The 144,179-nt window shown below is 42.9% G+C and overlaps 1 protein-coding gene, 1 non-coding gene and 1 pseudogene across 3 annotated transcripts; 2 read left to right on the top strand and 1 right to left on the bottom strand.

Annotated features, from left to right (window-relative positions):
• Nucleotides 1–38,042: 38,042 nt before the first annotated feature.
• LOC126203679 (translation initiation factor IF-2-like) lies at nt 38,043–121,032 on the bottom strand. Of its 2 annotated transcripts, XR_007540347.1 has the most exons (6): nt 120,994–121,032; nt 95,734–95,900; nt 71,630–71,855; nt 50,303–50,781; nt 39,013–39,647; nt 38,043–38,933 (listed from the first exon to the last, which is right to left on the bottom strand). XR_007540347.1 is itself a non-coding variant. In XM_049938044.1 (5 exons), the coding sequence occupies exons 1-5, from the start codon at nt 121,009–121,011 to the stop codon at nt 39,203–39,205; spliced, it is 1,335 nt and encodes a 444-aa protein (XP_049794001.1). In that variant the 5' UTR covers nt 121,012–121,032; the 3' UTR covers nt 38,043–39,202. The 2 variants fall into 2 exon arrangements, 1 of the variants encoding a protein (XP_049794001.1); XM_049938044.1 differs by having other exon boundaries at nt 38,043–39,647.
• On the top strand, nt 65,152–65,269 carry LOC126204631 (5S ribosomal RNA; annotated as a pseudogene).
• Trnas-uga (transfer RNA serine (anticodon UGA)) lies at nt 98,935–99,009 on the top strand. Its single transcript has one exon. It is a non-coding gene; the product is annotated as a tRNA-Ser (tRNA).
• Nucleotides 121,033–144,179: the final 23,147 nt, after the last annotated feature.

Raw genomic sequence — 144,179 nt, 5'->3', positions numbered from 1 at the left:
ATGCGTACCATCACGTTTCCGACTTTGATAAAGGTCGGAATGTAGCCTATCGCGATTGCAGTTTATCATATCGCGACATTGCTGCTCGCGTTGGTCGAGATCCAATGACTGTTAGTAGAATATGGAATCGGTGGGTTGAGGAGGGTAATACGGAACGCCGTGCTGGATCCCAACGGCCTCGTATCACTAGCAGTCGAGATGACAGGCATCTTATCTGCACGGCTGTAACGGATCGTGCAGTTACGCTCGATCCTTCAGTCAACAGATGGGGACGTTTACAAGACAACAACCATCTACACGAACAGTTCGACGACGTTTGCAGCAGCATGGACTATCAGCTCGGAGAGCACGGCTGCGGTTACCCTTGACGCTGCATGACAGACAGGAGCACCTGCGATGGTATACTCAACGACCAACCTGGGTGTACGAATGGCGAAACGTCATTTTTTCGCATGAATCCAGGTTCTGTTTACAGCATCATGATGGTCGCATCCGTGTTTGGCGACATCGCGGTGAACGCACATTGGAAGCGTGTATTCGTCATCGCCATACTGGCGTATCACCCGGCGAGATGGTATTGGGTACCATTGGTTACACGCTCGGTCACCTCTTGTTCCCACCGACGGCACTTTGAACAGTGAACGTTACATTTCAGATGTGTTACAACCTGTGGCTCTAGCCTTCATTCCATCCCTGGAAAACCCTATATTTCAGCTGGATAATGCTCGAACGCATGTTGCAGGTCCTGTACGAGCCTTTCTGGATACAGAAAATGTTCGACTGCTGCCCTGGCCAGCACATTCTCCAGATCTCTCACCAATTGAAAACGTCTGGTCAATGGTGGCCGGACAACTGGCTCATCACAATACGCCAGTCACTACTCTTGATGAACTGTGGTATCACGATGAAGCTGCATAGGCAGCTGTACCTGTACACGCCACCAAATCTCTGACTCAATGCCCGGGCGTATCAAGGCCGTTATTACGGCCAGAGGTGGTTGTTTTGGGTACTGATTTCTCAGGATCTATGCACCCAAATTGCATGAAAATGTAATCACATGTCAGTTCTAGTGTAATATATTTGTCCAATGAATACCCGTTTATCATCTGCATTTCATCTTGGTGTAGGAATTGTAATGGCCAGTAGTGTATAAGGGGCAAACGGGACTGAATATTGTGGATTGTATCATTGAAATTGGCTGTATTTAAATAAAAATAATGCTATTGTTGCTGCACAGTTGTTAGATGTCCGTCTCCTTAAGTGAAGGGTCATCGTGTCCGGAATGCAGTGGGCCCGGGTTCGATACCCGGCCGGTCGGGGTTTTCTCTGCTGGGAGACTGGGTGCTGTCTTCATCATCACTGCATCACAATCGACACTCAATTCGCCCAGTGTGGTGTCAGTTGAAAATACTTGCAGCTCGGTGGCCGAATTTCCCCAGGCGCGGTCTCCTGGGTGTCAGTTCCGTACGATCGTTTCTTTTTCAGCTCTTATACACTCCTGGAAATTGAAATAAGAACACCGTGAATTCATTGTCCCAGGAAGGGGAAACTTTATTGACACATTCCTGGGGTCAGATACATCACATGATCACACTGACAGAACCACAGGCACATAGACACAGGCAACAGAGCATGCACAATGTCGGCACTAGTACAGTGTACATCCAACTTTCGCAGCAATGCAGGCTGCTATTCTCCCATGGAGACGATCGTAGAGATGCTGGATGTAGTCCTGTGGAACGGCTTGCCATGCCATTTCCACCTGGCGCCTCAGTTGGACCAGCGTTCGTGCCGGACGTGCAGACCGCGTGAGACGACGCTTCATCCAGTCCCAAACATGCTCAATGGGGGACAGATCCGGAGATCTTGCTGGCCAGGGTAGTTGACTTACACCTTCTAGAGCACGTTGGGTGGCACGGGATACATGCGGACGTGCATTGTCGTGTTGGAACAGCAAGTTCCCTTGCCGGTCTGGGAATGGTAGAACGATGGGTTCGATGACGGTTTGGATGTACCGTGCACTATTCAGTGTCCCCTCGACGATCACCAGTGGTGTACGGCCAGTGTAAGAGATCGCTCCCCACACCATGATGCCGGGTGTTGGCCCTGTGTGCCTCGGTCGTATGCAGTCCTGATTGTGGCGCTCACCTGCACGGCGCCAAACACGCATACGACCATCATTGGCACCAAGGCAGAAGCGACTCTCATCGCTGAAGACGACACGTCTCCATGCGTCCCTCCATTCACGCCTGTCGCGACACCACTGGAGGCGGGCTGCACGATGTTGGGGCGTGAGCGGAAGACGGCCTAACGGTGTGCGGGACCGTAGCCCAGCTTCATGGAGACGGTTGCGAATGGTCCTCGCCGATACCCCAGGAGCAACAGTGTCCCTAATTTGCTGGGAAGTGGCGGTGCGGTCCCCTACGGCACTGCGTAGGATCCTACGGTCTTGGCGTGCATCCGTGCGTCGCTGCGGTCCGGTCCCAGGTCGACAGGCACGTGCACCTTCCGCCGACCACTGGCGACAACATCGATGTACTGTGGAGACCTCACGCCCCACGTGTTGAGCAATTCGGCGGTACGTCCACCCGGCCTCCCGCATGCCCACTATACGCCCTCGCTCAAAGTCCGTCAACTGCACATACGGTTCACGTCCACGCTGTCGCGGCATGCTACCAGTGTTAAAGACTGCGATGGAGCTCCGTATGCCACGGCAAACTGGCTGACACTGACGGCGGCGGTGCACAAATGCTGCGCAGCTAGCGCCATTCGACGGCCAACACCGCGGTTCCTGGTGTGTCCGCTGTGCCGTGCGTGTGATCATTGCTTGTACAGCCCTCTCGCAGTGTCCGGAGCAAGTATGGTGGGTCTGACACACCGGTGTCAATGTGTTCTTTTTTCCATTTCCAGGAGTGTATATCAGCAAAAGAAAAGGAGGTCTATTTGGGCGAAAGAACTCCGTCTCCAACAGACGACTGAACCCACCCCGTGGGAAATCCCAGCCAACAACGCCATACGACACTAAAAAATGGTTCAAATGTGTCTGTGCACTGTGGGACATAACATCTGAGGTCATCAGTCCCCTAGAACTTAGAACTACTTAAACCTAACTAACCTAAGGACCTCACACACATCCATGCCCGAGGCAGGATTCGTACATGCGACCGTAGCGGTCGCGCGGTTCCAGACTGTAGCGCCTAGAACCGCACGGCCACTGCGGCCGGCTACGACAGTCGCATTTTACGTCCACATCGGCACGACTCTAGGCTCTATCCGCAGACAGAGCAGGGACGCGGGTACCCAGCAGCAGCAGCAGCGGACGGGACGGGACGGGACGCTTTCGTTTTCTGCTGGCAGGCTGACAGAAGCACCCGCCTCCTTTCTACAGCAGCGGCCACGCGCGCGTCGCGGAAGTCGAGAAGCTACGCCTGCCCGCCTGCCCGCCTACCCGCTTGCGGCCATGGCGTTCACGTCGCCGCGCCGCGGGTTACCCGCCGTTGCCTCACTTGTTACCGCCGCTACGCCACGGGCGCGGATGCGCGTGCTGCGTCCGTCATCAGGCGCGCACCGTGTCGAAATTACTGTCCGTCTCCCGCATTCAGATACCTCGCGCTTTCCTGGTTCCGCGGATTACGCCGAGTGCGTACGAGACCACTGCGGAAACCTGGCGAGAGCGGTAAATGACTCACACACGATTTGCATGGAAGTGAAGCGCGCAAACGAATGTGAGAACGCACGTTGTCGATTTTTAAGGTTTGTGGAATAGGTGAAAGTGTGCTCACTGGTAGAAGAGTGGCACTCGTTCGTAATACAGGTGCATTAACAGACCGTTTACTGACTCTGTCAGAATTAACTGAGCGAAATGACGCATGACTATATGGAACAAGAGCTGCACTCAACTTCCATTTACTTAGAAACAGTATTTTCTGCCAGGGAATAAAACTGTGTAATAAATTACTGAAGGAGGTTAAAGAACTTGGAAAGTGAAAAACATTCATCTCAAGATGACTGAATGGTTGTCAGCCCATATATCGGGGCAAGGAGCCAACATAATCCGGCTGCAATGTCGAAACTTTATGCAATACTTATTAATCCAAGAAATTTTCAATAACCACATCAAATATGCACTTAAAACGCATTTTAATGTGTATGTAAACCCAAATATTCTATATTTTGACGGATTACTTGATAATACACAATAAGGGACTGGTAAAAAAATGTAATACAAATGCCGTCCGCGGTGGTCTCGCGGTTCTAGGCGCTCACTACGGAGTCGCGCGACTGCTACGGTCGCAGGTTCGAATCCTGCCTCGGGCATGGATGTGTGTGATGTCCTTAGGTTGGTTAGGTTTAAGTAGTTCTAAGTTCTAGGGGACTGATGACCACAGATGTTAAGTCCCATAGTGCTCAGAGCCATTTGACCAATTTTTTTTGTAATACAAATAAGAATGATGATAAAACATCTAAAGTTGCACATAATACTTTCACACTATATTTTTTCCTTCTTTTTTTCCTTTTCTGAAAAAAAAACTTACTCACAAAGCTATGCATTGTATAATACTAACACCTTATCCTCTTTCTGAGCTCAACATCTCACTCGTTACAGAGCTGTACTCACTCAGTTTTCGAGGCTGAGAAATGGGAAGCTGCGGTGTACAAAATGGCCCTGTCATCAGCTTATGGTCAGTGTAGTACGTACAGTGATTGGGAGTGAGAAATGAATGACCAGTGTGGCAGTAGACTTTTACCATTATTAAATAACTTATTTTTTAAACAGTGCAGTAAGATACTCCGAATTAGGATATCACTGTTAGGGATGGTGGAAGCTCCAAACTTCACCCTGTCATTCTGATTAAGGTTTTCCGTGGTTTCCCTAAATTACTTCAGGCAAATGCCGGGATGGTTCCTACCATAAGGCCACAGCCGACTAGCTGTGTCGTCCTTGTTGTTCTAAGCCTGTAAGTCTTTATAAATATCTGAATATGCGAATTACTTTATTTTTGTTGTTGTAAAGTTGCAATCCAAGACATGTCCAATATCGTTGCAAAAGAGGTCTACGGATGAATAAAAGAACTACTACTACTACTACTACTACTACTACTACTACTATTTGACTCGCAGTCGAGGGTACAGCAGTTCACGTTACCGCCTGGTATTCTGTAGCTACTTTTTCTGTGCTTTCGTCAACGTAAACTGGTGCAAGATGTTTCAAAGTCTCAGGAGAATTGGTATAAACTCTAGCGAAACCGGGCGTAAACTCACAACATGAACTCAAGAGGAAACAATGAGAATGGAGAAACAAGAACGAAGTGGGATTAAAAAGGGTGTACGACAGGGATGCCTTCTGTCGTCCATACTGTTCAAGATATACATCGAAGATGCAATGGCGGAAATAAAACAGTAGTGCTTAAATTAAGCATGAAAGGATATCAGTGATACGATTCGTTGATGACGTTGCTATGCTTAGTGAAAACGGAGAATTATTTGTAGCATAGAACCAGTTGGATGGAATGAACAGTCTAATGAGGGAAGAATGCGGACTGAGAGTAAGCTGAAGAAAGAGGAAAGTAATGACGACTAGCAGAAACCAGATCATTGATAAAATTATCATCGAACTTGGTGATCACGAAATCAAGGAATTCAACTAACTTGGAAGCAAAATACTAGTACTATGTGTCCGGAGGACATAAAAAAACAGATTTGTTTTTGTGATCGTGTTTCCAATTTACTGTTACGTTAGTGAAAATTTGTGAGCAGTGGTCAGGAAAGCCAAGAGAGTCACGGAAAGGAAGCGACTCAGCTCATCACAACGAGACTGCTACGCCTGAAGGACGAAGATAACCACACCATTTACGAAAACACTATGTAAACTCATTATGATCTTATTGCGAAATTGTTTTTGTAACGTTATTTAGACTGAAGACGAGGTATCCCCTCGAAACATGTCGCACAATAAATAAACAATACAACAGTTAACAAAGTTTGTGACTGGTAGCGGTAATGTCCTGGCCAAAGGAAGTGTACTAGTATCAAAGATAAGGTATAATTGGATATAGAAATTTCTGAGAATGTACGATTCGAGCACAGCACTATGGAAAAACCGGAAAAATGAGACTCAAAGCCCTTGAGTCGTTCTGCTACAGAAGGATGTAGAAAATTAGGGGATCCGATAAAGTAAGGGAAGAGAAGGCTGTCCACACAGTAAGCGAAGAAAGTTATATACTGTAGTAAACACTAAGAAGAGACAGGATGATAGAACATCTGTCAAAATACGAGTATAAGGGAATATCTTCAATGATAATAGAAAACTGGCGGGCAAAAACAATGGCTGGACAGAGGCTGGAATATTTCTAAAAGGTAATTGAGGACACAGGTTGGAAGAGCTATTCTTAGATTAGTAGACTGTCACAGGAGAGGAAGTCGTGCCAGGCCACATCAAACCAGTCAGAACACTGAAAACAGGAGTAGGTATCATAACACCTCCTTTGAAAAGAACATGGCCGTTCTTCTCCGCCATCTAGCTCTAATCCTACCATTTTGTAGTATCTTATCTTCGTGATGCTTACGCGAAACGTTTGTTGGCACCAGTAGACTCGTTCTATAGTTAGCTTTAAATGCCGGTTCTCTCACTTTTCTCAATAGTGTTCCTCGAAAAGAACGTCGCTTTTGCTTCAGAGAGTCCCATTTCAGTTCTCGAAGCTTCTCCATAACACTTGCATGTTGTTCGAATCTATCGGTAACAAATTAAATTGACGCTGTACGGATCCCAAACACTCCAGCAGTATTCAAGAACAGGTCGCACTATCGCCCGATATGCGGTCTCCTTTACAGATGAACCCCATTATCCAAAAACTCTTCCAGGAAACCGAAGTAAACAATTAGCCTCCCCTGCCACAATCTTCACATCGTCGTTCCATTTCAAGTCGCTTTGCAACGTTACGGTCAGATATTTAAACGACGTGACTGTGTCAAACAGGACACTAGTAATAGGAGATCGGAACATTACACGTTTTTTTTTCCTACTCATCCGTATTGACTTCCCCTTTCTAAATTTAAAGCTAGCTGCCATTCATCACATCAACTACCAATTTTGTCTGAGCCATCTTGTATTCTGCTAAAGTCACTTTTCTTCGACGCCTTCCTGTGCACTACAGTTTCATCAACAAACAATCGCAGATTGCTGCCCACCCTGTCTGCAGATCCTTTATGACTTTATACACATAGAAAATAACAACGGTGCTGTGACACTTCCCTGGGGCACAACTGATGATATTCCTATCTTCGATCAACATTCGTCGGCGAGGACAACAAACTGGGCTCTCTTACTTAAGAAGTTGGCAAGCCACTCACATACCTGGGAACCTGTTCCGTTTGCTCTTACCTTCGTTAACAGTCTGCAGTGGGGATCTGCCTGTTGCCGTTCATCCGTAGATCACGGTATATCACGTGAGAAACAGGCAAGTTGAGTTTCGCATTAGTCATGCTTTGTAGAACCGTGCTGATTCCTGGAAATAAACTCCTCGGTCTCAACAAAGTGTTTTATACTCGAACTGAGAATATCTTCAAGGAATATGCAGCAAACCGATGTTAGGGATATTGATCTCTAATTTTGCGGGTCCTTTCTTTTACACTTTTTGTATTCCAAAGTCACCTGCGTATAACGTACCTTGAGTAAGGAAAAGGAATCGTTTGCAGCAAGACAAGTATGTACACGGAGAGTGAGGTAGCAGGAATGTATTAAGCATTTGGAGACAGACTTGATATTTACACGTCAGGTGCAAATGGTGACATCATTAGTAACTTTCGAGCATGAGCTCATGATGTCAAGAAGATCGTGGAGGCAGGAAATTTAAAAATACAACATGAGGATCTAACCCAATAGTACTAACAGAAAATTCACTAAATAAATAAATAATTTTTAAAAAACTAAAAAATTAAAACATAATCGAAAGAAAGTCCAAACTGGCGGAACTAGCTCACTTGTGTTAGCGAACATTCCGATTCCCTGCTTACAAGTGTCTGAGTGATTTAAGATCTGCGTTATGTTCAAAAACATGTTAAGATATTGACAATAATGCCGTACTTCCATTTCAAAAATAGGTAACTTTCACATGAAATTTACATAAATTAGCCTCATATCCTAAAGTGTTCGTTTATTTATAAAAAAGTACGTACAGATATTGACAATACTGGTGTAACTTAGAACTAATGATTTAATTAATACGTTGAGCAGCACATGTCAATGTCTGTAGTTCGATCTCTGTACCACACTTGGTGTAAGGCACAACTGACACTCAAATTAAGTAACTCCACATGTGAATAGTTCTACGGAACACATGATGCTTGTCAAGTGTCATATTGCTATTTTCAACTCTGTTTCCAAAATTAACATAAGGAATACAAAAACGCATTATTTGTGTCAAGTGTCGCAATGTCATTTCCACACACACAAACATAACCGAAACATGATTGTAGACTCTCAAATTAAGTGATAACAAGACACGTACTTCCTATAGCAAGTGTAACTACGCCATTTTAAAGTATGAAATGTACATCAAAATATTTACTTCTGTGACTACTATTTTTGTCAAACAATTATAGAAGTGTTTCAGTAATGCATCACCTCTCCAAGCTTCATTTCACTGACTAGCTAATATTGTTTTTCATTATATTTGCTCTTGGCGTATTGTTGGGCTACTTTTGGGGAAGGCTATAACATTTACCAATCGGAACTAGGGACCCAAGGATCTCTAAAATGTTTACATACTATTTTGCAATGATCAAATATAGTCTAAATGCTCCAAAATACAAAGTGTAAAACTTAGTCGAAGACAAACGAATTGACAAAGTACCATTTTAGCAAGGGAATTCTGATGAGATTTGTGTTGTATTTTAACCCTTAAACTGTATAATTTACTAACATGCAAGAACAGCTTCATAATCCATGGACTACGAATGTAAACATGCCCAAAGACAACACTGAGACATGGTTCCACGCACACAGATCGCTTTCGATATTTCTTTGCCCCACAGATCTCTGATCATGAAAAAAAAAATTATTCAAATAAATGATAGTCGATCTTTCCACAAAAATAAAATTATTTCTCAACACATGTAAAATTTCGAGCACAAAACACAGATGACACTACTGTTGTAATTTAACTGTTCCTTAACATTAAAAAAACACAGTTTTTGCATGTTGGTACTACTGATAAAATTTACAGATTATGATGCACTAGCGACAGTCAAAGTTTGATTATTTTACTATGCTTTGCAAGGCACACTGGACCCTCAAACTAATTGTTTCTACTTCTAAATTGTCTATATTACTTGTCAATGTGCTAACGGTTCACTTATAGGCAATAAGGAAATAAACTGTAGGTTAGTTGATAACTGTAGTTTGATTTTTGTACAATACATTAAATTTATCAAAGTATACAAATATTTGTTCTATAACATTACAAAACACACATGGACACCACTGCTAATTTAAGCTTAAGTTGTACTTGTTGAGAAGAATAGTTTGATATTTGTACCGAAATAAACAATGTTATTCCGACATTAAATTTTGCAGACACTCGTGTTAGTTAATCTAAAACCAAAATTATGTCACGCAAACATAATGCTGACCCCTGTACAAGGGTATTATCTTAAGCTTGCGTTACTGAGTGGCACTCAGTGAAACATATGTCTCGAACTGCCATTGGGAAGTCTAATCACTATATTTTTAAGAACTAGTTTAATATGGAGAATCTGTTTTTGACACCTCGACATAAACCTTGTAGGTGATTTCTGTCTGTAACTGTAATGGTGGAACTGTTTTTCATGAATCCTATATCTGTAATGAAAGTGTGAGATTCAACAGAAATCTGTCATGGAAAATTCAAATCTAGAAACAAAATTCCGTGTCAGAGCTACTTTTGGACAAGTTTAAAGGAGTGGAGACGTTCAAATGAAATGTAATGAGCCTGTGGCATCGTTGGGCGGGAGGCCCCTATTCGGGGGAAGTTCGGCCGCCACATCGGGCGATTTGCGCGCTGGAGATGAGGATGAACTGATGATGAGGACAACACGACACCAAGTCCCCAAGCGAAGAAAATCTCCAACCCTGCCGGGAATCGAACCCGGGCCCGTTTGTATGGGAGGCTAGCACGTTACCATCCAGCTAAGCAGGCGGACAGTGGAGACGTTCTATAGGTTTCTCAAAAAAGGTTCGCAATCTGGTTTTGCTTTACAGTTGAAATGAAAGGATTCGCTCTCCCTCTTGCGTACCCATCTTGACGGGAGAGAGCTCCGATGTCTTAAGGAAGTATAGTATATTTATTGGAACAGAATGGAAACAAACGGAAAATGTGCGGCGGCTTCAAGTAACTGCTATGGTACTGGGAATACAGCAAGGTTGGTCCATTACGGAATGCTACTTACACCTTTCACATCATGCTTGACCTAATGAAACCGTAAAGAATCCATCTAGTACAGTGAGTTTTCATATCGTAAGGATATATTTCCCTGTCATTCAGCTGAAAGTGAAAGGTAAGACGTATTTGAAAACTCACGAATCAAAGTGCTTGAGATAGATGAACTTTTGGAAGCACCCTTAAGTTCAAAGGAAACAGAGCATTATTTCAAGACAGTAACAGAAAACGTCGCTGGAAGACGGTATGCTACATACTACCAAACGATGGTCCATGAAGTGGTCGAATCACATCGAGATCGAGGTTCAAAAATACCCGTAGAAGCAATATAGGATGAACTATCATCTGGGTTAGTTTTCAAAGACGAACGTGGTGAAATATTTCCTAAAGGCTTTTCTATCTCCTATATCGAGGAATGGTTTTTGAAGTTTATTTCGAGACAAGGAAGAAACAAAATACTGTAAACAAAAACGTGTGAGGTCTTACTTTGTGCAAACCCTTTGTCAATGTTCATTTAGAATAAATTCTACAATGCGGATGCTATACGAGTACTGTATCGTATGCTATTCCCTTGATGCACAACATTGCAAAAAATTTGTCTTGAACTATGCCTGAAACAGGTAAAAGAAACCAAACCTGTAATTACTCTGAAACTATCCCTGATTTTTAAAAAGATCTAATTAGAGATCAGTGCTCAAAAAGCAGCGATAGTCTTGCTGTAACACTCCTATAAAAGATGTTTATTTATCTTTTTTGAATCTATGTAATTACAAACAGTCGAGTCGAGTTACAACACTGTATTTAGTACTTTCAGTTGTACTAAAACTGACAATAAACGCAATGTGTGGACATTCTAGTACAGAAACACAAGTGAAAATTAGGAAAAAATAAAATTTTGAAGATTCGCAGACGATATATTCTTTTGCAAAAAATAAAGAGATGTGAACTATTTAGTGGACAAGCATGCTACCTTGCAGGGAATATGGCTGATGACGAACGAAGTGAATGGCATTAGTATTTAAGAGAAGTATGAGGCGAAATCAGGAAAAGATGCAGAAAAAGCCCAGGAATTCTATATTCTAGAGTGCAAGATTAAAGACGTTGGCGGATTCAAGGACAAACATTGAAGACGGCATGTTACAAACAAATAATCATTATTTAACTAACTGCATCTCTTGAAACTAAAAATTGGCGTAGTTCGATGACAAAATCTTCGAAATAACTTCTATACAGCACAACATTGTAACGAAGTGCTGATAACACGAAAAAAAAAGGTAAACAAATCTGGAAGCATCTGAAGTACTGTATTAAACCGCAGAAGGATTCTAAAAATTAAGTGGATTTACAAAGTAGGAAACTGAGAGGTTCTGGAAAGAATAGTAAATACAGTTATTTCCTTAGTTCCATCTGTTTTATGTCAGATATGCTTCCAAAGATGCTAATATTTACTTGATTCTAAAATTAACCTTCAAATTTTTCGGTTTTTGTTTTATTCTTCTCATGGTTGCACACTGAAAATCACTGCGTTATGCGTCAGAAAGACCCTTTCGAAAGTTGTAAAATGTTTTAGTATATAGAATTCAATCGTAAAATAATACTACATATATTTGGTAAGGAGAAAAGAATTTGAATTTTCCATCTGCGAAGTACGCAGCGTCTGTAGGTTTTTGTTCAAACGAGGTCGCAACTGTGTCCTAAATGTTTAAATTTGTATGGCTTGTCCAATCAAGTAAACAGCTTTCTCTGTTAAAGGAGAGACTTGCGTCACAGGTAGAACAGGGAACAACATAATATACAGGATTCTAAAAACCCCACCGACAAACTTCTACAGCTCGTTACGGGATATTTTTGATATAAGGGCCTGTGATCTCCGGCATCTCGTTACAGGATAAAGAGGTTTGTTACCCCAGTTACCTTCATTTATGCGAAAATACCTTCACAACATTCAAAAGTGTTTATTACGACAACACAAACGACAGAATAATACAACAACCTTGAAACAGACACAGAAGTAACGCAATGGGGCTGCCGTCGATGGGAAAACAATCTCAGCATAAAGGTGTTGTGCCATTATTCCACTGAATTCAGTGAACCCATGCACGACGTGTATTTCGGCAAACTCTCCATAAGTAAACCTATTCGTACCACTGTTGATCACTGTTAACGAATAACTAACACGGCCACAAGAAGAAAGAAATGAGACAGAACAGAGCAGTACTGAACGCAATCTTGATATCGAAGAGTGAATGTGGGCTTTACTGTTGTCAGCAACTAACGGCATAAGTAAATGGAACAAGTTTGTTTCCAAACAAGACACGCGGTTCATACAGTCGACATTTATAGTTTTATGCAGTTGTTTTCAAAGCAATACGGGTATAAAAGGTAAATGGCAAGAAATCAAACGAAATGTAATTACTGATTAACGAGTCTCCGGAGATCATGTGTCCCTATACCAAAATAGAAAATATCCCTAAACAGCACCCGAAAGTTCTTTTTCACTCTGTATGTTCTAATTACACGTTGTCGTGCTGGAAGTGATATCTGGAAGCTGCAGAGATCTGTAGAGATTGAATAAGAGTCCCTCACCGTTCTTTCCACCAACCTGTCGCCTTCTTAAGTCGTGCCCCCAGCGCAGAAGACAGTTCGTCGGTCGTGGGATCTTCTTTGAAGGAGGCTCCTATGCTGTCATCTCGAACTTGAACCCGTGTTCGTGCTTTTTCTGTGGGATGCCACTTCCCCAGGTTAGCCTCTGTATCTACAGAGGGTAACATCTGTAGTACTGACAATGATGGTAGGCGACACCTCTCATTAATGTGTCCTGTTTGTTTACATTTTAAAATATCACTTTTGACACTATTTGTACAACACTCGACATATGTTTCTTAACAGTATGGTAACTTTTCTGACGACTTCCGATACAGATGTCTGTCCGAAACAGAGATACACGTCCGGCCATGAAGAACAGAGTGACTAGCGCATCCGAAGTACTTCGTTTCCCAGGCGCGCTAAAGCGACCGGAAGATGTCCGAAGCGCTTCGGTTGCAATATCATTACTTTTATGTTTATCACAACTAGTGAACTTTTAATAAACAAAAACGGTGGGCTCCTAGGGTAACCATGAGAGGTTGTCGTACTGAAAAATGGGTTAAGTACAATGAAAAGTATATAAATAATTGATAAGTTAGGCGTTTTAGTGCCTAACACCCGAATGTGCCGACCAATCAGAAGCAAGTTCAGTACAACTGGCGGGTTCTCTCACGGAAATGGTACACACTGTACTATCTGCTGCTTATACCTCACTCCACTTTTGTACCATACTCTACTGCACGTGTATCAAGCTGTATGAAGGGGCGATTCTAGCAAGATAAAATACTGGCGGCCACAGCCAGCCATATCACAATGTCCTGCGGCCACTAAACTGGCAGGTGACGTAAGACATTTTTACACTCGATGATGGAGCATACGCCTTTGATATTCTCGTCTTGTTTCTGTTTTTCTATGCTGTTTCATCGCCTAATTAACTATAATAACTACTGTTTTGATCCTCTGTAATCCAAGCTTAGCATAATTCTCTCTCTCTCTCTCTTCCTGGTTTTTTTTTTTTTTTTTTTTTTTTTAAACCATGCCTTCGCTAATCGGGCGTTGGATGGGAACGGATATAGCGAGTGCACATCGCCGCAAAGAATGTGTCTCAGTATATGTGACAAATTCAGTGATTTATTTTTGAATTATCAATAATGTAAGAGCAGTTTATCCAAATCGTAAATTGCACATTCTAGTCCAAACGGTGCACTCCCGACGTTTTTTCAAAGTTTTTCATGAGATGCATTCTTCTGGAATTTACCATTAAGAAATATATTTGATAACTTAGTTCAGTAAAATGGTTCTACAAACTACTGTCGCCGTAGGAAAGAATAGTATCGAAATTTGGAATAGCCTGATTCCTACCTGAATCTACGAGGGCCGTTCAGAAAGTAACCTCCGGTTGATTTAAAAAAATACACCAAGTTAAATAAAAATATTTTAATATATACATCTTACAACTACATCTTTGCACTATTTTTCTACATAGTCTCCATAGCGATTGAGGCACTTATCGTATCTCTTCACAAGCTTTGAAATTCCTTCTGCATAAAAATCACCCGCTTGTGCCTGGAGCCAGCCTGTGACCGCATCTTTGAGCTCTTCGTCGTCATCAAACCGCTGTGACCCGAGCCATTTCTTCAAATGCATGAAGAGGTGATAATCACTTGGCGCCAGGTCTGGGCTGTAAGGTGGATGGTTGATAACGTCCCACTTGAAGGACTCAAGAAGGGCCGTTGTTCTGCGAGCAGAGTGAGGACGGGCGTTATCGTGCAAAAAACGATACCGGAAGTCAGCATACCACGGCGTTTGTTCTGTATAGCCCGTCGTAACTTTTTTATTGTTTCACAGTACACGTCTTGATTAATGGTCGTACCACGTTCCATGAACTCAACCAACAACACCCCTTTGGCATCCCAAAACACCGTTGCCATCAGTTTTCTGGCAGAAAAATCTTGCGAGGCTTTTCTTGGTTTGGTAGGCGAATTTGAATGTGCCCACATCTTTGATTGTTCTTTTGTCTCAGGGTTCACGTACTTAATCCAGGTTTCGTCACCGGTCACGATTCTGTTTAACAATGGTTCTCCTTCGTCCTCATAACGTGACAGAAAGTCTAATGCAGAGGCCATTCTTTGAGTTTTGTGGTGGTCGGTAAGAATTTTGGGCACCCATCGTGCACAGAACTTACGGTAACCCAATCTTGCTGTCACTATCTCGTACAGGAGAGTCTTAGAAATCTGTGGAAAACCAGTAGACAACTCCGACATTGAGAAACGTCGATTTTCACGAACTTTTGCATCAACTGTCTGAACGAGTTCGTCAGTCACCAATGATGGTCTACCACTCCTCTCTTCATCATGAACGTTTTCTCGTCCACTTTTAAATAAACGTACCCATTCACGGACAACTCCTTCACTCATAACTCTTGGTCCGTACACGGCACAAAGCTCACGATGAATAGCTGCTGCAGAATATCCTTTGGCTGTAAAAAACCTTATGACAGCACGCACTTCACATTTGGCGGGGTTTTCTATTGCAGCACACATTTCAAACTGCCACAAAAACTAAACTAGCGCAGGTACGACGTTCACTCGACCACGGCTTGATGCCGACTGACCTGTTGAGTGCGTGAACGCACAGATGGCGTCGCTACTCCCCCCACAACCCGCACTGTGACCAATCGGAGGTTACTTTCTGAACCGCCCTCGTAGAAAGTAACTCGCTAAACGCGTCTCTTCCTGTATTTTCACTCGCCGTTCTCCTGGATGGCGACGGGCGGCTGCTCTGTGCCATTCAGCTTAATAAATTCCACTTAGCTTAGTGCTACCTCAGAACACTTCCACGCACTATCGCGGCTACGTAACTATCGGCACAGGTTAGCGCGCAGCTTAGAACGCAACCTGCACGACACCGTGTTGCCGTCAGCAACATGAAAGTGCTTCCAAATGGTTCAGATGGCTGTGAGCACTATGGGACTTAACATCTGAGGTCATCAGTAACTTAGAACTACTTAAACCTAACTAACCTAAGGACATCACACACATCCATGCCCGAGGCAGGATTCGAACCTGCGACCGTAGCAGCAGCGCGGTTCTGGACTGCAGTGCCTAGAACCTCTCGGCCGCAAGGACCGGCCGACAGTGCTTTGCTTCCAAATCGTATGTGTTTGCGCGTAGAGTTTGACTATGTGTGGTACGCCTCGCACACCGCTCAAGTCCCACCGGAAATGCATTGTTTGACAGTGAAGTGTTCACTGATCAGCATTGTCAGGGTGCAGATATTCCAATTGATTTCCCGATTAGTTAGAGGCTTGAAACTTACGATGTAGCTCGAAACTGGATGACAATGAAACACTAACTCTGTTTCTTGTCTGGTGTGTGGTGGAGGGTACTTTGTGGACCACTGCCATTTCCCCCTTGTTGAATCGCAAATGGTTTGAGGAAAGTCTGATTGCTGGCAACCTTCCGTTTGAGCTAGAATCTCTCCAGTTTGCTAGTCAACAACCATTTTGCATCTGTGGTGTGATACATCAACTAGTATATATTTTGGTGTGTAGAATCCGAATACACCTTTCTTTTTCGTATTCAGTATTTCGCTTTTTGCAACTCCTATTTTTTGATGCTTAATTGTTTGTTTTGGATTTGCAGAGAAGAGCTAGAAGATCTACAAATCGTCAGTAAATGGTTGGTGTTGTAATCCAGTGGTACGAAAGAGATCTTCAGTGAGTGTTTCCTGTGAAAGATAGTGCAAACCTTTGTGTTTAAAACCTACTCTAAGAAAAATGGCAACCAGTAAATTTCGTTGCTGTCTAAACCACCTCGACAACTTTTGTTACGGGTGTGGGAAATTCACTCCAGAAGCCCAAAGAAAACCAATCACTCATTTGGGTAAGAAGGCAGGTAAATTGTATTTTCATTGTCCTGATGGTGATCAAGATAAAAATTTTGCACCTCATATTGCCTGCATTGCATGTACTAAAACCTTAACCGTGTGGTTGACAACAAAACGCCGAGCCATGCCGTTCGCTGTTCCGATGGTGTGGTGTGAGCCTAATGACCATTATTCAGACTGTTACTTATGTCTTACAAATATTTCGGGACATTCAAGCAAAACTAGTATCCAAGTGTATCTTCAGTACATTTGCCTGTGCCCCACGACGAGAGGTTGCCTGTTCTTATCTGTAACGTGAAAGCCACGGAATCAGACACCATGTCAAGTGATTCAGAAAGCATTGAACATATAGAAGAGTACTTCCCTCAATATCATGACACTTCGCCTCAGCTCTTTAGTCAAAAGGAATTGAACGATCTCGTTCTCGATCTAAAACTTTCGAAACAGCCAGCTGAACTCTTGGGGTCGAGACTGCAACAACGGAACCTTCTAGCTCCAGGGACAAAAATTCCCTGTTTCAGATCAAGAGGTGCTTCCTTCGCTCAGTATTTCGATATGCAGAATTCAATGTGTGTATGTAGAGATGCCAATGGTCTGATGATGCAGCTAGATGTACAACATAATCCACAGGAGTGGCGACTACTTATTGACCCCACTAAAACCAGCTTGTAAGCAGTACTACTGGATAACGGCAATGCATTTCCATCGGTACCTTTGGCCTACACAGTAGACATGAAAGAAACTTATGAAGCTATGGCTTTGCTGCTGGATGCAATCAAATATAAGGATCATGAATGGCAGCTTTGCTGTGATTCTAAAGTTGTTGCACTCCTTACAGGTTTACGGGCTGTATTCGCGAAATTCTACTGCTTTTTGTGCCTTTTGTTCAGCCGTGACACCAAGAACCACTACACAGTCAAAGAATCGCCCATAAGGAAGTCATATGTTGCTGGAAACGTAAATGTCTACAATACCCCACTGATTGACTCCAATAGAATCATTTTGCCTCCCCTTCATATCAAGTTGGGCCTTATCAAGAAGTTTCTGGATAAAGAAGGTGAGGCGTTCAATCACTTAAAAAAAAGTTTCCCAAATTAAATGAGGCAAAGCTGAAAGAGGGCCACAAATAAGAAAATTTCTGAAAGATCCAACCTTTGATACCAAACTCACAGATATCCAATTGGCTGCTTGGTCTTCTTTTAAAGTAAATGTGAAGGGCTTTTTGGGTAACAGAAAAGACCTTGATTTCTTTACGGAAAATTTGGGAGCGATGAGGATGGTGAACGCTTTCACCAAGACATTCTTACCATGGAACACCGTTACCAAGGCCATTGGAAGCCTCCAATGATGGGTGACTATTGCTGGGGTCTTGTTAGGGAGAGTGATGAAACAGCAAACAAAAGAAGAGCTCCGTCGTCGCATTTTTCAAAAAACCAAAGTCGATTACAGGTGAAAATATCTTCTGAACAAATTTGGACCTTTAATTGGCATCATGCCCATACATACATTCAAAATAGTATTGATTTCAAACGTTCTGAATGTGTATTTTTGTTTGACTTAACTGTGTCAATTTTTGCTATTACCATTTTTTATTCAGATGTATATCTAAGAAGTGTGGCGTCATAGAGAAAAACTGGTTTTACCAGTGTTTTCAGTACCCCAAAATTAAGTAAATCCACCCACTTGCAAACCAGATGCAGAAAAAAAGTTTAAATTTGTTAACTAGTGTTTTTACTTTATCGGTCCTCTCGCTAGATATACGCAGGAGGAAGCAATACATTCGAAGGAAAACTGATATAAACCTGAAATTTAAAACATTTTCCGTTTGTAGTCTCATCAGAATAATTGAAATCGATTGAAAAAAATTCAGACACACTTAGCTAAAAAGTAGAAAATAATTATTTAAATGAAAATAAATTTTTTGTGTACCCAGTTCTTAAACCAGACTGAAAGTGTAAAAAATATATCCTAGCTCCATACAGATTCAAAAAATGTGTGTGAATTCTTATGGGACTTAACTGCTAAGGTCATCGGTCCCTAGGCTTAAACACTACTTAATCTAAATTATCCTAAGGACAAACACACACCCATGCCCGAGGGAGGACTCGAACCTCCGCCGAGACCAGCCTCACAGTCCATGACTGTAGCGCCTGAGACCGCTTGGCTAATCCCTCTCGGCCCATACATTTTCTTCACCCTATAAAGTCCCGAAAATCCGTTATTCTGAATTCTTAATAGCTATGAAAATACTTGCAAGATTTACAACCTAAAGATGTGGTGACCACACAATCGGTATTGAGGTGAAAAGTTCATGCATCAATCGTGTATTGCATGCGCCAAACGTTTTTAGTTTTAAATCTCTCACGTATTCTCACAAGTATTAAAAATTCACAATAATAAATTTTCACGACTATCTGTAATGGGTTAGGAATCTGTATAGTGCTAGGAGAAATTTTTATTTTTATTTTTTAGTCTCATTACATGATAATTATATCATATAAAATATTAATTTTTATTTATATAATAATTTTGTGATAGAGCTAAACAAAAGGCGCTAACGAGGACTTTCTTACAACACTGACAATTTTTGGTAGATAACACACGTTATTAGACAGAAACTGCATTTAAATGTCGGTTGACGGCACGACATACTTGGAAAATTTCACGAGGCTTAGGAAATAAGTTACATTGTACTTTGGCAATGAAGAGGCATATCAAGAATTACTGCACGCTGGCACCAAGCTCGCTGAATAAAGAGTTCGCTATGTCTGAAAGAAGATCTAACAACAGAGGTGTAAGCAATGATTATGCACCGACTTTATATTGCTGTCAATAGTAATGTACTGTACGTAAGTATTACGTACGTCATTGTCTTACTAAATATAAAGGGCAATTAAGGAATCTCCGTTGGCAAGCCGTACAGTCCGGAATCGGTATCCCAGTCAGCCAAAATCGCCAGGAACATTGAGGCAATCATTAGTCCGCAACTGTCTGCTGCGCATGCTCGTCCGACAGGAATGGTCGACTCTTCCAGGCCTTTTTTAACGGACCGAAGGGGTGATTATCGTGATTATCGCACGGCGAGAGATCAGGACTATAGGGCGGATGCTGGAGTGTATCCCAGTTGAGATGGCTTAACTTCTACGTTACAACATCTGCGATATGGGGACGTGCGCTGTCATGAACCATTCAATGGTTTCCGACAGACATGCTGCCCCATACATTTTCTTCACTCTCCTATGGATGTTGTAAAGACATTGCTTTCCCCGAAAGTCCATAATTTTTTTTTCTTTTGTGCATTACCTTGTCATAGTACGTATGTGTCATTTATTTCAACTATTCTTTATTTGTTAATACGTCACATTTTTCTTCATTCATTTTGCTACTGTTTTGTGTTTTATATTGTACGAATAAGAATATTCGGGTTTTATATGCTTTGTAAATCTTTGGTTAGGCTAAGAGAAGTACTGTGTCAGAGAGAGAGCGAACGACTATCGATAGAGAGTTGTTGTGGTAACGTGGCCTGTTCGCGGGTGGAGAAACGTGGCAAAGTTCGGCGTGAAAGACGGTGATACGCGGAGGAACTATTAATTGCAGTGCGTCCGCTGTGTTAATAGGAGATTGTGCCTTATTAAGTGAACAGGAAAACCTGAAAAGTATATCTTGCGTTTGCGGTGACAATTTTACGTACTGTGTGAACTCGTGACAATTAGCCGTTAACTAGACACCATTGTCGTGTGGAGACACTAACTGTTAGAATTGCGTGAAAGCGGAACAAACCAAAATGTGAAATAAAAGAACAGTGCTGTGATTTCATCAACAAACATTTATTATATCATCCAAACTGTCTTAAAGACGACGACGTAAATTGAACTGATGTTTAATGGACTGTTATAGTGATAAACATATGTGACTGTCTTCCTGTGGCAACGCCGCGAAAGAACTGTGCGGAGTATTGACATTAACCGGCTGTATATCGTAAATACTAAAGATATTGCATAATTCCGACCTATCCGCACCGCGTGATTAATAAACTTTTAATAATAAAACGTCGCGCGTGTAACGACAACGCACACACTGGAACTATTATTATCGCGCCCGTGCTGCCAGATGATTCGACTACAACGGAGACGTGGACCACCGTCGTAACTGAAATATTAATGAAACAGGAAGATCCATCATTGTCTTCACGCCACGAACCAGGATTCACTTCACACATCGTCCGCGCGGACCACCGATGACGTCATCGCACTGCCTGCAGCAACAGGTAAGTCATTAAAAGAAAATTATTACGCTCTCTCTCATTTCAAAATTAAAGACAATTGCAATTAAATTATCTACTTTGAAAATACTGTCACAATATCAAGGTTCAATTCTGTTTAGTTCCAATAAATATTCTTTCCATTACTTCGTCTTGTTGACAGTGTTGAAAACCCGCCAAATCAAAGTTCAATTAATAATTTTTTCAAAATTCTTTTCAGATATTTTGCTGCTCATCATAGTTTTATTTTAATGTTTGTGTGTAACTTAGTTGGAGGGAGTACATATTTAATTTTTTGTGTAGTAAAATTAACTACCATAAAATTACGTATATTAGCAGCTGATGCTGTCCGCCATTACTGCTTGAAAACTCACCAATAGTAATTTTGCACCTATTTTGTCATTGGCTGTCAGCTTCAAAACAAAATTACGTATTTCCTGGGCATCTAGCAGATGCGCGATGTCTATGTAGGCCCCTACAATAATTTTTTTTTACTTTTGCCGGTTTACTGGAATTATATTGGCTTTAATTGCTCATGTGGCCCCCGTTAAAGTGATTTATCGCATCTATATAATAATTGTACTGAATTACCTAATTTATTTTTTATTATGTAAACATTGGCATACCATATTTAGATTAAAATTGACGTCTTATTGGCCCATCATAAGATTCTGCACGTTCTGACAAAGACTGTGCCAATTTTTTTTTCGTCCATGACTAAAAGGGGTAGTCAGATTCCTTGTATAGGTCATGTTTTATTATTTAAAAGGGGTTATTTTCAGAAGTAGAGAAGCAGTTTCTTTACAATGTCTACCGGCATTTTTCCTTCGGCAGCCAAGAGAAGAATAACACCTCTTTGGTCCCGTTTGGTCGCATTTGGTAATAACGTCGCCGTAGTTCAGGTTTCTGCATTTACCGCACGCTCGTCGAAAAGAGACGAATGCCACACTGACCCCTTGTCAACATGTCGGTGCTTATACACTCGCATCGGAGTCGTGCCACGCTGCATATACATTGCAGCAGCGCCCTCAAACTGAAATTTCTTAGTCACTCCTTATACTATCTAAAGACAGTAAAACAACATAGTTGCCTCCTTTCTGTTATCAGATACTACAGTATTCTGCGTCTTGTAAGGTTAAAAAAAATGATCCAAACGTTGCACAGAGTGATAACTGTTTCGGCATACCTACTGCTTACTGCTTGCATCACTCCTGAGTGTCAACGCTGTACTGGCATCGTATCGCTCACTGCGTGAGATTCACCTGTGGCGTCACCCGCATCAGCCGCACGCGCCGAATGCGTTGGCGCCTCGACAATGCTGGCAACGTTTCCCGGTGGTCGGGCAGTGCCGTGTGGCGCCAGTGCACGCACTCGCATTGTAGACGCTGCAGGTAATACGACAGCGGGACTCTTGCTGCTTTTGCCACGAGTTTTAGCTCCAGTGAACGCGTACGCTGACCACTTGTTACCAAGCGGGGTACAAACATAACTGCTGTATTCCTTTTGCCATAATGCTATTATTAAAATATTTATGGGTTGCCGAAACCAGTCAGTAGTCTTTTTTTTTCTCTTGCATAAAGACACACATAATTAAGATACTGTATAATTATTAATGGTTCAAGAATCATAAAAGAAGGTTCTATACATGGAAGAAGCCTGGAGATACTCACAGGTTTCAGATAGATTATATAATGGCCAGACAGAGATTTAGGAACCGGGGTTTAAATGGTAAGACACTTCAAGGGGCTGATGTGGACTCTGACCACAAACTATTGGTTATGAACTGTAGATTAAAACTAAAGAAACTGCAAAAAGGTGGGAATTTAAGGAGATGGGACCCGGATAAACTGACAGAACCAGAGGTTGTAAAGAGTTTCAGGGAGAGCATAAGGGAACGATTAACAGTAATTGGGGAAAAAATACAGTAGAAGAAGAATTGGGAGCTTTGAGAGGTGAAAGAGTGAAGGCAGCAGACGATCGAATAGGTAAAAAGACGAGAGCTAGTATAAATCTTGGGTAACAGAAGAAATATTGAATTTAATTGATGAAAGGAGAAAATATAAAAATGCAGTAAATGCAGGCAAAAAGGAATACAAATGTCTCAAAAATGAGATCGACAAAAAGTGCAAAATGGCTAAGCAGGGGTGGCTAGACGACAAATGTAAGGATGTAGAGGCATATTTCACTAGGGGTAGGATAGCTACTGCCTACAGTAAAATTAAAGAGACCTTTGGAGAAAAGAGTACCACTTGCATGAATATCAAGAGCACAGAGGGAAACCCAGTTCTAAGCAAAGACAGGAAAGCAGAAAGGTTGAAGGAGTATATAGAGGGTCTATACAAGGGCGATGTATTTATGGACAATGTTATAGAAATCAAGGAGGATGTAGATGAAGACGAAATGGGAGATATAATACTGCGTGAAGAGTTTGACAGAACACTGAAAGACCTGAGTCGAAATAAGGCCCCGGGAGTAGACACCATTCCATTGGAACTACTGACGGCCTTGGGAGAGCCAGTCCTGACAAAACTCTACCATCAGTAAGATGTATGAGACAGGCGAAATACCCACAGACTTCAAGAAGAATATAATAATTCCAATCCTAAAGAAAGCAGGTGTTGACAGATGTGAAAATTACCGAACTATCAGTTTAATAAGCCACTGCTGCAAAATGCTAACAGGAGTTCTTGACAGACGAATGGAAAAACTGGTAAAAGCCGACCTCGGGGAAGATCAGTTTGGATTCCGTAGAAATGTTGGAACACGTGAGGCAATACTGACCCTACGACTTATCTTAGAAAATAGATTAAGGAAAGGCAAACCTACGTTTCTAGCATTTGTAGACTTAGAGAGAAAGCTTGTGTCAATGTTGACTGGAATACTCTGTTTCAAATTCTGAATGTGGCAGTGGTAAAATACAGGGAGCGAAATGCTATTTATAGTTTGTACAGAAACTAGATGACAGTTATAAGAGTCGAAGGGCATGAAAGGGAAGCAGTGGTTGGGAAGGGAGTGAGACAGGATTGTAGCCTATCCCCGATGTTATTCAATCTGCATATTGAGTAAGCATTAAAGAAAACAAAAGAAAAAATCGGAGTAGGAATTAAAATCCATTGAGAAGAAATAAAAACTTTGAGGTTTGCCGATGACATCGTAATTCTGCCAGAGACAGCAAAGGACCTCGAAGAACAGTTGAAGAGAATGGACAGTGTCTTGAAAGGAGGATATAAGATGAACATCAACAAAAGCAAAACGAGGATAATGGAATGTAGTCGAATTAAGTCGGGTGATGCTGAGGGAATTACATTACGAAATGAGACGCTTAAAGTAGTAGAGTATTGACATTTGGGAGCAAAATAACTGACGGTGGTCGAAGTAGAGAGGATATCAAATGTAGACTGGCAATAGCAAGGAAAGCGTTTCTGAAAAAGAGAACTTTGTTAACATCGAGTATACATTTAAGTGTCAGGAAGTCGTTTCTGAAAGTATTTTTACGGAGTGTAGTCATGTATGGAAGTGAAACGTGTACGATAAATGGTTTGGACAAAAAGAGTATAGAAGCTTTCGAAAAGTGGTGCTACAGAAGAATGCTAGAGGTTAGATGGGTAGATCACGTAACTAACAAAGAGGTATTGAATAGAATTGGGGAGAAGACAAATTCGTGGCACAACTTGACTAGAAGAAGGGATCGGTTTGGAGGACATTTTCGGAGGCATCAAGGGATCGCAAATTTAGTATTGGAAGGCAGCGTGTAGGGTAAAAATCATAGAGGGAAACCAAGAGCTGATTGCACTAAACAGATTCAGAAGGATGTAGGCTGCAATAGGTACTGGGAGATGAAGAAGCTTGCACAGGATAGTGTAGCATGGAGAGCTGCATCAAACTAGTCTCAGGACTGAAGACCACAACAACAACATAATTATTAATACCAGAAATCAGGGCGTGGTGTGTGCTTCCTACACTGTCATTAAAAAATCAAGGATCACGCACATAATGCCAGATTTCAGTACTTCCGACAACAGATTTAAGGCTACATAGAATAACGTGAAAGGAGAGACAGTACAACCAGCCACAGAACAAGACTTTATCACTAATGAACTGAATGAAAGGGCTATAAATGATGAGTCACAGTTGACTGGAATCTTCTGCGACCACTCTCAGGCGTTTGACTGTATGAATCGCATTATTCTCCTAGCTAATAGTCATTTTATGGGACTGATGCTAAGGCCACCCAGGATAATGTCATATCTAACCAAAAGAGTGCAGAAAGCTGTACTTACTAATTCAAGCAATGTAGGCCACAGACATAATTCTGACTGGGGAGAAATCACCTATGGGGTTCCCCAAGGTTCAATCTTAGGTCCACTACTGTTCCTCATATATGTAAACGATATTCCACGTAACATACAACAAGCAGAATTAGTTCTTTTTGCATATGACACCACTACTGTAATCAATCCAAGCATATGTACACAAACAGAAAAAATGGTAAACATAGTTCTTAAAAGTATCGTTGACTGGTTTTCATGTGAATGGTCTCACCATCAATTTTAAAACGACACAACATAATCAGTGCTCCACATCTAGAGGTACTACACCAATGATAAGTGTAACACGTGGCGAGGAAGTAATAAATAGGATGGAAACTTCAAAATTCTTGGGGCCCAATATTGGCAAGAATTTCAGTTGGAAGAAAACACATTTTGGAACTCCTAAAGCAACTTAGTTTAGCCACTTTGCGCTTAGAATCACTGCAAATCTTGGGGAGAGACAAATCAGTAAGTTGACATATTCTGCATATTTTCATTCAATAATATCGTACGGAATAATGTTCTGGGTAACTCATCTTTAAAATAGAAAGTCTTTACCGCACAAAAACGTGCTGAAAGAATAATATGTGGTGCTCAACCATGATCATCTTATAGACACCGGTTTAAGGAATTTGGGCATTCTGACTGCTGATTCACAGTGTATTTATTCCCTCATGAAGTTTGTTGTAAATAATCCACTACTGTTCAAAAGGAACAATGAGGTACATAATTACAATACCAGAAGGAAAAATGACATTCATTACTCCATGTTAAGGTTATTTTTAGCATAAAAAGGAGTTCACAATGCCTCAACAAATATGTTTGATCACTTACCCTGTGACTTAAAATGCCTGACAGATGCAAAGTAAGGGATTAGCCGAGCGGTCTCAGGACGCTGCAGTCATGGACTGTGTGGCTCGTCCCGGCGGAGGTTCGAGTCCTCCCTCGGGCATGGATGTGTGTGTTTGTCCATTGGATAATTTAGGTTAAGTAGTGTGTAAGCTTAGGGACTGATGACTTTAGCAGTTAAGTCCTATAAGATTTCACACACGTTTGAACATTTTTTTTTTTGAACAGCAAAGTAAAATTTAGTAACAAACTGAGAAAGTTTCTCCTTGAAAACTCATTCCATTCCGTAGAAGAATTTCTGTTACTGGAATTTGTAAAAGTTCTTGGTTTGGTATTACTGACTCACATCCGTTTGTCTTTTTTCTTTCTTATATAAAAAGGAAATACAGTACATAGAAATGTTCATAATGTAACCGTATGTACAAATTAACTTGTGATGTGAATGTAAAACGATACATCGTGCGAAATGATCCCTGGAACATATAACTAACTAACTGACTAACTAACTATCCATAGAATTACGACACTGTATAATTATTAATACCAGAAATCAGGGCGTGATGTGTGCTTACACCGTTGCTGCTTATCAAACACTTATCTTCCTCATTTTTGTACATTTTAGGTTACGGTTCTCAATCGTTTTCCTCTTCTTCTGAACTGTTGACTTCAAATTAAATTGTCCGCCGTAGAGGTGAAACGTAATTTTAGCGTTTAGTCCGTAGATATCTGAGTACCAGTGGATAGTGGTGAGATCTCCCTTCTGCTCTTGCTAGAAACCGAAATGTCGAAGAAGTGTTATGAAAAACCAAAGAACCGGGTTCGTCACAAAAGTTGACTGAAAAAGAAATTGATGAAGCATTAAATAAAATACTGGATCATGATAATGATTCCGAACGATCGGTGAGTGAAGGGGAAAAGGATATTCGGGGGTCTGTAGGTATACGCACCGAGTGCAGAATAAGGATCCAGAACTTAAAGTTAGAAAAACTAAATATAACAGCTAAGAATGTGAAAAGATACCGCGTTATATTCGATTTATAAGGGAGTTTTACTTCGAAAACAGGATGAGAAAAGGGATGTTCGGAGATTGCGTTTTACAATAAATAAGCTGAGAATCTTAAGGAATATATACATGAAAGCTATGGATATTACGGGGGAAAGCCGTGTATGGAACTGTTAGATGAATATGTACATATTAATATGTTATCTAGAAGGATACTAAAAACAACTAGTGGGATGTGACAGGTGTCAGAGGGTGAGCCATTTCACCGTTACTCAACCAGGCGAAATGCGAAATTTTATTCCCAGTAAAGTGGAAGAACTATTGTCTGTGGACTGTTTCGAATCTCTGCCAACCGAACGCTATGACATGAATTATATATTTGTAAGCGTAGTTTAGGTATGCATGCCGACGTCGCAAGGTGAAGATGAAGACATATTCTCTATCTCTTCACATATGAGGATAATGAAAGTGTAACACAGAACGTAAAGGGAGATGAAAATCTAATAGTCATGGGAGACGAATATAGTTGTAAGAGAAGGAGTAGAAGGAAAGTTTACAGAAGGATATGGGCCTGGGACACGGAATGAGAGAGGAGAAAGACTAACTGAGTTCTGTAATAAATTTCAGCTAGTAATAGTGAATACTCTGTTCATGAATCACAAGAGAGGGAGGTATACTTGGAAAAGGCCTGGTGATACGGGAATATTTCAGTTTGATTACATCATGGTCAGACAGAGATTCCGAAATCAGATACTGGATTGTAAGGCGTACCCAGGAGCAGATATAGACTCAGACCACAATGTAGTTGTGATGAAGAGTACGCTTAAATTTAAGAGATTAGTCAGGAAGAATCAACTCACAAAGAAGTGGGATACTGAAGTACTTAGGAAAGACGAGACACGCTTGAAGTTCTCTAAGGCTATAGATATAACAATAAGGATTAGCTCAGTAGGCAGTGCAGTTGAAGAGGAATGAACATCTCTAAAAAGGACAATCACAGAAGTTGGGAAGAAAAACGTAGGCACAGAGAAGGTAACTGCGGATAAGCCGTAGGTAACGGAAGAAATACTTCACTTAATCGATGAAAGATGGAACTACAAAAATATTCAAAGAAATTCAGGAATACAGAAATACAAGTCACTGAGGAATGAAATAAATAGGAAGTACAGGGAGGGTAAGACGAAATGGTTGCATGAAAAATGTGAAGAAATCGAAAAAGAGATGATTTTCGAAAGGACTGACTCAGCATACAGAAAGTCAAAATAACATTCGGTGAAATCAAAAACAAGGGTGGTAACATTAAGAATGCAGTGGGAATTCCACCATTAAGTGCAGAGGAGGGAGTGGATATATGGAAAGAGCTCATTCAAGACCTCTATGAGGGGGAAGATTTGTCTGATGTGATTGTAGAAACAGAAGTCGATAGGGAAGAGATAGGGGATACAGTATTAGAATCAGAATTTAGGAGAACCTTGGTGGATCAAGTAAGACAGAAGGGACAGATAACGTTTCACCAGAATTTCTAAAATCATTGGTGAAAGTGACAAGAAAACGACCACGTTGCTGGGTAGAATGTACGAGTGTGGCGACGTACCATCTGACTGTCGGAAAAGTATCATCCGCGCAATTTCATAGATTGCGAGGCGTATCCAGGAGTAGATATAGACTCAGACCACAATGTAGTAGTGATGAAGAGTACGCTTAAATTTAAGAGATTAGTCAGGAAGAATCAACTCACAAAGAAGTGGGATACTGAAATACTTAGGAAAGACGAGACACGCTTGAAGTTATCTAAGGCTATAGATATAACAATAAGGATTAGCTCAGTAGGTAGTACAGTTGAATACGAACCAACATCTCTAAAAAGGACATTCACAGAAGTTGGGAATAAGTGCGAGAATTACCGCAGAGTCAGCTTAACAGCTCATGCATCCAAGTTGCTGACAAGAATAGAATACAGAAGAATGGAAAAGAAAATCGAGGATATGTAAGATGAGATCAGTTTGGCTTTAGGAAAGGTAAGGGCACAATGGAGGTAATTCTGACGTTGCGGTTGATAATGGAAGCAAAGCTAAAGAAATATCAAGACACGTTCTTGGGATTTATTGACCTGGAAAAAGCGTTCGACAATGTAAATTGGTGCAAGATGTTCGAAATACCGAGAAAAATAGGAGTAAGCTATAGGGAGAGACGGATAATGTACAATATGTACAAGAGCCAAGATGGAATAATAAGAGTGGACGACCAAGAAAGAAGAGCTCGGATTAAGAAGGGTATAAGACAGGCATGTGGTCTTTCATCCCTACTGTTCCATCTGTACATCGAAGAAGCAATGAATAAAATAAAGGAAAGGTTCAAGACTGGAATTAAAATTTGAGGTGAAAGGATAACAATAACAACATTCGATGAAGACTGAGTGAAAGAGAAGAAGAATTACATGATCTGCCGAATGGAATGAACAGTCTAATGAGTACAGAATAGCGATTGAAAATAAATTAAAGAAAGACGAAAGCAGCAGAAATGAGAACAGCGAGAAACTTAACATGGGGATTGATGGTCACGAAGTAGATGAAGTTAACGAATTCTACTTCCTAGGCAGCAAAGTAACCAACGACGGACGGAGCGAGGAGGACATCAAAAGCAGACTAGCACTGGCAAAAAGGGCATTCCTGGCCAAGATAAATCTGTTAATATCAATCATGGGCCTTAATTTGGGGAAGAAATTTCTGAGAATGTACGTTTGGAGCGCATCATTTTATGGCAGTGAAACACGAACAGTGGGAAAACGGAAACAGAAGAGGACCTAAGCATTTGAGATGTGGTGCTACTGACGAACGTTGAAAATTAGGTGGACTAATAATGTAAGGAATGAGGATTCTGTGCAGAGTCGTAGAGGAAAAAAATATTTGGAAAACACTGACAAGTCAGTCAGGCAGCAGTTAGAGTTGACGGTAAATTGAGTTCATGGTTCAGAGTAGTTGCAGGGGTAAGACAAGGCTGCAACCTGTCTCCACTGTTGTTCATATTATTTATGGATTGTATGTTGAAAACAATAGACTGGCTGGGTGAGATTAAGATATGTGAACACAAAATAAGCAGTCTTGCATATGCGGATGACTTAGTTGTGATGGCAGATTCGATTGAAAGTTTGCAAAGTAATATTTCAGAGCTAGATCAGAAACGTAAGGATTATGGTATGAAGATTAGCATCTCCAAAACGAAAGTAATGTCAGTGGGAAAGAAATATAAACGGATTGAATGCCAAATAGGAGGAACAAAGTTAGGACAGGTGGACGGTTTCAAGTACTTAGGATGCATATTCTCACAGGATGGCAACATCGTGAAAGAACTGGAAGCGAGGTGTAGCAAAGCTAATGCAGTGAGCGGTCAGCTACGATCTACTCTCTTCTGCAAGAAGGAAGTCAGTACCAAGACTAAGTTATCTGTACACCGTTCAATCTTTCGACCAACTTTGTTGTACGGGAGCGAAAGCTGGGTGGATTCAGGTTACCTTATCAACAAGGTTGAGGTTACGGATATGAAAGTAGCTAGTATGATAGCAGGTACTAGTAGATGGGAACAATGGCAGGAGGGTGTCCACAATGAGGAAATCAAAGAAAAACTGGGAATAGACTCTATAGATGTAGCAGTCAGGGCGAACGGGCTTAGATGGTGGGGTCATGTTACACGCATGGGAGAAGCAAGGTTACCCAAGAGACTCATGGGTTCAGCAGTAGAGGGTAGGAGGAGTCGGAGCAGACCAAGGAGAAGGTACCTGGATTAGGTTAAGAATGATTTTGAAGTAATAGGTTTAACATCAGAAGCACCAATGTTAGCACTGAATAGGGGATCATGGAGGAATTTTATAAGGGGGGCTATGCTCCAGACTGAACGCTGAAAGGCATAATCAGTCTTAAATGATGATGATGATGATGATGATGACAAGGATAACAGACACTTCCGTGGTTCTAGAGGGAGCTGTAGAGGGCGAAAACCGTTGAGGCAGATAGAGATTGGAATACATCTAGAAAATAATTGAGAACGTAGGTTGCAGGGGCTACTCTGAGATGAAGAGGTTGGGACACGACAGGAATTTGTGGCGTGCTGCATCAAACCAGTCAGAAGACTGATGAATCCAAAAAATGTCGTAAATGTATCTTCGAAGGTTACGACACTGTAGCCGGTCCGTAAGGCTAATAGCAAAACTCTGATTGCCGGACTGGAGACTTCTAACTTCTCGAAGGTAGTAAAAACAGAGAGATTATTGCCTGACAACGGATAGCAGTTAACTTCAAACATGTGAAATGAATTTATGACTAGATAAGTGACCAGGCATAGCGAAATATCTTTCTATAACTCGGTAACTAATCCCTGCGAGCTCTGTATGCGTGAGACTTGACGTTTGTGTCGAACCCATCCAAGCACTAAACATTCTAGATGGACGCAATATGTGCAATCGTTTGAAAATGTACTGAACAGTATAAAAAGCAATGCCACAGGTTACTCACCATATGAACTGATGATGGGTAGGAGCCGCGCGAAGTGGCCGCGCGGTCAGGGGCGCCGTGTCACGGATTGCGCGGTCTCTCCCGTCGGAGGTTCGAGTCCTCCATCGTGCATGGGTGTGTGTGTTGTTCATCGAATAAGTTAGTTCAAGTCGTGTCTAGGGACCGATGACCTCAGCAGTTTGGTCCCTTAGGAATTCACACACGTTTGTGCATTTGAAGGGTTGGAAGCCTAAGTTTTACATGGTGTGTTCAATGATTTTGTACAGTGTCTGGCTTCCAAAATTTATCTGGTAGTTAAATAGTTGCCTCTTATGTGTTGTTGCAGTTTCCGTGAAAAGTGAGGTGATGTCTGTTTTTACCAATTTTTATGACGCTCAAATGAGTTTTACTGTGCTTGGCCTATGATACTCCTGCTTAAGGTGATCTGCGTATGTTGAATGGCTTCTACTGTATTTACATGTGACGGTGTACCCTTTCTACCTTGTGTCGAACGTTCTACCTGTCACCCAGATGTACATTTTATCAAAAAAATGGTTCATATGGCTCTGAGCACTTTGGGACTTAACATCTGTGGTCATCAGTCCCCTAGAACTTAGAACTACTTAAACCTAACTAACCTAAGGACATCACACACATCCATGCCCGAGGCAGGATTCGAACCTGCGACCGTAGCGGTCACGCGGTTCCAGACTGAAGCGCCTAGAACCGCACGGCCACACCGGCCGGTTACATTTCCTCATATTTCCTGCAAATGACCTGGTAGGTACCACACCGTTGATATGTGTCTGGTTCTGCTTTCAGTTTTGGGATATGTTTTTGTATCGAATCAATCATTTTACACTCAGTGCTTCTATCACGTACTTTCTTTTGGTTGTGGTGCATGTTTTATTTTTGCCATCAATCGTATTTCTATGTTCAGTGTGTCTGCATGTATGTGATGGCGTGGTTTCGTTCGTTTGTTTAATCTGCTGAGTCTTTATTTTAGATATGCCGACTGTTTCAGGAATTAGTGGTGGAAACATACTTCGTAAAATGTCCTAGGTGAGATAAATAAGTCTGCATGCACATCAGACTCTCCAATAAAACTGTCAATTGTATAGTAATATAACAGCTGATTCCATGTCTCTCTTTAATTGTTATGAGCTTTGCGAACCGATCAAGTAGAAACACAGGACTAATGGAGTATACATAATATAACACCATTTCACGCTTCATATTGCTGTCATAGAATGTAGAACTGTGAATGACCACCACAGTGTTTTATTATGTCCGATCGTACTGGAGGTTGTATCCCGTTGCCTCCAACGGCAGGGACTCACAGTTTAATGTGACCTCTGAACTGCGATGAAATCTGCCATTTATCAGGTACGGCGCGGGAAGGGTTAAGCGGCCGGAAAATTCATGCACGTGACTGGGATTGAAACCTCGTCTTGTACGCTTACTCAACTAAACACACGCTTCACACGATTTACATGCTATAAATTAAGTTGAATGCATTTCATACTAGTCTTTAAGTTATTATAAGACCATTGCTAGGATTTGTTGTCCACAAATACAACAGCCGTATCTCCTCGTAAATCTCACTTCGTTGTCGAATAGCTTTGCGTACTCCTTTTAAATCTGTCATTAAGAACTCCAGAAAATGAAGAGTCTATCTGCTTGCATTGAAAATTATGCTATGTGCAGAAATAATCGATAAGTCGTATCATAGATTAAAATTTTATCACAAAGTAGCGCGTGTACAACGCGCCCGGAGAGCTGTGCATATCAAAGCGCGGCTTCCGGAACGAGGAAGTTTACCGGCCCCGGATCGAATCAGCCCTGTGGATTAACGACGACGGTCGATGTGCCGGCCAGCATGGATGTGGCTTTTAGGCAGTTTTCCTCATCGCATTTAGGTGAATACGTGACAGGTTCCCAAGTCGTGCCTCAGTTGATTCACAAACGTTTAGAAAACTTTCGCCCACTTCCTCATGCAGGCAATTAGGGCACGCATATAACGTCCCGATGGGTAATGAGGTGGCGACGGGAACGGCATCCGGTCACCCCTTAAATTAACCCTGACAAATCCGTTCATAACGATTCCAATCATGCGTCGATGCAGAACAGAGGCACAAGAAATAGAAGAAGAAGTAAACAGCTGCTGTGGCATTATTATGGATCTCAGACTACTAAATTTCTCTTTCAATGAGACATAGATAGTAACGAATTTCATTAGCAAAAATTTGTGTCACACAGTAACAACTTGTGTAAAGAAAACTTTGCCTCAGATTATTGACGAAATTATTATGGTACAGTACTCCAGGTAATTAAAAATTAGTACCAACTAATGAAACTCATTATGGGTATTTCTAGATGGCCAATGTTTTCCTGTATGCCATCTCGAGCCTCAAATTATTACTGCCGATATGATCTTGAACTTCTCTGACAATGATGACGGTGAGTTAAAAGTGAAAGGGTGGAAACCTTCATATCGCCTCAGAGCATGTAAGAGAATTCAGTCTAATTCATCTCAAAAACGTTATTTTCCATGGTTACCTGATCGGGCAATGGTTTCTTATAATTACAGATCGGCTAATTTAAGCATGCCAACATTTTCCTTGCTTGTAGGTACTCGTAAATCGCGAAGATAATCTACGTAAGACTGCTTTAATACCAATGCGGGTATGGAAATGATGCTCGTAATGATACAAGTGTTTGATAAAAGTACGGAAACACCAAAAACACGTCACATTGCCATATGTAATAGGATCCAGGAAACCCGTTGGCACTCAAAACAGCTTCCATACGTCACATTTGGGGAACAAACTTTGTACCATTGGATGGACGTGGTAAGTCAAAACGGTCACATAATCTTTGGCAGTAATGTGAACTTGCAGAATAACCATGGGATCCTTGGAATACCACGATACGGCTGCCTATATCATCACCGAACCTCCACCATGTTTCACTCTTGGGATGTGCGCTCGACCAGGAATTGTAAACAGAGTGAAACAAGACCATCAAATCAAATGACTTTCTTCCATTACTCCATAACCTTGGTTCTGTGGCTTAGGCGCCACGTTTTTCTGTTGCGGGCACTTGAACCACTGACGAGTGGTCTTGAAATTCCCAGCTTATAGAGCTCCCCGCGTGTTATTTTTGGTGCTGATAGTGTTTGCGAGCTTGAAATTTAGTTCGGTACTGAGTTTTCCAGGTGTTGTGCTCTAATTTTTCGCCACATTCGTGATTTAGCGGATGATGTTTCTCCGCTTTTCCTTTATGCAGTGTAAATCTTCGAATCGGTACCTCTTGAAACACCAAATACTTCGGCTACCTTGATTACGGAAGCGCCCACAAAACGAGCATAAACAATTTGCGAATGCTCGAATTCACTTGGCTCCGACATAACACTCTCACGACTACTCATGGCACTACTGTGACCACGACTGACTTTTTCAACCTACTGAGGACACCGCACAGGTGCCGTTCGTCGTTAACCGCAACAGCACAAGCAGCAGGCTTGGTTAGCATCTGTATTTACGTTCAGGAAAGCATTCCAGCGGTATTTCCATATTCTTGTACAACTCCTCTACTTGGCGAATTATTACTTGCTGTTGTAGTAACAGAAATGTAAATATGTAAATCTGTTCCATTATAACTGTACCTTAGATCATGAAGTTTTCGTTGTTATATTACAACAATATTTCTATCTTTAGTTATTACATCAAATACTATTGTGGTATTCTTGGATAGTTTTTTGAGTATACGATAATATCTGGAGAGTGTAGTACAACTGCACCTATCTGGGTACGTTAATCTTCCTTTACAAACTGTTTTGGATTATTGTTGTCTGTATCTGGGTGGTATCAAGTCTTATGTTTATTACTACCCACTTGCGCATTGTGAAACATCTCAGTATTTTACCATCAACAAATCCTGGAAGGGATATTTTTGAGGAGAATATTGGGAGTTGCGCCTTGCTAGATCACCATGACACTGAAGGCATGCTGAGTGCGATGAATAGTGAAACTTACGGCTTTGTGTAAAAATCTCAGCTGCCTTCAAAATTCAGTTGTTCCATAAGTGTATAGCTTTACTGAAATTTTTCATGTACTTAACAGTAATCCTCATATATGAAGCATTTCCTTCGGTCCTCATAGTACAGTATCATTGTTCTTTTGTCCGCCCCTGGTAGCTGAATGGTCAGCGCGACAGGATGTCAATCCTAAGAGCCCGGGTGCGATTTCCGGCTGGGTCGAAGATTTTCTCCGCTTAGGGACTGGGTGTTGTGTTGTCCTGATCATCATCATTTCATCCACATCGACGAGCAAGTTGCCGAAGTGGCGTCAAATCGAAAGAGTTACACCCGGCGAACGGTCTACCTGACGGGAGGCCCTAGTCACACGACATTTATTTTATTGTTCTTTTCTAAATTTTTATTAAAAATTAGCTGGTCGTATTAATTTGTATATAGGCTGCCTCACTGCTACACACTAAAAGTCCTCTCACCGTTGTGTCTTGGTAACATCCCAGAGAGTGTTAAAATGGTTCATGAGCCTACACAGTTCTGCCTGCTAACGGACACAGAAAACCTCCTCAATGTGAGTGCATGTTTCTCCTAACATGGGATATTTCCATGTGCTGCCTTGCTTGAGGCCCTTTGCCGCTTGTTGACGGACGAGTCACACGTGACTTTGTCTGTGGGTGCAAGCGATGACATTCAGTTATGAGTCATTGTTGCTAATGGAGGACTGCCTGCACCGCTCCATGCTGACCGATGTGCACATCGAGGGACGCTGCCTACAAATCTGGAATTGGCATCTGCTACAGCTCTCGTTACTGAAAGTCCATTGTTAATGTTTATTTTGTCGTCATTATCATCATTAAATTAACAATATTCTTTTGTCAGACAACAACGTAATAAATCCATAAGCACAAATATTAGTTCCAAATTGGGCCAACAACTAAATTGAGCATTTATGAGTGTCAGACACAATGGTTACTTCGAGGATGTCTTCCTTGGCAGCAAAGATGATGAGTATCGCATTTCTTTTTTCCTAAATTTCTTTTTTCATCTTCTTCACAGGACTCCGTCTTTTCAGATATGAAATATACTTTATTTTCAGTATTAGAAACAAACTCATACTCTTATTTCCGTTTCACTTGCTATTTATCCTGTAGCTAGAGTGTATCCATATCTTGCCTTTTGGCTGATTACAAAAGTTTGATGTACGGTCAAATTTAGGATGACCAGGTGCCAGATGAAGAATAACAACAAATTAAAGTAAAGTATTAAGCGCTGTATAGTATATTTCAAATACTGAACTCGATAGTAAAAGTAATATGTGAATGAATGAGTGTGGCATCCCTGATGAGAATTCCAAAGGTTGAATGAGAGCTTAAAATATAGAAACAGTTATTTATGCAATTACTACCTAGTATTTCGTGTGTTGCACATCATTTAACCGCACTTACGTGAAAAACGGTTTTGGGGCGCCAGGGAGCAAAAGAAATGAATGACTGCGGAATAATTAGAAGCAAATATCTAAATACCATTTTAACGACCCCAAATATCTATCGAATTTTGCTTCCGTGGAGGAAACAGATCACAGCTGACTGCAGCAGATCGTAGCATGATAAAAAAAAAACTATAGTACTGCCTAGAATTTTCAAGTACCATAATTTCTGTCTGTGACTGTAGATCCACAGAACACGCACCTCAGTTCATTATGATTTCGAACGTAATGTTACGGGCTGATGGGTGTGTCTCAGCACAAGATAACTTTACAGCACAGTTTACTGTGGACAGTATGAATTAGCAGATTGTTGTTTTATAAACAGCTGAATTGAAGACACATTTCGTATCAGATAAATGCAGTGATAAAGAAGAATGTTAATAACAACACTGTCCAAATGTCTAAAACGATGTTGAAGATGGGAGATGATCTGTGCTGTCAGCCATTAATGTCACCTGTACTTCAATAATTTGTATGCGAGAAAAAATGTATCCCTTTATCGAAGCTAAAATATTTCGATAATTGCAAGTTCTCCGGAAAAAAAAAATGTTTACATTACGCAGCAAAGCAAATTTGTTGCTTTCGCACCAGATAGGTGGGGTAAGATATTGTGAGAAGTTAGTATACAAATTTTAATTGGTCAGTAGGAATAGCCAGGCAATACATTTTTATATTAGAGGAGATAGAGAATTTGATATAAAGGGCAGATAGAAAGAAACAACTGTTCTAGCATTTAGCAACAATTTTATTTAAGATTTCACACGCCACTACAGTAACGCCTGAATTACAATTTTCACTGTCACTCAAGTTGCAATATTCACAATAAAAAAGTATAAATAAAGGGTGCTGTCTGCCAGCAAAATTTCTCATGAAATCATGACAGCTGGTGCAGTCTCCACACAAAGTAAGTCACACAGTTCATCTTGCTGTGTAGTAGAAGTCAAATAGTCGCAAAGTCATGACAGTCATCTGTCGAAACGGAAGTCACTCCCTGTTAAAAACACTAAGAAGTCATTAAAAGTCACAAACGTCACAAGCTGTCCTGACCGAGAGCTGACGTCGTCTCGTAAGTTGAGACTGCAGGTCAGCTGCAGTGGCTGCGGACTGCACCCAAATAGGAAGCACGTGTAATCGAAGACCGTCTCAGAGCACTGGACTATCCTGAAAGCTCGACATGGAATCGTGTATGGAAGGAATATGGGGCTGGAAAGTTGCTGCTGTCTAATGAACATAAAAACAATTATTGAAATGAAATTTACAAAACTTGTAGAACACCATTTCAGTTGAAAAGAAGCAAAACTATTGAGAGTTGAACGACAATTCGTGTATTTTTATAAACAAGACACGTCAGAAGCAAGGAACTCAGATTTCATGTACTCGCAGTTAAGGGGAATAACAGTAAGTGTTTGTTTCAATTCTCACGCCTGAAGAATGTTGCGTGTCCTTTGTTTGACTGACCTGGATACAGAAACTCCAAAGCAGTCATTTGTACTGTTAGGTGGAGTGGGAGGGTGTCCGGTCTACTACTAACTTTTTTGTCAGATATTTTTGTACGAGCGAATTGTATTCTGACACAAGTACAGTGGAGACTTCGATGCTTCGTCAGGAAAGGAACCTTAGTAACGCAGGGCATCGATATGTTGTATTCTGACACAAGTACAGTGGAGACTTCAATGCTTCATCAGGAAAGGAACCTTAGTAGCGCAGGGCAGCGATATATCAATGATAACAAAGGCATGTGTGTGGATCTGTGGGGAGGGTGGTAGGGAGGGGGCGGGATTTTAATACTAATAGCAACTTTCTGTAAAGGAATTTCTTAGGATTCAGTGCTAAAATGGACTAGGAAGCCTTCAGAAGTGTTATGTTGATTCCCTTTTGTATGCTCTACGCGTTGTATGCGATGAAGGCGGGTCTACGGTTTTGCTGTTGCTGCTGCTGCTTCCTGTGGTTCTCGACTACCTTCTGGGCCTCCAGGTACTGCTTGTAGGCCTGCGACGCCGGGACTATCCCGATGGGAGGTGTGCCGCCCGCGGGGCCGGCGATTGCGGTGGCGGCGGGGGCGGCGACGGCAAGCCCGCCGGGACCGACGAGCGCCGTGCCCATGGGGGCGGCGGCGGCCACGCCCCCGGGTCCGGCGAGCGCGAGCGCCTGCGGCTTGACCTGAGCGACGCTGGGGCCCGGCGGGTCGGCGCCCACCACCTGCTCGGCGTCCTCGCTCTCCGTCGGCTTCTCCTCGCTGCTGCTCGAATCATCGGAAGCTGGGGAGTCGCCGCTGGCGGCGGCGATGTCGCGCAGACGCTGCGACAGCAGTGCTCCTTGCTGGCTGTACCTGGCGTATACAAAAAATTTATCCGTGGCATGTTTTCTGATAACTACAATATTTAAAAACATAAAACAGCTTGCGCAAATGGCCATCACAAAAATACAGTACACAGTAGCTCATCTGTTTACATTATCTGGACGTATTCTGAAAGCTAAATATAATTCTGTGCTGGAAACACAAGGAAAGAGTACGAATTGATATTAATATGTTTACGTTGTTTGTTTAGTAAGATATGTGTATACATGAACAGGGAAGGAAATGTTACCTTTGACATTATTTAATTAATCTCTATGGTTTTTGGCAGATATTACTCTGTTCTGTTTTTCCTAGTGACAACGATCAGTTTACGTTCGTTCATATTGTGTCTGTGGTAATACCAAAATAATATCAATTTAACTAGATCTAGACTACCATTTCGCACTGAAATCTGAATCTTAAGGGGGGTAGGACATCAAACGGGCCGACTTGGAGCAGGAGAGGCACCACAGGATATTTTAATTTCTACTGTCTATACTTTTACAAATAAATTCATAAAACTTTGTCAGCATTACCAGGAAGAATTCAGGATTCATACTCATAGTAGTTGAAGCTCAAAAACGTAGCAAAATAACTTTTTTTTTACATGTGAAATTTCATCATTTTTTTCACTTACTACTGGCTGCATTTGTTTCTGTAGGTACACTTTTCTTCCTAAGTAAGAGAGATTCTTCGGTGAATTTTGCACAGCATGCATGCAGTACTTACAGGTGTATGAAACTCTAGAATTTTCCAAATCTATTAGAAACTATGGTAGAAATTGAGTTAATTAACTATAAAATTTGAGTTTCTTCTAAACAAGAAGTTTAAAATGTAACAGTTCATTCATTTTTTCATAAATGAAATAAACTCTAGAGTTTCATACACATGTAACTATAGTTTGTATGCTGTGCAAAATTCATCGAAGAATCTCTCTTACATAGGAAGAAAAGTGTACCTATAGCAACCAATGCAGCCAGTAGTAAGTGAAAAAATGATGACATTTCACATGTAAAAAAAATATTTTGTGACGTTTTTGAGCTTCCATTACTATGAGTATGAATCCTGAATCCTTTCTGGTAATGCTTTCAAAGTTTTATGAATATATTTGTAGAAGTATAGACAGTGGAAATTAAAATGTCCTGTGGTGCCTCTCCTGCTCCAAGTCGGCCCGTTTGACGTCCTACCCCGCCTTAACATAATTTAATTTACTGAGGATTGGAAAGCAACTTGAATACCAGGTCGTTGTTGCGGTCTGGTACTATGAAGACGCGTTGTTCTATGGCGTAATATAGTAAACATGTTTTCGATTTATCATTAACAAAAAGTACCTGAATTTTACTACATACGAAGTCCGATATCTGAGAAGTAAAACCAATTTATCCTTGACATGCTGACGTAAGTTTCAGATCGTTTGCATCGTGCTACGTATCGTGCTAAGAGCTGGTCAATCATTTATTGTTTTGCTCGGAAAGAAATAAGCCAATTTTAAATTTGGTGATTCAGTGCCATTGATAGATTGGTGGCAACAAGTATAATATACCTTTAGAAAAACTTGTAAAACTTGTTTTTACTCTATCTCTACGCTTCACGCCTGTGTGTTTCGCCTTTGTCTGAGATGCAATTAAAGCAAATGTAAAAGAATAATATTTTCGTAGGAAAAGGCGTGATTACAAGGGTCAGTGTGATCTGGAAAAAATGGTTTTAGAGATCAGACAGCATCATTATAAAACATTAAAACGTCCAAACCACTCGCGTTTCTGCTGTCTTTGCAGCGGTCGCACTAAAGAGGACCAACGACGTTTCGATTGTCGTTGCTGTGGTCCTTTTCAGGGGGACTAACTGCTGGCTTCTGTTCATGATCTTCCCTTATATGCTATATGAAAGGGTAACGTCGATGGTTAAGTTGTCTAATATTCAAAATGGTTTCATTTGAAATAGTTATTCTGTTATTGTAGGCTTTGTAGGTTTGCTGTAATTCTCCACACTAGTTTATCCTGTGCACTTCTCTTCGTTGCTATATGACTACTGCAGCTGAAGTACACTTTAACTGGAGCGCTGTCGACAACCCCGAGTCTTCCTCTGCAATTTCTGTCCCTTCCTTACCTCACACAGGCACTTACTGCGGGTGGACAAAAATATGGAAACTCCAAAAACGCAACACATTACTATGTCTAACACGGTGTACGTAAACCGTTGACGTTCAAAACAGCTTTCAGTCGTCTCTGAATGGATAAATACATGTCCCGTTTGGTTTCAGGGGAGGCATGTTCAGGCAGCGACGACAGAGGTGGATTGCCATCAAGCACAGTTCCCTCCAAAGTAGCCCACAAAGACTCAACAATTGTGATCTGGTGACTGTGGTGTCAGGGAAGACGCGACAGTTCATAGTCGTGAGCACGAAACCAGTCCTGGACGATGCGAGCTATGTGAACAGAAGCCCTACCATCTTAGAACACAGCAGCACCATTGATGAACCAAAACTATGCCAAAGGATTAGCCTGATGAGCCAAAATATTCACATAACCCTTGGCAGTAATGCAGATTACTCATGGGCCCCAAGGAATACCAAAATATGATTGCCCAAATCATCACCGAACTTCCTCCATGTTTCAGTCCTGGGACATAATCTTGGCTATAAGTTTGAAACAGTGTGAAACAGGGCTCATCCGACCAAATGGTTTTCTCCAATTGCTCCACAGTACAGGTTTTACGTCTTTGGCACAACGTTTTCCGATTACATTTCCATCACTGTCGAGTGGTTTTGAAATTGCAGCTCGCCCTGTAATTCCCAGTTAATGAACTCACTTCGTGTTATTTTGGTGCTGTCAGGGTCCGCGAGTGCCACATTCAGATTTGCAGTCAGGTTTGCAGCTGCATCCTCCTGCTTTTCGTCAAATCCGCTTCAATGATCGTCCGTTACGATCACGCAACACACATTTTCGTCCGCGTTGTGACTTAGCACTTGATGTTTTCCCGCTTCCCCTGCACGCGATATAAAGCTTCGATATGGTACTTCTTGAAACACGAAACACTTCAGCTGCCTGGTTACAGAAGCACCCACCATATGAGCGCCAACAATTTTCCTACCTTCGACTTCAGTTAGCTTCGACGTAATGCACTCACAATTAATCAGAACAGTGTTCTGACCCGACTGACACTTGCAACGTATTGAGGACATTGAACAGGTACCGTTCATTGTCAAAAATAACAGCACAACGAGCAGCTTTGTGTATCATGTGCGTTCATGTTGAAGCAAGCTCTTCTTCAGATGTTCCTATGTTTTTGTCCAACGCCTTAGTTGGCTTCATTACCAAACCAACTGTTACTTGATATCTGATAGAGTTTTTGGTATAAATCAGTATTACTCACGAACCTACGAACACTATTTCAGAGGCATCGCCTTCTGTGCAGACTACCATTCTGTAGTTAGTTCCCTTCATTACCAAATCAACTATTACTTGATATCACATGGTGCAACCTGTCAACATATAGCTGTGTTTAGTCAAGTTATGCCATAAAATACTTTTCTCTCTCCACTTATTATTTACCAGCCTAATATTCAGTATGCTCCTTCCATTTCACATACTAGTCTCTTCTTGTCTATACTGTTTATCTCTCACGTCTCTTTTTCAATATAATAGTAAAGGATTGAGGCGTGACTTAGTCAGTACAGAACAGAATCGTTATGTCTTTCACGTATGGTATACTTTTTGACTGTAACCATACTGGAAAATTTGTGCTATTAGTAGCTCTTAATAACAACAGATCAATAGAATAATTTCATGAAGAATAAATGCACAGGAAACTATTCCTTGAAGTTTATAATTAATGATGTACTCAGAAATACACAATTACATGTCCACCGGAATTTAAATGTGTGAAAGGTCCCCTATATCAAAATCCGCGGGAAAGGTTATACTTTTTGTACCTATACACCTATTAAAATAAAAAGCAACGAAATTGAAGCAAATAGTTTTGAAATTAGAAACACACGTAATTGCATTTCAATATTTTGCTATCAGTCTCCAAATATATTTCCTCCTGAAATTAGAAAAAAGCAACCACGAGAAATCTAGAACTTATTCATGTATTAAGTTAATATTATATTGATTAACAGTTTCGTAATTATTAATATGTAATGTTTACTGATACAGTATTTCATTTGCGGTGACTTAAAAAATGTCATTACGTACTCTACTTTTTCTTCAGGTTATTGTTCACACTAATATCAATAAAGATAATCTTCAAATTGAATGAACCATATTCTCGAAAAGGCACCAAAAAGTAATTTACCTACTGAAATACCTTCACTTATGAGTAAAAGGCAAAAGCTGTAACAAACAGAACTATCTGAATACGTTTGATGCCACTGTGATCGAATGCAGCAGTTTAGCCTACAGAGCTCTATAGATGCTACCCGCCGTACAGAACTGTCATATTGGTAGTCTCCGCAGAAGGCGCTTTCTCTGAAATAATGTTCGTAGGTTCAGAAGTAGTATTGGATTATACCAAAAACTTTATCAGATGCATAGTATCATTTCTATATTACACAATTAATATGATTTATTCTAACACTAATTTGATTTGATAATACAATATTTCGAAGCTTTAGCAAATTAGTGTATATTATTTATAATTGTTAATACAATCTTCTTCTTCTGCTGCGTATCCACTAATGGATGTTTGCGATCGCATTAGCCCAGTCTTCTCTATGTCTTTGAGTATGGATCAAGTCTCCAGCATTCCTTATTCTTGTCCACTGTCTGACGTCGCGGAGCCATGACATCCTTCTCCTGCCAATTCATCTCTTACCTTCAATCTTCCTCTCGATTATCGATTGAAGAAAGTGAACTTCTTATTTTGTATCATATGATCTAAGTACGCTATTTCCTTACGATATTGAGTATTAACCACTGCCATGGTGACGGAATGCAATTCCAATTTTGTAATTACTGTGAACATTCATATGCATATTTGAACGTTACGTTGTCGGAGAAATACTTAATTTATGAGCTCCTTCTGCATTCCATCCCATCGCCACTACCATAACAGTAACAGCTACAGTATTTCACATGGTACAAATAGACAAGATAAATTTATTAGTTATAATTATAAATGTAGCAAAATACATTTAAATTCTAAATTATTGGTTACGTCAGGTATTGAGGTGACGATTCTGGGGAAGTCTACTTTTAGCGTGTTACAGAACAGTGAAATTTAACATTAGAAAGCCGGTCTCAAAAAGGTCCAGTTCCCAGTACACTGGTAATAAAACCAACCAACTCAAATTAGCTACTTTGTAGCTTAGATAAGACAATGTACTCTTTAACGGATGTTATTTGCAGTGTGTTGTGAGATCAGTTACTGTGAAATCTTCGAATTTATTATCACTGTGTGTCTCAAAACGTAAATGGTTAATTATTAGGGCAGAGTGAAAATTTCACCTTCTAGCACAGAAAGGAAATTGGTATCGATAAGATTTTGTTTTTGTCATGTTGGAATATGTTCCACAATAACGTATTTGTCGACATGGTTTGAGGTGTAATTACTTTTATACTGCATTGTAAGGTAGATTTGTATTGTTTAATAGATAAACGGGAACACCCATCCGATTGTTTAATAGAAAAACAGGAACACCCTTCCGTCATAAAACTAGTGGAGGTTAGTAAGGAGTGTGTTCGTTGATGTAAAACAGTTAAGAGATGGCAGCTTGATTAAGATGTGGACCTTGTTGTATTGTAGATACTTTAATGCCACGTCAACTAGTGACGAAAAGTTTGAGAGAGAGAGATAGAGAGAAAAGCAGTTGCGGACAATCGACAACTAAACATATATGGAATAGCTTTCGCTGCAGACATATCAGAAGAAACTTACTTCTCACATAGACAACTGACTATAAGCGAACTTCACACAAAATGTGTGCGGCGTATGACAAACGTCAAACAATTGCATGTGTGCGAAACAGAATTTTACTGGAATGTTTGGATAGTAGGAAAAATCCAATTTGTGCAAATGTTTCTCTCTCTCTCTTTTTTTTTAATTTTTTTTTAAAGGCTGAGACGGTAAGCTACTACTTACACAGAAAATGAAACAGCAGTCGATGTAGTGGGTAGGGATCGCTAGTTCCTCACTAAAAGCCACAAATTATGTTTAATATTTCGCTAAGATTATATAGATGTAAACGGGCTAAACAAATGGCGAACACTGAAAAAGCCTTCTGCTCCCATGTAAAGAAATGAAATGAGACTGTGAAACTGGAAAAACCACGAGAATGTATTATCCCAGGAAGGTGGTTTGATGACGGACGAAGTAAGAGAATGAAGTACGAACGGGGGGAAAATTGAGTTTTTTCACCCGATGTGGCACTCCTTGATGACTTTCTGTTACCATACCTAAATAAATTTATGAATACAAAACGTTTTGACAACAATGTAGAGATTAATTCACGGTAGCCTGCAAACCTTCCAAAAGAGCACAGCAACAGTTCACATACATGCGTATGAAGCTCGGATTTGTAAAGTACTTTTGTTTCTTAAGGAACACCTATCTGACACTTCGAAGCTGGTGGTACCACCGTGGAAACAAAACAAAAATATCTGTGATGCGTCCACGTACCATTGTTGACAACTCATGATTAATTATGGAAGATTTATTGTTACAGGAAGATGGTGACAGAAGATGTAGTGCCGAGAATCCAGACTGAATGTACAGGGAAAAGCTTCGTAAGCAGCGCTATCCATATTTGATAAAAGGTATCTCCTTGGTTAGAAACTTACAAGTAACGGGATCATTCAGCGCTCTGATAGCTGGTCAAAATTTTCGGAAGAGAATTGTGGAACTGGAATAAAATGGTGTTGTATCTCGTGGGAGATAATTCATCAATATTCATCCGCCAGCCACCTCATGAAATGTAAACACAGAATAATACATTGTGTAGGGAGTGGTGGTGTTTCAGTTACACTCTAACGTCTACAAGGGAATGCGCCGGCGGCAGCGAGAGTGTGACAAAACGTTAGTGTCAGGTGTTACGCCTGAAGCGAAACTGTCGTTTGTCTCTCAGAACAGTTGCTCTCCCTTGACTTTTTTAATATGTAGTATAAGTCCTTTATGTCAGTTGGAAAGTTGAATATTGGTTTACGACCATACATTCGTGTCTCAAACTACTCTGTTTAATGTGCTCTACTACCTGCGTACTGTCATCAGAAATGACGATTAACGGAGTTAGCTATGTTTATAGCTGGGCTACTCTTATGTAGTTCATAAGATAAATATATGAAGCTCTCTGGATATAGTTCATTCAATGAAATCGTGAATTCTTCTAATTAGTTTCGTATTTATCCTCAAAATCGTGAAGTATTACTCAAAACGTAAAGGCACTAGAGAGACAGCACTGATGTCAAGCTTGATAATAGAAGCAGACTTAGTAAATCTAGACACTATTTCATAGTGCCTGTGAAGCTAGACGTAACGTTTTATAACTTAAAGGGGAGCAAGATGTTTAAAATCATCGTGAAAATTGCGACACGATATAGGAGAATGGGTTGGAGGTAATAAAAAATAAATTCCATGAAGAGTTTATTGTAAATCTATCATAGTTGCAGTACCAGTATTCTGGCGACCATATCCGAACCGACTGGTTCATTCTCAAGCTTGACCTATTGAGGCTGAAATGAAAGTGCCTGATGTTAATGACAACCATTTAAAATTGGTAATACATGCATCACACAGTGACGGTAGATGAAAGTCACAATATCCGTATACTTACTATGCAAGTCAGAAGCAAATCAATTCCATTCTGACCTTTATAGTAAGCATATGGATATTTGAGTACTGGCGGGGTTCGAATCCGGGACCAAGAACGTTTTGGTTACTACTCAAAGGTGCTACTCCTAGACCACGAGTGCAATATCCGAAATCGGTAGCAAATTAATAGACTGTTGTATTGCATCGAAGTGTTATGAGTCTTCCTCTCCCTTTTGTGTTTTTAAGTTATCACTTTGTATGTTGGCGGATGGGATCTGCTACGAATTCCACTCTTGTGCCAAACTCTTCATCTCAGAGTGGCACTTAACTCCACATCTTCAGGTATTGGTTAGACGCATTGAAATACCAGTGGTCTAGGCACAAATGGTTCAAATGGCTCTGAGCACTATGGGACTTAACTTCTGTGGTCATCAGTCCCCTAGAACTTAGAACTACTTAAACCTAACTAACCTAAGGACATCACACACATCCATGCCCGAGGCAGGATTCGAACCTGCGACCGTAGCGGTCACGCGGTTCCAGACTGAAGCGCCTAGAACCGCACGGCCACACCGGCCGGCAGTGGTCTAGGGGTAGCGTCTTTAACTAGTAATCAAAACGTCCTGAATTTAAGGTTCGAAAGCAGGCGGTGTTTAAATGTTGAATAAAAATTCCTTGCGGTAGGAAACTGTCCCTAAATGTCTGAGGAATCAGCAATGATCAGCAGCATGATCATGCAAGAGGCACCGCATTAAAGACACACAGTGTCTATCTACACGGCAAATACCCTGTAACTGAAAAACTGGCGAAAGATTACGAATTAATTCCCCATTCGGATCTCCGAGAGCGGACTTTGAAGAGGGAGGAACTGATTAAATAACCAAAGCGAAGTTAGCATCTTATGAGTCGGAGGTGGGATGTCCGAAGTTCTAAGGCGGTAAGGAAGTTACAAAGTTCTGAAAACGGAACTGGAAGGCTCAGTTCACATATAATAGGGGTCAGTGAACTGAAATGGAAAGACGATAAGGATTTATGGTCAGATGAATATGGGAAAGGAACAGTAGCAGAATATGGCTTACCGGGAGTGAGATTCGTCGTGGGAAGGTACGGCATAGAACGGGTTAATGTGAACAGTTCAATGACAGGTTGTTCTCATCAGAGTTGACAGCAAACAAACTCCAAGGTCAAAAGCAGAAAATGAGGAGACAGAAAAAGTATGCGAGGATACTGAGTGGGTAATTCAATATATAAAGGCAGATCACAGTCTACTGATCATGATGGATTCGCAAGTGGTACGACAGAGAGCAAGGAAGACAGAGTTACGGAGGAATATGGGCTCGATGGGAGAAGTGGGAGAGGGAAAAGTTTAACTGAGTTTTACAATAAAATTCAGTTAGCAACAGCGAATACACTGTTTAGTAATCGCGAGACGATGAGGTATACTTGGAAAAGACTCAGAAACATGCTAAAATTCCAGCTGGGCTACATCATCGTCAGAAAGACATCCAGAAATCAGTTATTAGATTTAAAGCACACCCAGGTCCAGATACAGACTCGGATCACAATTTAATGAAGACAAAGAGTCTACTGAAGTCCAATGGAAACGGAGGAGATTCAACGTGCAAAGAGGTGGGATGCTGACGTACTGAGGAATAATGAAATGTATTTAAAGTTTTCTAAGGTGTCATATTATTAGATAATGAGTACCACAGCGGACAGTTCACTCTGAGAGGAGTGGAAAAACCTAAAGAAACAGTCACACATGTTCCACAGATAAACTTAAGTACAAGGAAGGTAAGTGTACAGTGATCTTGGGTGACAGAAGAAATACTTCAATTGATAGACGAAGAAAGAGGAGTTTAAAAATTTTTACAGACCTTCAGGAATACAGAAATATACGTCACTCTGGAAAGAAATAATAGAAATTTCACAGAAGCCAGGAGTATGGGCTGCAGGAAGAATGTGAAGAAATCGAAAAAGAAATGTTAGTCGGCAGGACTGATTCAGTATATAGAAACGTCAAAACAATCTTATGTGAAAATAAAAGTAATGACGTCAACACTATCAGTACAATGGGAATTCCATTGTTAAACGCCGTTGAAAGAGCGAACAGGTGGGAAGAGAAAACTGAAGACTCCACGAGGGGAAGAAAGTGTCCGATAACGTGATAGAAGAAATGGAAGTCGATATGGAAAACGTATGGGATCCAGTTTTAGGTGTCTTTAGAAGATACTGGGGGAACGCAGAGAGGGTCGATAAAATTCCTTTTAAATGTCTAATAACATTAGGAGTAGGATTGAAAATGGTGTGTTGAATCTATGAGACTCAAAAAATACCATCAGACTTTCGGAAAAATAATCATCCACACAAAAAAGCGAAGGTGACGGGATTAGCAGAAATGAGTTTAACGAGAAATTTAACATCAGAATTGCTGACAACGAACTAGACAAAGTTAAGAAATTGTTACTGTGGAAGAAAAATAACTTATGATGGACGTAGCAACTAAAGCCTAAAAAGCAGATAAATATCGACAAAGAGGATAAAAGAAAGGTTCCTTATATCTAACATTAGATTTAATTTGAAGAAGAAATTTCTGAGAATGTGTGGTAGTGTTACATGGACTGTTGGAAAAGGGGAAAGAACAGAATCGAAGCGTTTCAGAGTTATTGCTGCAGAAGGCTGTTGTGGACTGATAGGATCAGAAATGAGGAAGTTGTCTGTGGAATCGGTGAACAGAGGAGTACATGGAAAACAGTGAGAAGAAGACGAGGAAAGATTACAGGACATGTGTTGAGACATCAGGTCCGACGCAGTATTAGGAGGTATCCCCCGACTTTTGTCACCTTAGTGTAGCTGGTGACTTTACTCGAAGTGGTCTCAACGGTAGAGGAGCCGCGTACCTCTGGAATCCACTGTCCGAGGAATCGGCAGCTGCGGGGGCGGAGGCTTCGGGGACGGCGGGGGCGGCGTCGGCGGGCTGCCGCTGCTGGAGCTTCTCGGGGGCGGGCTTGCCGCCCAGGTGGCGGGGCGGCAGCAGCGCGGCCGGCGTGAGGGCGGCGCCGCCCGCCAGCAGGCCGCGCGTGCCGATGTTCTGCAGGCCGAGCTGGCGCAGCACGTCATAGTTGCCGAAGAACTGCGGCTGCCCCACCAGCACGAACTTCTGGCCCGGCCGCGGCGCCAGCGGCGACAGCGGCAGAGGCAGCGGGCTCAGGCCCGGCTGTTGAGGCTGCTCGGCGGGCGGCAGGCCCTCGTCCAGGTCCTCCAGGCGCGCCGGCGCTGCAGCTGGAGCCTGAGCTGGAGCTGGAGCCGCCGACCCTGCAGCCGACTCTCCGCCAGCCGCCGCTGCGGGGGACGACGCCGGGTTCTCCACCTTCTGCGGCTGCAACAGCACAGACCCTACTGTAAGACTTGAGCGATCACCGGTTCTTCGGCGACGTGAGACACGGTACCTAGGAATCGTTGTTGTTGTTGTGGTCTTCAGTCCCGAGACTGGTTTGATGCAGCTCTCCATGCTACTCTATCCTGTGCAAGCTTCTTCATCTCCCAGTACCTACTGCAACCTACATCCTTCTGAATCTGCTTGATGTATTCATCTCTTGGTCTCCCTCTACGAGTTTTACCCTTCACGCTGCCTTCCAATGCTAAATTGGTGATCCCTTGATGCCTCAGAACATGTCCTACCAACCGATCCCTTCTTCTAGTCAAGTTGTGCCACAAACTTCTCTTCTCCCCAATCCTATTCAATACCTCCTCATTAGTTATGTGCTCTACGCATCTAATCTTCAGCATTCTTCTGTAGCACCACATTTCGAAAGCTTCTATTCTCTTCTTGTCCAAACTACTTATCGTCCATGTTTCACTTCCATACATGGCTACACTCCATACAAATACTTTCAGAAACGACTTCCTGACACTTAAATCTATACTCGATGTTAACAAATTTCTCTTCTTCAGAAACGCTTTCCTTGGCATTGTCAGTCTACGTCTTATATCCTCTCTATTTCGACCATCATCAGTTATTTTGCTCCCCAAATAGCAAAACTCCTTTACTACTTTAAGTGTGTCATTTCCTAATCTAATACCGTCAGCATCTCCCCACTTAATTCGACTACATTCCATTATCCTCGTTTTGCTTTTGTTGATGTTCATCTTATATCCTCCTTTCAAGACACTATCCATTCCGTTCAACTGGTCTTCCAAGTCCTTTGCTGTCTCTGACAGAATTAAAATGTCATCGGCGAACCTCAAGGTTTTTATTTCTTCTCCATGGATTTTAATACCTACTCCTAGGAATCATCGTTGACGAAAGGTGGAACTTCGAGAAACACATTGACACCGTAACCCAGAAAGCCCTTCAAACATTAAACAATCTCGTCTCCTTCGGACACAAAAGATTTCATCCTTACCCTAATCTCATAAAATTATACCACAACAGTATCTTAACATCAATAGTGGGTTACGGCTCGGGAGTCTGGGCACACAGGCTCAATAGGGTTGTGCCCGCCATGACAGTGAGAAGGGTTCAGAGAAATATGATACTCAGATCTGTGGGGGCCTATACAACAAAAAAATGGCTCTGAGCACTATGGGACTTAACTTCTGTGGTCATCAGTCCCCTAGAACTTAGAACTACTTAAACCTAACTAACCTAAGGACATCACACACATCCATGCCCGAGGCAGGATTCGAACCTGCGACCGCAGCGGTAGCACGGTTCGAGACTGTAGCGCCTAGAATTGCTCGGCCACGCCTGTGCAACATCTCCAGGGAGAGCCCTATTAGTCATAATGAGGCTCTGCCCCCTGGACATCAAAATTAGAAAGCAGGCTGCGTGGTTCTGGGTCAAAAAGGGAACATCACGAAGACAGAAGAGATCTTAGGCACTGGGGTTTAGGATAAGGGTGAGATACGGCAAAGGGACGAGCACATGTGGCATAAACTATGGGAGGCGGATCAAAGAGGACGTAGAACTTTAGAATTCCTTCCAAGCGTTAGGGAACGGCTGGAAATGAGATACTTTGAACCCACTCGAGGACTGATCCATTTTCTCACTGGACATGGGCTATAGCGGACATATTTATGTCGGTTTGGGAAGAGGGCCACACCCGCGTGTGAATGTGGTGAACCAGAGGGTACTCCCGATCATGTGATCTACGAGTGCCCCCTTTTCAATGACGTTGCTTCCACATTACGTGACCAATTACCTGACCGCGACACATACCAGTTGCTAAGACAAGAAGACACTTTTCAAACTCTCAACAAACTAGCAGATGAGGTATCACGAAAAGTGTTAAAGGAATACCTGAGGGACATAAATTAACGTAAAAATTGAGACATACCAAATAGTGAATAAGCGCTCTACTCCTATACTGCCTGCGCGTGGATAGGCTGACTTTCCTCGTAGTCTGGAATCCGCCACGTACAGGACTAGGGGGTGTGGGGAACAACATCACCAATACTAGACAAAGCACCGGATGTGATTTAGGTTAGAACTAGTTAGTAGGACTTAGATTAGGAAATTAGTTATTAGGAACCTGCAGCGAATAACATCTTTGGCCTGCACAGTGTCAGGGGCACCCCCATCGGGATTAGCTTGATGGGCAAGGCACTAAAGTAGGTTTATATATTTCTGACACAACTGTGACGCTGCTGACAGTAGAGTTTTAGTTAAGATAATATACATGAAATATTAATAATAATAATAGTAGAAATGAAGCTGCCCATTGTCATTAGTTATAGCTGTAGCTCACAAATTAATTCAACTTATAATTAGCTGCAATTGATGTTTGAACAAATTAGGACCCACTAATCGTATAAGGAAGTGGGTTATGTTTGTATAATTATTATTATTATTATTGAAATAAATTAAAAAAATAGGACAGACAACCCTTCTAACAGCTGCTACAAATAGCTGAAAGCCCGAGTTCTTGTTAATCATGCATCTAATTTTTTAATAGTAAAAAATCGGGTTTTTTCTAATTCCCAAGTTTAATCTGTAACAAAAACAAAAATTTGAATAAATGCTTCACAGGGCCCTGGCCAAGTCAGATTTGTCAGTCTCGAGGTTTCGGCGACTTCCTCTGTCGTCATCGTCAGGAGCTATTTCAATGGGCCATTACATACCGGATGGTTGTAAATAAAGTGCAGCTACTCACAGAGGTAGAGAGTGGACTGTAATTATCATGTGGCAATGAAACTTGGTAGATATTCTAATACATTAATGCTGAACCGATTTACATTGGAAAAAAATATCTCCATTTTTGGACACCAGCTGCAAATCTGGCGCTATGAATGCAAGAAAGATGTATGGAAATGTTTCCATATGTAATGGATAAGGAACAAGACGTGCGCAGAAAAGGTTCAAATGGCTCTGAGCACTATGAGACTTAACATCTGAAGTCATCAGTCCCCTAGACTTAGAACTACTTAAACCTAACTAACCTAAGGACATCACACACATCCATGTGAACAGTCACTTGGACTTTAGCACATCTTCCAGCACCTTTCATCCATATACACACACTCTCTTGTTCACTTATTTTACGATGATTTCTTGTTCTTAAATAAAATGACTGGTTAGATACAAAGTATGACAATCCCAAATCTCTATTATACACTTCTCCAACATGAAAAGTACGGTAAGATATTACATCTCTTGCATTAAATGCTTCCAAACCAGTAACATTCTTCACTTTATTACCATCAAAACGAACAACAGCAACTGTAATCCAACCATTGCCAGCTTGAGCTGCGTCTAATTGCGTAAGTGTAAAATTAATAGTACACCCACAAAACACTGATGGACCTTGCAGCAGCGCGGTTCCAGACTGAAGCGCCTAGAACCGCTCGGCTGCAACCGCCGGCGCAGAAAAGGGTAAACCAGTGAGAAAGGGATAATGATGATGTTATTATTAACCGGTGTTTACACATTTTGTTCAATATGAGGACTCGTCGACCCGATGCTGTACTGAGCCACATTTACAACTGCTTGCCAAAATATTTTTTTCCTGTGTAAATCGGTTCCGTATTAACGCATTAGAATATGAATGAAATTTCGCTGTCATGTAATATTACAGCCCACACTCGACTTCTGTGAGTAGTTGGTCTTCAGTGGTAACCACCTGGTACTTAAGATGGCGAACTACGTCATGGAGATGTCACACAGTCAAGGAACTTCCATATGCTAGCAGAAATTACATCATTGTATAAAATCATGGAGAGAATACTGTATGAGCGAAACCACCCTAAAATGCTACACCTTCGACAGCATCTTATATAACTGTGATAGTGAAACTGATAGTAAGGTGGTTGTATCCTCTTAAGCTAAGTACTGAAAGAATGAGAAATGATTATAGACAGAATGAAACCAACGGTTTGTACCAAGGGTAGAAATATGTGCTTATGAAAAAGCAATACGATCGCCAGTCCAGAGGGGGCAAAAGTAATTTCAAGGAACTCTATTGTAATGGTTTCCTGGTTTAAAAGATCTGCTGGATCATGTCACACTTCAATAATAAGAAAGGTTGTAATCAGATATGAACATACTCACAGGCTCTTACAATAACGACTGCCTGACACTATTAATGCGGTCGCGCGGTTCGAATCCTGCCTTGGGCATAGATGTGCGTGGTGTCCTTAGGTTAGTTAGGGTTAAGTAGTTTTAAGTTCTAGGGGACTGATGACCTCAGAAGTTAAGTCCCATAGTGCTCAGAGACATTTGAACCATTTTTACATGTTTTGCACGTCGGAGCCCAAAATTTGCTATCAATTGGATCTGGTATTTCAGTTCAAGCATTTAAATACACATAATCCTCAAGAATAAACACATAAACTTTCAATTAATTTTCACTGTTAATTTACTAATACAATTACTGTAGCATGGGGTGACCTTGAATCTGTTCTATCTTGTAACTTTTTCAATAGCCAACACACTCAAGAGTGAACATTAGCAGCATATATATATCAACATAAATAAACAGTTTTCATTGATTACGAACCTTAATCTATTATGGCCAATAACCTTAATAGTAATCTCGGTATCTAGTCAGAAGTTTAAATCGTGTGAAATAACTTCAGTATAACTTTTCTTTTAATAGACCTTTACGTACCTATGTGACTACTAGTAAGTGAAATTACAGTCTTTAATTAACACATGGAGCACTTTGAAGTAAGGCCTACTTCCAAATCACTAAAATGATTCCTGTTGATGTAACACTTTATTTTACATAGGTTTTATATGACACCTTCAGTTTGATGCAGTGCTCGCACTGATCATGGAATCCATGTAGGATCTTAACAAGGCTGGTAAATCAGTACAAAGCAACGAATGTAACACAGCACTACACTGTGACGATTATACTGCAGAAACCTTACTAAACACTGCTTCATGGACAAAACTAAAACGTAACTATGCGTGAAAGTGTACTACTCACGTTTCAAATGTTAGCCACACAATCGTGCCTCCAGAATCACTTCGCACCGTAACTTCTTCTGACTTCGCGCGTTAAGATTTCTGTTACGGAGGTGCTTCCCTCAGTCATTTCCTACTACTTACAGTACTGTGATTCCTGAGTTGAAATGGAGGTACTCTAAAGTTTATCCGGAAATGCATCGTTGCCTCGGTAGATGGTGTTGACGAATGACAGTTCCTCTAACCACGTGCTGTGTATTCCTTGTGTGTGCAGGTAATGTGACTGAAGCAGCAGAATGGTCGGGTATTCACGTCGGGAACAAGGCGAGATGATGTCTGGTTATACCAAAACGAGTACCCTAAGGGACACCACCACATCACACAACATTTCAAGGCATTATTGGGCGTTTGTGTGATCACGGGTCCTTTCAGGGAGACGAACGTGCAGAGAGTTGGCGGACTGTGGGTTCAGCAGATTTGGAGGACTGGATTCTACAGGGTATTGAGACGAACCCTAGCACAAGCTCCAGGCACGTGGCCCACCAACATATTTTAAGCCGAAGTACGATTATGTGTATCCTGCATGACAACCACTACCATCTATATTACCTGCAATTCGAAGAATTCTACTCGAACGTCTTTTGTGACGTGGATGCAATGGAGCCCTATACTGTGTTCTGGGGCGATTTGTTGTTGTTGCGCGCACACCGTCGATTTTTGGGCACATTTTCATAGGAATATTTTTCCTTCATTTCCAGTCAAGAAGCCGTCCTAGCATTTATACTAAATGACATAATTTTAAAATAACATTTACACAAAATTAAAACATCACAGAAATTTTAAAAAATCTTGGAAATATTTTCATATTCATTTGTAAGTCAATGAATTTAACGGTTACAGGTATTACACAATCAGTATCCTGGGTAGTTATAATTAAACTGGACCTACTCACAGAGGTCCAGTGTGGGCTGTAATTAAAAACTTGGTATATACAGAGAGTCCCATTTATCTTGACCACCCTAAATAACTGTTTTTCCAGATGCAAGTTACAAAATGTTTCAAGCAAATGTTCTTTAGAAGTTAGGGGGACATCAGTCAGCATGATTGCCTTCGTTGCAGCTTTGTTTTTTAGAAAGATATGAACAGCAGTATGACTTTTTTAAATGGCACCCTGTATTTTTTATTCGGTAATTCATTTCTCCTCCTAAAGATCTAGCCGGCCATTGTGGCCGAGCGGTTGTAGGTGCTTCAGTCAGGAACGGCGCTGCTGCTACGGTCGCAGGTTCGAATCCTGCCTCGGGCATGGATGTGTGTGATGTCCTTAGGTTAGTTAGGTTTAAGAAGCTCTAAGTTCTAGGGGACTGATGACCTCCGACGTTAAGTCCCATAGAACCCCTAGAACCGCTCGGCCACACGGCCGGCTCCTCTTGTGGATGAAGTGCCGTTAAGATCCAGACTGCTTATGTGGTATCAACACGATGGATGTCCAGCACATAATGCCTTGCGTGCACATCGTGTTCTGAACCGAAGGTATCCTGCCAGATATATTGGTCGAGGAGGAACAGTTACTTGGACTGCTAGGTCTCCTGATTTAAATCCTCTGGACTTTTTTCTTTGGGGACGCATGAAAGACGTTGTCCATCGCGAATAGCAGGCAACACTGGAAGCAGTAAATAATTCTTTCATTCAATGAGGGCAGCAGTGTATCGGTGTCCAGGGTCATCATTCTGAGCACCTTTGAATGCTATACTCCCGGTCAATCATACAGGAGAGTCAAAATCAATTTTGTGTTATGCCTTTACTTCGTTTTCATTTGTTTTCTGACAACTCCAGCAAGTGGACGAGTTTTTGATCCTGGGCTCAAAGTCAATGTTGTGTTATGTAATTAATAACGTTGTGTTTCAGTGAATGGTACACTGTGATACATTTTTGAATAGGTCTTTAGGAGTGGAAATGAATTACCGAATAAAAAATACTGAGTGCCATTTAAAAAAGTCATACCTCTGTTCATATTTTTCTAAAAAACAAAGTTACAACGAATGCAGTCATGCTGATTGATGTCCCCCTGACGGCTAAAGAACATTTGCTTGAAACATTTTGTAACTTGCATCTGGACAAACACTTATTTATTGTGGTCATGATAAATGGTTCACCCTGTGTAGCAATGCGTTAACGCGGAACCGATTTATGCTGAAAAAAAATTAGTTGGAATTTTGGCCACCAGGTTCAAATCTGGAGCTCTGAATGGAAGAAAAATGGCTCTGAGCACTATGGGACTTAACATCGCAGGTCATCAGTCCCCTAGAACTTAGAACTACTTAAACCGAACTAACCTAAGGACTTCATACACGTCCATGCCCGAGGCAGGATTCGAACCTGCGACCGTAGTGTGAATGGAAGAATGGCATATGTAAATGTTTCCATATGAAGGGTGCTGGGAAAAAAAGATGAGGATCCACTTTTTATGAAAAATGAGCTTGCAGTGAATTTGTATGGATGTCCTACCATCCTGTACCTTCTTCTTGTTAGTGTTTCTATATTCCTTTTCTCGCCATTTCTACGGAGAACCTCCTCATTCCTTACCTTATCAATCCACCTTGTACTTTTACGGCTACCAATGTAAAACTTTCCGTACTCTTGACCATGGGATGGTCTATTCTGGTTACACTGCACGAGCACTAGCACATGCTGGTTTGTCGGTTACACCAACAGCAACCTCGTCAATAGCTTCAACCGGGTTAGGACGCCTTCCTCTTCCAGGTGCCACGCCAGGCTTAACAGTGTTTTCGAATTTCGTTATAATCTTTTTTAAACCATTTAATGACATCATGCTTCGCCTCAGAGCTCTCGGCGATATTTTCTCAATGCAGCGCTGTAGCGGCTGCCATTCACGTAAAAGACTTTCACTAACAGCACATGGTATGTATTCTCGATAGCCATACGGTTCGTTGACGTTATGGCTTGTCAAATGACAGCGTGGATGTCATATCTTTATACAAAGAGCGTACAGTGCCAAATTTGAACCTGGTGGCCAAAACTGGAACTAATTTTCTTGGAGCCTAACTCGGTTTTGTATTAAAGCATTAGAATATGAAGGGCTTATTTCAATCGTGATACAAGTCTATTTTTGTTCATTCTGAGATACAGAGTCCTAAAGTTAAAAGTATTTATACTTGAATATTTCTGGTATCTCAACTGCAGATTTTTCAGCGCTCATTTAACTTTAGTATTTATACTTGAATATTTCTGGTATCTCAACTGCAGATTTTTCAGCGCTCATTTAGCTTTAGGACTCTGTATCTCAGAATGAACAAAAATGGACTTGAAACTTCCTGTCAGATTAAAACTGTGTGCCGGACCGAGACTCGAACTCGGTTCCCGAGTTCGAGTCTCGGTCCCGCACACAGTTTTAATCTGACAGGAAGTTTCATATCAGCGCACACTCCGCTGCAGAGTGAAAATCTCATTCTGGAAACATCCCCAAGGCTGTGGCTAAGCCATGTCTCCACAATATCCTTTCTTTCAGGAGTGATAGTTCAGCATGGTTCGCAGAAGAGCTTCTGTAAAGTTTGGAAAGTAGGAGACGAGATACTGGCAGAAGTAAAGCTGTGAGGACGGGGCGTGAGTCGTGCTTGGGTAGCTCAGTTGGCAGAGCACTTACCCGTGAAAGGCAAAGGTCCCGAGTTCGGGTATCGGTCCGGCACACAGTTTTAATCTGCCAGGAAGTTTCGTATCAGCGCACACTCCGCTGCAGAGTGAAAATCTCATTCCGGATAAATGGACTTGTACCAGTATTGAAATAAGCCCTGAATAAGTCCTAAAGTTAAATGAGCGCTGAAAAATCTGCAGTTGAGATACCAGAAATATTCAAGTATAAATACTTATTTTGAAATAAACCCTTCATATGTACCAAGTTTCGCTGCTATGCGATGACTACAGCTTGCACTGGACCTCCTTGAGTAACTGTTCATTAATTATAACCACCCAGTGTAAACAGGTCGGCTTGTCGAGCTAGTTTGAGTCTGTAACAGCTTTCAGAGTCATTGAAGCCTCTGATGATGTCTCCAGCATTGAATTCGTGCCTTGTGGACCACTGCCTTAAGCTAATAAGTATCAGCAATAACGCAAATATGGACGGTGAAAACATGCGTTCTATAATCGTAGATTTGTTCATGAGGCTGTGTTCATAGACAGCAGATTAGTGGAAATCTGCGATATTAAATGTGCCAGCGTTCTGAAATCTTTACTTATTGTCTGCCCAGTGTAGGTGGGATGTGCTAGCAATATTTGGTCACCATCTTGATGGATACAATCATTCTGAAGGTTGCATTTCTAACAATTTGAAAATATTACACACTGTGCCAAAAGGACCACTGCTAAATACTTTAGAAGAAATTGAAATCTTTTCACTTCACAAAAGTAATCCATTATCTGTTTTAAACGAACAACTTCAGTTCAAAGACAAACATTTCTTTGAGCTTTTCGATGATCTGCTTTAGAATGTTTACTCTTCTGTCCTTTGTTTTTTAAATTATTAAGACTTTTAGGAAATATTTTATCTTTACATTGTAATTTTATTTCACCAAACATTATTTTATGACTGACTATCTGTTTTAGAAATTTTGCTTATATGCTTTTAGACTGCATATTACTAATTCACATCCTTTTATTTTTGACACTATGCCTTATAATATTATAATTTTAAATTCCTTCCATTTTCATTATTTTTATTTGTTTTTAAGACTGGCATATAACTTAAGGAATAGCAATGCCTTTTAAAAAATGTCACATGTAATTTACATACCAACTTCATAGACAATATTTTATATGTATGGACAACTACTTCATATAGTATTTGTGCAGTATGTAGTGTACATGTCAGCTAAAGATTATTGCAGCCTACTCATTGAAAATCGTTTCAATAAAGACATGTTGCTGCTCAATAATACATCGTCTGACGTGACAGTCTTCACTATTCCACTTCCGCAACGACTTCGTTGGAAAGAAGCCTGCTGCCACATCTTTGCACTGGCGTTTGTCCTCACCATGGCAACCACTAGTTCGCCTATCGACTTTACAACAACTTCAGTGGAAAGAAGCCTGCTGCCTCATCTTTGGAACGGCGTCCAACTTCACCATGGCGACCAGTGGTTCCAAATGGTTCACTAACAGGCCTTGAGAGGGCAACCCATGTACTGCCAAGCCGAAGTTCATTTATCCTACATATTTAAATATTTTTAACGCTTTTTAATTGAGAATGTTTAATAAGCTAAGTTTAGTGTGTATTTATTTTTAATTCTTGACAATGTTCTTTTAACTAAGAAATTTTAAATTGTAATTCGACTTATAACTCATTGGTTAGTAATGACATCATGCCGTCAGAAGTGGGCAGAGCCTCCATTATATGTGGTAAGACGTGCACTGGTTTCTCCAGTAGTGATTCTCCAACAGAAAGAGTGTCCTACTCAATGGTAATTCATCGTTTTATTGCTTTATAACTTTATGTATTTTCTTTAATATATGTAGCCCTCTAATTAAAGCTTTGTATACAACTTGTAGGTCTGAAGATGACCACAGTAGTGGTCGAAACCAGTCACCTCAATAAATAAATTGTGATCAAGACTATTTTTAATAGTAAATATGTATTCAAAAGCACCTTCAGTTGTTTGGGCCGGGTGCCGCGAGACACCTCGCTCCCCTTGGCTTCAGTCCGGTGTTTATTCGCGAGCTCCACGTCCAGGAAGGAGTCTGCGGGCGCAGTGGGCAAACATTGACAAACAGCGGCGGCGTCGCCAAGCAGGCGGTCACTGCCCCCAGCGTCCCTATCAGAGCGGGCTGGCCACCGCGTCGTGCTGCGCTGTTTCTTTTTCGCCGCCACCAGTTCTGCCACCTCGTCACGCAGGCTGTTCTGCGGCCCGCTCGCCGACTGGTCCGGAATGCGAAGCGGCGCCGCCGTGCCGGCCGTTGACCCGTTCCGCTTTAATGGTGCTCGATTTGGGATGGGAATAGCAGATCGAGGCAAATTTACGAGTATTCCAGCAGCTTGCGGCGAAGAACGCGGACTGCGTGTAGCTGCTGACTTCGCATTCAAATTACTGTAACGGCATTCCTGTTCACAGGTGTAGCGGAATAGACTCCATATTCTAGCGCGCCTGCCACCTTGTGGATTACTGTGTGTACGTCTCTCCACACAAACTGTTATCCATTTCGGAGAGCTGTGTACCACTCTGGGATTATAGCTTCACACGTACACCCTACAGTCACTGTAGAGTATCTTGCACTGTTCTCATTTACGGACAAGTAGAACGACTGTAGTTAACATTTTGAGTACCAGCCACTTACACTGAGGTGAATAAGTCATGGGATAGCACATATACATATGGTGGTAGTCGTCGTCGGCTGATACTCGTACCCGAGTTTTCATTTCTCGCCTGAGATTTCCTTTGTCACGGTTCAGGCGTGGAAGTGTCGTTGATGGCTTAGCAATCCAATCCTAGCGTGGAACAGGCGGCCACAGACATTACAGCTCATGGAAGGTGGAGGACGTGACTGAGCCTGGAGGAGTTTACGTCTCCGGCGTTTATCATTCTCCATTCTTTGACGTTCCAGCTCAAAGTTATGAAGACCATTTGAGGTAACCGAGCGCCAGCGACTTCGATCTTCTGCTGTTGTGGACCAGTTACTCGGATCGATGTTTTTCTTGTACTGATCTTTATAATGTTTGAGAGGGGCACCTCGTGGCCTTTTACCTGTGCTCACTTCGCTGTACAGCATTTGGCGTGGAAGTCTGTCATTTTTTATCCGCTGGACATGTCCGACCCATCTCAGTTGATGCCCAATGATAAGAGCTTCCATGGTGTACAATTTTGGTTCTCAAGAACAGAAGTCATCCCATTTCAGGTTCATGATACATCTTAGCTTCTGCTGGTTGAAGCGTTCTAGTTTCTTCAGATCAAAGCAATATAACGTCCAGGTTTCGCAACCATATAGCAGGGTGGAAATGACTACAGCTTTGTACACCATCAGTTTGCTGTACAGTGTTAGGTCTTTATTCAGGAAGACACGCTTTGTAAGGCGTCCAAATGCTACATGGGCAGCACGTAATCTATTCTCCACATCTTTTCCAGATGAGCAGTTGGCTAAAATGGCTCTGAGCACTATGGGACTCAACTGCTGAGGTCATTAGTCCCCTAGAACTTAGAACTAGTTAAACCTAAGGACATCACAAACATCCATGCCCGAGGCAGGATTCGAACCTGCGACCGTAGCGGTCTTGCGGTTCCAGACTGCAGCGCCTTTAACCGCACGGCCACTTCGGCCGGCTCCAGATGAGCAGTTAGATGACAGTATGCTTCCTAGGTAAAGGAAATGGTCCACTTGTTCCAAGGGTGTATCATAAATGGATATGCTGACATCAGGAACGGAGGTGCCAGGAGATGGCTGCGCCATCACCTTTGTCTTTGGAATATTGATGGAGACACCAAATAGTTGCACGCCCTGCTGAAGGAACCAACTGACAGATCCAACTCTGCAGGTGAATGAGCTGGAGAAGCATTGTCATCAGCATACTGCAGCTCTGTCACACGAGTGGTTGGGTTGGGTTGTTTGGGGAAGGAGACCAGACAGCGAGGTCATCGGTCTCATCGGATTAGGGAAGGACAGAGAAGGAAGTGAGCCGTGCCCTTTCAAAGGAACCATCCCGGCATTTGCCTGGAGCGATTTAGGGAAATCACGGAAAACCTAAATCAGGATGGCTGGACGCGGGACTGAACCGTCGTCCTCCCGAATGCGAGTCCAGTGTGCTAGGCATTGCGCCACCTCGCTCGGTCACACGAGTGGTACTGGTGAACCTTTTTGAATGGAGTCTGGACTGGTTGAATAAACCTCCATCGAACCTGTACTTTAGTTCTATTCCTGCGTTGTTTACGGATGTCTCGTAAAGCATAGCTGCCAGATACAATGCAAATAATGTTGGTGCAAGAACGCATCCTTCTTTAAGCCCACTTGTTATTGGGAATTCACCAGTTGTTTCATTCTGGTAGAGGACCTGTCCAGTCATATCATCGTGGAGAGCTTCAGTCAAGTTAACAAAATGTTCAGGGCAGCCGAAGCGTTTTAAGACCGTCCACATGGCTTCTCTGGGAACTGTATCAAAGGCCTATTCTACATCGTAGAAAATAAGTAGTAAAGGCTTTTGCTGTTCTCTGCACTTCTCCTGTAGTTGTCGTGCACAGAAAATCATGTCAATTGTCCCTCTTGAAGGGACACATAAAAGTGCTGTGTATTTGCGGAGCTGCCATTTGTACTCGGGTGATTCATGTGGAAAAGTTTCCGACGTGATTACGGCTGCATGACGAGAATGAATAGACTTTGAATGCGGAATGGTTGTTGGAGCGAGATGCATGGGACGTTTCATTTCGGAAATCGTTAGGGAATTCAATATTCCCAGATCTATAGTGTCGTGTGTGTTGCAAGAATTCCATATTTCAAGCACTAACTTTCACCACGGACAACACAATAGCCGTTGATGTTCACCTAACGACCGAGAGCAGCGCCGTTTGTGTAGCAGACAAGCAACACTGCTTGAAATAACCGCAGAAATCAATGTGGGACGTACGACGAACGTATCCGTCGGAGGGTGCGGTGAAACCTGGCGTAATTGGGCTATGGCAGCACACGACCGACGCGAGTGCCTTTTCTAACAGCACGACATCGCCTCCAGCGCCTCTCCTGGGCTCGTGACCATATCAGTTGGACCCTAGCTGACTGGAAAACCGTGGCCTGATGAGATGAGTCCCGATTTCTGTTGGTAAGAGCTGGTAGTAGTACTCGGGTGTGCCGCAGACCCCTCAAAGCCATGGAACCAAGTTGCCAACAAGGCACTGTGTAAGCTGGTGGTGGCTTCATAGTAGTATGGGATGTGTTTATATTGAATAGACTTTGTCCTCTGGTCCAACTAAACCGATCCCTGACTGTAACTTGTTATATTCGGCTACTTCGAGACCGTTTCCAGCCATTCAGCAATTGAATTTTTGTGGATGACAATACGCTTGTCACTGGGCTACAATTGTTTTCCATTGGTTTTAAAAATATTCTCGACACTTTGACCAAATGGTTTGGCCACCGAGGTTGCCTGACATGAACTCCACCGAATATTTATGGGACATAATTGAGAGGGCAATTCGAGCACAAAATTCTTCACCAGCCACACTGTTGTAGAGGCAGCATGGCTGAGTGTCATTGCAGGGGTACTTGTAACGACTTGCGGAGTCAATGCTGCACTACACTGGGCAAAAGGAGGTCCGAAACCATGTTAGGGGGTGTCCCATGACTTGTTTCGGCAACGGCCTTACCGCAGTGGATACACCGGTTCCCGTCAGATAGCTGAAGTTAAGCGCTGTTGGGCGTGGCCGGCACTTGGATGGGTGACCATCCGGACCGCCATGCGCTGTTGCCATTTTTCGGGGTGCACTCAGCCTCTTGATGCCAACTGAGGAGCTACTCGACCAAATAGTAGCGGCTCCGGTCACAGAAAACCATCGTAACGACCGGGAGAGCGGTGTGCTGACCACACGCCCCTCCTATCTGCATCCTCAGCTGAGAATGACACGGCGGTCGGATGGTCCCGGTGGGCCACATGCGACCTGATGACGAAGTGCTTTTATGACTTGTTTCACCTCAGAGTACGTAAATCTACTCACTCCAGTGCTAGGCTGTTATCTCTATTTGATTTATTCAATGCACGGCATTTTCACTGTACTCGTAGTTTAAATTCTGGTACAAACTGAAGAAAAAATGTGAAACTAATTTTCTTACTTAGAAATAAAGCTTATTAATTACCTGTTGACCCATTTGAGTACCAGTGGCTTCTGCCTGAAATCAATTTTTTTTTTTATGAAGTACCAGTGTCTTTCCCATGAAATAACCGAAGCTATTGCAAGACATGGACATCTAGTGATGCACTGAGTTACTTCTATGAATGTAGTGCATTGTAGCAATCATTTCAGAGCAGCAGTCGGCGCGGATATTGTGCTATGTGATTGTAGGAGATTACGAAATGTCTTTTTTTTTTTTTTGTAGTGGTCATATTGGGGAGCTTATTGATAATGAAAGTAAGTACATCTGAAGTAATTGCAACTTAAGTTTTCTGCTGCTTTAATGAACGGTTTTGAAATGAAACCACTGGAGCAGTTTGTACTTTCTGATATAAATTTATTAAATTTTAGGCCTATTTATGTTTGTTATTTAGCATTGTAATTTTTTAGGCAATATGCCTTCATGGGAATTTCGAGATGAGGGATTGTTTCCTGGAAAAATACGAAACTACTTTGAAACAGCCGGCCAGGGTGGCCGAGCGGTTCTAGGCGCTACTGTCTGGAACCGCGCGGCCACTACGGTCGCAGGTTCGAATCCTGCCTCGGGCATGGATGTGTGTGATGTCCTTAGGTTAGATAGATTTAAGTAATTCTCAGTTTTACGGGACTCATGACATCAGCAGTTAAGTCCCATAGTGCTCAGAGTCATTTGAACCATTTGAACTTTGAAATATTTCTCATGAAACGATAAAGTATTGAAAATTGTACGCCCCAATGGTTCTATTTAAAATAATTTATTGTTTACTTTTTGACAATTTTATATTACATTCGTTACTTACTATGATGATAAAGGTCAATTTTGTGAAAACTTCAATTTTTTAAAAAAACATTAGTGGTTCTCAAAGGATTAAGCAAATTTTAATTATGTTGTTATTCTACTAAACCTCTCAGTGTCACAGAGCTTGAGAAAGGTTGCCTTCTTCAGGAGAAAAAAGTTTATTTTAGGATATCCTTTACAATTTACAAGGAAAAAATTTGTGTGTAAGTCTCTATACACAGTGAAAGGAAGAATATTTCAGAAAAACGTTTCAGTATTTCAGATAGAACTCATTTGCATACACTGAATCGATGAACATTGTACTCTAGCGATCTGCAGTTGATGGTCACACGAAAAATGGCTGCAAAAAATTTGCGACTGGCGTCCAAGGTGACTGTTTCCTTCCCTCAATAAGATAAATTGTAAGATCTTCATCCGCATCATCAGCATCAAAATGGCCGCTACGATCATCCTTAGATTTTTCGAGAGTGCGAAGAAATCTGTGCGTGACTGAGTGGAATATTGCAAGACATGTTGCTTCGAGTACACAGTCGTGTCTCACACTCAACTGATTGGGTTCGTTGTTTCGACTGTCACACTGTATTGTCGTGAACGAAACTGAGAGGAACGTGGTCTAGGCGTACTAATACGCCTTCTCTTATCTGCGGGACAGCTAATATTACTCTCGAGAACTAACAGTTGAATGAACAGCGCTGCCTGCAATGTTACTGGCGTGGCAGCCCTCACTGAGATGTTGCGCCCGTAAAATTAGGGCGCGGCGTTCTGTCCAACATTGAAAACAGTTCACTATTATGGACATGGAACCAAAATTGTGAAGATTTTTGAGTTCTCTTCCCCAAAGGTTGTCTTTGTGGAGTGAAATCAATAATGTATAAATCTTCACAAAGTGTATAAATGGATGGAAGGTCACATTATGAATCAATTACACTGGTGGCGAGCAAACACCGGAAACAGTAACAACCACAAAGTATTAAGCAGTTCACCTAAAGACGAAATACTGCCTAAAACTAGTTGCAAAAAAGACAGATATCAAGTTGAGAATCACAGGAAGAATCCTACGGAACTGCGAGTCTTCTTCTACCTTTCACAGATTAGGCCAATTTACCTGTTGTGATTAGTTCCACCTTATGTTCTACGAGGGCAGTTCAATAAGTAATGCAACACATTTTTTTTCTCGGCCAATTTTGGTTGAAAAAACCGGAAATTTCTTGTGGAATATTTTCAAACATTCCCGCTTCGTCTCGTATAGTTTCATTGACTTCCGACAGGTGGCAGCGCTGTACGGAGCTGTTAAAATGGCGTCTGTAACGGATGTGCGTTGCAAACAACGGGCAGTGATCGAGTTTCTTTTGGCGGAAAACCAGGGCATCTCAGATATTCATAGGCGCTTGCAGAATGTCTACGGTGATCTGGCAGTGGACAAAAGCACGGTGAGTCGTTGGGCAAAGCGTGTGTCATCATCGTTGCAAGGTCAAGCAAGACTGTCTGGTCTCCCGCGTGCGGGCCGGCCGTGCACAGCTGTGACTCCTGCAATGGCGGAGCGTGCGAACACACTCGTTCGAGATGATCGACGGATCACCATCAAACAACTCAGTGCTCAACTTGACATCTCTGTTGGTAGTGCTGTCACAATTGTTCACCAGTTGGGATATTCAAAGGTTTGTTCCCGCTGGGTCCCTCGTTGTCTAACCGAACACCATAAAGAGCAAAGGAGAACCATCTGTGCGGAATTGCTTGCTCGTCATGTGGCTGAGGGTGACAATTTCTTGTCAAAGATTGTTACAGGCGATGAAACATGGGTTCATCACTTCGAACCTGAAAAAAAACGGGAATCAATGGAGTGGCGCCACACCCACTCCCCTACCAAGAAAAAGTTTAAAGCCATACCCTCAGCCGGTAAAGTCATGGTTACAGTCTTCTGGGACGCTGAAGGGGTTATTCTGTTCGATGTCCTTCCCCATGGTCAAACGATCAACTCTGAAGTGTATTGTGCTACTCTTCAGAAATTGAAGAAACGACTTCAGCGTGTTCGTAGGCACAAAAATCTGAACGAACTTCTCCTTCTTCATGACAACGCAAGACCTCACACAAGTCTTCGCACCCGAGAGGAGCTCACAAAACTTCAGTGGACTGTTCGTCCTCATGCACCCTACAGCCCCGATCTCGCACCGTCGGATTTCCATATGTTTGGCCCAATGAAGGACGCAATCCGTGGGAGGCACTACGCGGATGATGAAGAAGTTATTGATGTAGTACGACGTTGGCTCCGACATCGACCAGTGGAATGGTACCGTGCAGGCATACAGGCCCTCATTTCAAGGTGGCGTAAGGCCGTAGCATTGAATGTAGATTACGTTGAAAAATAGTGTTGTGTAGCTAAAAGATTGGGGAATAACCTGGTGTATTTCAATGCTGAATAAAACAACCCCTGTTTCAGAAAAAAAATGTGTTGCATTACTTATTGAACTGCCCTCGTACTTTCCTTTGGGTTTGTAAGGGAAGGTCACCCTCGGATTGCTTCTTTTCCATTTGTTACAGATTCTCCTTGCAGTTATGTTTACGTTCTTCTGTTTTGTCATTCACTGCGAAAATATTCAGTTTCTGGTCTAGTGTTTTGATCAGGAATCTTGTCCGATTTACTGCTACCTTTGCTGCTCGTAAAAATTTCATTTCAGTCAAGTGAACGTGGCTACAATGTTTCCTCTTTATAACCCTGGTTTCTCTGACACATCGCAGACTAGATACTCCCATTACGGTGTAGAAATGTAATTAATTGACGAAATAGTTGCAAATAACCTATTTCAGGCAACTGTTGGATGCTCAGCTTGGAACACTTACCAGGTAGCATTAACAGAGATTATAGGAAAGATCCTAAGACGAACGAAATGTTTCGTTACGGGTTGGTTTAATATGGATACCACGCATCAAACTCTGTTGGCAGACACTAGATAGGCGTCGGGCATGACAGAGATTAAAACTGAGATAGCGTATGTTCGAAGAGTCAGCTCGCAAATCGGCGATGTTGCGGAAGATACAGAAATTAGACGTCATACGAAAGCTTGCCAAAGTCGTGCTTCTTGCGAAGTACGTAACAGGGAAATGGTGAAGATATAGTGGCATCAGAAGTAATATCCTCTGCACAGCGTAAGGAAGCTTCAGAAGTACTATCTGTAGAAAAAGGTAGGGTCAAACTTTGAGGAAATATTCTTCACACTTAGAAGAATAAAACGTGTTATATGGACATGGGTCTGGAAACGCTTTATTTCAACTTTAGGGCTCATTTTCTACTTCTCTTCACAATCACGTTTATCACGGGAAACACACAGAAGTAGAACGTACCAACATTACATGAAAGGTTTTCTTACATCAGATGTTTAAAATACCCTGTTGGTTATAATGAATGTGTAGTACGTTGCAGTTCTTAGGTTCACAGCCATCGTTTGTTGTTCCAATGCAGCAAAGGTAATGTTGACGTGTGACTCACTTCAGTGCTTGTGTTGACATGTGACTAACGTAACTGCTCTTCGAGAATCAAGCACGTAGCATCAACTGTTTAATCACAGAATATGCAAGCACTTAGCGCGAACTGTTTAGTGTTCGTCACCGACATGGTTTGCGGTACAGTGCAATGGAAGTGTTCTCAAATGCGGGATTGGCAAATGACTATTTTCTGCGCGGATTAGCAGATGGTAATGGCCGCAGCCCTCAACGTTTATATCGGAAGTTATTTCCAGAACGATGATGGCCCAGCAGTAGAACGTTTGTAAAATTGATCGCGGTCTTAGGAAGCATGAGACGTTTAAGCCTACTTGTTGCGACTGGAGGAGGCCTAGAGAGATGAAGACACCTCAGCTATAGAAGGTACATCTTCATTCAGTTGTCAACAATCATAGTGTCAGCGTAAGAGGATTAGGTGTAACAAGTAATGGCGACCACAGGACTTTCTGTAGTGTGCTACCTGAAAACAGTGCTGTATCTGCATCACGTACAGCGTGTGCAGGCACTGTCAGTAGCAGGTGTTTAGGCTTGGGTTCACTGCTGCAAATAATACAGCTGGAACATAATGTCACGAAGGACGTGTGCGGCCATAATGAAAAACATACGTGCAGTTGTGCAGTCTGAAAATTGCTGAATATATCGCTGAGGAAACAGTAATTGACTGTATGTAAGCTGCCTTAAGTATTTCAGCATTACGCATTTCGGACAATGCCATCATCAGGTATCCTGGAACATCACCTTGCACGTAGATACAGAACTTACATATTGTAGCAGTAACTATCATTAGCCCGCCCTGTTACCCGTGCGGTCTAAAGCACTGCTTTCCGGGCGGGTAGGCGTGCCGGTCCCCAGCACGGATCAGCCATGCGGATGAGTCTCGACGATGGTTTTCAATGCGGTTTTCCATCTGCCGCGGCGAATGCGGGCTGGTTCCCTTTATTCTGCCTCAGCTACACTATGTTGGCGATTGCTGCGCAGACACTGTCTCTAAGTACGCGTACACCATACTTACTCTACCACGCAAACATTTGGGATTAGACTCGTCTGGTGTGAGACGTACCCGGGGGTCTACTGGGGACCGAACCGCACAATAATCCTGGGTTCGGTGTGGGGTGGCGGTGGGTGAGTGGGGTTGTGGGTTTGTGAACCACTGTGGGCTAGGGCGGGGACGAAGCCTCTCTGTTGTTTCTAGCTCCGCAGTTCAATACAAGTATCATAATGAGACTGCTTATGATCGTTAGTACTACAATGTGTAAGTTTTGTATCTATGTATAACATGATGTTCCAGGATATCTGATGATGGCAATGTCCGAAACGCCTAATTTTGGAATAATGAATTCAAGGAAAAGGAAGCAAGCAAGGAAGGGATTTCAGATACAGGATGGCGTGATGGACGGTACAACATACAGCAGCTATATGAAGGAAGCAATGGGTCGCAGAAAATGGAGAGGCAAAGGACCTGCTAATATAGCAGAAAACTGATGATGATGAATTCAACTTACTTACTGCCGATAATTTTTCCTCAACAACCTATTCAGCACTTTACAGACAGCACATACTTCTGCTAGAGATTCATTCAACAATTCGTCAACCCGTATTTTAGTGTAAAAATATTTTGGCAGCTTCAGTAAATTGCTGTGTCGTACAGTGCATGTTCTCGTCTCACCTTGGAGCCCTCGACGGGCGACGGTGAAGGCGCGGGGTTGATGATGGGGATGTGCGGGAACCAGGAGAGGATGGTGTCGACGAAGCCGCCGCCCACGCCGCCCCCGGCGCCGCCCCCGGAGCCGCCGTCCGGGTTGCTGCCGTCGGCGCCGTCGCGTAGCAACACGGCGCTCAGCCCGTTACCCGGCGCGCCGCCCACGTACACCACCGGCACGGCCGACGACACGCTGCAACGCCACACACACGCTCTCACCTATCTACTCCTCACACTGCAACTATGCTGGCCAACGGCACTGTGCGAGAAAAGCAAGTCACACCCTAGAGTTCCTGGGAGTTAGTATGGACAGAGGTCATTGTTGCCAACCGGACTAAAATAATAATTGGATCCTTTTACCGACCTCCCAATTCAGATGATACAGTTGCTAAAAGGTTCAAAGAAAACTTGAGTTTAATTCCGGAGGTACGCATAAAACATCATTCTAAATTGTGCTAAACGCACTCCCTGAAAACTATTTCGAGCAGTTAGTTCATGAGCCCACGCGAATAGTAAACGGCTGTGAAAACACACTTGATATCTTAGCAACAAATAAGCCTGAGTCAATAACGAGCTTCCAAACGGATAAAAGGATTAGTGAACACAGAGCGGTCGTTGTTGTTGTTGTTGTGGTCTTCAGTCCTCAGACTGGTTTGGTGCAGCTCTCCATGCTACTCTATCCTGTGCAAGCTTCTTCATCTCCCAGTACCTACTGCAGCATACATCCTTCTGAATCTGCTTAGTGTATTCATCTCTTGGTCTCCCTCTTCGATTTTTACCCTCCACGCTGCCCTCCAATAGTAAATTGGTGATCCCTCGATGTCTCAGAACATGTCCTACCAACCGATCCCTTCTTCTAGTCAAGTTGTGCCACAAGCTCTTCTTCTGCGCAATTCTATTCAATACCTCCTCATTAGTTATGTGATCTACCCATCTAATCTTCAGCATTCTTCTGTACCACCACATTTCAAAAGCTTCTATTCTCTTCTTGTCTAAACTATTTATCGTCCACGTTTCACTTCCATACATGGCTACACTCCATACAAATACTTTCAGAAACGACTTCCGTACATTTAGATCTATACTCGATGTTAAGAAATTTTTCTTCTTCAGAAACGCTTTCCTTGCCATTGCCAGTCTACATTTTCTATCCTCTCTACGTCGACCATCATCATTTATTTTGCTCCCCAAATAGCAAAACTCCTTTACTACTTTAAGTGTCTCATTTCCTAATCTAATTCCCTCAGCATCACCCGACTTAATTCGACTACATTCCATTATCCTAGTTTTGCTTTTGTTGATTATCATCTTATACCCTCCTTTCAACACACTGTCCATTCCGTTCAACTGCTCTCCCAAGTCCTTTGCTGTCTCTGACAGAATTACAATGTTATCGAAGAACCTCAAATTTTTATTTCTTCTCCATGGATTTTAATACCTACTTACTACCTTTTCTTTTGTTTCCTTTACTGCTTGCTCAATATACAGATTGAATAACATCTGGGAGAGGCTACAACCCTGTCTCACTCCCTTCCCAACCACTGCTTCCCTTACATGTCCCTCGACTCTTATAACTGCCATCTGGTTTCTGTACAAATTGTAAATAGCCTTTCGCTCCCTGTATTTTACCCCTGCCACCTTCAGAATTTGAAAGAGAGTATTCCAATCAACATTGTCAAAAGCTTTCTCTAAGTCTACAAATGCTAGAAACGTAGGTTTGCCTTTCATTAATCTTTCTTCTAAGATAAGTCGTAGGGTCAGTATTGCCTCAATTGTTCCAACATTTCTACGGAATCCAAACTGATGTTCCCCGAGGTTGCCTTCTATCAGTTTTTCCATTCGTCTGTAAGGAATTCGCGTTAGTATTTTGCAGCTGTGACTTATTAAACTGATAGTTCGGTAATTTTCACATCTGCCAACACCTGCTTTCTTTGGGATTGGAATTATTATATTTTTCTTGAAGTCTTAGGGTATTTCACCTGTCTCATACATCTTGCTCACCAGATGGTAGAGCTTTGTCAAGACTGGCTCTCCCAAGACTGTCAGTAGTTCTAATAGAATGTTGTCTACTCCGAGGCTTTGTTTTGACTCAGGTCTTTCAGTGCTCTGTCAAACTCTTCACGCAGTATCATATCTCGCATTTCATCTTCATCTACATCCTCTTCCATTTCCATAATATTGTCCTCAAGTACATCGCCCTTGTATAGACCCTCTATATATTCCTTCCACCTTTCTGCTTTCCCTTCTGTGCTTAGAACTGGGTTTCCATCAAAGCTCTTGATATTCATGCAAGTGGTTCTCCTTTCTCCAAAGGTCTCTTTAATTTTCCTGTAGGCAGTATTGTAACGTCCCCTTTTTTAACAATTTATATATAAGACTGAGCTTAAACTGACACACAATATTTTGTTAGCGCAACGCAATCTGACTTTCAATAATCCCTACAAAAGAATGCTTACAGTATCTATCTTACCCCTAGTGAGATAAGCCTCTACATCCTTACATTTGTCCTCTAGCCATCCCTGCTTAGCCATTTTGCACTTCTTGTCGATCTCATTTTTGAGACGTTTGTATTCCTTTTTGCCTGCATTTACTGCATTTTTATATTTTCTCCTTTCATCAATTTAATTCAATATCTCTTCTGTTCCCCAAGGGTTTCTACTAGCCCTCGTCTTTTTTCCTACTTGATCCTCTGCTGCCTTCACTATTTCATCCCTCAAAGCTACCCATTCTTCTTCTACTGTATTTCTTTCCCCCATTCCTGTCAATTGACCCCTTATGCTCTCCCTGAAATCCTGTACAACCTCTGATTCTTTCAGTTTATCCAGGTCCCATCTCCTTAAATTCCCACATTTTTGCAGTTTCTTCAGTTTTAATCTACAGTTCTTAACCAATAGATTGTGGTCAGAGTCCACATCTGGCCCTGGAAATGTCTTACAATTTAAGACCTGGTTTCTAGATCTCTGTCTTACCATTATATAATCTATCTGAAACCTTTTAGTATCTCCAGGGTTCTTCCATGTATACAACCTTCTATCATTATTCTTGAACCAAGTGTTAAGAGCGGTCGTAGCGAGACTGAATATTGTAACCCCCAAATCCTCTAAAAATAAACGAAAAATACACCTATTCAAAAAAGCAGATAATATTTCACTTGACGCCTTTCTGAGAGACAATCTCCCTCCATCCAAGTTAATGATATAAGTATAGACCAGATGTGGCTTCAATTCAGAGAAATAGTATCGACAGCAATTGAGAGATTTGTACCAAATAAATTAACAAACGACGGAGCTGATACTCCTTGGCACACAAATACGGGTCGGAACACTGTTGTAGAAACAACGAAACAAACATGCCAAATTTAAAAAGGCGCATAATCCCCAAGATTGGCGATCTTTTACAGAAGCTCGAAATTTAGCGCCGCATATATAAAATTAAAATAGAAAAGACATTTGGAGCAAAAAAGAAGTAGCCGTATGTATATGAAAACCTCAGACGGCAAGCCAAAACTAAGTAAGGGAGGGAAGGCTGGAAGGTGGAAGAAATGCGTAGAAATGGGAAGGGGATTGACAAACGACTTGAACATAATGTTAAATTTCTGTGAACTATCTGAACACACAAGGCAATGCTGATCCTACGACAGACTGCAGAAACGCGGACCTGCGTTTATAGCAGTTGTAGATTTAGAGATGAGGAGCAGAATGAATTTACGAAAATCGTCCGAAAGAATCGACGTGGAAGGAAGTGAGATACTGAAATACTGAAGAATGACAAGACGCTTTTTAAGTTCGTTAAGGATGTTGATCCTTCGATAAGGAAGATCAGAGTAAGCAACTCAGTTGAAAAGGAGTGGAAATCTCTAAAAAAGGTCCATCACAGATGGTGGACATACAAACACAGGGGAAAGGAAAGTAACTCCGAAGAAACCTTATAGACAAATGAAGGAAGCACAAAAATATTCAGGGAAATTCAGGAACAAAGCAATGCAAGTCATTTAAGGATGAAATAAATAGCAAATACAGGGCAGCCATGGCGAAATGGCTGCAGAAATGATGTGAAGAAATCGAAACAGAAATGATCGCCGGGATGACCGATTCAGTACATAAGAAAGTCAAATTAAAGGCTAGGGCGGTAACATTAAGGGTGCTACCGGAATTTCACTCTTAAACGCAGAAGACAAAACAGAAGGGGAACACTGAAGACCTCTATGAGTGGGAAGGCTTGTCTCATGACTTGTTATAAGACGAAACTGGAGTCGACGGGATGACATAGGGGATCTAGTATTAGAGTCAGAATTTAAAACAGCGAGGGAAGACTTGAGATCAAATAAGACAGAATGTATAGATAACATTCGATCGGAATTTCTAAAATCGGGAAGCGGTAACGAATCGTCTACTCATGTTGGTGTGTTGAGTCTATGAAACTGGGGAGGTACCAACAGACTTCCGGAAAAATATCATCGACAAAATTCCTAATATAGCAAGGGCAGACAAGTGAGGAAACTATCACAGAATCAGCTTCACAGCACATGCATCCGAAAAGGAAATTGAGGATCAGTTATATTACGATCAGTCTGGTGTTACCAAAGGTAAAGTCACCAGAGAGATGATTCTGAAATTGCGCTTGATAAGGAATCAAGGCTGAATAAAAATGAAGACACACTCACAGCATTCGTCGACCTAGAAAAAGCGTTCGACAATACAAAACGGTGCAAGACGTTCGAAATTCTTAGAGAAATAGAAGTAAGTTGTAGGGGAAGACGAGTGACATATAATATACATAAGAACCAAGAGGGAATAGAGGAAGACAGAAAACGAAGTGCTCGGATTAAAAAGGGCGTAAGACAGGTTCAAAAATGGTTCAATTGGCTCTGAGCACTATGGGACTTAACATCTGTGGTCATCAGTCCCCTAGAACTTAGAACTACTTAAACCTAACAAACCTAAGGACATCACACACATTCATGCTCGAGGCAGGATTCGAACCTGCGACCGTAGCGGTCTTGCGGTTCCAGACTGAAGCGTCTAGAACCGCTCGGCCACACCGGCCGGCTGTAAGACAGGTATGCCGTATTTCGCCCCTACTGTTCAATCCATACATCGAAGAAGGAATGGCGGAAATAAAAGAAAATATTCGAGAGATTATGACCCCATATCATTCCAAGCATGTGTGTCAATTTTTATCTCTCTGTCTACATTATTCCGTGGTTTATTAAGCTTTAAAATTTATATTGACTTTTTGATCACCCGGTATATTGTGACATTTATCTATTCTTACTGTGTAACTCATGTATTGTTAATTTCAGACGGTTGTCATTAAGATCAAGCACTTTCGGTGCAGCCTCACTAGGTCAGTCTTGAGAAAGAACCAGGTGCCAACTACTCGTCAAAATATGCTTACTATACTGTGACAGTTTTGTAATAAATTCTTCTAAACTAAGAGGCTGCCGGTTCTACAGCAACAAAATGTTGAAACTGCATAGAACTCACGGCACTTCAACGTTATATAATCTCAATTATTAAATGCACATATTATAAATAAAGTTTTTAATGCGTTACCTTTTTTTTAAATGCCTGACTGTCTCTCTTTTCTAACTCAATTACTGACACATCTGGTTGACTATCTGACATTTGCATTGGTAATCTGACACCGTCCGCCCCCGGTAGCTGTGTGGTCAGCGCGACAGAATGTCAGTCATAAGGGCCCGGGTTGGATTCCCGGCTGGGTCGGAGATTTTATCCGCTCAGGGACTGGGTGTTGTGTTGTCCTAATCATGACCATTTCATCCCCATCGACGCGCAAGTCGTCGAAGTGGCGTCAAATCTAAAGACTCGCTCCCGGCAAACGGTCTACCCTACGGGAGGCCCTAGTCACACGACATTTACATTTATCTGACACCTGCCCATTTGACCACACACTCTGAGGCATGGTGTGGTAATTTGAGAGATCTTGATTACAAAGATGTTGCAACGCAATACCGTGTGATACGACTTCTCGAAGAAAGTTGCTAATTTTATACAGTGAAAAGTGGAAAGTCATGGGACGGCATTGGGTATGATGTCTATCATCAACTGCTGAAATCTATGAAGTGCGTCTGTTTCCGTATAGTACCGGTAAGGCTTGTTCACGCCCCGGCGACACTTCTGGTCGTCCAGTGCGGCGGTCTGCGAGTGTGCAAACATTATTTCTGCGCTACTGGAGATCTAGTTGTCATATTGATCTTAGAAGGCCGTGTTCTTGTGTAAACTTTGATATGCTATGACCCATGCGTCTCGTGCCGATTGTCGTCTGACGTTCAAAGTCGTTAACTTGCGCCGTGTTGCCTCGTGCACCGCTACGGTCGCAGGTTCGAATCCTGCCTCGGGCATGGATGTGTGTGATATCCTTAGGTTGGTTAGGTTTAAGTAGTTCTACGTTCTAGGGGACTGATGACCTCAGATGTTATGTCCCATAGAGGTCAGAGCCATTTGAGCCTCGTGCACTAGACATCTGTATGTAGCAGACTGCACAAGTATCGTATCAAATGGGACTACTCTTCCAATGAATTTTGGACAGTCACTTTATTTTAATGAATCTGTAAAACATCACATCAGCTGCTGATAAGAAATGCTTTAATACCCGTTGCCAATTACGTTCATTGCAGATACTGAGATGGTCTGTATTATGTAACAGAGATGTAAATTAATATGCATAAAAAAATCAAAGTATTCGCGTACATATGGAATGGATGGAGGGCAGCAGATTCACGAATCCAGCGTCGGCGTTGTAGACAAAGTCCTAGTGGAAGTTGGTTTCGTGTTTCTTCCTCTTACATGTTATGACGTGTCAGGTTTATATCTGTGTTGCATGGATGACTGGACTCAAATGGCTCTGAGCACTATGGGACTTAACTTCTAAGGTCGTCAGTCCCCTAGAACTTAGAACTACTGAAACCTAACTAACCTAAGGACATCACACACATCCATGCCCGAGGCAGGATTCGAACCTGCGACAGTAGCGGTCGCGCGGTTCCAGACTCCAGCGTCTAGAACCGCTCGGCCACCTCGGCCGGCTAATGACTGGGTTGAGTGGTTGTACAGTGTAATATTCGGTATGTGTTATGGACGATGAGTGTGAAACGTGCTGCCGGCACACGACCTGCTACTCCCGAACAGCACCAAGGGGGGCGTCAATCTGAACCGCCCCCATCCGGAGGACGGATCACACCATCAGCAGTGTCAAATGCCCTCATTCAATGAGAAACTGCGGACAGATCTGAAATTCAATCTAGGACACCCGGGGCCCACTCTTCGTAAGACGCTGCGGACTGGTTTGAAATTTAATCCGGGACATTGGTGCAAAGGCTGGTGATTAAGAACTTTGCGCCACTGCGTCTCCTCCTCTTTCCGGCCAAATACTGGCAGTGAAAATTTTCCACCGTCAGGATTCGAATCATCTTACCTCCAAATCGAGCACCAGTGACTTCAGTCGCGTATGCTGGTCAGTAAACATAAGATAAATACATTTCAGACGCCTTCAGTACACGTGCGAAAGGGTTCAGTAATATCTGGTTTTACGCTAAGACTCATGATAGACTACTAACAAATACAAATCCCACTGCTGTACAATGAGGAAGTGCGAAGCCGAAGGGATGCAGCTACACATCGTGCCGACCCAGAACAAGTGACGACTAGCATTCCGTGTTCGAATACGTAGCTGAAAACCGAGCTGGACTCGTACGTTATATTCAATGCAATAGTACACTGAGGTGACAAATCACACCCAGATGACGGTAGTACCGCGTACATAAGGTATAAAGGGGCAATGCATTAGCGAAGCTTTATCACCCCCACATACCCCAGCCCCCGACCATGCCCAACCGCAACCCCAGATGATGTCTCGTGTTTTCTCAGCCTGCACGTGTGCCCCAGCCCCCTCCTCTCTTCCCCCGTCCCCTTCGTCCACACCCACCAACCCTCCCTATTAGTGAGAATTTAGAATTTTGGTAGGAAATTGAAATTGGCGGTATCCTTTCCGGGACTCGAACCCTGCTTCTCCTGGCTGGAAAGCTCAAGTGTACCCCCCACCCCCGTCCCCAAACACAACCAAACCACCGGAGGTGCTTGGAATTGATGGGAAAATTAAAACTCGATGTGCCCTTTCTGGGACTCGAACAATGGTGCTCCTGGATGGAAAGCCCGAGTGCAAGCCCTAACACATGGAAACTGTCCAGATGCGGGAGAGGAGGGTTGGTTTAGCGTACTTTATTTATTTTGGTCAGGAAACTGACACGAAGTTCGAAGCTAATTACGTAATTAACCACAAAGATTGGGCCTAATTACACAACTATATGCATAGCACTACACAAGGATGGCATAAAAGCGCAATATAGCCGCAAAAGCTGACGAAACCATACAACTCATGTTACCTTGCTGGGAAAAAAAATATCGCAGTACCACTCGAAACTGACAAAAATATAAAAAAAAATGGTTCAAATGGCTCTGAGCACTATGGGACTCAACTGCTGAGGTCATAAGTCCCCTAGAACTTAGAACTACTTAAACCTAACTAACCTAAGGACAACACACACATCCATGCCCGAGGCAGGATTCGAACCTGCGACCGTAGCGGTCGCGCGGTTCCAGACTGTAGCGCCAGAACCGCTCAGCCACCGGCGGCCGGCTGACACAAATATCGACCGAGATCAGCGGCGTTTGCGTAGGTTTTCAGTGCTAACAGACAAGCAACACTGCGTGCAATAGCCGCAGAAATCAATGTGAGACGGTTGGTGAACGTGTCCCTTACGACCGTGCAGCGAAACGTGGCGTAAATGGCCTGTGGCAGCAGACGACCGGTGCGAGCGCCTTTGCTAAGAGCACGGGATCGCCAGCAGCGCCTCTACTGGACTCATGACCATATCGATTGGACCCCAGCCAACTGGAAAACCGTGGTCTGATGAGTCTCGATTTCAGCTGGTAAGAACTGGTTGTAAGGTTCGAGTGTGAAGCCGTGGACGCAAGTTATCAACAAGACAATGTGCGAGCTGGTTGTGGCTCCATAATGGTGTGGGCTGTGCCTGTATGGCTAGACTGCGTCCTCTGGTCCAATTGAACCGATCTGCACGGGCCTTCAAACGACTTGAGTCCATGACACGTAGAGTTTCTGCACCATTTCGAGAAAATGTAGGTTCGACGTGACATTAGGAGCATCCCATGACTTTTGTCATCTCGGAGTATGATTCTGAGTTAAGTAATGTTTGGGAACGTCCGGAAAAAAGGCGTACCTTTCTCAGGATTTACGAGGCAGTAACCTACAGCTGCTAAGTAATTTGTATTTTCATCATTGAAGCAGCGATAATTTAATGAAAACATATTTTGGGAAAATGGAATGAGAGAGAGAGGAAGTGGGGGTGGAGGGGTGTTGAGGAAAGAGAAAAAGAGATTGAGACTTGTAATACTGCAATGTGACGGTATAAAAGAACTCGTTTCTCTGGCAGTTCTACAACGACCTTTCTCTGAAACTGCTTCTAAATCATACTTTCTATAGCCGGTCGCGGTGGCCGAGCGGTTCTAGACGCTTCAGTCAGAAACCGCGCTGCTCCTACGGTCGCAGGTTCGAATCCTGCCTCGGTCGTGGATGTGTGTGATGTCCTTAGTTTAGTTAGGTTTAAGTAGTTCTAAGTTCTAGGGGACTGATGACCTCAGATGTTAAGTCCCATAGTTCTCAGAGCCATTTGAACTATACTTTCTATAAATATTACATTTTTTATCTCAAAGGAATTTTTTTAGATTTAAACTTGGTGTCGTTTACATACACTCCTGGAAATGGAAAAAAGAACACATTGACACCGGTGTGTCAGACCCACCATACTTGCTCCGGACACTGCGAGAGGGCTGTACAAGCAATGGTCACACGCACGGCACAGCGGACACACCAGGAACCGCGGTGTTGGCCGTCGAATGGCGCTAGCTGCGCAGCATTTGTGCACCGCCGCCATCAGTGTCAGCCAGTTTGCCGTGGCATACGGAGCTCCATCGCAGTCTTTAACACTGGTAGCATGCCGCGACAGCGTGGACGTGAACAGTATGTGCAGTTGACGGACTTTGAGCGAGGGCGTATAGTGGGCATGCGGGAGGCCGGGTGGACGTACCGCCGAATTGCTCAACACGTAGGGCGTGAGGTCTCCACAGTACATCGATGTTGTCGCCAGTGGTCGGCGGAAGGTGCACGTGCCCGTCGACCTGGGACCGGACCGCAGCGACGCACGGATGCACGCCAAGACCGTAGGATCCTACGCAGTGCCGTAGGGGACCGCACCGCCACTTCCCAGCACACCGTTAGGCCGTCTTCCGCTCACGCCCCAACATCGTGCAGCCCGCCTCCAGTGGTGTCGCGGCAGGCGTGAATGGAGGGACGAATGGAGACGTGTCGTCTTCAGCGATGAGAGTCGCTTCTGCCTTGGTGCCAATGATGGTCGTATGCGTGTTTGGCGCCGTGCAGGTGAGCGCCACAATCAGGACTGCATACGACCGAGGCACACAGGGCCAACACCCGGCATCATGGTGTGGGGAGCGATCTCCTACACTGGCCGTACACCACTGGTGATCGTCGAGGGGACACTGAATAGTGCACGGTACATCCAAACCGTCATCGAACCCATCGTTCTACCATTCCTAGACCGGCAAGAGAACTTGCTGTTCCAACAGGACAATGCACGTCCGCATGTATCCCGTGCCACCCAACGTGCTCTAGAAGGTGTAAGTCAACTACCCTGGCCAGCAAGATCTCCGGATCTGTCCCCCATTGAGCATGTTTGGGACTGGATGAAGCGTCGTCTCACGCGGTCTGCACGTCCAGCACGAACGCTGGTCCAACTGAGGCGCCAGGTGAAAATGGCATGGCAAGCCGTTCCACAGGACTACATCCAGCATCTCTACGATCGTCTCCATGGGAGAATAGCAGCCTGCATTGCTGCGAAAGGTGGATATACACTGTACTAGTGCCGACATTGTGCATGCTCTGTTGCCTGTGTCTATGTGCCTGTGGTTCTGTCAGTGTGATCATGTGATGTATCTGACCCCAGGAATGTGTCAATAAAGTTTCCCCTTCCTGGGACAATGAATTCACGGTGTTCTTATTTCAATTTCCAGGAGTGTAGTATTGACATCGAATTTGGACGTGACGATATTAATAGAATAGTGAATATATTAGGGGCGACGAACGAACGCTTTCAGTCAAGTCAGGTCACGCACACGGGAGCAGTCCCACCGGACGTTCCTGCTATGGCGGCCGACGCAGGCCGCATTTGTAAGTCGGCTACACGTAACAGCTCACAGCCATTCCAAGATCGAACGACACAGAACAAAGACAGTCTGGAGTTCTGAATTAATGCGAGAGATCCACCACTTTTTCTGAATGATATAAAATGACGGCTGCGATAAATCCGCGAGAAAGTGATCCCTTCTGTAGTCCATAGTTGTAAAGCAAACGCTTCACCACATAATTATCTTGCCACTTGTCAGCGTCTGTTGATGCGAATAACTTTGTGTTACAGTGTTTCGTCATCAGACCATCGTTTGTAGCTTAGCTAATTTCGCATTTTTCTTTCCCCACGCGCTTCTGAACTTAGAAATCACGTCGCGTCGACAGCACACGTAACGTTTCTTGCATTTCGTTCACGATTTTTATTGATATGTTTTAAACATTTTCTTGTCTTTACATTATTTTTTTATTCCCATTTATGTTGGTACACAAACATTTCCATCATTTTCCTTGCACCCTAAATTACAGAAATTAATTACATCTTATCTAACAGTAATCCTTTCAAACTGCCTATTGGCTTCTGTCTCGGGTTCTTCGGCCGACGTTCATCTAACGATTTTTCTGACGTTTCGCCAGCACGAGTGGCTGGCATTGTCAAAGCTTCACCCTCCATTGCCGGTGGTGAACTGGAGCCGAGCTCGCGGGCGCAGGCTATATGTACCTGGCGCGCCAACGTCCGAGGGCTTCTCCGCGGTCATTTCCGGTGCGGTTCTCCTCTTGCTACCTGCGACGGTCGTTCGCTGCAGTACGGGAAGCCAGGATCCGTTGACCTTAAGGCTTTCCTCTTTCTTGTTCAAACTGTTCGCGTGTTTTTGTATTTCTACAGCTTCTCTGAACAAGCGCGTGTGATAGTGCTTCTCTACAGCCAGAACTTCCGTGTCGGCGAATTTTATTACATGGTCGGTCTCATTCAGTGCGTGCTCTGCCACGGCCGATTTCTCCACCTGCCCCAACCTGCAATGTCGCTTATGCTCTTTGATCCTGGTGTTAATGGATCGTCCAGTCATTCCGACATAAACTTTTCCGCATGTGCGTGGTATGCGGTATATTCCCGACATTGCAAGTGGGTCTCTTTTCTCCTTCGCCGATCTAAGACACCCTTTGATCTTCCTTGTCGGTTTGAAAATCGTCTTTACGTCATGTTTGCGCAATATACCGATGTGCTCCAGAGCGTCACTGAGTGGTACTTTCGTAAATAACGAAACAACATCAAAGCTGACCAGGATGTCGTTTGGTGCAAGTTTCAGTTTCCATTTTTCCGCTAGACATCAGAAAGCTCTTCCATGCATGTCTCACCACGAGCTATTTCACGTGGAATGGCGATTTCTACGAACAGCTGGAAGGCGTCGCCATGGGTAGTCCTCTCAGTCCAGTGGTGGCCAACTTCTTCATGGAACAATTCGAAGCACAGGCACTGGACTCGGCGACTTGCAAACCTAAGATGTGGTACAGGTACGTCGATGATACTTTCGTGGTGTGGAGCCATGGTGAAGAACAGCTCAGTGACTTCCTAAGACACTTGAACAGCCTCCATGCCAACATAACATTTACCATGGAAGTAGAAAAGGACAAGAAACTGCCATTTCTAGATGTTCTGGTCACAAGGGACGGCGAAGATCTGGGACACAGCGTGTATCGAAAACCGACTCACACGGACCGATACCTGCACAAACTGTCAAACCACCACCCGAGCCAGAAAAGAGGCATGATTAGTACGCTCGTAACGAGAGCAGGACGAATATGTGAGCCGCAACACCTCAAACGAGAAATGCAACACCTGGAAACTGTCCTGAGGAGCAATGGTTACTCCACAAATTATATTAGAAGTGTAACAGAGCCCAACCCTCGGCGAAGTAAGGAACCGGAAAAAGAATTGTCGGGTACGGCCTTTCTGCCATACATTCCCAGAGTGACGGACAGAATCGGCCGTATATTGCGCAAACATGACGTAAAGACGATTTTCAAACCGACAAGGAAGATCAAAGGGTGTCTTAGATCGGCGAAGGAGAAAAGAGACCCACTTGCAATGTCGGGAATATACCGCATACCACGCACATGCGGAAAAGTTTATGTCGGAATGACTGGACGATCCATTAACACCAGGATCAAAGAGCATAAGCGACATTGCAGGTTGGGGCAGGTGGAGAAATCGGCCGTGGCAGAGCACGCACTGAATGAGACCGACCATGTAATAAAATTCGCCGACACGGAAGTTCTGGCTGTAGAGAAGCACTATCACACGCGCTTGTTCAGAGAAGCTGTAGAAATACAAAAACACGCGAACAGTTTGAACAAGAAAGAGGAAAGCCTTAAGGTCAACGGATCCTGGCTTCCCGTACTGCAGCGAACGACCGTCGCAGGTAGCAAGAGGAGAACCGCACCGGAAATGACCGCGGAGAAGCCCTCGGACGTTGGCGCGCCAGGTACATATAGCCTGCGCCCGCGAGCTCGGCTCCAGTTCATCACCGGCAATGGAGGGTGAAGCTTTGACAATGCCAGCCACTCGTGCTGGCGAAACGTCAGAAAAATCATTAGATGAACGTCGGCCGAAGAACCCGAGACAGAAGCCAATAGGCAGTTTGTCAACAAGTGGCCACGAAAGCCTCAACAATTTTGGAATCCTTTCAAGGACTGCAACTCTCTCCCCGCCCTTTCAGTTCCTTAACAACTCAGGAAAGAAACTGAGAAGCTAAGAAGATTCATAGAGTTAAGAATGAATATCTCAAAGTCTCAATACCGTGTGATACGAGATTTTTTTTGTATGGTATGATCCATACCGATCTCGCAATGGTGTCTCGAAGTGCGAATTGAGTCTAGATGGTGGCTGACAGCGCCTGCAAGAGAAAATCCCCTGCTAACGGCCCATTATCTGGCTTTACGTGGTTTCCATAATTCGAGGTCGAACATTGTGACCATTTCTTTGAGAATCAGTGGACGCTAAACATTAGCCAACTGCAAAAAAGAGGATCCGCTGGTAGAAAAATGAGAAGTTCTTTACTGGAGACTCATATCGAAGGGAAAATAAAATCAGTAATACCCTTTTGCCACGATATCTACGTCTAGGCACGCACTACAACATGACACTTGAAAATTTGGGGCTTACTCGTACATGCTACTCCAAACCGGGACGTAATATTATGGTTTAAAGTTTCGTCGACGACGAGGTCTTAATACGTGGATCACAGTTTGGACTGGGAGAAGGAAACTGGCTATGACCCTTTCAAAGGGTACAATAAAAAACAATGATTTTTCGTGGTGGATACAAACCACCGACCTCCTTGGCGCGAGTTCATTGTCTTACCGTTGTGCCACCCCGCTCGGTCCCCCTTAGTAAATACCCGAAAACTGTGCTCATTGTGGTCGGACACACGTCAAATGTGATCGGTCACACGTCAAATGTGATCGGTCACGCGTCTCCAGTGGCGAGCTATAAGCGACTAATTGGAACCAAGGTATCTGCCTATACGACATTGCATCATTTGGCTGCGACAATAACAGAGTCATCAGAGAAATCGCATCGACAATAAAGGCCCCATGTGATACGATTACCTGCTTAATGAGGAGAGCCGGCCGAAGTGGCCGTGCGGTTAAAGGCGCTGCAGTCTGGAACCGCAAGACCGCTACGGTCGCAGGTTCGAATCCCGCCTCGGGCATGAATGTTTGTGATGTCCTTAGGTTAGTTAGGTTTAACTAGTTCTCAGTTCTAGGGGACTAATGACCTCAGCAGTTGAGTCCCATAGTGCTCAGAGCCATTTGAACCATTAATGAGGAGAGAGAGACATGTAGACTTTTTTTTTCCGCAGTGGTGCAGTCATCCCACTTGAAGTGTCAACCAACGTTCAGCGTTTATGTCAGTCTCTGTTGGAAACAGAGGTTTATGGATGTACAAAACAGATTCTGCCATTTGTGATGAACATATCATTGTAAGTATTAGATGTCTCACAACTGACGTGCAGCGCTGAATCGTCGATAGATCTGCAGTAATGAAGCCCGACTATTGTGTGATGTAAGACTATCCGATGACGACCCGTACCATACACACACTGTTGACCAGGGCAGCTGAAATTGACCTCGACGATTTCATTTCAAGATTTCATCGTAAGCCTTCATGCGGTTGCTCTTGAATAGTATTGCTGTCAGACGTGCCGGTATTTTGTATATATTCCAACAACAGATCTGGTGACACAGTGATAACACAGCGCCCCATTAGTCTCGGAGCGTGTAAGAACAACGTACTCATAACGCCAGTTCTAGAGCAAGAGGGGTCTACAACAGACTGATGACTTCCACCTGTTGTACACTTCAACGTTACCATGCAGCAGTAACCCACAGCGGAATGCTAGAGACAATCTGGAACAGTGGCATATAATCTGTATGGTGATATCCTTTCCAACCATGAAGTGAGATGATCGACCCATGCAGTACAGCTACATATATCGCATACACATGAGTCACTAAAATGAGAGCACTACAACTGCCTTTCGGCTGAAATCCATGCATTTGCTTGAGGTGACAGACTGATCTGTGGCGTAGCCTCAGGTCTAGGTTAGGTTGAAAGGTGACAGACTCGATGGGAGTTGGCGTAACGAGCGAATGTGAATGATAAATAAAGGTTGAGGTAACAGATGGACCTGCAGCGTAGGCTAATGTTTACGTTCGTGCCATATTTAGTCGGACGATTTCATCCAAGCGCCAGTTGTACCGAACTCATTGTAGTTGCTCGTTATACCAGCCAGCAAGCAGAGTCAGTATTTTCATGGGTGGACAGAATGACATCGCATGCCACGAAGATCAGGCAGACTCTGCCCTTCTCCGATGCACTTGGACATAACTTCAGAGGTTCTCAACGGTGATTCAACCACTATGGTTTTTCAGTAACAATGTTTAAGTAACACTTTTAAGCCAGCTGTCCAGATGAGCGTTAGATATGTTTTTCTTTTAGCTTTGCTCTCCACTATAATTTTCGCCCTGTTACCCTGGAAGTTACATGTATTCTATCAAAAACGTATCCCTTCTTCCACTCGGTTTTTTCTTATATTTCTTCCTCGCCTCTTCATTTATTATCTTATCAGTTCACTTAGTGCCTGCCTCTGTAAGCGAGGTCCCTAACTCACTACTGTGCTGTGGCTCTCTCCTCTGGTGTAAGCAGGTGCAAATCCTGGTGATTAAGGAATTTTGGGTCAACAGAAACATCCGATCTCACGCGTCGGCTTTGACCCGTGACGTAAGGGTGTTGTGGTGTGTGACGTCATTACGGCGCGGAGTTTGGTTTGTGAGTGTGGCGTGTTTGTAGATGTTGCCTCGTTGACGTTACCTTAGTAGGAGTTTTAGGGCCTGTAATATATAGTTTACCTTTTTACTGTACTTTTTGTTTTAACATCGTCTATGAGGCTTTTATCAGTTTGCCATTAGATTGTTCAATCTTTATGGTCTATATGTTTTGTCGCTACTCGTTATGTCTAATGAAACAATATTGTTTTTTTCTTTTTTTTTATTTGTTTCTTTTTCTTATCTTTTGATTGACCTACACATTGATCTGTAGCGTAGCCCTGAATACGAGGTTAGGTTGGGAGTTTTTTTTTGGCGGGGGGGGGGGGGGGGGGTCAGGGGGGGTCGCAGCCCCCCCCCCCTGCCCGGCCTTGAGTACCACTTGTTTATTATTATCTTTGTTTGCTATCAATGTTAGCAGATTGTTCTTGTGAAACCTTTGTGTGTGTTGTTTTTCTATGTGTTTTCGTCTTTGTGATACGTATGCAACGTTTCTATATCCTCCATATTGGAATTGTCATTTCCGCTATATTTGTGACGTCATGGGTCAAAGCCGACGGGTTAGATCGGACGCTTCCGTATTTCCGGAATTTTGCACTGCCTGTATTTGAACCAGAAAGGGGACCAGAGGACGTGGTGTAAAGCTACTGATCAAGAATATTTGCGCCAATGTCGGGGGTCAGATTCCAAACTCTCTGCAGTGTCTCATGAAGTTAGTGCGTGTAACACTGTTGGTTATTTGTTTATCGGATGGGGAGCTTAAGCTCGGCTCTCGCTTTGTTGCTCTTCAAGAGCAGCAGGCTATGTACGGGCACCGGATTTCACACCTCCGCCCTCTCTCGTCCTAATCATAAAACACAACACTACATTACACTCACTTGCACTCTAAAAATACACATACAACACACCTCTCAATTACGTAAAAGGGCCAACCGCGTGCAGAGGAAGAACACCCTTTCCGATAGGTAGACGAAACTACAGCACGGGATGCCCTAGGCAACAATGGCATGTGACATTTAGATTTTTACAAAATATTTGATCAGACGAACATCTGGAACCAAGGCAAATATTAGAAGAGTAATAATTCGCTTCAGTCTCTAGTAATTTGTTATTTATTATTCGACCAGTTTCGAAGCCTAAAGCTTCACCCTCAGATGTCATGTCGGCTGTCGAGGAGGACACCCAGGTTGCTGGTCCTACGCTCCCATGCTATTGTTTAGCGTGGGTGTGACTCCGCAGGACTAACTGGCCGTTTGTGTTTCCAAATTATTTGGTTGCACCTGTATATGATACTTTAGACTTCGAAAGCTGGCGTGTAATAAATACGAAATTAATTGCAACTGAAGCGCATTTTGATCTATTAATATTTTCGTTTTTAGTCCTCTTAATTGACCGCATACTTCTGTAGCACCACGTCTCAAACACTTCGATTCTCTTCCCTTCTGGTTTTCTCACAGTCACGCTTGTGCGCCATACAATGACCCAGTCGTACACTCTCAGAATTTTTTTCCTCTAATTAAGCCTATGTTTGATACTACTGGATTTGTTTTAGGGAATAATGCTCATTGTAAATATGCTAATCTCCTGTCTATATCCTTCTTGCTTCGTCTTATCGTACCTTATTTTCCTTCCAAGACAATAAAATTCCTTGACTTCGTCTTTTACAGGGATTTATTAGGAGCTTCAATATTGTTGTTGTTGCTGCTGCTACTTTGTGTGTGTCTGTGTGTGTATAAGTGTGTGTGGGTATGTGTGTGTATGTGACTAAAATTGTTGTGAGACAGCGAGGAGGAAACCTATAAAATGAGACTCGTTCACTCACTCCCATCTCACTTAAAAGCTGGAGAGAGATTTCTCCTTTATCGTACGCGTCATCGATGCTTACATTCCTCCTTTTGTTACCTAGCACTCTGTCGACGGTGCTGTCATTAGAGACGCAGCACAAGTTAATGACAGATAATGACAAGGAAGGAAATACAAGTAGGCCTATAATTATTTAACCAACTAATGCCGCAATCCACATGAGGCAGCTTAAGTTTTCCAAAAACAATTTGGCTACCAAGATAGGACCGTAATCGGGGTTCTTCCAAATGAGAGTCTACTGCAGAAATCAGTGCTTAGTCGTTTAGGAAAATGCTATTTAGGGTGAGGTATCGGTGGCTGGAGTTATCAGCGATCTTTGTGAGAGCGACGGTCAGAAACAGAAAAAGCTTTCGAAAGTGCGGACACATAGCTTGCATCGCTCGTGATGGTTTATGTGTGGGAAGATGAAGCACTGCTACAACAGGAAAAAGACAACTTGTTGTTGACGATTATATCAGTAGTAGTGAAAGCCTACCGCTAGAAAGGCAGATAACTTCTTGCTGAAGGTACTGGGTAACAATTTCGAAACCCTTGCATAAGAGGCGATACGGCAAGTGGACAAAATAATTTGGACATGTGTGTACAAGCACTACTCAAAGAAGAACATGTAGTGTCCCTTCTGCCTCTAGTTTACGCACGGCCTATTATTAGCAGTGATTTCGGTTAGTTCCAATGTTAAAATTTAATTATTTATGATCACTCAGTTTTTAAAACTTGTATGATTGCTAGGGCTTGTCTTAGCTCCCGTCATGAAAGCGGCCACTATTATGATTGTTGGGAGAAGTCGACTGTAGCGGCAGTTAACACTGAACAGGGGAAAAAATCGTAATCAAAGCTCCTTGAAACTGACAGAAGATCTGTGAAATGGGTATGTCCAGAAAACGAAAGACAGTGGCATATCGTGCTACTGTCTCCACACTAGTCTGAAACATGGTTATGTTTTAGCGATGGGTTTGCCCACTTTTGCTGAATCGATGGATTTGCCGGAAAGAAGGAACTATGAAGCAAACTGAGCTTCTCGGTTAACGACAACCTAGGCACTACGACGAAATGCTCCCATGATCACTTCTGGAACTATCCGAGACTAGTTTAATGTATTCGATGATGAACTTAGTGTGCTCTCTTCAGTTTCCTGATCTCTGTATGACTGGACCTTTGTGGGGTAGTTCAAGGGCACTATGAGGATTTGCGTGGTTTTTGGTGGAAGGTTGAGTATGTAAACCTTCTGTTGTCACGACATCTGTTTCTGTCTGTCCGAGATGGAATGGAGACAGTAAATAAAAAGAAAGGAAGGCAGACAACCTACTAATAAAGATTTAGTTTCTTTTCACATGTGTTCATATTATTTTCTCCATTTACTGCGTATAGATTATCCCATCCTCCACTAACAAAATTTCAGAAATAGTTAGAGATGTTTTATAAGTGTTTTTGTACAAGGGACCAGTGGTGTGCAGTGGCTCGTTACAAAGTAATACTGAAATTGTTGAGTATTATTACTGTCAAAGGCAAGTACCGTGAACCGATGGAACAAGTTTGTTTCGAAGCAAGAAATGCAATGCAACCCATCGACATTTGCGCTGTTGCACTCATATCTTCAGTGTGGTAGAAATAGAAGGAAAAGTAGCATTAAGAAGTCAAACGAAATACAGTCATTCAGTAACCAACCACTGGAGACCACAAGTCCCTCATAATAAAATATTCAGAAAATTTTCCTGAAAACACTCGCTATAAATACGTTCTGAGTGAAAAAAAAAAAAAGAAACACCACTTTGGAAGTGTCCGAATAGGACGGAAATCCGTAGTGTGATGTACATACAGAGACGAACAAATCGTTACGATTTCAGGAAAACTGGAGGAAGAGCTTCACAAATTGACCTAGTCAATAAGGCGTTGTCAGACCTCTGGCCCCCGTACCACCAGTTATTCGGCTTGGCATTCAGTGACCGAATTGTTGAATGTCCTTGTTGTGAATTGGCAGGAGCCAATTCACGGGGTTTGGAGGAAGCCGAAAGGCACGCGTTTAAGCTCGCGCAGGCTGGCGTGAGGTCTGGAACAGGTAGAGTAATTATACTATCAAGAAAAATACGTAGCTGCTGGAATACTTAACTTTAATCCATAATTGGTGAACATCGGTCTGACTGTAGATGCATCCCAAGATAAATAACAAATGATAATGGCGCCTTGCTAGGTCGTAGCAAATGACGTAGCGGAAGGCTATGCTAACTATCGTCTCGGCAAATGAGAGCGTAATTTGTCAGTGAACCATTGCCAGCAAAGTCGGCTGTACAACTGGGGCGATTGCTAGGAAGTTTCTCTAGACCTGCCGTGTGGCGGCGCTCGGTCTGCAATCACTGACAGTGGCGACACGCGGGTCCGACGTATACTAACGGACCGCGGCCGATTTAAAGGCTACCACCTAGCAAGTGTGGTGTCTGGCGGTGACACCACAGTCCTCCTGAGGGATATTCTGTCCATTTGACTCGACACGTCGTCAAAATCCCGAATTGGCTTTACGACTCTGTCCGTGACACTACAAACGTTCTGAATTAGCGACCTCACTGGCCAAGGTAGGGTTTGGCAATCACGTAGAAAACCTGTAGAACTTCTCGCTCTGTGTGGGCGGACAGCCGGCCGGGGTGGCCGAGCGGTTCTAGGCGCTACAGTCTGGAACCGCGCGACCGCTATGGTCGCAGGTTCGAATCCTGCCTCGGGCATGGATGTGTGTGATGTCCTTAGGTTAGTTCGGTTTAAGTAGTTCTAGGGGACTGATGACCTCAGAAGTTAAGTCCCATAGTGCTTAGAGCCATCTTAACCATTTGTGGGCGGACATTACCTTGCTGAAATGTAATCCCAGGACGACTTGCCATGAAGGACAACACAACGGGGCGTAGAATTTCGTCGACGTACCGCTGTGCTGTGAGGGTATCGCGGATGACAACCAACTGCTAGGAAAGGAAATGACACTTCAGACCGTCACTTCTGTTGTCAGGCTGTACGGCAGGCAGCCGTCAGGTCGGTATGCCAGCGCTCTCTGAGGCCTCTGCAGACACATCTTTGCTGGTCATCAGGGCTCATTTCGAAGCGGGAGTCATCAGCGAACACAATTCTACTCCAGTCAATGGGATTCCATGACAAAGACGTGTGTGGAGGCCTCCCGGACAGCAGTGGGTTACGAATCAAAATGTTGCCCCCCAAATGGCCGGACAACTAGGTGTGATGGCCTGAGTTATTTCATTTCACAGAAGGACCGCTTTGGTTATCATCCGTGGCACTCTTACAGCACAGAGGTAAATCAACGATGCTCTTCGACCGCTTTGTTGCCTTTCATGGAAAGGCTACATGGCTTTACATTTGAGCAAGGTAATGACCTCGTGCACACGGTGTGGGTTTCTACTGAATGTATTCGTGCTTGACAAACCCTTCCACGGCTCTTGACCGGAAAGTTCGCCCGGTCTCTCCCCAACTGCAGGGTTATGGGCAGGGCCTTCCAACCAGTTCGGTATGTTGGGGACATAACGTGGAAATTGGACGGAAATTTGGACGATACCCTTCAGGAGGACGTCCGACGAGTCTCCCAATAAGTGTCAAGACAAATATGGGCTAGAAATGGATCTATGAATTATTGAATTGGTCAATATGAGGAGCGAGGAGTTGTATTTCTAGAATGTCATCCAGTTTTTTGTGTGTTATACAGGGTGTTAGGAATATAAGTGGAGATATTTCTATTGATGACTGAGGCCAGTGTATGGAACAAAAGTAAATCAGTGTTTACTTCATTTGCAGACTAATAATTGTAGCTATTACGAATGGTATGTTTTTATCTTGATTAATATCTCCAAGTATGCATGGTACAAACAAGCCATTAATGGTCATTTTCTTCTGGGCCACCTGGTCAGGTATTGATGTGTGGACATGTGGGATATACTGAAAGCCATAGTCCAATTCACGGTGCAGTTACGACTGTGAAAAAAAAAACATCAGGCAGTAAATTACACTACTGGCCATTAAAATTGCTACACCAAGAAGAAATGCAGATGATAAACGGGTATTCATTGGACAAATATATTATACTATGTGATTACATTTTCACGCAATTTGGGTTCATAGAACCTGAGAAATCAGTACCCAGAACAACCACCTCTGGCCGTAATAACGGCCTTGATACGCCTGGGTAATGAGTCAAACACAGCTTGGATGGTGTGTAGATGTACAGCTGCCCATGCAGCTTCAACACGATACCATAGTTCATCAAGAGTATCGACTGACATATTGTGACGAGTCAGTTGGTCGGCCACCATTGACTAGACGTTTTAAATTGGTGAAAGATCTGGAGAATGTGCTGGCCGGGGCAGCAGCCCAACATTTTCTGTATCCATAAAGGCCCATACAGGACCTTCAACATGCGGTCGTGCATTACCCTGCTGAAATGTAGAGTTTCACAGGGATCGAATGAAGAATAGAGCCACGGGTCGTAACACATCAGAAATGTAACGTCCACTGTTGAAAATGCAGTCAATGCGAACAAGAGGTGACCGAGACTTGTAACCAATGGCACCCCATACCATCACGCCGAGTGATACGCCAGTATGGCGTTGACGAATACACACTTCCAATGTGTGTTCACCGCGATGTCGCCAAACACGGATTTGACCATCATGTTGCAGTAAATAGAACCTGGATTCATCCGAAAAAATGACGTTTTGCCATTCGTACACCCAGGTTCGTCGTTGAGTACACCATCGCAGGCTCTCCTGTCTGTAATGCAGCGTCAAGGGTAGCCGCAGCCATGTTGCTGCAAACGTCGTCGAACTGTTCGAGCAGATGGTTGTTGTCTTGCAAACGTCCCCATATGTTGACTCCGGGATCGAGACGTGGCTGCACGATCCGTTACAGCCATGCGGATAAGATGTCTGTCATCTCGACTGCTAATGATACGAGGCCGTTGGGATCCAGCACGGCGTTCCGTATTACCCTCCTGAACCCACCGATTCCATATTCTGCTAACAGTCATTGGATCTCGACCACCGCGAGCAGCAATATCGCGATGCGATAAACCGCAATCGCGATAGGCTACAATCCGACCTTTATCAAAGTCGGAAGCGAGATGGTACGCATTTCTCCTCCTTACACGAGGCATCACAACAACGTTTCACCAGGCAGCGCCGGTCAACTGCTGTTTGTATATGAGAAATCGGTTGGAAACTTTGCTCATGTGAGCACGTTGTAGGTGTCACCACCGACGCCAACCTTGTGTGAATGTTCTGAAAAGCTAATCACTTGCATATCACAGCATCTTCTTCCTGTCGGTTAAATTTCGAGTCCGTAGCACGTCATGTTCGCTGTGTAGCAATTTTAATGGCCAGTAGTGTGTGTGATTGCAAAACAATAAAACAACTAACACCCTGAAGTAGTTACACATTGATGTACCATCGAGCAGAGTGTGTGTACCTATACCCCTAACACTTCGCATGATGATGGTATTGCTGTTATTTAGCAATACTAACGAAGGGGATGACTAAAATGTGTTGCTGATGATGGCGTCGGGCAACAGTGTAGAAACACTAGGTCAAGAGGAGGTGGAGTGCGAGAGGTACAGGTCTGACGGTGCTGGGAAGCGGGCAGAGCAGACGGCGCGGCGTTACCTGGCGAGGTTGGCGGTGCTGCCCTGCGGGACGAGCACGACGCTGGCGGAGCCGGGCAGCAGCTGCTGCGCCTGCGCGGCGGTCCCGTAGTAGGCGACGCCCGCGCCCGCGCGCTGGACGCCCGCCAGCAGGCACAGCCACGCGCAGGTCGCCGCCAAGGTCAGCCGCTGCAACACCGAGGGCCGGCGGACAATGACACAACGGCCGGCGGGCGGCGTGACGCGAATAGCTGGCGCTGGCGCTGGGGCGGGGGCAGAGCGCGCCCACGCGGCCGCCCCCGTCGCCTCAGACACCTGCTGCTGTCACTGCCAGCACGGGCGCGCAACCAGCTGGCGGCAGGCAGCCGGGGGTAACAGCTGTTCCTGATAACTACATACACTGAGGAGACAAAAGTCATACGTCTTCATATCGCGTCGGACAACCTTTCGCCCAGCGTAGTGCAGCGAGTCGACATGACACGGACTCAACAAGCCGTAGGAAGTCTGCTGGAGAAATATTTAGCCTAGCTGCCTGTACTACGAAAATGTTGCCAGTACTGCAGCTTCTGCACGAACTCACCTCTCAATTAAGTCCCACAAACGTTCGATGTCGGCCGATCTGGGTGTTCAAATTGTTGTTGTTGTGGTCTTCAGTCCTGAGACTGGTCTGATGCAGCTCTCCATGCTACCCTATCCTGTGCAAGCTTCTTCATCTCCCAGTACCTACTGCAGCCTACATCCTTTTGAATCTGCTTAGTGTATTCATCTCTTGGTCTCCCTCTACGATTTTTACCCTCCACGCTGCCCTCCAATGCTAAATTTGTGATCCCTTGATGCCTCAGAACATGCCCTACCAACCGGTCCCTTCTTCTTGTAAAGTTGTGCCACGAACTCCTCTTCTCCCCAATTCTATTCAATACCTCCTCATTAGTTATGTGATCTATCCATCTAATCTTCAGCACTCTTCTGTAGCACCACATTTCGAATGCTTCTCTTCTTGTCCAAACTACTTATAGTCCATGTTTCACTTCCATACATGGCTACACTCCATACAAATACTTACAGAAACGACTCCCTGACACTTAAATCCATACCCGAGGTTAACAAATTTTTCTTCTTCAGAAACGATTTCCTTGCCATTGTCAGTCTACATTTCATATCCTCTCTATTTCGACAATCATCAGTTACTTTGTTCCCAAAATAGCAAAACTCCTGTACTAATTTAAGTGTCTCATTTCCCAATCTAATTTCCTCAGCATCACCCTACTTAATTCGACTACATTCCATTGTCCTCGGTTTGCTCTTCTTGATATTTATCTTATATCCTCCTTTCAAGACACTGTCCATTCCGTTCAACTGCTCTTCCACGTTCTTTGCTGTCCCTGACAGAATCACAATGTCATCGGCGAACCTCAAAGTTTATATTTCTTCTCCATGGATTTTAATACCTACACCGAACTTTTCTTTTGTTTCCTTTACTGCTTGCTCAATGTACTGGTTGAATAACATCGGGAAGAGGCTACAACCCTGTCTCACTCCCTTCCCAACCACTGCTTCCCTTTCATGCCCCTTGACTTTTATGACTGCCATCTGGTTTATGTACGAATTATAAATAGCCTTTCTCTGCCTGTATTTTACCGCTGCCACCTTTAGAATTTGAAAGAGAGTATCCCAGTCAACATTGTCAAAAGCTTCTCTAAGTCTACAAACGCTAGAAACGTAGGTTTGCCTTTTCTTAATCTTTCTTCTCAGATAAATCGTAGGGTCAAAAAAAAAAAGTTCAAATGGCTCTTCTGAGGTCATCAGTGGCCTAGAACTTAGAACTCATTACACCTAACTAACCTAAGGACATCACACACATCCATTCCCGAGGCAGGATTCTAACCTGCGACCTTAGCGGTTGCTCGGCTCCAGACTCGTAGGGTCAGTATCGCCTCACGTGTTCCAACATTTCTACGGAATCCAAACTGATCTTCCCCGAGGTCGGCTTCTACGAGTTTTTCCATTCGTCTGTAAAGAATTCGCGTTAGTATTTTGCAGCTGTGACTTATTAAACTGATAGGTCGGTAATTTTCACATGTGTCAACAGCTGCTTTCTTTCGGACTGGAATTATTATATTCTTCTTGAAGTCTGAGGGTATTTCGCCTGTCTCATACATCTTGCTCACCAGATGGTAGAGTTCTGTCAGGACTGGCTCTTCCAAGATCGTCAGTAGTTCTAATGGAATGTTGTCTACTCCCGGGGCCTTGTTTCGGCTTACGTCTTTCAGTGCTCTGTCAAACTCTTCACGCAGTATCATATCTCTCATTTCATCTTCATCTGCATCCTCTTCCATTTCCATAATATCGTCCTCAAGTACATCGCCCTTGTATAGATCCTCTATATTTCTCTCTATTTCTCTATTTCTCTCTATGTCCCTCTCAAATTATTCACTCGAAATGTCCAGAATGTTCTTCAAATCAATCGCGAACAACTGTGGATCGGTGACATGGCGCAATGCAATCCATAAAAATTCTATCGTTGTTGGCTCCGAATGGTGTACAAGTAGCCGAACATAATTATTTCCAGTTAATGACGGGTTCAGTTCGACCAGAGGAACTAGTCCATTCCATGTAAACACAGCCAGCACCATATGGAGCCACCACCAGCTTGCACATTGCTTTGTTGAGATCCTGGGTCCATGGCTTCGTAGGATCTGCGCCATCCTTCAACTCTATCGTGAGCTCTTACCAATTGAAATCGGGACTCAGCTGAGCAAGTCATGGTTTTCCACTCGTCAAGGGTCCAACCGACATGGTCTCGAGCACAGGAGAGGCGCTACAGGCGCAGTTAGCAAAGGTAATAGCGTCAGTAGCCAGCTCCATAGCCCATTAATATCAAATTTGGCCGCAGTGTCCTGACACATATGTCCGTGGTACGTCCCTAATTGATTTCGGCTATTATTTCACGCACGTCAGTTAACACTGACATCTAGGCAAAGGTCACGAGTTCGAATGTCGGTCCGGCACACAGTTTTAATCTTCCAGGAAGGTTCATGTCAGCGCACACTCAGCAGCAGAGTGAAAATCTCATTCTGGAAACAACCCCCAGGCTGTCGCTAAGCCATGTCTCCGCAATATCCTTTGATTCAGGAGTGCTAGTTCTGCAAGGTTCTCAGAAGAACTTCTGTAAAGTTTGGAAGGTACTGGCAGAAGTAAAGCTATGAGGACGGGGCGTGAGTCGTGCTTGGGTAGCTCAGTTGGTAGAGCACTTGCCCGTGAAAGGCAAAGGTCCCGAGTTCGAGTCTCGGTCCGGCACACAGCTTTGGTCTGCCAGGAAGTTTCGTATCAGCGCACTGACATCTGTATGCAAACGTCACTGCTGTCTATCAGTGAAGGCCAGCGGTCTCTGCGTCGTCCATGCTGAGAGGTAATGCCTGAAACCTGGTATTCTCGAAACACTCCTGACACTGTGGATCTCCGAATAATTCTCTAAAGATTTACAAATGGAATGTTCCATGTGTCTAGCTGCACCTACCATTCCGCATTCAAAGTCTGTTAATCCACTTCGTGCGGCCATAATCAAGTCACCGTTTTATACTTTGTTTATGCTAGTAGTTATGTGAATTTCCCTATCCCATGCTTTTCGGCACATCAATGTGGTTTCCCTGGGAGAAGATATCGAAGACTCATATCTGTACTATCTGATCCGGACACCTATTAGTGGATATTAATATCTGTGTATCCACACTTGGCCTTAATGGCTGCTTGAAATTTGAGGGAACAAAACTTTCAATGAAGTGTTTAAATGTTTCGGGAGGAATGGCAGCCCATTCCTCTTAAGGGCCGAAACTAGAGGAGGTAGTGACGTTGGACGTTGGGGTCTGGAGCGAGGTGATCCACTGCGTCAAGATCCGGTCTTCGAGCAGGCCAGTCCTTTTCGGGAATGTCACTGTCAACAAACCATTGTCTCAAAGATGCTACTTTATGACAGGGTGCTCTGACATGCTGATACAATAATAGACCCCGAACCGTTCCTCCAATGTACGCGGTTCACAGCGCTGCAGAATGTGTTCATGTCATTCTGAATTTAGCTTCTTCTTTAAGTGCAGTTAGGGGACCACATCCCCATACCGTTGCACCACCTCCTCTACACTTCACTGTTCGCTCCACATCTGACGCCAGGTGGCGTTATGCCACCTTCACCAGACCTAAAGCTTTCTGTCGGATTGTCAGAGGCTACAGTGTGAGTCGTCACTCCAAAAAACACCACAGTGCGGTGGCGCCCCTCTTTACACCACCTCAAGCGTCGCTCAGAATCAGCTACACAAGTGTCTGGCTTATGAGGAATGCTCGACCATCGTACACCATTCCTTTTCACTGCCTATGCACAGTTATCGTGCTGGCTGGACTCCTGGTAGCACTTTGGGTCTCACAAGTGATTCAGGCCGCAGATTTCACGCAATTATTTTTACAATCGGCCTCCGCAGTGCTCCACGATTTCTCTCCGTCTGCACGTGAGTTATGCCTAGTCTTGGATTAGCTGTTGTAGTTCCTTTGCGTTCCCACTCCATAGTCCCTTCAACAACAGTCGAGTTGGGAAGCTTTAGAAAGGTTGAAATGTCCCTCATAGATATGTAAGTCATGTGACGTGTGACTAGTCCACGTTATAAGTTATGAGCTCTCCTGATCGACCCCTTGTGCTGGTACTATTTGTCTACTGACAAGATACTACTCCAAGACTTCTTGTATACTAGCGGGTTCTCTTCTCGTGAGATATAGCGCTTAATTCGTCACAACACAGGTGTGTTAGGATACTTTTCATCGGATGTGCGCATCTGTATCTACACCTATGTCTACGTGACTATCTCTAATGATTTCCTGGCAGTTACAATGTCGAATAGCACATGGTAAAAATGAGCATCTAATTTTTTCCGTGCGAGTTCCACTCTCAAATAGCACATGGGAAAAATTAAAACACAAGTTTTCTCCGTGAGACCTGTGATATCTCGAGTTTGTTACCGTGATCATTTCTGTCTATGTAGATGACAGTCAACAAAATATTTTCACATTTAGAGGAGAAAGTTAGTGAATGAAATTTCGTAAAAGGATTTCGCCGTAACGAAAAACAACGTTGTTTTAATAATCGCCATCCCAGCCAATGTATCATGTCCGTGACATTCTCACCCACACTTAGCGACAGTACAAACAGAGCTGTCCTTCTTTGAACTTGTTCGATGACCTCCGTCAATCCTATCTGGCGAGAATCCTATGCTGTGCAGCAATACTCTAGCTTGGGCGGACAAGCATAGTGTACACAGTCCCTTTAGTGGACTTTTAAACCTTCTAAGTGTTCTGCCAGTAAAAAGCAGACTCTTGTTCGCCTTCCTCACAACATTTTGTATGCGTTCGTTCCAGTTTAAGTTGTTCGTTGTTTTAATTCCTCGGAATATAGTTGAATCGAGAACCTTTGAGTTTGTGTGATTTATCACGTAAAAGAAATATACGGGATTTTTTAATACTCATGTGGAGAGCAACTTACTTTATACCGTTTGTGGCTAGTTGTAATTTTTCACGCCATAGAGATATCTTGTCTGAATCATTTTGGAACTCATTTTGATCTTCTGATGACTTTGCTGGACGACAAAAGACAGAATCATCTACAAACAATCTTACAGGGCTGCTCAAATTGTTCTAAATCTTTTATGCAGATAAAGAACAGCAGAGGCTTTATAATACGTCGTTGGGAAACCCCCGATATCACTTCTCTTCTACTCGAAAATTCAGTTAGTATGAACTATGACCTTCCTAATAGGAAATCATGAATCCAGTCACAGGCTGAGGCGATTCTCCTATAGGTATGCAAATAGATTAGAATTCACTTGCGGGGAATTGTGTTAAAAGCCTGTAAGTCTAAAAGTGTGAAATCAACTAAGATCCGCTACCAATAGCTGTCATACTTTCTGTGACAGAAGAGCTAGTTGTATCTCAGAAGAACGTGGCGTAGAATACACAGAGAGTAGCCAAACTACTCATTGGGATCACTACAGGAAACAAGTTGCCCCATCTGGTTCACGATGTGGTACAGTTAGACAGCGAAGTGTTATCAGCCCTCCTTTAAACAACTGAAAGGCCTCAGCAATTGGCCCCCTTCCTGTTTCTTCTTGCATGCGGACGATACTCCTTTCTTTGACCTTCAGCCAAAACTTTGTGCTTCCTCAGCTCAGTTACTTCTCAAAATCAGTTCTGTCAGAAGCAATGCAAAAATCATAGTCATTTCTGTCTTCCCTATTTCCACTTCACCATCCATAATCGTGTCATTCAGCTCAAAAACAAACGTGGTGATTCTTGACGGGAAGCTAACTGCGATTATCATGAATTCAATGTGCTCACAACAGACAAAAGTTATTAAGCTAATAACAGCCACACTTCCACCACGTTCCATACCGACAAAGCCTTATCTGATCCACCATCATCTTCGCTAACGTACCTAAGATCTTAAAGTTTTGAATATGGCTGCGTGGTCAGTGACCGTTTACAAAGTAAAATTAAAGCTGTAGTGGACTGACAAGGCAGCCAGTCCACAGTGACGGGTAGCCGAAAGGGCACACGTACACACACGCCGACTGGCGCGAAGTCTGGAACAGGATTCGTAATGAATGTGATGAAGAAAAGAACGTAGCTACTAGAACACTTAACTTTTATATCGTCCTTTGGTATACAGCATTCTTGATGATACAAGTGAGACTATCTTGAGATACATGCAATGGTACAAATGGCGCCTTGCTAGGTCGTAGCCATTAACTTAGCTGAAGGCTATTCTAACTGTCTCTCGGCAAATGAGAGAAAGGCTTCGATCAGTGTAGTCGCTAGCAATGTCGTCGTACAACTGGGGCGAATGCTCGTACGTCTCTCGAGACCTGCCTTGTGGTGGCGCTCGGTCTGCGATCCTGACAGTGGCGACACGCGGGTCCGACATGTACTAATGGACCGCGGCCGATTTAAGCTACCACCTAGCAAGTGTGGTGTCTGGCGGTGACACCACAAAAGCAATAACAGACCTCGAGCACAAAAATTAATTTTTTTGACCTTGTTTCGGCTCTAGTATGAGTGCCTTCATCAGAAGTAATACATTCAAACTGGCCTATAACATAAGTACAGAAATTTTGGGAGATTTTTTTATGTAGGTGTAAGTACTGACTGACAGTACAAGAAAGAAACAATACTTACATGTCACGTATAAAATAAATATCGTGCGATAAAGCTTACCTTCCCTGAATTAATTTTTTTTTTAATTTTGTGTCTAAAGCTTTATCGCTTGATATTTATTTTATACGTACAGGTAAGTCATGTTTGTTTCTTGTACTGTGAGTCAGTACTTACACCTATATAAAAAATTTCCTATAATTTTTGTACTTAGATTATAGGTCAGTTAGAATGTCTTACTTCTGTTGAAGGAACTCATAGTAGTGCCGCAACGACGTCGAAAGACTTAATTTTTGCGGCCGGGGGCTGCTATTCCTTTAATTTATATCTAGGGTCACCATAGCCCTTAAATTTTATCACTCCTTACAATTCCTTGAACACCAAGCACTCCGTCTCACACTCCATATTCGTACTCCTCCTCCTGCTATCATTACTTCCCACCTGGTGAAATAGCTTAAATTGACCCTCCCACCCCAAAGCCCAGCCGGCTGGTGTGGCCGAGCGGTTCTAGGCGCTTCAGTCTGGAACCGCGCGACTGCTATGGTCGCAGGATCGAATCCTGCCTCGGGCATGGATGTGTGTGATGTCCTTAGGTTAGTTAGGTTTAAGTAGTTCTAAGTTCTAAGGGACTGGTGACCTCAGATGTTAAGTCCCATAGTACTCAGAGCCATTTGAACCATTTTTGAACCCAAAGCCCCCTCCTCTGGCCAGTTCCTGGAACATGTCCACAAAATCCTATACATTTCATAACGCTGAAGAACAAAACCCCATGGTCCACCTAATCTTCTTCAACCTTGGACAGTTGTTGCGCCTACACCAACATACACAGATCTCTCCAGCTTCAACCCTAAATCTCCTACCCCAAGGGTAGTGCAACAATGTCCCTCTCCCTAATCCAGAACCCCACGCTGACACTTTCCTTCACCCATGTACACACATTACTCCCGCTTCACGCACTGTATATCCTATCCCAAAGAATCTTCAACAAGCTCCCTCTTCCAGAACCCAATGCTGATACTTCTCCACACCAATATACACACCCAATACATCCTATCACAAGGAAACTTCAACAAGCTTCCTCTTCCTAATTCAGAACGCTGTGATGACATTTGTTCACCCTACCAGCTACGGACGTTGACTCGATATCTTTTCCTAATAACCTTTCTAAGTACCACAACCACTCTCTCGCGCTTCCATTTCAGACAATACTTCCCAGCTATAATGTCATTCACCCGCCACCACCACCTCCTGTCTCTCCACTAAAGAGCATAGCTATCCGTCCATAGTGCTCCTCATCCACCCTTTTCCTGTCCTTCTACCATTTTTACATCTGCATCCACATATATAAAACAAAAGTAATTGAGCGCTTCTCAGAGATCGCTCAACGTCTGCTGCTATGTAATCTTGATAAAGATTCGAAACACTGGAAGAGTACTTTATAATTGGTCACTCAATCACATCGTGTGCGATTTACCTTACAGACATTGCATTTTCCTTAGAACTCTTCCAGTAAATCCGTCTTTCTCCTGAAAACATGTTAAAATCTGTCTTCCATTCTCCTCCAATACTGAACTTACGAGATCAACACGTTTCGAATCACCCCCAAAGTACTTAAAAGGTTTGACATGCTCAAGGCTTTCGCCACTAACCTTGTAATCACGTTACATCGTTTTTTTTCTCTTTTTACGTGTGGTGTTTTACATTTATCCACATTTAAGGAGAGCTGTCTTTCATTACGCCAAACAGTAATTTGGTTCAAGACTTCCGGTGATTTCTGGCGATCGCCCAATGGCGACACTTATCTGGACACAAAACACTAATAATGCTTCTGGTCCTATTTGATAGGTCACTTAGGTATATATCTAACTGGGCGCTGACCTACATGGAACTGCCAGAAGCAGCATCGTCATGTATCTCGTTGTTCCAGCCACACTGTAACCATCAATGGTTTATAAACATACCGTGTGTCTCATCTAACTTTGCCATCTCATTGATTCTCGAAATGAAACAAAATGTGAAAAGTGCAATTGGCCAGGGAAACACCTATGACAGGCGCTCACACAATGGGTAGGAATGCAAAATCCCAACAAGTACACAAACATCACTTTCAACGTAAAGTTAGCTTCTTTTAAGTGGCACATGTACATTTTTTTCTACCGAAATGAAAATTAGAGGTTATTAGGATTATCGGTGAGTGACTTAGTTTCACTGGTCTAAACCTTATACTTTATGGAATACTTAGATTTCAAATAATGGAAAAGGTGCCATAGTTTCTGCCACCATGGTGTAATGCCGTATTGTGGGTTACCTGCACCGCCCTGAAGCCTGCTGTAGGCAACCCTTGCTCTTCGTATTACTGCGGAAACTGTGGCGCTGTTGTCATCATTTAAAGTGTACGTACTACAAAAGATATGAGGTTTAGAACAGTGAAAACACTGTCTGTCGTCACTATTTGTACCTCTAGTTTTCATTTTTATGGGAAACAAAATACATGTGCCATTTGGAAAAACGTAACTTCGTGTTGAAAGTGTCGTTTGTTTACATTAACTGATTGTGGATACCTGCCCATTGTGTGAGGTTCTGACACATGTACATCTCTAATCAACAGTATTTTTGACATTTTGTTTCATTTCGGAAATTTGTTTTATGTGTATCAATCGAAACAAAACCAGCAAAAACAGGAAAGTGTTAACGACAGATGAGAGCGGCTCGTTATTGACAGCTTCATAGAAACAGCGAACTGACGACCAGTCTCTTTCTTTTTGTCTGTTTCACCAAAAGAGGGAGGAGGATTGGGGGGAGGGGGGGGGGCAGGCTGGCAGTAGCCATATCGCTGTTTTTCAGTATAGTTCTCCTAAAATATGACGGTTTCAAACGAATTACGTACTGAGATTAAAATACAGGCAGATATGATAAGCTATACAGGATGAGTCACCTAAAACTTGCACCGCAAATATTGCGGAAATGGGAACTGCTATTGATGTGCAGTTTTCACAGTTGGTAGTCAGTGGCTCGCACTCTTAGCCAATCAACAGATAGTAAAAATACTTTAAAAGAGCATTTTTTGTACAAACATATACTTTTTAGGTGGACTAGTGCCTATTGACATTACCAGACTAAAAGTAAGACGAATTAGAATGTCAGTGGTGTTTGTTGCATCATTCTAATGCGAGTCGTTTACGAGATATCGTATTTTGTAAATTTCCCACGCTGGGACTCGTACGATACCTGTGCTAGCACACACGAAAGGACAACACAGGTATATACAGGATTCTTTCCTAGAATGAGACAGTTGACAATTACAGGGTGTGTCAAAAATGACCACCGGTAGCGGCAATACACGCTGCCAGCCTGGTAAGGAACGACTGCTGCACAAGTACTTGCATTTCAGCAGAGGTGTCCGAGCAGGCTGTGGTAATAAGCCGTTGCATATCATTGGGTTTAGTTGGTATGTTCTTTCAGTTTTCGCCACAGAAAAATGTCCACAGGCATCAGGTCCCGGGAATGGGCCGGCGAAGTTTCAGGTCCTCTGCGACCTGTGAAACAATTTGGAAAAATTTGTGAAGACGTGCTGTAGTACTCCTTGCACTACAGGCTGGAAAACCATCATGTTGGTACCACAGGTTCCACTTAGTATGCAGAGGAACGTGTTGCAGCATCCGTGGAAGATGTTCTGATAGGAGGCTGCGATGCCTGTGCGCGTTCAGTATTCCATCTATGAAAAAGGGGGGCTATGAGCAGATAGTACAGTATCTCGCACCATACGTTTACACTCCATGGACTCTGACGTTCCACCTGACGAAGCCAATGGGGACTGTCAGCAGACCAACAGTGCATGTTTCGGCAGCTTACCTGACCATGGTTAGTAAATCAGACTTCATCAGTAAACAAGATACATGATACATCTGGAGTATCCTGTCTTAATGCCAACTGACAGAAGTTAACACGATTCTGATAACCGTTTACATGCAGCTCTTGATGGAGAGAGATGTGATAGGAACGGAACCAATGGCGATGGAAAATGCGTAGGAAGCTTGTCCGACTTATGTCACTTCCTGGTGTGGTTGCACGGGAGCTAACGAGCGGATCATTTGCAACAGAAGTATGAACATTAATTTCGCCCTCTTCTGTCATCTGTTGTTTCTTTCTGTTACGTTGTGTAGGTGTCACATTACCACTTTCACGTAACTGGTTGAAGAGCTTTAAAAATGGTTGCAGAGATTACTGACGCCCATTGGGATATTGACCCACACACCGTACGAGAACGAACTGCATTCTTCGTACATACTCAATATGCCACGAGCATGTCGATTTGTTCTGTGTTGGTAAATCCCATCGTCCACTTAAGGCCTACTGCTCTGGCTGTTACACTAATTACTAGCTCATGGACTGTGCGGCTGGTCCCGGCGGAGGTTCGAGTCCTCCCTCGGGCATGGGTGTGTGTGTTTGGCCTTAGGATAATTTAGGTTAAGTAGTGTGTAAGTTTAGGGACTGATGACCTTATTAGTTAAGTCCCATAAGATTTCACTCACATTTGAACATTTTGAACTACTAGCAAGTCGAAATACACTCAAGGAGCACACAACCGCACTGTTAGTAAACATAACAACATCGTAGCTAACAACTACTAGGTTCACTGGCACAAACAAGTGTCCGTGTGGAAGCTTTTCAAAATACCATATCTCGTAAACGACTCGTGCTAAACTCCAGCGACAAACACCACAGACAGTCCAGTTTACCCTAATTTTAGTGTGTCAGTGTCAACAGGCACTGTTTCACTTAAAAAAGTGTGTGTTCCCATGAAAAATACATTGTCTAAATGTTGTTATGATTGTTGATTGGCTCACAATACGAACCCTTGCGAAACAACGCATTCTGTGATAACCGCACATCAATAGCGCTTTTCATTTCCGCAATATTTGCGGTGCAAGTTGTAGGTGATTCATCCTCCGTTTTGTGGTTATAAAATAATAATAATAATAATAATAATAGTAATAACAAAACAGGTCTTCAATTCGCTGTTTCTATGAACCTGACAATACCGAGACGTTCTTCTCAGTTGTTAAGAACTTTCCTGTTTTTACCGGTTTTTCTTCGATATGTATATGGTGTTCCACCTTATTCTGCCACCTCACATATTTCTGAAACGAAACGAAATGTGTGAAATGCGATTGGCCATAGATGCACCATTCTCAGGGGCTCACGCAATGGACAGGAATACAGTCCATAAATGTAAACAAACGTCGCTTTCAACGCACAGTTACTTTTTTAAAAGTGGGATATGTATGCTTTTCCTACAGAAATGAAAACTAGAGGCGCGATTATTAATGGACTTCTTGTTTTTATTGTCTAAACCTTATACCTCCTCAGATACGTAATCTTTAAAGGATGGCAATGGTGCCACAGTTTTTTTGACTATGAAGCTGTACTTCCGTAATGCGGTTTGCCTGCAACGTCCTGGAGCCTGCTGTGGGCAACCCTTACTACGTGCAACAGGGCAGAAACTATGGCGCCGTTGTCATGCTTTAAAGTGTACGTATTTTAAAAAAAAAAATATGACGCTTAGAACAGTGAAAACAAGTCTGCCGTCACTAATTATATCTCCAGTTTTCGTTTCTGCGGAAAAAACATACTAGCGCCATTAAAAAAATACTTTTTGGTAAAAGCGATGTTTGTTTACATTTATGCACTGTGCACTCTTGTCCATTGAGTCCCTGATGTAGGTGCATTCCTGACCGACTGCAGTTTTCACATTCGCGATATTTACAATGACGGGCTCAACTTGAAGTTCATGTCAATTGCGAGCGAGACTTTAGGCGTGACTGACGTATATGTGTATGCTGGTTCGAGTCGCTGTCTTGTGAGAAATTCAGTTTTAAAATTGAAGCTGAGACCTAACCTGGTCGGATTACAAGTAGCGACAAGCTTTTGTACATCAAAATCGAATCCGTACATGGAAAGAACCCAACGGGATTTTACAACGCCTTGAGAGTAGTGTGTGGGAATAATGCAGTGGATCATAGCACAGTAAGAAGGCGATCTTCCGGTTTCCGTGAAGGTCGGGTAAGCACTGATGACAACCCAAGAAGTGAAAGTCCTTCAATTGCAACAGACTACAGCTCTCCGGTTATTGTTAATTTTTGAGAGAGGATCGACGAAAAACATGGGAGGAAAGCGCATATGAGGTCACAATGTCTGCCACTTCAATTATAGAATCATAACTGAAAATGTTGATAAGAAAAGTTGCTGCCAGTTACGTTCCCCACGGACTGAGTGAAGAGCAGAAAGCAGTTCACAAAAGAATCTCAGAAGCATTGCTTCAACATTATCGAACACAAGGAGAACAATGTCTGTAAAGAATTGTTGCACTTGAGGAAACTTGGATGTCGTATTTTGAGTAATGACTGAAATCTCATTAGTCATCACAGTGGAAAAGTTCCATCCCTCCGCGCCCGAAAAAGTTGCGCCGCTAACAATCAAAGGTGAAACTGATGATCTTTGCATATGACATGAACAGAATCATGACTACACACGGAGTGCCTCAGGCGACGTTTGTAACAGGCACGTGCTACGAGCTGTTTCTACAAAATGTTCTGCGCCCGAAGATTCTTCAAAAAAGGTCTTACATGCTTGCAGTTGGTGTCGTCATTTTGCACCATAATGCAAGACCACGTATGGTCCTACCAGTGAGAGGAACTCTATACAAGTACGAATAGGAAGTAAATCGCCACCCACCACACAGTCTTGATGTAAGCACACTGGACTGAATTAGTTCTCAAATTGAAGGAATAGCTCCGTGGAAAACGATCCGATACAAGTTATGAAGCTTCCATTGAGGTGACCCGAGTAATCAGACAGCTCAACAATGAATGTGCCCTATTTGAAACACACAAGTTGCCAAAACGCTGGAAGCTGTCATAAGCAAGTACGGAGATTATATTGAAGGCCTGTGAAAGCATTTTGTGGAATAAATGATTTTATTCAATTCTCTCTTACGGTGGGCAGAACTTTTGAAATGAAACTCATTTGGAAATCTCGATCATGGTATTAGCAGGCGTTGCGGGTTGCATAAAATCCTTATGTAGGGGCAGCTGAATCACTCTTTGTAAGCCACAGGATGCAAAACTTTTCAAAGGACTTTTAAGTCCCCGATCTCCCGCAGCAGCTGAAATGAACACATATTCTACTGAAGAGGCGTTGTCTGCTGGGAGTGTGTTTCTAGGAGACTGTAAGTAAAGAAGCAGATGAAGCACAAGTATTAGCAATCCCGGTAACTGCGATAAGAGATCTGCTACCTATGGTACTTGACAGTAAATGTTGGCAGCCATCAGTCGCGAACGGCATTTTAATTAGTACGTTGGGGGATTTGTCGCTGACAATCGGTCGAACAAGACTCCGTAAGGGACAGTCCTCATGCAGTCCTCACGAGGCTTAAATGCCCACCGACGCCTATGCAAAGACACGTTTTATGACAACCAGAGTTTTAACAGCTCCAGACAAATCGAAAACTGGGGGAAATACGAGGTCTTTTCGGAAAGTTAGGTCCGATAGGTCAAGAAATGAAAACCACAGCGAAAATGAAAAACTTTTTATTAGTAACAGTTAGCCACTCTTTCCTGCTGCCTCTCCAAGCAGTCGCCACTCAGACGTTTGTCGTGGCGTTCTACAAACTTTCCAGTACCCTCGCCATAGAAAGCAGCCGCCTGTGCTTTCCGCCAGTTCTCTACGCTGGTCTGCCATTCATTGTTTGCCCCACAATGTTGTCTTCGTAGCCATCGGTTCATGTGAGTAGAGGTGAACAACGGTGGGAGCCAAGTAAGGGCTTTATTGTGAATGATCAAACTCTTCCAATCGAAAACGCTACAGGAGCGTCTTTATTGCTCCTGCTGAATGCGGCTGAAAATTGTCTTTAACAAAGAAACGCGTGACATTCATGTTATGTGTGCTGCGTAGGTTCCGGCGAAATCTTTCACCAGATCCACATACTTGGTGGGAGACACTGTTTCTTTAGACATTTCTACGTGATCACTTTGCGCTCTGAACTTAAAAGAGCGACGTGAAGCGATCGACGGGCCCACTATAGACACTGCCCAATACATCTGTGCGAATTTCCAACGGATTTTCACAGTAGTTTCCATTTCGCGCCTAATGGACCTTACTTTGAGAATAGGTCTCGTAAGTAACTTCACCCTTCCCTTAAACTGACCAAACTGAGAAAGCCTAAATTTTAATATAACATCAGCAGAGGACACTGTGTAAAGCAAATGAATCTTTTTGCCACATAAGGCTATAGAGGGAAATGAAGAAAACCTGAAACAGCGTCTCCAACAGGTGAAAAAATGTATTTTTTTGTAAAATGTGAGGTGAAAACTAGCCTTACAAAACATAGCGGAAACCTTATACTATGATACGGCTTACGTATAAATAATTACTTGCAGTAAAAATCACAATCCGCATAATCGCCCCTCGAGGGCGAAAGCTTTCACCAAGTCCTGAAGGTAGTATTCCATGGCCTGTAGGTCCAACGGATGTAGTGTCTACGTTAATTTGAAAAATGTGGTAATTCGCGTATTGACTCACAGAAAGCAAATGCAGGTGATACGCGAACTGAAATCCAAGCAACAAGCATATACCAGCAGAGTTGCACGTTTTCGTTTGAAACGACTATCAGTACCAGAAGTTCATTACTCATTCTCGCTCTAGCACAGAGGGAGGGGGGGGGGGGGTAATATGGTAGATTTGATGTTAAGTTCGGTCATTCACGTGTATTGCTGGTCCTTACATGTGGGGCAAACTTCTCTCGTGTTGTTCAATATGACCTACAATTTACGTTCTGAAATGAAATAAAAGAAACGAAAACAATCTTGTCATTCTACGTATCCATTAGGACTAGCTTAATAAGTTATTTAGTTTTATTTTAATTATTTTTACTACAGGGCGTTGCTCCATAATGTACCTAAGCACAGACTAAAATATGCAACAGAGAAAAATCCATTTCGCTTTCTCTCTCAGTAAGCTTTACTACTTCTACAGTAATCAACGCCAGTCGTATACCATTTATCAGAGCTATCCAAGTAAAGACGCGTGTTGAGCGTTGTTTACGGAATAAAACTCTTTCTACAGGTGCTAAATAGTACAGCAAAAATGAACGTTTTTAACTGAACCGAAGGTACTCGTCGTTAAATTAGAAGGCAGACATTATAACAAAAAAGAACTGCCACTGGAAAATTGATTTTCAGTTACAGTTCCAGCCATTTCGAGGTTTGCATATTGATAAAATCAGAAAGTATCGATGCTGAAAGATCGAAAACAAATAGAAAAGGACTAACAGAGTATCAACATTTCATACACTGAAAGCCAGTGACTTTCTCGAACAGCGTAACGCACAGCGCGCTAGTTTGTGAGCCACAGAGGTGAGTCGGAGCCGGATCGACACCGTGCGACGAATTAACGACAGTGAGTTGGGACACCGGTGAGGTTTCCTACGCCGCTTTAGGCGAATGCTGGGCGACAATATGTCGCAATACGACAACACACAGGATAAAGATTAACCGTTTCGCTGACTGATAATGCACACGACTTTCCTCCCTTTGGTTACCTAAGGGTAACTGTACTATACAAAACACGTAATAAGATTTGCCAAATCCCGGCAAAGCAGATCCCGTACAAGACGGGATAAACGCAACGAAATACCAGATGTCGGTAAACGATGATAAATGGAAAAGAATCCTCTAATAGTGGAAAAAAAGAAAACGTTTATGCCCTATTACAAGATCAATGACACCTTTCCAGAACCACCACATTGTTTGGAGTTCTTAATAAGTAGGTATCGCAACAGATATTGAGCTACTACAGAGACGCGTTGCTATGATCGTAACAGTCGATTTAAGTCTACCTGTATACAACAGCATGACGGTGTTGCGGAGGGAACTTAAATCTACGTCTAATCAGTACTCGGCAAAAACCACCTGACTGTGCGTGGCGGAGGGTACCACTGACTGATCTCCCCCTTCCCTGTTCCCTTCGCGAACGGCGCGTGGGAGGAATGGTTGTTGGTAGGCTTCTGCATTAGCTGTAAAGTGTTGAATTCCATTTCCTTAAGGGGAGGTTTACTATCTTTAGCCCGAAAAAAGCATGACCTTTGAGAATTTGTTTCTTGCATGAGTTATAGATATTAATGTCAAATTTTGTCAAAATGTTTATTGATATGTCCTCTACAAACTGGAATTTTTTCGACCGGAAACGACGGAGAGCAAAGGCAGAAGTGCCGTCTGAACGAAACAAAATTTCGATGTAGACCTCCACGCGAGGTATGTCACAGGTGCCGGCTAGTCTGAAATCAAAATTGCGTTGACGTTAGCGAAGTATATAAGGTTCTTTAGGAGTTGTACCTCGCTTAAGTTATTTGGACCATACGAAACAAAATGGCGGACATTTGAAAGAAATATGGCTTTTCTCATCGATTTTTCGTTGTCGTCGGCCAAGTAAATATATTTATAGTTGATGGAACGGAATAAAAGTAGTACAACTCCTAGACAATTTAGTTAGCTTCGTCGAAAACAAAGAATCATGCCAATCGGTTCAGTAGATTTGAAGTTACCATACCGCGCGATAAAAGAAAAGTTATTTCGAGAAAAACGCGTTCGAATTTTTGACTACATATAAATGCAATATCATGCAACGTACGTTCAATCTGCTATTCCGGGTCCGTAAACTAGTCCTTCCTCTTCCTCATAGAGGGCGTTCTGCTCGATCTGGACCATCCTGCGCTACTCCAGAGCCGCTCGTACGGCCGGTGACAAGCGGTTTTCGGCCGCTTGAATCCGGTGGTTGTCCGAATGCTTGACGAACTGATTCGAATAGAGTCCCAGGGTGGCGTCCATCGTTGTCATGGTCTTCAGAATTGCTGAATACCCTTCGTTGAAGCTGCTCACTGCCAGGAAAGTCGCAATCTCCACAGTCTTCGCACCAGAATGCAAATGCTTGGGGGCTAACTTCCAAACAAACGCGTTCAAACTTTCATTTGAATTTTGTGTGTTTCCTCCCAAGCACGGGTACAATAACTCGTCCTCCGAAATAAAAAACTGGTGCGTCAAAAAGGCCGATTTCAGGCAGGTGCATTTTTTGTTCAACCGCGAATAACAAACATTTCCGTTCCGTATTCGGAAAAACCGTTTCAGGGGTGGATTCTAAACATTTTTATGGATCCAAAAATGCAATTAAAAAATTCAATTTTTTGAACCAAAAGATAATAAACCTCGCCTTCAGATTCTTGCTATGAATCTCAGTCTGGTGTCTGCTTTTCCTATTGTTGTTTAAGTGGCCATTCCACTTAACGGTCGCTCCGGATAGATATTACTAGCATTTTTTTTTCAGTTGTGTATTTTTACAGTAGTGGATTTCTTGTCCCATGTATGCGAAATAAGTTTTTTTTTACGTTCAGGGTCATATGCTGTCCCTGCACCATCCATAAATCCTTCTGAAAATCGATCTGTCTTCTGGCATTGTTACTTTCTTATTTCTTGTAAAGAACCGTATCATCTGCGAACAGTCTTTAACAACTTCCGACGCATTCTACTAGATGGTTAATATATATTATAAACAGCGCCGGTCCTATCACGCTTCCTTGGGGTACTCCCGAAATTACCTTTGTGTGTGTGTGTGTGTGTAACTGGAGGAAAAGCAATGCTGTCGTCACGAATTCTTGTTGGGTATATACAGAGAACTAGTATTCGAGGAAGACTGTGCAAGCGTTCAGCTATCTTCATTGCATACCCCACCTGTGGTCATTTCTTCTTTTTGACCGCGTTTACCTCGCATCTGCGCGGGGTCGGCATGTTAATCAGGATTTGACTATCTTAGAGGTATACGGTGGCCAGATGACCTTCATGTCGCCCCTTCTGGCAGCACGTAGAAGTAATTAGCAAGAAGAGATTATAGAAACAAAGATTAACGTAATATTGGAGTTGGAAAGGTGCCCTTTAAACTCTACAGTGAGTAAATACTCTGGAACGACATCTACTAGCGACAGTTATGTCCTATCTATGAATACACGAAATGACGCACGAAAAACAAACTAGGTGATGAAATGATATTCATCCATTTTGTCATATGCAACACGAAAAACATTTTATAAAGACCAACAGCCTATTAGGAACATGTTGAATCTTCGTAATTCGATTTTCATTAACAAACGGGGACTCCAGCCTCTGTTTCGTCAGTCTTTTATTGTACAGGGAAGTAGAGCCAGCGTTCACCAAAAAAAAAAAAAAAAAAAAAAAAAAAAAAAAACCAATTTGAACCATACAGGCTACACTCAATCCATACTCTAGAGAGGGAGAGATCACAGTTATCACCGGTCCTCTTCAAAGTTCTTCCTCCACATTTGGCATTCCCTGTTCCTACGGCAGCGCCTGATTAGGATTCACAGAAGTGCGCGTTACGATGTCGTATTCCCAGCTCCGCTGCCCTTCTTCCTGCCGAGCTGTGTCGTTCTGCTTGGCTGGAGAGCGTAGCAGCTGTTCGGAGACGTGTTCACCATGAATGCCAATTCTCAACCTCTGTTCTGCGGAAACCTTCTTTGGCACAAACGCGTACTGTTTACTGGCAGAGTTACTGCGTACAGACTGTTGAAACGTGGCCGCTTGTACGTATGAGAAGCAAATATATAATGTCGAAATTGGGCTCTTTATTCCGAACACAATGCTTAATATCTGCTATTTGTAGCACATCTGGCCGGCCGCGGTGGTGTAGCGGTTCTAGGCGCTCAGTCCGGAGCCGCGCGACCGCTACGGTCGTAGGTTCGAATCCTGCCTCGGGCATGGATGAGTGTGATGTCCTTAGGTTAGTTAGGTTTAAGTAGTTCTAAGTTCTAGGGGACTAATGACCGCAGATGTTAAGTCCCATAGTGCTCAGAGCCATTTGAACCATTTTTTTGTAGCACATCTGTTATAATTCGTCTACATTATAATAATACTTATGAATACTGTTCTTCACATTTATAAAACCTCTTAGAAAGCATATGGTATAGAAATATCACGTGACTTTCAAAAACAAGACATAAGCTACAAAGATTATTCACTTCTTTTCTTCAACGCTCCGATTTTTTAGTCGTGTTCTTCACTTTGTGGGTTTATTTCAGGAGCTCGTATTAATTAACTGCCAAATTGTTTCACGTGTAACGTGTTAATTACTGTCAGTGGGTGTAATCTAAGGAAGTTTTGTCTGGAAAATTTAATACACTGTATACAACAGTGTTTATAGAATCGACCATGGAGTTTTAATACCAGACGACGGCGCCTCTTGCTAAACGTCGGTGCTGGTGAACCTTGTAGTGCTATTCTCGTTTACATGGACTTTCGTGTGGGTATGTTACTCGGTAAAGAAGCATGTAGCTTAATGCAAGGGATAAATGTGTTTCTCACATTCCTAAACAATATTCCAGCTCCAAATGGAAAAATAGAAAATAATATAGAAGCTCCTTTTACTGCTCCGACTCTCCAAGACTTGGGAAACCGAGGTTGGAATGAAGACGTTACGCAGTATTTATCAAATTCGGTTGGTATACTATCGCTATAAGATCTAAATAAAAATAGCACAATTGCGATTTAAATGGACCATTTTTCAGGTGCAGCTCTCTTTTATCGATCAGCATAAAACTATTTTGTTGTTGTTGTGTTCTTCAGTCCGAAGACTTGTTTGATATAGCCCTCCACGCTACTCTATCCTATGTAAGCCTTTTTATTTCTGAAAAACTACTGGATCCCACATTCAATGGAACCTGGTTACTATACTCATGCCTTGGTCTCCCTCTACTATTTTTATCCCCCATACATCCCATCAGCACTAAATTGGAGATCCGTTGATGTTTCAGAATGTGTCCTATCAACCTATCCAGTCTTCTAGACAAGTTATGTCACGAATTTCCTTTCTCCCCAGTTATTCACAGTACCTCCACCTCAGTTACGTGATCTACCCACCTAATTTTCAGCATTCTTCTTTAACACCAAATGTCAAAAGCTTCTATTCTTCTCTTGTCTAGACCACTTATCGTCCACGTTTCACTTCCGTACAAAACAACAGTCCAGATAAACGCCTTCAGTAAAGACTTCCTATCACTTAAATTTGTATTACATGTTAACAGATATCTCTTGTTTGGAAACTCGTTTCTTACCATTGGCAGTCTACATTTGATATTCACTGTATTTCGGTCATCATCTGTTAATTTACTGCCCAAACAGAGAAAATCATCTACTACTTTAATGTCTCATTTCTTGGTCTAATTTCCTCAACATTACCTGATTTACTTCGACTATGTTCCATTTTGTTAGTGTTCTTCTTCTATTCACCTTTCAAGACACCGTCCCTTCCGGTCAACTGCCCTTCCTAGTCCTTTGCGATCTCTGACAGAATTACAATATCATCGTCAAACCCCAAAGTTTTTACAGCTTCTCCTTCAAGTTTAATTCATTCACCAAATTTTTCCTTTAATGCTTGGTCAATGTACAATCTGAAAAATACCCGAGATAGGCTACAACCCTGAATTACTTCCTTATCAACCACTGCTTTCCTTTCATGCGCATCGACTCTTATAAACTGCCGTCTGGATCCTGTATAATTTGGGCGTAACCACTCTCTCTGTATTTTATCCCCCGAAACCTTCAAATTTTCAAAGAGTGAATTCAATCAGCAATGTCAAAGTTTCCTCTACATCTAAAAACGCTATAAAAGTGGGTTTGCCATTCTTCAAACATGTTATAAGATATGTCGCAAGGTTAGACTTTACAGAAAGAAAGAAACCAAATAAAACAGTCATAATTTATAACTTGAACTGAATTCAACTGAAATGAAGTGAATGGAGGAAAGGGATGCAATGAGTGAAAATCAGTGACAGGAGGTTATACCAGTGAAACCTGGTCAGTAAGTGTGAACCTGCAATTTGATGGAGGAGGCAAAATCCGTGACAATGATATTTTATGAAGGAAAAATTAGCAACGAAAATTTAACGTAGGAAACATCAGCGAGAATGAAAATTTGATGGAGAGGGGCATCAGTACAATGGAAATTTGGTGGGAAAACACCAGTAACAATGAAAGGTCAGCAACAGTCAAAATGTGAACGGAGAACCCTAAGTGACAACAGAAAAAATCTGAATCGGTTCTGGAAGTATGCTCAGATACCCTAACTGTCAAGTCTGCTGCTCACGATAAGCACGAGAACCGAGTTCGATTCCAAATTTGTCAAAAACTTTCATTAATCGCAACATATCCTACTCATTTAATTTTGCTCATGACCCTCATGCAGACTATATTTCAATTCTCCTCCATTATTGGAGCTAGAAAGCATTTTAGTACACACTGATATGCAAAGAGACAGAAAAAATGTCATTAACCTGCTACAAATGTGGCGAAAAAATCAAGTTTTCCGTTGCTTTTGTAAATGTCCTCCACTGTGTTTGATGACCCGTACACCGAGAAAATGCCAAATTTGTAGGCTGGTAGTATGTCTCCTAAACTTTTATTTACACACGGAGGAACGAGAACACGCTGAAAAAGGAACACTTCCTACATTGGCAAATGTTATTACGACTGATGTGCGACAGTACTTAAGCAATACACAGCCTGGGAACATATTATTACAACAAAATTTCTACAATTTGTGGTTTCAACAGTGATCACAACAACCACAAATTAACTGAATGATAATATTTTACCACTACGACTGTCGTTACACGGATCAGGACATCATTTTATTTCCATTCTTGGAAGTGTGTAGCCATTTTAGAATTTTTGCATAATTATAACCCACCAAGATGGTCATTCGTACGCCAGGTTTGACAGGTTCTTGCTTTCTGGCCCAAAAATGGCTATTTCGGAGTGCCAATATTTGAAAATGGTTAAACTGTACAGTAATAGAAACATTAAAAGAAATTTTAATCCATTTAATAATAACCGGTGTAACAACATTTTATCATCAAGACAATAATTTCTAAGCCACGGTTCAAACTGAACAAAAATATTTAGCTACAATACCTACGACATTTTTGTTATTGTGACTATCCGACTAATGGAACACATCGGTTAATACGAAATGTATTGAGGCAGCAAGATATACTTTGGTTGCAATGTTAATATTTCCAGCTACTTTTCCTCAGGATTTTAACCATTATGGTTGGGACTGTCAACGATATCACTTGTAATAATGACTTATAAAGAAATAGTCACCACGCAAAGCATCATTTACTTAAAATGACCGGTTTGGGCACATACAGCAGGCCAACTTGAGATCAATTGCACCATTTGCTGAAGATGGTGACGTGCTGAGCAGCTGTGTGTTGTCAAGAAATGGTGGAGACGATTTGAAGTTGGCATACTGTGAGTGCCGAAACGGTCATTTTAAATAAACGTTATTTTGCGATCATTAGTGTTTCTCCATTAGTAATTCTTCCTCAATTCTACTTTAGTTACGTTTTTCATTCAGTTAAGAATAAGCATTGTTCGTCTTTTGAAACCTAATGTTATTTCATTTTTAACATCTACATCTACAAGATTACTCTGCAATTCACATTTAAGTGCTTGGCAGAGGGTTCATCGAACCACAATCATACTATCTCTCTACCATTCCACTCCCGACCAGCGCGCGGGAAAAACGAACACCTAAACCTTTCTGTTCGAGCTCTGATTTCTCTTATTTTATTTTGATGATCATTCCTACCTATGTAGGGTGGGCTCAACAAAATATTTTCGCATTCGGAAGAGAAAGTTGGTGACTGAAATTTCGTTAATAGATCTCGCCGCGACGAAAAACGTCTTTGCTTTAATGACTTCCATCCCAACTCGCGTATCATATCTGCCACACTCTCTCCCCTATTACGTGATAATACAAAACGAGCTGCCCTTTTTTGCACCCTTTCGATGTCCTCCGTCAATCCCACCTGGTAAGGATCCCACACCGCGCAGCAATATTCAAACAGGGGACGAACGAGTGTAGTGTAAGCTGTCTCTTTAGTGAACATGTTGCATCTTCTAAGTGTCCTGACAATGAAACGCAACTTTTGGCTCGCCTTATCCACAATATTATCCATGTGGTCTTTAGAACTGAAGTTGTTCGTAATTTTAACACCCAGGTACTTAGTTGAATTGACAGCCTTGATAATTGTACTATTTATCGAATAATCGAATTCCAACGGATTTCTTTTGGAACTCATGTGGATCACCTCACACTTTTCGTTATTTAGCGTCAACTGCCACCTGCCACACCATACAGCAATCTTTTCTAAATCGCTTTGCAACTGATACTGGTCTTCGGAAGACCTTAGCCAGAGATGTTTCACCTATTAGTACTACTCACCATCAGAGGTTTTTATCTATGTTGATTTCGTATTCCTAATGGCTCTTGTGTGGGGACTAAATGAATTGAAAACTTCATGGTATTAATCTGCCGGCCGCGGTGGTCTAGCGGTTCTAGGCGCTCAGTCCGGAACCGCGCGACTGCTACGGTCGCAGGTTCGAATCCTGCCTCGGGCATGGATGTGTGTGATGTCCTTAGGTTAGTTAGGTTTAAGTAGTTCTGAGTTCTAGGGGACTGATGACCACAGATGTTAAGTCCTATAGTGCTCAGAGCCATTTTTTTGGTATTAATCTAGTGCCCACAAAGGAGACAACTGGCACCGGAAAGGATACGTACACATCACTAATAGTGCCTAATACAAATACGTGAAGCATGTTTGTTCGAAAAAAAAGGAAATATTCACTACTTGCAAAGTACAGATAAGAGACAGTTTGATATTTAAGGGAAGTGGTGGGCGTATAAACTGTAAGGGAGACAACAGTAAGCAGATTCAATTAGACATAGACTGCGGCAGCTATACAGGGATGAACAGACTATCACCACTCTTGAGAATGGCCACAATAAGAACAAGTTTTTCCCCTCAGCTACCACTCGTTTTCCTGTCTCACGGCGTTGCATGACGATTTGGTGCTAACATCGCGACAAACAGGTGGGGCTATCGCGTTGCCGGACATAAGACAAACGCACTGTTAGGCCACACCGGCGCGCTGCCCTGTTTGTTTACCAACATGATGCGGCGGCCACTCACCTGTTGCAAGTGTCCCATGGTGCTGGCGGAGCGGCGGTCGGTAGCGGATTGCTACAGGCGCGCCGGCGGGGCGCCTTTATAAAGGCTGCCCTGGAGGGGCGGCCAGAGCCTCCGAGGCGCGCTGAGGTGGCCTGGATCCACCGCCAGCCGTGGCATTGACACGGCAGGCCCCTCCCTGCCGCCTCTGCCCACAGCCGACTCGAGGCGCGAGCGGCTCACATGCTGGTCCGTGGCTGAAGCTCCACAACCTCAGCTCTTGTGAAATACCGAGCGTCTCAGGTACAACCCTCAAATGAACACCTCACGCCTTTACTTGTCCATTTACTGTAAGCTCTTTGACGCCCACCCCCAAATAAAGACCTTACGCCGTTACTTGTCCACTAAATGTGAGCTTTTTGACGCCCACTTAAAAATGATGATGTCGATCCGTTAATTTAAGTGATCTACGGCGTTTGACAGTGAAAATTACAATATCCTCCAAGATAAACTGAGGTTTCGTGGAATTACTGGTATAACCAACAAACTGATAGTATAACGAGAATGAACTTTTCACTCTGCAGCGGAGTGTGCATTGATATGAAACTTCCTGGCACACAGTTTTAATCTGCCAGGAAGTTTCGTTTCATAGTATAACATTACCCAAAGGAAAGCAGAAAATTAGTAATTCAAACTACGTGAGCAGAGACTGTGAAATGACTAATGGGGTTCTTCCAGGTTCAATCTTAGGTCCACTATTGTTTCTCACTACTTTTCTGTCTATTACAAAGCAAGCAGAATTGGATCTTTTTGCACATGACATTAGTATATTAATCAGCCCAAACACATTAATAAGGGAAATACATTTCCTGATTGAAGCTGCAATCACTGCGAATATTTTGTGAATAGGATCGTCTAAATCGTTACAATATTACGTTATTTATAATGTCGTTTCAGCTACTGCCATCATCAAATTAAAACACAGAACATGTAAACCCATGTTCAGTGTGATCTGTGTCCAAGATGGCCTAGCTGGCATCCCACTTAGATGTTGTTGTTGTTGTTGTTGTTGTTGTCTTCAGTCCTGAGACTGGTTTGATGCAGCTCTCCAAGCTACTCTATCCTGTGCAAGCTTCTTCATCTCCCTGTACCTACTACAACTTACATCCTTCTGAATCTGCTTAGTGAATTCATCTCTTGGTTTCCCTCTACGATTTTTCCCTCCACGCTGCCCTCCAATACTAAATTGGTGATCCCTTGATGCCTCAGAACATGTCCTATCAACCGATCCCTTCTTCTAGTCAAGTTGTGCCACAACCTTCTCTTCTCCCCAATCCTATTCAATACCTCCTCATTAGTTATGTGGTCTACCCATCTAATCTTCAGCATTCTTCTGTAGCACCACATTTCGAAAGCTTCTATTCTCTTCCTGTCCAAACTATTTATCGTCCATGTTTCACTTCCACACATGGCTACTCTCCATACAAATACTTTCAGAAACGACTTCCTGACACTTAAATCTATATTCAATGTTAACAGATTTCTCTTCTTCAGAAACGCTTTCCTTGCCATTGCCAGTCTACATTTTGTATCCTCTTTACTTCGACCATCATCAATCACTTTGCTCCGCAAATAGCAAAACTCCTTTACTACTTTAAGTGTCTCATTTCCTAATCTAATTCCCTCAGCATCAACCGTCTTAATTCGACTACATTCCATTATCCTCGTTTTGCTTTTGTTGATGTTCATCTTATATCCTCCTTTCAAGACACTATGCATTCCGTTCAACTGCTCTTCCAAGTCCTTTGCTGTCTCTGACAGAATTACAATGTCATCGGCGAACCTCAAAGTTTTTATTTCTTCTCCATGGATTTTAATACCTACTCCGAATTTTTCTTTTGTTTCCTTCACTACTTGCTCAATATACAGATTGAATAACGTCGGGGAGAGGCTACAACCCTGTCTCACTCCCTTCTCAACCACTGCTTCCCTTTCATGTCCCTCGACTCTTATAACTGCCGTCTGGTTTCTGTACAAATTGTAATTAGCAATTCACTCCATGTATTTTAGCCCTGCTACCTTCAGAATTTGAAAGAGAGTATTCCAGTCAACCCCATTTAGACTTTATAAAATACGTAAACTATCTGACAAAAATGGCACTGCCTGGGTATTCATTTTGCCAATTTTCTATTAGAAAGCCAAACAAAATATGAACTGCGTTTGTACCGTAATATCGAAAAATTTCATTTCCATGTATTCGAGAAAATGTATTTGAAATTATGAGACAGTCGAACAAAGAAATATGCATAATGCTTCCTGTGTCTACAACGGGAAACTTCTCTGTGGCAATGCCGAACCGCCTTCTGACGACCTCACCCTCCGTGAACAGCGACTAACTACCTGTACTTCTGTCGACAGCAGATACTCCATAGACGTTGCAGTGAGAAATTCAATGATGGCACATGATGGCACTTTGCTTGTAACGTACGTCACCTACCGACGGCATTTTGAAACTCTCCCGCAGCTAAGCTATCTGTCGGAAGTGACGGAAACTTGGCGCGCTTATTCAGGAGAGTTGAAATAATACATATGTAACGTTCGCATTCGCAGCATTGTTTTCGGCTGAGAAAAAGAAATGCGGTGCTTCACTATCTGGGCAACCCTCTTATTATGTGAACCAACTGTTTTATTCACGATACAAGATTACAGTTTGAAACGAAGAAATGATAAATAAATTTCTTACGAGTGTCTGAAGGGGCTTGCTGCAAAATGTCACACTCTTTAATTGAATGCGACACCTCATATTCAGTTCTGCAGATCTAGAAGTACTGTCCGTATGACAAATGTGGCACATGGTGGGGGAAATAGTAACCAGAGAAAATTTTCTTCGTATTGATGAGAAACTAACGTGTAAGTAACAAATTTTTGAACTCATAGTTCAGACACATCTACATTTCGAATCACTGCAAATTTTGAGGGAAGCAAATGGTTATGTTGAAATACTTCGTTATTTCCATTCAATTACGTCGTGTGGTAAAATGTTCTGGCCGGCCATTGTGGCCGAGCGGTTCTAGGCGCTTCAGTCCGGAACCGCGCTGCTGCTACGGTCGCAGGTTCGAATCCTGCCTCGGGAATGGATGTTTGTGATGTCCTTAGGTTAGATAGATTTAAGTAGTTCTACGTCTAGGGGACTATGACCTCAGATGATAAGTCCCACAGTGCTCAGAGCCAGAATGTTCTGGGGCAACTCATTTTTAAGAAAGAAGGTTGTCATTGCCCAGGAACGTGCTGTCAGAGCCGGTAAGAGCAAGAACCATCGCACAGCCAGCATAACGCTTCATAGATCCCAATTGATGACAAGAATATTCTACAGAAGAATGGAAAGGAAACTGAGGATCTGTTAGACGACGATCAGGTTGGCTTTAGGAATGGGAAAGGCACCAGAGAGGCAGTACTGACGTTGCACTTGACGATGGAAGCAATACTGACGAAACACCAAGATATTTCCATAGAATATGTCGACCTGGAAAATGCGCTCGACAACGTAGAATCGTGCTACATGTTCGAAATTTTGGAAAAATAGGGTGAGTTGTAGGGAAAGACGGGTAACGTAGATATGTAAAAGAACCAAGAGGGAACAATACGTCTGGAAAACCAAGAACGAAGTGTCCTGATTAAAATCGTATAACATGGACGCAGTCTTACAACCCTAGTATTCAATTTATACATCGAAGAAGCAGTGATAGTAACTGAAAACCTCCTGGAGTGTATACCATATGGTATGAGTATGTGTGGTTGCCAAATGTTGTCTCCACAATAGCATTCTTACGCTTACAAATGATTAAGATGAACCTGCCTTTGACAGTCTACACCTAGGGATTTCCTTAAAACGAAGTTATCGTATTCTGATTTTACTTCATTTCAGTCTAGCACATCAAACCAATGATTCATATGGGAACGGTAGTTTAATGAATCACAACATAAATACCGTAATTTGTTTTACTCGCAAAAAACATGTAGAGTGCAAAGAACGTGTAAATATTAACTGCATAATGAGTAGCGTGCAGAATACGGATCGAAGGTAAATCGAAGAAAAACGAAAGTAATGAGAAGTAGTAGAAACGAGAGTAGCAAGAAACTTAACATCAAAATTGTTTATCACGAATTAGATGCAGTTAAGAAATTCTGCTACCTTGCAAGCAAAAACCCATGATGGGCGAAGCAAGAAGGACATAAAAAAAGACTAACACAAGCAAGGAGAGTATTCCTGGCCAAGGTAAGTCTACTGGTGTCAAATATACGTACTCCTTAATTTGAGAACGAACTTCCTGATAATGTAAGTTTGGAGCACAATATTGTATAGCATTGTGACATGGACTGTGCGGAAACCGGAACAGAAGACAGTCGTACCATTGGAAATATGGTAGTACAGAAAAATATTAAAAATTAGATAAACTGATAAGGTAAGAAATGAATACGTTCTCTGCAGAACTGGCGAAGAAAGGAATATATGAAAGTACTGAAAGAAGGTGGGGCTGGATGATTGGACATAGGATACCAGTGTACGACTGCCATGGTGCTGGGAGGGGGGGGGGGGAGGGCTGTAGAGGGTAAAAATTGCAGGGTAAGAGATATACTGAAATACGTAACTGAAGACCTGAAGACGTTGGTTGCAAATACTGCAATGAGATGTAGAGACTGGCGCAGCAGAGGAATTCGTGGTGGGCCACATCAAATCAGTCAAAAGACTGATGACATGGAAAAATGTACTGCTCATGCACGATCATCTTGTAAACAGTTGTTTACGGAATTAGGCATTCTTATTACTGCTTCACAGTATGAGTATTCCCTCATTAAGTTCGTTGCAAATAACCCATTACAGTGCAAACGGAACAATGATGTACATGACAAAAAAATACGTTTTTTATTCTGCAGCAAGGTTAACATTCGCCCGAAAATTGCTGGACAATGCTGCCTCCGAAATTTTTCATCCCCCAGTCAATGATATAAAATATCTGACAGCGGGTAAACTTTGTTTTAAAAACAAACTGGTAAAGTCGTTCCTTGATTGGCTCTGAGCACTATGCGACTTAACGTCTGAGGTCATCAGTCACCTAGAACTTAGAACTAATTAAACCTAACTAACCTAAGGACATCACACACATCCACGCCCGAGGCAGGATTCGAACCTGCGACCGAGCCGGCCGGTGTGGCCAAGCGGTTCTAGGCGCGTCAGTTTGGAACCGCGAGACAGCTACGTTCGCAGGTTCGAATCCTGCCTCGGGCATGGATGTGTGTGTTAGGTTTAAGTAGTTCTAAGTTCTAGGGGACTGATGACCTCAAAAGTTAAGTCCCATAGTGCTCAGAGCCATTTGAACCATATGAACCTGCGACCGTAGCGGTCCGTTCCTTGATAATACCTTCAGTCCTACAGAAGAATTTATGCTTATGTAATGTGAAAAAGTTGGTGCAAAGGAATTACTAATTTTCATCTGTATAAAAGAAAAACGATAGAAGGTATCAGCATTTAGGCATATTTACGTATGAATGTATACTATTAATCTAAAATTACTCGTTGTACATCATTACGATTAATCGCGAAAATTACTCGTGGTACAAGAGACCTATCAATGGCCTAGGCCATACTCCCTTATGTCGGACCTCCAATCTCCAGTTGTAAAGAACGGTTTTCATAGTATGTACTGTAATATGAGACAAACCTCTTGCATGTCTAATTCCTTCCAGAAACGCCTACCGAGTTCTGTGTGGGTAAAATTGGACTAGCGGCTATTTCTAGTACGCCTACGGACATAAAAAACTACTGATTCAAAACTAATGAGAGTCATTCAGGATTATTTTTACATTTAACCTCAGCTCCACCCGCTGTGCGGAGGTGTCACAAACACGCAAAATTTTTTCTTAGTTGCTAAATGATATGAGAGTCCGTTTCAAATTTCTCGAAGCATTACAGAGCTACACTTCACATGTCACCTGTCCTACCACGATCCCAAAACCTAGGGGTTATATAAAATCAAGGCAATCACCAGTGAGCCCAGCACACAAGAAAATTGTGGATTCGACACAAAAATCGCTCATCACCGATTATTTTTAGGTATCGCCCCATGGGAACCGACAACCCATCAACATGGGTAGTCCTATATACATACACTATTGGCCATTAAGATTGCTACACCAAGAAGAAATGCAGATGATAAATGGGTATTCATTGGACAAATATATTATACTACAACTGACATGTGATTACATTTTCACGCAATTTGGGTGCATAGATCTTGAGAAATCAGTAACCAGAACAACCACCTCCGGCCGTAATAACGGCCTTGATACGCCTGGGCATTGAGTCAAACAGACCTTGGATGGCGTGTACAGGTACAGCTGCCCATGCAGCTTCAACACGATACCACAGTTCATCAAGAGTAGTGACTGGCCTATTGTGACGAGCCAGTTGCTCGGCCAGCATTGACCTGACTTTTCAATTGGTGAGAGATCTGGAGGATGTGCTGGCCAGGGCAGCAGTCGAACATTTTCTGTATCTAGAAAGGCGCGTACAGGACCTGCAACATGCGGTCGTACATTATCCTACTGAAATGTAGGGTTTCGCAGGGATCGAATGAAGGGAAGAGCCACGGGTCGTAACACATCTGAAATGTAACGTCCACTGTTCAAAGTGCCCTCAATGCGAACAAGAGGTGACCGAGACGTGTAACCAATGGCACCCTATATCATCATGCTGGGTGATACGCCAGTATGGCGATGACGAATACTGGATTCCAATGTTCGTTCACCGCAATGACGCCAAACACGGATGCGACCATCATGATGCTGTAAACAGAACCTGGATTCATCTGAAAAAATGATGTTTTGCCATTCGTGCACCCAGGTTCGTCGCTGAGTACACCATCGCAGGCGCTCCTGTCTGTGATGCAGCGTCAAGGGTAACGGTAGCCACGGTCTCCGAGCTGATAGTCCATGCTCCTGCAAACGTCGTCGAACTGTTCGTACAGATGGTTGTTGTCTTGCAAACGTCCCGATCTGTTGACTCAGGGATCGACACGTGGCTGCACGATCCGTTACAGCCATGCGGATAAGATACCTGTCATCTCGACTGCTCGTGATACGAGGCCGCTGGGATCCAGCACGACGTTCCGTATTACCCTCCTGAACCCACCGAGTCCATATTCTGCTAACAGTCATTGGATCTCGACCAACGCTAGCAGCAATGTCGCGATACGATAAACCGCAATCGCGATAGGCTACAATCCGACCTTTATCAAAGCCGGAAACGTGATGGTACGTATTTCTCCTCCTTACACGAGGCATCACAACAACGTTTCAACAGGCAGTTCCGGTCAACTGCTGTTTGTGTATGAGAAATCGGTTGGAAGACTCTACTTACAGCGCAATGGAGCAAATTCAGATTTTTTTCAGCAGAAGGAGAAGCAGTAGTAGTAGTGGTGGTAGCAGTAGTAGTAGTATTAATTTTAGTTGTAGGTGTTCTCTTCATATGTCTATCTCTTATACAATGATATTGGACATGACATGGTGCCACAATTTAAGAACAAAAAATGACGTGATTCATAAGCACAGGCATTTACACACTTACAGGTCTGGTTTGATAAGGAGAGGGCAGTTAGTTGGCCGTAGCTTTATAGCAGGTATCATCCCGGCATTCGAAGTAATTTTGCGAAACCACGAAAAACTAACTCAAGATGGTCAGTGTCGCGGAATTTAGTTACTTATTTGTCTGATGTATATTACACAGACTAATTCAGGTCGAACATAACGATAATTTCTCTCGGTACGATTTGGACATGCCACTTTCCACGCTTGGTAAATCACCCTTAAAAGACCTTTGTAGAACTGTTATAGATAAATTATTTTACTATACTGCAATAAGGTGGGAATTCAAGGGGATGGGACCGGGATAAACTGACTAAACCAGGGGTTGCACAGAGTTTCAGTGAGAGCATAAGGGAACAATTGACAGGAATGGGGAAAAAAACAGTAGAAGAAGAATGGGTAGCTTTGAGAGATGAAATAGTGCAGACAGCAGGGGATCTAGTAGGTAAAAAGACGAGGGCTAGTAGAAATCCTTGTGTAACAGAAGAAATATTGAATTTAATTGATGAAAGGAGAAAATATAAAAATGCAGTAAATGAAGCAGGCAAAAAGGAATACAAAAGTCTCAAAAATGAGATCGACAGGAAGTTCAAAATGGCTAAGCAGGGATGGCTAGAGGACAAATGTAAGGATGTAGAGGCTTATCTCACTAGGGGTAAGATAGGTACTGCCTACAGGAAAATTAAAGAGACCTTTGGAGAAAAGAGAACCACTTGTATGAATATCAAGAGCTCGGATGGAAACTCAGTTCTAAGCAAAGAAGGGAAAGCAGAAAGGTGGAAGGAGTATATAGAGGGCCTATACAAGGGCAATGTACTTGAGGACAATATTATGGAAATGGAAGAAGTTGTAGATGAAGATGAAGTGGGAGATACGATACTGGGTGAAGAGTTTGACAGAGCACTGAAAGACCTGAGTCGAAACAAGGCCCCGGGAGTACACTACATTCCATTAGAACTACTGACGGCCTTGGGGCAGCCATTCCTGACAAAACTCTACCATCTGGTGAGGAAGATGGTTCAAATGGCTCTGAGCACTATGGGACTTAACATCTGTGGTCATCAGTCCCCTAGAACTTAGAACTACTTAAACCTAACTAACCTAAGGACATCACACACATCCATGCCCGAGGCAGGATTCGAACCTGCGACCGTAGCAGTCGCGCGGTTCCGGACTGCGCGCCTAGAACCGCTAGACCACCGCGGCCGGCGAGGAAGATGTATGAGACAGGCGAAATACCCTCCGACTTCATGAAGCATATAATAATTCCAATCCCAAAGAAAGCAGGTGTTGACAGATGTGAAAATTACCGAACTATCAGTTTAATAAGTCACGGATGCAAAACACTAACGCGAATTCTTTACAGACGAATGGGAAAACTGGTAGAAGCCGACCTCGGGGAAGATCAGTTTGGATTCTGTAGAAATATTGGAACACGTGAGGCAGTACTGACCCTACGACTTATCGTAGAAGCTAGATTAAGGAAAGGCAAACCTACGTTTCTAGCATTTGTAGACTTAGAGAAAGTTTTGACAGTGTTGACTGGAATACTCTCTATCAAATTCTGAAGGTGGCAGGGGTAAAATACAGGAAGTCATTTCTGAAAGTATTCGTATGGAGCGTAGCCATGTATGGAAGTGAAACATGGACGATAAATAGTTTGGACAAGAAGAGAATAGAAGCTTTCGAAATGTGGTGCTACAGAAGAATGCTGTAGATTTGATGGGTAGATCATATAACTAATGAGGAGGTACTGAATAGGATTGGGGAGAAGAGAAGTTTGTGGCACAACTTGACTAGAAGAAGGTATCGGTTGGTAGGACATGCTCTGAGTCAACAAGGGATCACCAATTTAGTATTGGAGGGCAGCGTGGAGGGTAAAAATCGTAGAGGGAGACCAAGAGATGAATGCACTAAACAGATTCAGAAGGATGTAGGTTGCAGTAGGTACTGGGAGATGAAGAAGCTTGCACAGGATAGAGTAGCATGGAGAGCTGCATCAAACCAGTCTCAGGACTGAAGACCACAACAAAAAAAAACCAATATAAAATAAATAGTTATTTGAAGGGGGTAATATAAAGGAAGATTGTTCAACGTGAACATTAATAAAACCGACAAACTGCAGGAATGGATTCCTAACTGGAAATTGGGGAAGTAAGGTCCTATAAATATGTCTCCCGAAATGCATCGTTGTCACGATAGACGGCCCTGAGGAATGAACGTTCCTCTGACCACGTGATGTGTGTTCCTTATGTATTCAGGTTGTGTGATGGACATAGCGTACTGTAAGCAGCAGATTGGTCCGGTATTCATGTCGGGAACGGAGCGAGATGGTGTTCATTTACGGCTAAGCAGATGGAAACGGTTAAGAGGCAGCACCGCTAAACCAAACCAGGCACCCTAACAGATACCAACCACACAACACTTCAAGTCCTTTTTAGGAATTTTTGTGATCATGGCTCCTATAAGACAGAAGAACGTGCAGATTTGTAGGACCGAGTTCCACAGGATATTGAGACGAACCCTAGTATAAGCTCCACGGAAGTGGTCCGCCAACACGGTGTAAGCCAAAGTACGATTACGTGTATCCTGCGTGTCAAACGCTGCTATCCGTATCACCTGCAACGAGTACAAGGATTGTAGCAACGGATTTCCCTCTACGGAATCGGTGTTGGCGATGGTTTTTGTACCAGGCCAATACCGTTATGGGATTTCTGTCATAATTCCTCTTTACCGGCGAAGCATCCTTTACCAGAACCGGTATAATCAATCTGCATAATTATCATCTGTGGGCTACAGGCACGGCAGGTTATCAAAGGAACTTTCATTTATTAGCGTCATCTACTGTGGCGACGATGCGTTGCCGGACACATGTACATAAGACTTCTTTTCCTACACTTCCAGTCAGGAATCCGCCCCTACAGTTTGTTGCATTTATCAATGTTCACACTGTATATGGAGAACGAAACAAGAATCATATATGTATTTTTGAATGTTTGAATGTTGCTCTACAGATGTTCCTATTATCACAACTGTTTTTGCACCTAAAAATCGTTTATTTAAAAAGATGTTTATGTGTCTGTGTTTGTGCATGGGTGAATGTGTTTGTATGTGTGTGTGTGTGTGTGTGTGTGTGTGTGTGTGTGTGAAAGAGAGAGAGAGAGAGCGAGGATAAAGAAACATTTTGTCTGAAACATAAATTTGAGCTAAATATGCATGAATTCTCTTTAGCTCGATTATCCTCCGCTTTTAACGTCATACGTCTCGATATTGTTTTAGTTCAGTGAACTTTATCGGCAGTTTTTTTGTAAAGCTGGTTAGGTTATCTTGTATATGAACACACTGGTGCGAAGAAGTTAATTATACTATTACCGCTCAAAAGAAGAAATTAATGTTTTAAGCTGGTACTTTTAAAATCTTTCTTATTGGACTAGTGTGTGTAGTGTCTCTGTTTGTATGTTTGTGAAGGTCAATATCCCTAGTGGTATCGATGGCCCCCACAGCGTACGTAATTTCGTACATGTAGAGAAGTTACTCTCGTGGTGGAGAAGCAACTCTGAAAGTTGCCTGTAAATTTCTTGAAATGTAAAAGAAAGAAAACTTCTATAGGATCTTCTCGAATTGGAACACTGGCATCCGCATTTGCTCATTCGATGATTGTCTGCGAGTGAAATGAGTTCTTTTTAGCAGAGAAAATTTCTCTACGCTTTTGAACGTGTTATTGAAGCAGGTTATACAGCAAACATCGACAACCTAATGTTCAAAGTCCTATACAAGCTTGTAGTACATCACAGTTGATCAAAATTAAATACGTGCAATTACCTTTGAAATGCAACAGACCGTTTAGTTATTTATTTAGCGTTTGGATAATACAGACATATCATGAAATTAAATTACATATACATATGTACATATTGACACACAAGAAAAGTTTGTCTTTACAACTGAATATCCAGTCCTTCAATCCAGCGCACTGCATCTGGAGTTGCTAGCAGGAAGTCCTCTTTGGCGCCGTGATAGGCTCGAATACTGCGTCCACTGACAATGTGGTGAACTGTCTGGTATGGAGCTCCGCAGTCACAGGCTGGATCAGGCAGCTTCTTCAACTTAAAGAGAGCATCCCGGCATCGGCCATGGCCGGTACGGATTCTGTTGAGAGTAGTCCAGGTCTTGCGTGGTAGGTCGAACCACTTGGAAGTTTAGCACCTGAGAAGATGTTATGCAGGTCCACATCTGTCACTGCTTCTCACCGACCTTTCCATTCCTTAGCAACCATGTCAGCAGCATCGCACAGAGTTGGATGGCGTGATTTCAGTCTCTTACGATTTAAAAGTGGCAAGTCGCTATGCACGGGTAGGTCAGAATTCCTGGAGATCTTGTCGAATTCTCTCATAAGGGCAGTACATCTGCGTAGATCAGGAGGCATTATACCGGTTAACTGTGGAAGCCAATAAACTGGAGTAGATCTGACTGCGCCAGATATTATGCGCATTGTCGTATTCAGCTGGGTATCAACAAGCCTTGTATGATGACTGTTCGTCCAAACAGGTGCACAATACTCAGCACTTGAGTGCACGAAGCCCAGAGCTGAAGATCACAGAGTGGTTGCTGAAGATCCTCAGGTAGTTCCGCATAGCTTATGGACGATATTGTTTCGAGTGCTTAACTTTTGAGCTAAGTTAAGAAGGTGTTGTTTGAAGCATAGTGCACGATCCAGGATGACAGCAAGATATTTTGGGTTCCAATTATGACGAAGAATTCTGCCTCTGGAACTTACTTCCAGTTTTACGTTCGCCAACCGGTTATTTAGATGGAAACAACACACTTCTGTTTTACTGACACTGGGTTGGAGTCTCCAGATTTTGAAGTGATTACAGGCAGCCAGACTATCCATAGGATCTCCTAGCTATGACATATCAACTAAATAGCAGAAACAGTTCTTTTCAGAGCTCATTAACAAGAAACTTTGGACCAACTATCAGACTCCTTCAACTGAATATCGAAAGCATTAGAAGGACAGAGTGTGACTACCTGTCAGAATTTTTGCTCTATGGAATTTCCAGAAAGCTGACTGGATGAAGTTTTCAACGGAACTGGATAAGACCATTCGATGGATACCTCCATCACATAATAACTATCAACGCTTCATTGGTACAGTAACAGTAACAGCTAATAAGTGTATGCCAAGAAGATACCGAAAAGAATATGTTCCAGGATGGAATGATGAAAGTGAAACACTGTACCAACACATCCAGCAACGTGGTGACCCAGAGATAGCTACGGAACCATTGTCCAGCTTGGACACGTCTCGGAGGCAGAAATGGGCAGAAACAGTCGAAAATATGGACTTTACCCACTCGATCAGGAAATCATGGAGTCTTCTGAGAAATCTGGGAGGAAGTACACCAGCATCCAGAAAAAATTCCGAAGTAACACCAGACCACATCATTACTACTTCAAGAGTACCTCATGACAAGAAACATACAAGACATATCAGACGACAGCTTCGTGACCTGAAAAAGAAGGCATCTACCTCATATGAGTATACCCATCCCTTCACAGTTTCATACATTGACTCTGGACTGAAGGACCTCAAACCTCTTAAGGCGTCTGGATTCGATGGTATCCATCCGGAATTCCTGATCCATATGGGATGAAAAGCTAAGAAATGGCTGGCAGTAATCTTACTGACTGGTCAACTTCCATTGGAGTTTCAAAAGGCGAAGATAATATCTGTTCTGAAAGCTGGCAAATCCAGCAACAAGGTAGAAAGCTATCGCCCCATTTCCATACTTAGCTGCTGCTACAAGCTTTTTGAATGGCTAGTATATAACAGAATAACTAGCGCTATCCTAGAGAATGTTCCAGTTGATCAGGCAGGCTTCAGACCAGGGCGTAGTTGCTGCGACCTAGTATTGTCTCTCTACAAATTTCTCCGCATCATACCCTGCAGAACAATGGCTCGACTGATTAACAGCATGCTAAGTGATCGGAAGTTCCAGGTAATCACTGGAAGCAAAATAAGTAAGGAGAGGAAGGTGAACAACGGATTGCCTCAAGGATCAGTTCTCTCACCCTTACTGTTCAACCTATATCTATCTGATCTACCTGACACTTCGTCCAGAAAATACTGCTATGTCGATGACCTGGCTCTAAGCGTAAAACACCAGGAAATGAAGACAACAGAAGAGATTCTAGCCAATGACCTGTCTGCAATAGACTGTATTGTGACTGTTACGAAACTCCACATTAATGGCTGGGTGTTGTGTGCTGTCCTTAGGTTAGTTAGGTTTAAGTAGTTCAAAGTTCTAGGGGACTTATGACCACAGCAGTTGAGTCCCATAGTGCTCCGAGCCATTTGAACCATTTTTTTTTTGAAACTCCACATTAACATTACGTATCACTTGTGAATCTCAAAAACACAAATTATACAATATGGGGGCTAACAATGACTGTTTCATTGTAAACAGTTGATACACGTCCTCTCGTTATCCTGTCTCGTAACACAGTCGAGTAACATTCCAATTTTCTTACTTTTGTTCGCTCGCCATGGAGCAACGCGAAGCCAAAGAATAAATATTTGGCTCGCGCAGGACTTTAAACCAATGACCTTAGGTAAGTAGACAAACGGGTATCTTCTACCGAGCTTGCAAGAGCCGAGAGCTATAATACCAACACGATATCAACTTTCGCATGATGCGCCACTGCCCATCAATTCAGGTTGACCATGCATAGAATGAACCAATAGAAACGAAGACAACAAATACATCGAAGTTACTGCGATTTATAACGATCCCCTGGAACCTGCAAAAGGTGGGTCATGGCCCTGAATAATATGCGTGATCAATACGGACGGCAATGCGTGCTATGCAACGCGCTACCCAGCTGGCCATAAGGCTTGTAAGGGGCCTGTGTGGAAAAGTTGGCAACTGCTCAATGGTCGTTGGTGCATACCCCTCCACAACGCATCTCACATGTGCTCGATGAGTTTTAAGTCGACAGAACGGACAAGCCAGTCCATTCGCCGACTATCCTCTCGTTCCGAAGGAAGCTGAACCTTCGCTGTACGATTCGGTCGCGCATTCTTAGATTTCAAGGTCAATACGCCTTCGTAACGTTATGCCTGCCTATGCCTCAACATCTGCACCACTAAAACTATTATGTTCGGCAGTTCTGGACGTAGTTTCATATGACGAGAGATGGGAAGTCATAATGCACGCAGAGACGTGATGGTTTTGGTGGCCCAGATGTTATGGGGTAGCGACGTGTAACATTGCATGGGCTTCCTGCCCTCGAAATCTGTGAAAATTGTGCACTACTCACCGGTCAACGTTATTGTCGCACTGTACCCCTTCGCCATGTGTGTCTTTTCAGGTGTGCATTTGGCCCTCACTTCACTTTTATGGATGACAATGCTCCACCGCATCGAACACCGCGGCTTGGAGGAGTATATTCGGCGAATGGGCTAGCCTGCCCGCTCCCCGACTTCGACAACGTGTGGGGTACGTTGGGGAGACGCACTACAGCACGACCTCAAGCACCAGCGACCACCGAGCAGTTGTCAACCCGTGCTGGTGGAGGAATGGAAGGCGCCACCACAAGAACTCCTTACTACTGTCGTGGCCATCACAGGAGCACGTTGTAGAGCGTGCAGTGCTGTCTGTGGTGATCACACATTCTATGTCTCGCCTTTTTTAATGTCCAGGGGACCATCACAGACCACGATGACTTTAGAGTAATTATTGTCTTTGAACTAAAGTATCATTTCTGTTTCGTCTCATCGCGTATTTCTTTCACTTACCTTCTGTACCAGAGCAAGCCTTACTTCGTATGCTCCAAATTTCATCGAGATATAATACTTGGCAGTGACACATAACGCGAAAGTTACTGTCGTCCTTAACTTCTGCACCACAGTGTACAATTTACACATCCACACCCATTAGCCCGCGCTTCAGTATAAGTCTTGTCCCTATATTAGTGCATTGCGTGTTCGGGTGTACACTTACCTTACGACTGTTTAAACCTGTCTCCTGAAACGTAGTGAAACAATCTTCGCATCGGTTTTACGTACTTCATCATCTTCCATTCGTAGACATCTGGAAGCAGCTAGTGAACTCTCCTGTCAATTTAAAAATTATCTTACGTTCTCTGTCTTTTGTTACCTATTGAAATAAATAATTAATTCCTTTTCTCAAAATGCATCCTCTAACCACCCCTGCTTTACCCACGTTTCCTTTACGGCTCCAGTAGATATCCCCAAGTCTTCTTGCTTTGAGATATATTGGCCGCGCGGGATTAGCGTAGCGGTCTAAGGTGCTGCAGTCATAGACTGTGCGGCTGATCCCGGCCGAGGTTCCAGTCCTCCCTCAGGCATGGATGAGTGTGTTTGTCCTTAGGATAATTTAGGATAAGTAGTGTGTAAGCTTAGGGGCTGCTGACCTTAGCAGTTAAGTCACATAAGATTTCACACACATTTGAACATTTTTTTTCCAGATATATTGAATGAATACCGAGGACTCTTAGCAGAATTTCTGCAGGCGATGTTTTGTAAGCCTCAGACGTTCTCCTCTCTGCATTCAACGCAGGGCTTCCATGGTGAAATGTCCCTAAACTTATGTGTCTACTTACCTGAAATTACGATTTCTCTTTGCCGTGCACTTATGGAAGGGGTTTGGGGGGTTGGTTTGTTTGGGGGAAGATACCAAACAGCGAGGTCATCGGTCTCATCGGATTAGGGAAGGAAGTTGCCATGCCCTTTCACAGGAACCATCCCGCCTGGAGTAGTATACGAAAATCACGGAAAACCTGAATCAGGATGGCCGTACGCGGGATTGAACCGCCGTTCTCTCGAATACAAATCCAGTATGCTAACCACTGCTCCACCTCGCTCGGTCTTATGGAAGGTAGCGATTATGTTCTACTGAACGTCTCAGAAAAAAGAATTATTAGTAGTATTTTATACAGCAGTATTTTCACTTACGTTCCGGCCATCTTCTTAGGAGATGCCCCAATTCCTTTTTACCACTTTCTTACGAGCTGCCACATCCTCTGTTTTTATGCTTGAGTTTCTGCTCTTGAGCTTCGGTCCTTGACAGCTTTTAGTATCAGTTAGGCTGTATTATTCGCTGCCAGTCTCAGTTTATTGTGATTTGTAATGCGTCTCTCAAAAGAATGAACGACTAATAAAACGATTGAACTTTAACCCTCCGAAAAATAACTGTTCGGAGCATCACAATGACCACAGCAGAGGGCACATTAAAAACATGAATAATCAGATTTTTAATGTTAACATGTTTTAAAATTCCATCTTCGCCGAAGGCGACTACGTTACCTGATATTTTTGGACTTCTTTTGGAGTTACGTAAAGAGTTGTCATTGGGGAGCGGAAAAGCTTGGTGGACGCGGAAGGCGATAATGTGACGTATAATGCAAAAACTGATTTGCATTACGCAAAAACAGTAATCGGACTTCGTAATAAGAATATTAGATTTCAAGCTTCGGCTTGTACAAAACCGTAAATGTGTAAATGATGCCGAGGGCGTGCAATTGACAGGTCATCAAACCAATCGCTTCCCCTACTCATTAAATAGCTGAAAGACAAGCATACTAAACGTACACCATTACTAAGGGTATTATAGACCAATTGTTTCTAAATAAAAACGTCAATAAACCTAAACAAGAATATTATTGTAACTAAAATTACAGAGAACAAGGAAATGCAGATTTACATGAAGACAGGTGACTTCACACCTTATACACTCCTGGAAATTGAAATAAGAACACCGTGAATTCATTGTCCCAGGAAGGGGAAACTTTATTGACACATTCCTGGGGTCAGATACATCACATGATCACACTGACAGAACCACAGGCACATAGACACAGGCAACAGAGCATGCACAATGTCGGCACTAGTACAGTGTATATCCACCTTTCGCAGCAATGCAGGCTGCTATTCTCCCATGGAGACGATCGTAGAGACGCTGGATGTAGTCCTGTGGAACGGCTTGCCATGCCATTTCCACCTGGCGCCTCAGTTGGACCAGCGTTCGTGCTGGACGTGCAGACCGCGTGAGACGACGCTTCATCCAGTCCCAAACATGCTCAATGGGGGACAGATCCGGAGATCTTGCTGGCCAGGGTAGTTGACTTACACCTTCTAGAGCACGTTGGGTGGCACGGGATACATGCGGACGTGCATTGTCCTGTTGGAACAGCAAGTTCCCTTGCCGGTCTAGGAATGGTAGAACGATGGGTTCGATGACGGTTTGGATGTACCGTGCACTATTCAGTGTCCCCTCGACGATCACCAGTGGTGTACGGCCAGTGTAGGAGATCGCTCCCCACACCATGATGCCGGGTGTTGGCCCTGTGTGCCTCGGTCGTATGCAGTCCTGATTGTGGCGCTCACCTGCACGGCGCCAAACACGCATACGACCATCATTGGCACCAAGGCAGAAGCGACTCTCATCGCTGAAGACGACACGTCTCCATTCGTCCCTCCATTCACGCCTGTCGCGACACCACTGGAGGCGGGCTGCACGATGTTGGGGCGTGAGCGGAAGACGGCCTAACGGTGTGCGGGACCGTAGCCCAGCTTCATGGAGACGGTTGCGAATGGTCCTCGCCGATACCCCAGGAGCAACAGTGTCCCTAATTTGCTGGGAAGTGGCGGTGCGGTCCCCTACGGCACTACGTAGGATCCTACGGTCTTGGGGTGCATCCGTGCGTCGCTGCGGTCCGGTCCCAGGTCGACGGGCACGTGCACCTTCCACCGACCACTGGCGACAACATCGATGTACTGTGGAGACCTCACGCCCCACGTGTTGAGCAATTCGGCGGTACGTCCACCCGGCCTCCCGCATGCCCACTATACGCCCTCGCTCAAAGTCCGTCAACTGCACATACGGTTCACGTCCACGCTGTCGCGGCATGCTACCAGTGTTAAAGACTGCGATGGAGCTCCGTATGCCACGGCAAACTGGCTGACACTGACGGCGGCGGTGCACAAATGCTGCGCAGCTAGCGCCATTCGACGGCCAACACCGCGGTTCCTGGTGTGTCCGCTGTGCCGTGCGTGTGATCACTGCTTGTACAGCCCTCTCGCAGTGTCCGGAGCAAGTATGGTGGGTCTGACACACCGGTGTCAATGTGTTCTTTTTTCCATTTCAAGGAATGTATTTTTCTAAAACAGAACATGAGCGAAAATCAAACATAGATACATTTAGTTCAACGATGTGAGCTGTTAGAAAATTAGTATGATCGGATAGCTGACATTAGGAATACAGTGATTTGCTATAGATTGCACTGCATAATTACTTAGGTGTGAGCTTAATCGCATGTCTGTACCAGACCTGCTCTACACTGTGCTGTAACGATAGCCATCATCTTCTTATGCGACAACTCCTACCACAACGATATTGACCTGCAGCAATCCAAGCAGTGGCCCTGTTACCACGTCCTAGCGGACAGTCCCACTGACGCATCTTTGTGAGCAGCCTGTGTTAAATTTTGAGATGAATGTGTGTTCACGTGCCAATTTTACCACTCTGTATGTGCACTACTCCATGAAGCATAAACAAAGGTATTTTATTTAGGTTTCTGAGTCTGGCACTGCTGGAGGATCCCAGAATTGTCTAGAACGAGAATGGTGCATTACAACATATGGACATATCAAAAGGAGACGAATTAGTACGGGGAAGTACCACTTTATTGTAGCCTATCCTTTTGCTGCGCTGTAGCATCTTAAGTAATACTCTTCTCACTGTCATTTGTGGCTTCACCGCTCTCGGCCTCTTTCTCAACACTCTGTAAAATTGACGCAATGTAAATATGAAAGTAAAATTAATAAACAAAAATAGTGATACATCCACTGGTCACAGGCTCCATCTACTGTCGTGTTACATCATATACACCATCACACTTCGTAAACAGTGAAAGGAACAAAGGTGACGTCTACATTATAATAAGTGTAAATAACATATGGCTGTTTGTACCTCAGTACCACCTCAGATATCTACGGAAGCTTAGGACTTTTGACCATGAACATATGTATACCCACGTGCGATTTCTATATGAGTATCTACTAATAGTTAACTTAATTATAAAAATAATCCATTACTTTCTTTTTTTATTTCATATTCCATAGACGAGAACATCAGTTCCAAACTGAATTTGAAACATTTTTTATTCTCATTTCCCATGAAGTGAATGAGACCGAAGAAAGAAAGACATAAGAAGTTAACTGGAATAGGTGAGGCAAACTTTCTTCGTTAACAGAGCTCTTCTGGTGCCAGATATTGGTGTACGGATGTGAAAAGATTTCCCCAAAGTGAGCGCCCGCAACACCGCATTGCGTGGAAGTGAAAAATGGCTCAAATGGCTCTGAGCACTATGGGACTTAACATCTATGGCCATCAGTCCCCTATAACTTAGAACTACTTAAACCTAACTAACCTAAGGACATCACACAACACCCAGTCATCACGAGGCAGAGAAAATCCCTGACCCCCGCCGGGAATCGAACCCGGGAACCCGGGATTGGGAAGCGAGAACGCTACCGCACGACCACGAGCTGCGGACGCGTGTAAGTGAAATTTTGGGAAAAAGAATGAAGTACTATTTAAAATTTCATGCTAACGAACATTTTTAAGCATTAAATGGACAGACAAGTACAGAATCGAGAAATACTGTAAATGATAGGTGAGGAAAGAAGTCCGTGAAGCACCCTATAAGGAGAAGAAACATGTCATGGGGCATGTGACGTGGCTTATGAAGACTAGAGGAGCAATGATTAGAATATGGAAAAGAAATTGTACAGAATGTTGAGCGTAGTATTTTCACATAGATAAAAAGATTATCAGAAAATAGGAAACCATGAAGAATAACCTAAAAGCAGACGAAAGCCTGCAAAAAAATCATAATGGACGTTATTATAGATGGAACACTATCTCGAATTAGACAATGTTAAAAGAAGTAATCTACTTTGGTGTTATTAATAGTCATGCAAAAATCATTGGAGAGTACTCTTAAATGATCGAGCTCTTCCGAATGTTATTTCAGTTTTTTGATTCGCACATAGCCATTCTCACTAGACGTTTGAAGGAGACTTTCGTCTAGTTCTCCGAAGACGACAGGTAGACATCAACATAATTTTACCACTAGTGAGGTAATAATTGTAGTACAAGGTAGTTATCATTAAACTTGTGCTACTTGAGAGTGATCGTAGGATAATGAATCTTCCGGGGCACGTTCGTAAGGACGTGCGGACAAGAAATAATGAATAAACCATTGAACGAACGGCAAGTCATGACAGTAACACTACTGACATCGCATATTCTGCAACATACTATCTGCACCTCACTCCTATAAAGGTGGGTACCCATTTAGTAAACAGCTTTCCATCTACAAAATGGTTCAAATGGCTCTGAGCATTATGGGACTTAATATCTGAGTTTCATCAGTCCCCTAGAACTTAGAGCTACTAACTAACCTAAGGACATCACACACATCCATGCCCGAGGCAGGATTCGAACCTGCGACCGTAGCAGTCGCGCGCTTCCAGACTGAAGTGGCTAGAACCGCTCGCCCACAGCGGCCGGCTTTCAAAAAAATTTGGGAAATCTTATAGTACTTCACTGGTAAGGTCATCAGTCCCTAAGCTTACACAATACGTAACCTAAATTATCCTAAGGACGAACACACACACCCATGACCGAGGGAGGACTCGAACCTCCGTCGGGACCAGCCGCACAGTCCAGGCCGGCTTTCCATCAAGTAGCGAAAGTTTCATTATAACCACACTGTATATCACTATTACGACTAAGATGTGGAACATCAAAGAATAGCTACATTTATATTTCTTTAAACTTCATGCGTGCCAACAATTTAGTCATTTACAGATATTATTATTATTTTATTTTATTTATTGATTTATTTATCGAGGCAAGATTATCTGAGATCACTGATTGCCAGAAAAATACATGAAAAGCATTCATTCCAATGCTGAAAAATGGGTTTTTTAAATGACAACCTTTTCTCTCTAAACGGATATCCCGTCTTGTATTTATTTTACATCTGATTTTTGGTCAAGTCTTTATCCGTCTGAAATCGAACATTTATTTTCTCTACATGTGGGTGCTTTATGAAATTTATTATTCCTTCTGTGACAGGAGTTGGATATGCACCAGAGAAGTAACAATGGGCTGGGATTCGTATTTTTGAATGTAAGAGACTAAGCGCAAGTAGTTGTTTACCAGTAGTAAATGGTTTTCAGCGAGATGTAATCTGGATTAGTTGCTCGTAGCTAACATCTGAGAAACCGCACTGTAAATTTGTTTAGGATTCAGGACGCAGAAACGACAGTTCTACCGTAAAAGAGCCGAGATGTTTGGAATCGATTGCAAGCTAGCGCGCACCTGCGCTTGGCGTGCCCGATGTTACTACATCGCAGGGAGGTCGAAGGCGCATGTCTCAACTCCGCCGCATACGTGGATGGCAAGCTCCCACCCGAGGCAACGTGTGGGAGGATGAGCGACGCGGGCTTCGCAGGCACTCGCGTGTCCCAACGGCGCCCAGAAGACGTTCGCGAAATGCAACCCGCCGCGAGACTGCACACTGGAGATTTCAACGCAGCGACAGGACAGCAACCGAAACGTTGCGTCCTCTCGGCCACCGTGTAACCACTCCTCGTTCCGCAGACACAGGGCTCCCGCACGGCGCGAATATACTTACCACGGTGCACCTGGCGCCGCCAAGCCGCTGCCAAGATGTCCCAACTCCCGGTCGACGCCGTCCAGTAACAATTATTACCCCACAGACCCGCGCGCGACGCTTGGCTCCACCGTTACCTCCACTCACTCGGCTGCCAGCAGCGGCAGATAATTGTCGCTCTATGACATCCTTTTGGTATACCGGTACACACTAGTTCTAAAAACGCGGTATTACTTCTAACTGTCAGTGAAACATGTTATCGGACAATTCTGCTCTTTCTGCTATGTTCGGACTCGGAATCGTCGACCCCAATACTGGACACTTGTGGAGGGTAAGTACCTGTTTCAGTGTTTCACAGCTGTAAGGCCCAGTGTATTAAATATAAATGGCAAAGATTTTTGCTGAAATTTGTGTATTTGTCGATTTTCGTGCACGGCATTAAGATTATATAATATTTTGTGAGGTTGCAAGTGTTTATATTTTCGAAAGAGCGGAATCGCAGAAATACTTTAAAATTTTCGTCAAGGTCGTATCAAAAACAGTTCAGTGTTCCAGTCGAAATTGGATAAAAGAGGGCTGAATAAATGAGGAAGCTCTATGAGATTAATAGGCAGGTCGCTCGTAAACTTCTGTAATTCAACTCACTAGAAATGATAATTCATTAGAAATGAGATCCGTTTCATATGTTCGAACCGAAGTGAGACAATCTGATTATTGACGCCTACAAGCGAGTGTAATTTTCTGAGAAAACGTGGAAATAGTTTACGCCCACTCATTTCACCCAGAATTTTAAATACGTAAATTGCAATGGTTCATAAGGGGACGCCTTTGCATGCGAAAGGCGTTACCTTTTGAAC

Source organism: Schistocerca nitens, chromosome 9, assembly GCF_023898315.1.
Source record: "Schistocerca nitens isolate TAMUIC-IGC-003100 chromosome 9, iqSchNite1.1, whole genome shotgun sequence".
Classification (NCBI taxonomy): domain Eukaryota; kingdom Metazoa; phylum Arthropoda; class Insecta; order Orthoptera; family Acrididae; genus Schistocerca; species Schistocerca nitens.
The sequence above is the reverse complement of the archived record's forward strand: the minus strand, read 5'-3'. Positions and strand labels throughout refer to the sequence as shown.

Excerpts from the sequence above, each read along its gene's own strand:
- LOC126203679 (XM_049938044.1), bottom strand. Across the intron at positions 71,856-95,733 it reads AGCACCGCCAACCTCGCCAG|CGTGTCGTCGGCCGTGCCGG; the intron begins GTAACGCCGCGC and ends GTGGCGTTGCAG. Across the intron at positions 39,648-50,302 it reads TCGGACAGTGGATTCCAGAG|GTACAGCCAGCAAGGAGCAC; the intron begins GTACGCGGCTCC and ends TGTATACGCCAG.